Raw genomic sequence first — 144,179 nt, forward strand, 5'->3', positions numbered from 1 at the left:
CCCAAGCATTCCCTGGCCCATAGACATTAGGAAAAGCCTCAGGGGAGACGAGCTTAGGCATTCCGTTAGAAACCACGCGCTGCGGAACGTTTGTGGAACCTCCCCACGCACAGGACTCCGGAACAACTGTCAGAGCGTGGGGGAGCTCGAGAGATAACTCCACGCAGCTCTCTTCAGTCACAGGTGTTCCCTGTTCGGGGAAGTCCGGGAAATACCTTCCCTGACTTTGGGGAGGCAGCCTCTGACACTGGGATATCCTGCAATCACCCCTAGAATTCCCTGGCACAGAAATATTAGGAAAAGCCTCAGGGGAGACGAGCTTATGCATTCCGTTAGAACCCACGCGCTGCGGAAAGTTGGTGGAACCTCCCCAAGCTCAGGATTCCAGAAATATTGTCAGTGCGTGGGGGAGCTCGAGAGACAACTCCACGCAGCTCTCTTCAGTCACAGGTGTTCCCTGTTTGGGGAAGTCCGAGAAATACATTAACTGACCTTCGGGAGGCAGCCTCTGACACTGGGATATCCTGCAATCACCCCTAGCATTCCCTGGCACAGAGATATTAGGAAAATCCTCAGGGGAAACGAGCTTAGGCATTCCGTTAGAACCCACGCGCTGCCGACCGTTGGTGGAACCTCCCCACGCTCAGGATTCCGGAACCATTGTCAGTGCGTGGGGGAGCTCGAGAGACAACTCCACGCAGCTCTCTTCAGTCACAGGTGTTCCCTGTTCGGGGAAGTCCGAGAGAGACCTTCCCTGACCTTGGGGAAGCAGGCTCTAACACTGGGATAACCTGTAATCACCCCTAGCATTCCCTGGCACAGAGACATTAGGAAAACCCTCAGGGGAGACAAGCTTAGGTATTCTTTTAGACCCACTTGCTGCCGAACTGTGTGGAACCTCCCCACGCTCAGGGTTCCGGAACCATTGTCAGTGCGTGGGGGAGCACGAGAGACAACTCCACGCAGCTCTCTTCAGTCACAGGTGTTCCCTGTTCGGGGAAGTCCGAGAAATAACTTCCCTGACCTTGGGGTGGCAACCTGTGACACTGGGATATCCTGCAATCACCCTTAGCATTCCCTGGCACAGAGACATTAGGAAAAGCCTCAGGGGAAACGAGCATAGGCATTCCGTTAGAACCCACGCGCTGGCGACCTTTGGTGGAACCTCCCCACGCTCAGGATTCGGGAACCATTGTCAGTGCGTGGGGGAGCTCGAGAGACAACTCCACGCAGCTCTCTTCAGTCACAGGTGTTCCCTCTTCGGGGAAGTCCGAGAAATACCTTCCCTGACCGTGGAGAGGCAGCCTCTGACACTGGAATATCCTGCAAACACCCCTAGCATTCCCTGGCACAGAGACATTAGGAAAACCTGCAGGGGAGACGAGCTTAGGCATTCCGTTAGAACCCACGCGCTGCCGACCGTTGGTGGAACCCCCCCACGCTCAGGATTCCGGAACCACTGTTAGTGAGTGGGGGAGCTCGAGAGACAACTCCACGCAGCTCGCTTCAGTCACAGGTGTTCCCTGTTCGGGGAAGTCCGAGAAATATCTTCCCTTACCTTGGGGTGGCAGTCTCTGACACTGGGATATCCTGCAATCTCCCCTAGCATTCCCTGGCCCAGAGACATTAGGAAAAGCCTCAGGGGAGACGAGCTTAGGCATTCCGTTAGAAACCACGCGCTGCGGAACTTTTGTGGAACCTCCCCACGCACAGGACTCCGGAACAACTGTCAGAGCGTGGGGGAGCTCGAGAGATAACTCCACGCAGCTCTCTTCAGTCACAGGTGTTCCCTGTTCGGGGAAGTCCGGGAAATACCTTCCCTGACTTTGGGGAGGTAACCTCTGACACTGGGATATCCTGCAATCACCCCTAGAATTCCCTGGCAGAGAAATATTAGGAAAAACCTCAGGGGAGACGAGCTTAGGCATTCCGTTAGAACCCACGCGCTGTCGACCGTTGGTGGAACCTCCCCACGCTCAGGATTCCGGAAATATTGACAGTGCGTGGGGGAGCTCGAGAGACAAATCCACGCAGCTCTCTTCATTCTCAGGTGTTCCCTGTTCGGGGAAGTCCGAGAAATAATTTCCCTGAACTTGGGGATGCAGCCTCTGATACTGGGATATCCTGCAATCAACCCTAGCATTCCCTGGCACAGAAACATTAGGAAAACCCTCAGGGGAGACGAGCATAGGCATTCCGTTAGAACCCATGCGCTGCCGACCGTTGGTGGAACCTCCCCACACTCAGGATTCCTGAACAATTGTCAGTGCGTGGGGGAGCTCGAGAGAAAAATTCACGCAGCTCTCTTCAGTCACAGGTGTTCCCTGTTCGGGGAAGTCCGAGATATACCTTCCCTGACCTTGGGGAGGCAGCCTCTGACACTGGAATATCCTGCAATCACCCCTAGCATTCCCTGGCACAGAGGCATTAGAAAAAACCTTAGCGGAGACGAGCTTAGGCATTCCGTTAGAACCCACGCGCTGCCGACCTTTGGTGGAACCTCCCCACTCCCATAATTTCGGAAACATTGTCAGTGCGTGGGGGAGCTCGAGAGACAACTCCACGAAGCTCTCTTCAATCACAGGTGTTCCCTCTTCGGGGAAGTCCGAGAAATACCTTCCCTGACCGTGGAGAGGCAGCCTCTGACACTGGAATATCCTGCAAACACCCCTAGCATTCCCTGGCACAGAGACATTAGGAAAACCTGCAGGGGAGACGAGCTTAGGCATTCCGTTAGAACCCACGCGCTGCCGACCGTTGGTGGAACCTCCCCACGCTCAGGATTCCGGAACCACTGTCAGTGCGTGGGGGAGCTCGAGAGACAACTCCACGCAGCTCTCTTCAGTCACAGGTGTTCCCTGTTCGTGGAAGTCCGAGAAATATCTTCCATTACCTTGGGGTGGCAGTCTCTGACACTGGGATATCCTGCAATATCCCCTAGCATTCCCTGGCCCAGAGACATTAGGAAAAGCCTCAGGGGAGACGAGTTTAGGCATTCCGTTAGAAACCACGCGCTGCGGAACGTTTGTGGAACCTCCCCACGCACAGGACTCCGTAACAACTGTCAGTGCGTGGGGGAGCTCGAGAGATAACTCCACGCAGCTCTCTTCAGTCACAGGTGTTCCCTGTTCGGGGAAGTCCGAGAAATACCTTCCCTGACCTTGGGGAGGCAGCGTCTGACACTGGGATATCCTGCAATCACCCCTAGCATTCCCTGGCACAGAGACATTAGGAAAACCCTCAGGGGAGACGAGCTTAGGCATTCCGTTAGAACCCACGCGCTGCCGACCGTTGGTGGAACCTCCCCACGCTCAGGATTCCGGAACCATTGGCAGTGCGTGGGGGAGAACGAGAGAAAACTCCACGCAGCTCTCTTCAGTCACAGGTGTTCCCTGCTCGGCGAAGTCCGAGAAATACCTTCCCTGACCTTGTGGAGGCAGCCTCTGACACTGGGATATCCTGCAATCACCCCTAGCATTCCCTGGCACAGAGAGATTAGGAAAATCCTCAGGGGAGGCGAGCTTAGGCATTCCGTTAGAACCCATGCGCTGCCGACCGTTGGTGGAACCTCCCCACGCTCAGGATTCCGGAACCATTGTCAGTGCGTAGGGGAGCACGAGAGACAACTCCACGCAGCTCTCTTCAGTCACAGGTGTTCCCTGTTCGAGGAAGTCCGAGAAATACCTTCCCTGACCTTGGGGAGGCAGCCTCTGACACTGGGATATCCTGCAATCACCGCTAGCATTCCCTGGTACAGAGACATAAGGAAAATCCTCAGGGGAGAAGAGATTAGGCATTCCGTTAGAACCAACGCGCTGCCGACCGTTGGTGGAACTTTCCCACGCTCAGGATTCCGGAACCATTGTCAGTGCGTGGGGGAGATCGCGAGAAAACTCCACGCAGCTCTCTTCAGTCACAGGTGTTCCCTGTTCGGGGAAGTCTGAGAAAAATCTTCCCTGACCTTGGGGAGGCAGCCTCTGACACTGGGATATCGTGCAATCACCCCTAGCATTCCCTGGCACAGAGACATTAGGAAAACCCTCAGGGGAGAAGAGCTTAGGCATTCCGTTAGAAGCCAGGCGCTGCCGACCTTTGGTGGAACCTCCCCACGCTCAGGATTCGGGAACCATTGTCAGTGTGTGGGGGAGCTCGAGAGACAACTCCACGCAGCTCTCTTCAGTCACAGGTGTTCCCTTTTCGGGGAAGTCCGAGAAGTATCTTCCCTGACCTTGGGGAAGCAGCCACTGACACTGGGATATCCTGCAATCACCCCTAGCATTCCCTGGCCCAGAGACATTAGTAAAAGCCTCAGGGGAGACGAGCTTATGCATTCCGTTAGAACCCATGCGCTGCCGACCGTTGGTGGAACCTCCCCACGCTAAGGATTCCAGGAACATTGTCAGTGCTTGGGGGAGCTCGAGAGACAACTCCACGCAGCTCTCTTCAGTCACAGGTGTTCCCTCTTCGGGGAAGTCCGAGAAATACCTTCCCTGACCGTGGAGAGGCAGCCTCTGACACTGGAATATCCTGCAAACACCCCTAGCATTCCCTGGCACAGAGATATTAGGAAAACCTGCAGGGGAGACGAGCTTAGGCATTCCGTTAGAACCCACGCGCTGCCGACCGTTGGTGGAACCTCCCCACGCTCAGGATTCCGGAACCATTGTCAGTGCGTGGGGGAGCTCGAGAGAAAACTCCACGCAGCTCACTTCAGTCAGAGGTGTTCCCTGTTCTGGGAAGTCCGAGAAATACCTTCCCTGACCTTGGGGAGGCAGCGTCTGACACTGGGATATCCTGCAATCACCCCAAGCATTCCCTGGCACAGAGATATTAGGAAAACCCTCAGGGGAGACGAGCTTAGGCATTCCGTTAGAACCCACGCGCTGCCGACCGTTGGTGGAACCTCCCCACGCTCAGGATTCCGGAACCATTGGCAGTGCGTGGGGGAGAACGAGAGAAAACTCCACGCAGCTCTCTTCAGTCACAGGTGTTCCCTGCTCGGGGAAGTCCGAGAAATACCTTCCCTGACCTTGTGGAGGCAGCCTCTGACACTGGGATATCCTGCAATCACCCCTAGCATTCCCTGGCACAGAGAGATTAGGAAAACCCTCAGGGGAGGCGAGCTTAGGCATTCCGTTAGAACCCATGCGCTGCCGACCGTTGGTGGAACCTCCCCACGCTCAGGATTCCGGAACCATTGTCAGTGCGTCGGGGAGCACGAGAGACAACTCCACGCAGCTCTCTTCAGTCACAGGTGTTCCCTGTCCGAGGAAGTCCGAGAAATACCTTCCCTGACCTTGGGGAGGCAGCCTCTGACACTGGGATATCCTGCAATCACCCCTAGCATTCCCTGGTACAGAGACATAAGGAAAATCCTCAGGGGAGAAGAGATTAGGCATTCCGTTAGAACCAACGCGCTGCCGACCGTTGGTGGTACTTCCCCACGCTCAGGATTCCGGAACCATTGTCAGTGCGTGGGGGAGATCGCGAGAAAACTCCACGCAGCTCTCTTCAGTCACAGGTGTTCCCTGTTCGGGGAAGTCTGAGAAAAACCTTCCCTGACCTTGGGGAGGCAGCCTCTGACACTGGGATATCGTGCAATCACCCCTAGCATTCCCTGGCACAGAGACATTAGGAAAACCCTCAGGGGAGAAGAGATTAGGCATTCCGTTAGAAGCCACGCGCTGCCGACCTTTGGTGGAACCTCCCCACGCTCAGGATTCGGGAACCATTGTCAGTGCGTGGGGGAGCTCGAGAGACAACTCCACGCAGCTCTCTTCAGTCACAGGTGTTCCCTTTTCGGGGAAGTCCGAGAAATACCTTCCCTGACCTTGGGGAAGCAGGCACTGACACTGGGATATCCTGCAATCACCCCTAGCATTCCCTGGCCCAGAGACATTAGGAAAAGCCTCAGGGGAGACGAGCTTATGCATTCCGTTAGAACCCACGCGCTGCCGACCGTTGGTGGAACCTCCCCACGCTAAGGATTCCAGGAACATTGTCAGTGCTTGGGGGAGCTCGAGAGACAACTCCACGCAGCTCTCTTCAGTCACAGGTGTTCCCTCTTCGGGGAAGTCCGAGAAATACCTTCCCTGACCTTGGGGAGGCAGCGTCTGACACTGGGATATCCTGCAATCACCCCTAGCATTCCCTGGCACAGAGACATTAGGAAAACCCTCAGGGGAGACGAGCTTAGGCATTCCGTTAGAACCCACGCGCTGCCGACCGTTGGTGGAACCTCCCCACGCTCAGGATTCCGGAACCATTGTCAGTGCGTAGGGGAGCACGAGAGACAACTCCACGCAGCTCTCTTCAGTCACAGGTGTTCCCTGCTCGGGGAAGTCCGAGAAATACCTTCCCTGACCTTGTGGAGGCAGCCTCTGACACTGGGATATCCTGCAATCACCCCTAGCATTCCCTGGCACAGAGAGATTAGGAAAACCCTCAGGGGAGGCGAGCTTATGCATTCCGTAAGAACCCACGCGCTGCCGACCGTTGGTGGAACCTCCCCACGCTCAGGATTCCGGAACCATTGTCAGTGCGTAGGGGAGCACGAGAGACAACTCCACGCAGCTCTCTTCAGTCACAGGTGTTCCCTGTTCGAGGAAGTCCGAGAAATACCTTCCCTGACCTTGGGGAGGCAGCCTCTGACACTGGGATATCCTGCAATCACCCCTAGCATTCCCTGGTACAGAGACATAAGGAAAATCCTCAGGGGAGAAGAGATTAGGCATTCCGTTAGAACCAACGCGCTGCCGACCGTTGGTGGAACTTCCCCACGCTCAGGATTCCGGAACCATTGTCAGTGCGTGGGGGAGATCGCGAGAAAACTCCACGCAGCTCTCTTCAGTCACAGGTGTTCCCTGTTCGGGGAAGTCCGAGAAAAACCTTCCCTGACCTTGGGGAGGCAGCCTCTGACACTGGGATAACGTGCAATCACCCCTAGCATTCCCTGGCACAGAGACATTAGGAAAACCCTCAGGGGAGAAGAGCTTAGGCATTCCGTTAGAAGCCACGCGCTGCCGACCTTTGGTGGAACCTCCCCACGCTCAGGATTCGGGAACCATTGTCAGTGCGTGGGGGAGCTCGAGAGACAACTCCACGCAGCTCTCTTCAGTCACAGGGGTTCCCTTTTCGGGGAAGTCCGAGAAATGCCTTCCCTGACCTTGGGGAAGCAGCCACTGACACTGGGATATCCTGCAATCACCCCTAGCATTCCCTGGCCCAGAGACATTAGGAAAAGCCTCAGGGGAGACGAGCTTATGCATTCCGTTAGAACCCACGCGCTGCCGACCGTTGGTGGAACCTCCCAACGCTAAGGATTCCACGAACATTGTCAGTGCGTGGGGGAGCTCGAGAGACAACTCCACGCAGCTCTCTTCAGTCACAGGTGTTCCCTGTTCGGGGAAGTCCGAGAAATACCTTCCCTGACCTTGTGGAGGCAGCCTCTGACACTGGTATATCCTGCAATCACCGCTAGCATTCCCTGGCACAGAGAGATTAGGAAAACCCTCAGGGGAGGCGAGCTTAGGCATTCCGTTAGAACCCACGCGCTGCCGACCGTTGGTGGAACCTCCCCACGCTCAGGATTCCGGAACCATTGTCAGTGCGTAGGGGAGCACGAGAGACAACTCCACGCAGCTCTCTTCAGTCACAGGTGTTCCCTTTTCGGGGAAGTCCGAGAAATACCTTCCCTGACCTTGGGGAAGCAGCCACTGACACTGGGATATCCTGCAATCACCCCTAGCATTCCCTGGCCCAGAGACATTAGGAAAAGCCTCAGGGGAGACGAGCTTATGCATTCCGTTAGAACCCACGCGCTGCCGACCGTTGGTGGAACCTCCCCACGCTAAGGATTCCAGGAACATTGTCAGTGCTTGGGGGAGCTCGAGAGACAACTCCACGCAGCTCTCTTCAGTCACAGGTGTTCCCTGTTCGGGGAAGTCCGAGAAATACCTTCCCTGACCTTGGGGAGGCAGCGTCTGACACTGGGATATCCTGCAATCACCCCTAGCATTCCCTGGCACAGAGACATTAGGAAAACCCTCAGGGGAGACGAGCTTAGGCATTCCGTTAGAACCCACGCGCTGCCGACCGTTGGTGGAACCTCCCCACGCTCAGGATTCCGGAACCATTGGCAGTGCGTGGGGGAGAACGAGAGAAAACTCCACGCAGCTCTCTTCATTCACAGGTGTTCCCTGCTCGGGGAAGTCCGAGAAATACCTTCCCTGACCTTGTGGAGGCAGCCTCTGACACTGGGATATCCTGCAATCACCCCTAGCATTCCCTGGCACAGAGAGATTAGGAAAACCCTCAGGGGAGGCGAGCTTAGGCATTCCGTTAGAACCCACGCGCTGCCGACCGTTGGTGGAACCTCCCCACGCTCAGGATTCCGGAACCATTGTCAGTGCGTAGGGGAGCACGAGAGACAACTCCACGCAGCTCTCTTCAGTCACAGGTGTTCCCTGTTCGAGGAAGTCCGAGAAATACCTTCCCTGACCTTGGGGAGGCAGCCTCTGACACTGGGATATCCTGCAATCACCCCTAGCATTCCCTGGTGCAGAGACATAAGGAAAATCCTCAGGGGAGAAGAGATTAGGCATTCCGTTAGAACCAACGCGCTGCCGACCGTTGGCGGAACTTCCCCACGCTCAGGATTCCGGAACCATTGTCAGTGCGTGGGGGAGATCGCGAGAAAACTCCACGCAGCTCTCTTCAGTCACAGGTGTTCCCTGTTCGGGGAAGTCTGAGAAAAACCTTCCCTGACCTTGGGGAGGCAGCCTCTGACACTGGGATATCGTGCAATCACCCCTAGCATTCCCTGGCACAGAGACATTAGGAAAACCCTCAGGGGAGAAGAGCTTAGGCATTCCGTTAGAAGCCACGCGCTGCCGACCTTTGGTGGAACCTCCCCACGCTCAGGATTCGGGAACCATTGTCAGTGCGTGGGGGAGCTCGAGAGACAACTCCACGCAGCTCTCGTCAGTCACAGGTGTTCCCTTTTCGGGGAAGTCCGAGAAATACCTTCCCTGACCTTGGGGAAGCAGCCACTGACACTGGGATATCCTGCAATCACCCCTAGCATTCCCTGGCCCAGAGACATTAGGAAAAGCCTCAGGGGAGACGAGCTTATGCATTCCGTTAGAACCCACGCGCTGCCGACCGTTGGTGGAACCTCCCCACGCTAAGGATTCCAGGAACATTGTCAGTGCTTGGGGAACTCGAGAGACAACTCCACGCAGCTCTCTTCAGTCACAGGTGTTCCCTGTTCGGGGAAGTCCGAGAAATACCTTCCCTGACCGTGGAGAGGCAGCCTCTGACACTGGAATATCCTGCAATCACCCCTAGCATTCCCTGGCACAGAGACATTAGGAAAAGCCTCAGGGGAGACGAGCTTAGGCATTCCGTTAGAACCCACGCGCTGCCGACCGTTGGTGGAACCTCCCCACCCTCAGGATTCCGGAACCATTGTCAGTGCGTGGGGGAGCACGAGAGAAATCTCCACGCAGCTCTCTTCAGTCACAGGTGTTCCCTGTTCGAGGAAGTCCGAGAAATACCTTCCCTGACCTTGGGGAGGCAGCCTCTGACACTGGGATATCCTGCAATCACCCCTAGCATTCCCTGGTACAGAGACATAAGGAAAATCCTCAGGGGAGACGAGATTAGGCATTCCGTTAGAACCCACGCGCTGCCGACCGTTGGTGGAACCTCCCCACCCTCAGGATTCCGGAACCATTGTCAGTGCGTTGGGGAGCACGAGAGAAAACTCCACGCAGCTCTCTTCAGTCACAGGTGTTCCCTGTTCGAGGAAGTCCGAGAAATACCTTCCCTGACCTTGGGGAGGCAGCCTCTGACACTGGGATATCCTGCAATCACCCCTAGCATTCCCTGGCACAGAGAGATTAGGAAAACCCTCAGGGGAGGCGAGCTTAGGCATTCCGTTAGAACCAATGCGCTGCCGACCGTTGGTGGAACCTCCCCACCCTCAGGATTCCGGAACCATTGTCAGTGCGTGGGGGAGCACGAGAGAAAACTCCACGCAGCTCTCTTCAGTCACAGGTGTTCCCTGCTCGGGGAAGTCCGAGAAATAACTTACCTGACCTTGTGGAGGCAGCTTCTGACACTGGGATATCCTGGAATCACCCCTAGCATTCCCTGGCACAGAGAGATTAGGAAAACCCTCAGGGGAGGCGAGCTTAGGCATTCCGTTAGAACCCATGCGCTGCCGACCTTTGGTGGAACCTCCCCACGCTCAGGATTCCGGAACCATTGTCAGTGCGTAGGGGAGCACAAGAGACAACTCCACGCAGCTCTCTTCAGTCACAGGTGTTCCCTGTTCGAGGAAGTCCGAGAAATACCTTCCCTGACCTTGGGGAGGCAGCCTCTGACACTGGGATATCCTGCAATCACCCCTAGCATTCCCTGGCACAGAGACATTAGGAAAACCCTCAGGGGAGACGAGCTTAGGCATTCCGTTAGAACCCACGCGCTGCCGACCGTTGGTGGAACCTCCCCACGCTAAGTATTCCAGGAACATTGTCAGTGCTTGGGGGAGCTCGAGAGGCAACTCCACGCAGCTCTCTTCAGTCACAGGTGTTCCCTCTTCGGGGAAGTCCGAGAAATACCTTCCCTGACCGTGGAGAGGCAGCCTCAGACACTGGAATATCCTGCAAACACCCCTAGCATTCCCTGGCACAGAGACATTAGTAAAACCTGCAGGGGAGACGAGCTTAGGCATTCCGTTAGAACCCACGCGCTGCCGACCGTTGGTGGAACCTCCCCACGCTCAGGATACCGGAACCATTGTCAGTGCGTGGGGGAGCTCGAGAGAAAACTCCACGCAGCTCACTTCAGTCAGAGGTGTTCCCTGTTCGGGGAAGTCCGAGAAATACCTTCCCTGAACTTGGGGAGGCAGCGTCTGACACTGGGATATCCTGCAATCACCCCTAGCATTCCCTGGCACAGAGACATTAGGAAAACCCTCAGGGGAGACGAGCTTAGGCATTCCGTTAGAACCCACGCGCTGCCGACCGTTGGTGGAACCTCCCCACGCTCAGGATTCCGGAACCATTGGCAGTACGTGGGGGAGAACGAGAGAAAACTCCACGCAGCTCTCTTCAGTCACAGGTGTTCCCTGCTCGGGGAAGTCCGAGAAATACCTTCCCTGACCTTGTGGAGGCAGCCTCTGACACTGGGATATCCTGCAATCACCCCTGGAATTCCCTGGCACAGAGAGATTAGGAAAACCCTCAGGGGAGGCGAGCTTAGGCATTCCGTTAGAACCCATGCGCTGCCGACCGTTGGTGGAACCTCCCCACGCTCAGGATTCCGGAACCATTGTCAGTGCGTAGGGGAGCACGAGAGACAACTCCACGCAGCTCTCTTCAGTCACAGGTGTTCCCTTTTCGGGGAAGTCCGAGAAATACCTTCCCTGACCTTGGGGAAGCAGCAACTGACGCTGGGATATCCTGCAATCACCCCTAGCATTCCCTGGCCCAGAGACATTAGGAAAAGCCTCAGGGGAGACGAGCTTATGCATTCCGTTAGAACCCACGCGCTGCCGACCGTTGGTGGAACCTCCCCACGCTAAGGATTCCAGGAACATTGTCAGTGCTTGGGGGAGCTCGAGAGACAACTCCACGCAGCTCTCTTCAGTCACAGGTGTTCCCTGTTCGGGGAAGTCCGAGAAATACCTTCCCTGACCTTGGGGAGGCAGCGTCTGACACTGGGATATCCTGCAATCACCCCTAGCATTCCCTGGCACAGAGACATTAGGAAAACCCTCAGGGGAGACGAGCTTAGGCATTCCGTTAGAACCCACGCGCTGCCGACCGTTGGTGGAACCTCCCCACGCTCAGGATTCCGGAACCATTGGCAGTGCTTGGGGGAGAACGAGAGAAAACTCCACGCAGCTCTCTTCAGTCACAGGTGTTCCCTGCTCGGGGAAGTCCGAGAAATACCTTCCCTGACCTTGTGGAGGCAGCCTCTGACACTGGGATATCCTGCAATCACCCCTAGCATTCCCTGGCACAAAGAGATTAGGAAAAACCTCAGGGGAGGCGAGCTTAGGCATTCCGTTAGAACCAACGCGCTGCCGACCGTTGGTGGAACTTGCCCACGCTCAGGATTCCGGAACCATTGTCAGTGCGTGGGGGACATCGCTAGAAAACTCCACGCAGCTCTCTTCAGTCACAGGTGTTCTCTGTTCGGGGAAGTCTGAGAAAAACCTTCCCTGACCTTGGGGAGGCAGCCTCTGACACTGGGATATCGTGCAATCACCCCTAGCATTCCCTGGCACAGAGACATTAGGAAATCCCTCAGGGGAGAAGAGCTTAGGCATTTCGTTAGAAGCCACGCGCTGCCGACCTTTGGTGGAACCTCCCCACGCTCAGGATTCGGGAACCATTGTCAGTGCGTTGGGGAGCTCGAGAGACAACTCCACGCAGCTCTCTTCAGTCACAGGTGTTCCCTTTTCGGGGAAGTCCGAGAAATACCTTCCCTGACCTTGGGGAAGCAGCCACTGACACTGGGATATCCTGCAATCACCCCTAGCATTCCCTGGCCCAGAGACATTAGGAAAAGCCTCAGGGGAGACGAGCTTATGCATTCCGTTAGAACCCACGCGCTGCCGACCGTTGGTGGAACCTCCCCACGCTAAGGATTCCAGGAACATTGTCAGTGCTTGGGGGAGCTCGAGAGACAACTCCACGCAACTCTCTTCAGTCACAGGTGTTCCCTGTTCGGGGAAGTCCGAGAAATACCTTCCCTGACCGTGGAGAGGCAGCCTCTGACACTGGAATATCCTGCAAACACCCCTAGCATTCCCTGGCACAGAGACATTAGGAAAACCTGCAGGGGAGACGAGCTTAGGCATTCCGTTAGAACCCACGCGCTGCCGACCTTTGGTGGAACCTCCCCACGCTCAGGATTCCGGAACCACTGTCAGTGCGTGGGGGATCTCGAGAGACAACTCCACGCAGCTCTCTTCAGTCACAGGTGTTCCCTTTTCGGGGAAGTCCGAGAAATATCTTCCATTACCTTGGGGTGGCAGTCTCTGACACTGGGATATCCTGCAATCTCCCCTAGCATTCCCTGGCCCAGAGACATTAGGAAAAGCCTCCGGGGAGACGAGTTTAGGCATTCCGTTACAACCCGCGCGCTGCCGAAAGTTGGTGGAACCTCCCCAAGCTCAGGATTCCAGAAATATTGTTAGTGCGTGGGGGAGCTCGAGAGACAACTCCACGCAGCTCTCTTCAGTCACAGGTGTTCCCTGTTTGGGGAAGTCCGAGAAATACATTAACTGACCTTCGGGAGGCAGCCTCTGACACTGGGATATCCTGCAATCACCCCTAGCATTCCCTGGCACAGAGATATTAGGAAAATCCTCAGGGGAGACGAGCTTAGGCATTCCGTTAGAACCCACGCGCTGCCGACCGTTGGTGGAACCTCCCCACGCTCAGGATTCCGGAACCATTGTCAGTGCGTGGGGGAGCTCGAGAGACAACTCCACGCAGCTCTCTTCAGTCACAGGTGTTCCCTGTTCGGGGAAGTCCGAGAGAGAACTTCCCTGACCTTGGGGAAGCAGGCTCTAACACTGGGATAACCTGTAATCACCCCTAGCATTCCCTGGCACAGAGACATTAGGAAAAACCTCAGGGGAGACAAGCTTAGGTATTCTTTTAGACCCACTTGCTGCCGAACTTTGTGGAACCTCCCCACGCTCAGGATTCCGTAACCATTGTCAGTGGGTGGGGGAGCTCGAGAGACAACTCCAAGCAGCTCTCTTCAGTCACAGGTTTTCCTGTTCGGGGAAGTCCGAGAAATAACTTCCCTGACCTTGTGGAGTCAGCCTCTGACACTGGGATATCCTGCAATCACCCCTAGCATTCCCTGGTACAGAGACATTAGGAAAAACCTCAGGGGAGACGAGCTTAGGCATTCCGTTAGAACCCACGCGCTGCCGACCGTTGGTGGAACCTCCCCACGCTCAGGATTCCGGAACCATTGTCAGTGCGAGGGCAAGCTCGAGAGACAACTCCACGCAGCTCTCTTCAGTCACAGGAGTTCCCTGTTCGGGGAAGTCCGAGAAATACCTTCCCTGAACTTGGGGAGGCAGCCTCTGACACTGGGATATCCTGCAATAAACCCTAGCATTCACTGGCACAGAGATATTAGGAAAAACCTCAGGGGAGACCTGCTTAGGCATTCAGTTAGAACGCACGCGCTGCCGACGGTTGGTGGAACCTCCCCACGCTCAGGATTCCGGAAACATTGTCAGTGCGTGGGGGAGATCGCGAGAAAACTCCACGCAGCTCTCTTCATTCACAGGTGTTCCCTGTTCGGGGAAGTCTGAGAAAAACCTTCCCTGACCTTGGGGAGGCAGCCTCTGACACTGGGATATCGTGCAATCACCCCTAGCATTCCCTGGCACAGAGACATTAGGAAAACCCTCAGGGGAGAAGAGCTTAGGCATTCCGTTAGAACCCACGCGCTGCCGACCGTTGGTGGAACCTCCCCACGCTCAGGATTCCGGAACCATTGTCAGTGCGTGGGGGAGCTCGAGAGAAAACTCCACGCAGCTCACTTCAGTCAGAGGTGTTCCCTGTTCGGGGAAGTCCGAGAAATACCTTCCCTGAACTTGGGGAGGCAGCGTCTGACACTGGGATATCCTGCAATCACCCCTAGCATTCCCTGGCACAGAGACATTAGGAAAACCCTCAGGGGAGACGAGCTTAGGCATTCCGTTAGAACCCACGCGCTGCCGACCGTTGGTGGAACCTCCCCACGCTCAGGATTCCGGAACCATTGGCAGTGCGTGGGGGAGAACGAGAGAAAACTCCACGCAGCTCTCTTCAGTCACAGGTGTTCCCTGCTCGGGGAAGTCCGAGAAATACCTTCCCTGAACTTGTGGAGGCAGCCTCTGACACTGGGATATCCTGCAATCACCCCTAGCATTCCCTGGCACAGAGACATTAGGAAAACCCTCAGGGGAGGCGAGCTTAGGCATTCCGTTAGAACCCATGCGCTGCCGACCGTTGGTGGAACCTCCCCACGCTCAGGATTCCGGAACCATTGTCAGTGCGTAGGGGAGCACGAGAGACAACTCCACGCAGCTCTCTTCAGTCACAGGTGTTCCCTGTTCGAGGAAGTCCGAGAAATACCTTCCCTGACCTTGGGGAGGCAGCCTCTGACACTGGGATATCCTGCAATCACCCCTAGCATTCCCTGGTACAGAGACATAAGGAAAATCCTCAGGGGAGAAGAGATTAGGCATTCCGTTAGAACCAACGCGCTGCCGACCGTTGGTGGAACTTCCCCACGCTCAGGATTCCGGAACCATTGTCAGTGCGTGGGGGAGATCGCGAGAAAACTCCACGCAGCTCTCTTCAGTCACAGGTGTTCCCTGTTCGGGGAAGTCTGAGAAAAACCTTCCCTGACCTTGGGGAGGCAGCCTCTGACACTGGGATATCGTGCAATCACCCCTAGCATTCCCTGGCACAGAGACATTAGGAAAACCCTCAGGGGAGAAGAGCTTAGGCATTCCGTTAGAAGCCACGCGCTGCCGACCTTTGGTGGAACCTCCCCACGCTCAGGATTCGGGAACCATTGTCAGTGCGTGGGGGAGCTCGAGAGACAACTCCACGCAGCTCTCTTCAGTCACAGGTGTTCCCTTTTCGGGGAAGTCCGAGAAATAACTTCCCTGACCTTGGGGAAGCAGCCACTGACACTGGGATATCCTGCAATCACCCCTAGCATTCCCTGGCACAGAGACATTAGGAAAAGCCTCAGGGGAGACGAGCTTATGCATTCCTTTAGAACCCACGCGCTGCCGACCGTTGGTGGAACCTCCCCACGCTAAGGATTCCAGGAACATTGTCAGTGCTTGGGGGAGCTCGAGAGACAACTCCACGCAGCTCTCTTCAGTCACAGGTGTTCCCTGTTCGGGGAAGTCCGAGAAATACCTTCCCTGAACTTGGGGAGGCAGCGTCTGACACTGGGATATCGTGCAATCACCCCTAGCATTCCCTGGCACAGAGACATTAGGAAAAACCTCAGGGGAGACGAGCTTAGGCATTCCGTTAGAACCCACGCGCTGCCGACCGTTGGTGGAACCTCCCCACGCTCAGGATTCCGGAACCATTGGCAGTGCGTGGGGGAGAACGAGAGAAAACTCCACGCAGCTCTCTTCAGTCACAGGTGATCCCTGCTCGGGGAAGTCCGAGAAATACCTTCCCTGACCTTGTGGAGGCAGCCTCTGACACTGGGATATCCTGCAATCACCCCTAGCATTCCCTGGCACAGAGAGATTAGGAAAACCCTCAGGGGAGGCGAGCTTAGGCATTCCGTTAGAACCCATGCGCTGCCGACCGTTGGTGGAACCTCCCCACGCTCAGGATTCCGGAACCATTGTCAGTGCGTAGGGGAGCACGAGAGACAACTCCACGCAGCTCTCTTCAGTCACAGGTGTTCCCTGTTCGAGGAAGTCCGAGAAATACCTTCCCTGACCTTGGGGAGGCAGCCTCTGACACTGGGATATCCTGCAATCACCCCTAGCATTCCCTGGTACAGAGACATAAGGAAAATCCTCAGGGGAGAAGAGATTAGGCATTCCGTTAGAACCAACGCGCTGCCGACCGTTGGTGGAACTTCCCCACGCTCAGGATTCCGGAACCATTGTCAGTGCGTGGGGGAGATCGCGAGAAAACTCCACGCAGCTCTCTTCAGTCACAGGTGTTCCCTGTTCGGGGAAGTCTGAGAAAAACCTTCCCTGACCTTGGGGAGGCAGCCTCTGACACTGGGATATCGTGCAATCACCCCTAGCATTCCCTGGCACAGAGACATTAGGAAAACCCTCAGGGGAGAAGAGCTTAGGCATTCCGTTAGAAGCCACGCGCTGCCGACCTTTGGTGGAACCTCCCCACGCTCAGGATTCGGGAACCATTGTCAGTGCGTGGGGAACTCGAGAGACAACTCCACGCAGCTCTCTTCAGTCACAGGTGTTCCCTTTTCGGGGAAGTCCGAGAAATACCTTCCCTGACCTTGGGGAAGCAGCCACTGACACTGGGATATCCTGCAATCACCCCTAGCATTCCCTGGCCCAGAGACATTAGGAAAAGCCTCAGGGGAGACGAGCTTATGCATTCCGTTAGAACCCACGCGCTGCCGACCGTTGGTGGAACCTCCCCACGCTAAGGATTCCAGGAACATTGTCAGTGCTTGGGGGAGCTCGAGAGACAACTCCACGCAGCTCTCTTCAGTCACAGGTGTTCCCTGTTCGGGGAAGTCCGAGAAAAACCTTCCCTGACCGTAGAGAGGCAGCCTCTGACACTGGAATATCCTGCAAACACCCCTAGCATTCCCTGGCACAGAGACATTAGCAAAACCTGCAGGGGAGACGAGCTTAGGCATTCCGTTAGAACCCACGCGCTGCCGACCGTTGGTGGAACCTCCCCACGCTCAGGATTCCGGAACCATTGTCAGTGCGTGGGGGAGCTCGAGAGAAAACTCCACGCAGCTCACTTCAGTCAGAGGTGTTCCCTGTTCGGGGAAGTCCGAGAAATACCTTCCCTGACCTTGGGGAGGCAGCGTCTGACACTGGGATATCCTGCAATCACCCCTAGCATTCCCTGGCACAGAGACATTAGGAAAACCCTCAGGGGAGACGAGCTTAGGCATTCCGTTAGAACCCACGCGCTGCCGACCGTTGGTGTAACCTGCCCACCCTCAGGATTCCGGAACCATTGTCAGTGCGTGGGGGAGAACGAGAGAAAACTCCACGCAGCTCTCTTCAGTCACAGGTGTTCCCTGCTCGGGGAAGTCCGAGAAATAACTTCCCTGACCTTGTGGAGGCAGCCTCTGACACTGGGATATCGTACAATCACCCCTAGCATTCCCTGGCACAGAGAGATTAGGAAAACCCTCAGGGGAGGCGAGCTTAGGCATTCCGTTAGAACCCATGCGCTGCCGACCGTTGGTGGAACCTCCCCACGCTCAGGATTCTGGAACCATTGTCAGTGCGTAGGGGAGCACGAGAGACAACTTCACGCAGCTCTCTTCAGTCACAGGTGTTCCCTGTTCGAGGAAGTCCGAGAAATACCTTCCCTGACCTTGGGGAGGCAGCCTCTGACACTGGGATATCCTGCAATCACCCCTAGCATTCCCTGGTACAGAGACATAAGGAAAATCCTCAGGGGAGACGAGATTAGGCATTCCGTTAGAACCAACGCGCTGCCGACCGTTGGTGGAACCTCCCCACGCTTAGGATTCCTGAAACATTTTCAGTGCGTGGGGGAGCACGAGAGACAACTCCACGCAGCTCTCTTCAGTCACAGGTGTTCCCTGTTCGGGGAAGTCCGAGAAATACTTTCCCTGAACTTGGAGAGGCAGCCTCTGACACTGGGATATCCTGCAATACCCCCTAGCATTCACTGGCACAGAGATATTAGGAAAACCCTCAGGGGAGACCTGCTTAGGCATTCAGTTAGAACGCACGCGCTGCCGACCGTTGGTGGGACCTCCCCACGCTCAGGATTCCGTAAACATTGTCAGTGCGTGGGGGAGATCGCGAGAAAACTCCACGCAGCTCTCTTCAGTCACAGGTGTTCCCTGTTCGGGGAAGTCTGAGAAAAGCCTTCCCTGACCTTGGGGAGGCAGCCTCTGACACTGGGATATCGTGCAATCACCCCTAGCATTCCCTGGCACAGAGACATTAGGAAAACCCTCAGGGGAGAAGAGCTTAGGCATTCCGTTAGAAGCCACGCGCTGCCGACCGTTGGTGGAACCTCCACACGCTCAGGATTCGGGAACCATTGTCAGTGCGTGGGGAACTCGAGAGACAACTCCACGCAGCTCTCTTCAGTCACAGGTGTTCCCTTTTCGGGGAAGTCCGAGAAATACCTTCCCTGACCTTGGGGAAGCAGCCACTGACACTGGGATATCCTGCAATCACCCCTAGCATTCCCTGGCCCAGAGACATTAGGAAAAGCCTCAGGGGAGACGAGCTTATGCATTCCGTTAGAACCCACGCGCTGCCGACCGTTGGTGGAACCTCCCCACGCTAAGGATTCCAGGAACATTGTCAGTGCTTGGGGGAGCTCGAGAGACAACTCCACGCAGCTCTCTTCAGTCACAGGTGTTCCCTCTTCGGGGAAGTCCGAGAAATACCTTCCCTGACCGTAGAGAGGCAGCCTCTGACACTGGAATATCCTGCAAACACCCCTAGCATTCCCTGGCACAGAGACATTAGGAAAACCTGCAGGGGAGACGAGCTTAGGCATTCCGTTAGAACCCACGCGCTGCCGACCGTTGGTGGAACCTCCCCACGCTCAGGATTCCGGAACCATTGTCAGTGCGTGGGGGAGCTCGAGAGAAAACTCCACGCAGCTCACTTCAGTCAGAGGTGTTCCCTGTTCGGGGAAGTCCGAGAAATACCTTCCCTGACCTTGGGGAGGCAGCCTCTGACACTGGGATATCCTGCAATCACCCCTAGCATTCCCTGGCACAGAGACATTAGGAAAACCCTCAGGGGAGACGAGCTTAGGCATTCCGTTAGAACCCACGCGCTGCCGACCGTTGGTGTAACCTCCCCACCCTCAGGATTCCGGAACCATTGTCAGTGCGTGGGGGAGAACGAGAGAAAACTCCACGCAGCTCTCTTCAGTCACAGGTGTTCCCTGCTCGGGGAAGTCCGAGAAATAACTTCCCTGACCTTGTGGAGGCAGCCTCTGACACTGGGATATCGTGCAATCACCCCTAGCATTCCCTGGCACAGAGAGATTAGGAAAACCCTCAGGGGAGGCGAGCTTAGGCATTCCGTTAGAACCCATGCGCTGCCGACCGTTGGTGGAACCTCCCCACGCTCAGGATTCCGGAACCATTGTCAGTGCGTAGGGGAGCACGAGAGACAACTCCACGCAGCTCTCTTCAGTCACAGGTGTTCCCTGTTCGAGGAAGTCCGAGAAATAACTTCCCTGACCTTGGGGAGGCAGCCTCTGACACTGGGATATCCTGCAATCACCCCTAGCATTCCCTGGTACAGAGACATAAGGAAAATCCTCAGGGGAGACGAGATTAGGCATTCCGTTAGAACCAACGCGCTGCCGACCGTTGGTGGAACCTCCCCACGCTTAGGATTCCTGAAACATTTTCAGTGCGTGGGGGAGCACGAGAGACAACTCCACGCAGCTCTCTTCAGTCACAGGTGTTCCCTGTTCGGGGAAGTCCAAGAAATACCTTCCCTGACCTTGGGAAGTCAGCCTCTGACACTGGGATATCCTGCAATCACCCCTAGCATTCCCTGGTACAGTGACATTAGGAAAAACCTCAGGGGAGACGAGCTTAGGCATTCCGTTTGAACCCACGCGCTGCCGACCGTTGGTGGAACCTCCCCACGCTCAGGATTCCGGAACCATTGTCAGTGCGAGGGCAAGCTCGAGAGACAACTCCACGCAGCTCTCTTCAGTCACAGGGGTTCCCTGTTCGGGGAAGTCCGAGAAATACTTTCCTTGAACTTGGGGAGGCAGCCTCTGACACTGGGATATCCTGCAATAACCCCTAGCATTCACTGGCACAGAGATATTAGGAAAACCCTCAGGGGAGACCTGCTTAGGCATTCAGTTAGAACGCACGCGCTGCCGACCGTTGGTGGAACCTCCCCACGCTCAGGATTCCGGAAACATTGTCAGTGCGTGGGGGAGCTCGAGAGAAAACTCCACGCAGCTCACTTCAGTCACAGGTGTTCCCTCTTCGGGGAAGTCCGAGAAATACCTTCCCTGACCTTGGGGAGTCAGCCTCTGACACTGGGATATCCTGCAATCACCCCTAGCATTCCCTGGTACAGAGACATTAGGAAAAACCTCAGGGGAGACGAGCTTAGGCATTCCGTTAGAACCCACGCGCTGCCGACCGTTGGTGGAACCTCCCCACGCTCAGGATTCCGGAACCATTGTCAGTGCGAGGGCAAGCCCGAGAGACAACTCCACGCAGCTCTCTTCAGTCACAGGGGTTCCCTGTTCGGGGAAGTCCTAGAAATACCTTCCCTGAACTTGGGGAGGCAGCCTCTGACACTGGGATATCCTGCAATAACCCCTAGCATTCACTGGCACAGAGATATTAGGAAAACCCTCAGGGGAGACCTGCTTAGGCATTCAGTTAGAATGCACGCGCTGCCGACCGTTGGTGGAACCTCCCCACGCTCAGGATTCCGGAAACATTGTCAGTGCGTGGGGGAGCTCGAGAGACAACTCCACGCAGCTCTCTTCAGTCACAGGTGTTCCCTGTTCGGGGAAGTCTGAGAAAAACCTTCCCTGACATTGTGGAGGCAGCCTCTGACACTGGGATATCGTGCAATCACCCCTAGCATTCCCTGGCACAGAGACATTAGGAAAACCCTCAGGGGAGACGAGCTTAGGCATTTCGTTAGAAGCCACGCGCTGCCGACCTTTGGTGGAACCTCCCCACGCTCAGGATTCGGGAACAATTGTCAGTGCGTGGGGGAGCTCGAGAGACAACTCCACGCAGCTCTCTTCAGTCACAGGTGTTCCCTTTTCGGGGAAGTCCGAGAAATACCTTCCCTGACCTTGGGGAAGCAGCCACTGACACTGGGATATCCTGCAATCACCCCTAGCATTCCCTGGCCCAGAGACATTCGGAAAAGCCTCAGGGGAGACGAGCTTATGCATTCCGTTAGAACCCACGCGCTGCCGACCGTTGGTGGAACCTCCCCACGCTAAGGATTCCAGGAACATTGTCAGTGCTTGGGGGAGCTCGAGAGACAACTCCACGCAGCTCTCTTCAGTCACAGGTGTTCCCTCATCGGGGAAGTCCGAGAAATAACTTCCCTGACCGTGGAGAGGCAGCCTCTGACACTGGAATATCTTGCAAACACCCCTAGCATTCCCTGGCACAGAGACATTAGGAAAACCTGCAGGGGAGACGAGCTTAGGCATTCCGTTAGAACCCACGCGCTGCCGACCGTTGGTGGAACCTCCCCACGCTCAGGATTCCGGAACCATTGGCAGTGCGTGGGGGAGCTCGAGAGAAAACTCCACGCAGCTCACTTCAGTCAGAGGTGTTCCCTGTTCGGGGAAGTCCGAGAAATACCTTCCCTGACCTTGGGGAGGCAGCGTCTGACACTGGGATATCCTGCAATCACCCCTAGCATTCCCTGGTACAGAGACATTAGGAAAACCCTCAGGGGAGACGAGCTTAAGCATTCCGTTAGAACCCACGCGCTGCCCACCGTTGGTGGAACCTCCCCACGCTCAGGATTCCGGAACCATTGGCAGTGCGTGGGGGAGCACGAGAGAAAACTCCACGCAGCTCTCTTCAGTCACAGGTGTTCCCTGCTCGGGGAAGTCCGAGAAATAACTTCCCTGACCTTGTGGAGGCAGCCTCTGACACTGGGATATCCTGCAATCACCCCTAGCATTCCCTGGCACAGAGAGATTAGGAAAATCCTCAGGGGAGGCGAGCTTAGGCATTCCGTTAGAACCCATGCGCTGCCGACCGTTGGTGGAACCTCCCCACGCTCAGGATTCCGGAACCATTGTCAGTGCGTAGGGGAGCACGAGAGACAACTCCACGCAGCTCTCTTCAGTCACAGGTGTTCCCTGTTCGAGGAAGTCCGAGAAATACCTTCCCTGACCTTGGGGAGGCAGCCTCTGACACTGGGATATCGTGCAATCACCCCTAGCATTCCCTGGCACAGAGACATTAGGAAAACCCTCAGGGGAGAAGAGCTTAGGCATTCCGTTAGAAGCCACGCGCTGCCGATCTTTGGTGGAACCTCCCTACGCTCAGGATTCGGGAACCATTGTCAGTGCGTGGGGGAGCTCGAGAGACAACTCCACGCAGCTCTCTTCAGTCACAGGTGTTCCCTTTTCGGGGAAGTCCGAGAAATACCTTCCCTGACCTTGGGGAAGCAGCCACTGACACTGGGATATCCTGCAATCACCCCTAGCATTCCCTGGCCCAGAGACATTAGGAAAAGCCTCAGGGGAGACGAGCTTATGCATTCCGTTAGAAACCACGTGCTGCCGACCGTTGGTGGAACCTCCCCACTCCAAGGATTCCAGGAACATTGTCAGTGCTTGGGGGATCTCGAGAGACAACTCCACGCAGCTCACTTCAGTCACAGGTGTTCCCTGTCCGGGGAAGTCCAAGAAATACATTCCCTGATCTTGGGGAGGCAGCCTCTGACACTGGGATATCCTGCAATCACACCTAGCATTCCCTGCCACAGATACATTAGGAAAAACCTCAGAGGAGGCGAGCTTAGGCATTCCTTTAGACCCACGCGCTGCCGACCGTTGGTGGAACCTCCCCACGCTCAGGATTCCGGAAACATTGTCAGTGCGTGGGGGAGCTCGAGAGACAACTCCACGCAGCTCTCTTCAGTCACAGGTGTTCCCTGTCCGGGGAAGTCCGAGAAATACCTTCCCTGACCTTGGGGAGGCAGCCTCTGACACTGTTATATCCTGCAATCACCCCTAGCATTCCCTGGCACAGAGACATTAGGAAAAACCTCAGGGGAGACGAGCTTAGGCATTCCGCTAAAACCCACGCGCTGCCGACCGTTGGTGGATCCTCCCCACGCTCAGGATTCCGGAAACATTGTCAGTGCGTGGGGGAGCTCGAGAGACAACTCCACGCAGCTCTCTTCAGTCACAGGTGTTCCCTGTTCGGGGAAGTCCGAGAAATACCTTCCCTGACATTGGGGAGGCTGCCTCTGACACTGGGATATCCTGCAATCACCCCTCGCATTCCCTGGCACAGAGACATTAGGAAAACCCTCAGGGGAGACGTGCTTAGGCATTCCTTTTGAACCCACACGCTGCCGACCGTTGGTGGAACCTCCCCACGCTCAGGATTCCGGAACCATTGTCAGTGCGTGGGGGAGCTCGAGAGACAACTCCACGCAGCTCTCTTCAGTCACAGGTGTTCCCTGTTCGGGGAAGTCCGAGAAATACCTTCCCTGACTTTGGGGAGGCTGCCTCTGACACTGGGATATCCTGCAATCACCCCTAGCATTCCCTGGCACAGAGACATTAGGAAAATCCTCAGGGGAGACGAGCTTAGGCATTCCTTTAGACCCACGCGCTGCCGACCGTTGGTGGAACCTCCCCACGCTCAGGATTCCGGAACAATTATCAGTGCGTGGTGGAGCTCGAGAGACAACTCCACGCAGCTCTCTTCAGTCTCAGGTGTTCCCTGTTCGGGGAAGCCCGAGAAATACCTTCCCTGACCTTGGGGAGGCAGCCTCTGACACTGGGATATCCTGCAATCACACCTAGCATTCCCTGGCACAGAGACATTAGGAAAATCCTTAGGGGAGACGAGCTTAGGCATTCCTTTTGAACCCACACGCTGCCGACCGTTGGTGGATCCTCCCCACGTTCAGGATTCCGGAAACATTGTCAGTGCGTGGGGGAGCTCGAGAGACAACTCCACGCAGCTCTCTTCAGTCACAGGTGTTCCTTGTACGGGGAAGTCCGAGAAAAAACTTCCCTGACCTTGGGAAGGCAGCCCCTGACACTGGGATATCCAGCAATCACCCCTAGCATTCCCTGGCACAGAGACATTAGGAAAACCCTCAGGGGACACGAGCTTAGGCATTCCGTTAGAAACCACGCGCTGCCGACCGTTGGTTGGACCTCCCCACGCTCAGGATTCCGGAACCATTGTCAGTGCGTGGGGGAGCTCGAGAGACAACTCCACGCAGCTCTCTTCAGTCACAGGTGTTCCCTGTTCGGGGAAGTCCGGGAAATAACTTCCCTGACCTTGGGGAGGCAGCCTCGGTCACTGGGATATCCTGCAATCACCCCGAGCATTCCCTGGCAGAGAGACATTAGGAAAACCCTCAGGGGAGACGAGCTTAGGCATTCCGATAGAACCCACGCGCTGCCGATCGTTGGTGGAACCTCCCCACGCTCAGGATTCCGGAACCATTGTCAGTGCGTGGGGGATCTCGAGAGACAACTCCACGTAGCTCTCTTCATTCGCAGGAGTTCCCTGTTCGGGGAAGTCCGGGAAATACCTTCCCTGACCTTGGGGAGGCAGCCTCGGACACTGGGATATCCTGCAATCACCCCTAGCATTCCCTGGCACAGAGACATTAGGAAAACCATCAGGGGAGACGAGCTGAGGCATTCCGTAAGAACCCACGCGTTGCCGACCGTTGGTGGAACCTCCCCACGCTCAGGATTCCGGAACCATTGTCAGTGCGTTGGGGAGCTCGAGAGACCACTCCACGCAGCTCTCTTCAGTCACAGGTTTTCCCTGTACGGGGAAGTCCGGGAAATACCTTCCCTGAACTTGGGGAGGCAGCCTCGGTCACTGGGATATCCTGCAATCACCCCTAGCATTCCCTGGCACAGAGACATTAGGAAAACCCTCAGGGGAGACGAGCTTAGGCATTTCGTTAGTACCCACAAGCTGCCGACCGTTGGTCTAACCTCCCCACGCTCAGGATTCCGGAAACATTGTCAGTGCGTAGGGGAGCTCGAGAGACAACTCCACGCAGCTCTCTTCAGTCACAGGTATTCCCTGTTCGGGGAAGTCCGGGAAATAACTTCCCTGAACTTGGGGAGGCAGCCTCGGTCATTGGGATATCCTGCAATCACCCCTAGCATTCCCTGGCACAGAGAAATTAGGAAAACCCTCAGGGGAGACGAGCTTAGGCATTCCGTTAGAACCCACGCGCTGCCGACCGTTGGTGGATCCTCCCCACGCACAGGATTCCGGAACCATTGTCAGTGCGTGGGGGAGCTCGAGAGACAACTCCACGCAGCTCTCTTCAGTCACAATTGTTCCCTGTTCGGGGAAGTCCGGGAAATACCTTCCCTGAACTTGGGGAGGCAGCCTCGGTCACTGGGATTGCCTGTAATCACCCCTAGCATTCCCTGGCACAGAGATATTAGGAAAACCCTCAGGGGAGACGAGCTTAGGCCTTCCGTTAGAACCCACGCGCTGCCGATCGTTGGTGGAACCTCCCCACGCTCAGGATTCCGGAACCATTGTCAGTGCGTGGGGGAGCTCGAGAGACAACTCCACGCAGCTCTCTTCAGTCGCAGGTGTTCCCTGTTCGGGGAAGTCCGGGAAATACCTTCCCTGACCTTGGGGAGGCAGCCTCGGTCATTGGGATATCCTGCAATCACACCTAGCATTCCCTGGCACAGAGATATTAGGAAAACCCTCAGGGGAGACGAGCTTAGGCATTCCGTTAGAACCCACGCGCTGCCGACCTTTGGTGGAACCTCCCCACGCTCAGGATTCCGGAACCATTGTCAGTGCGTGGGGGAGCTCGAGAGACATCTCCACGCAGCTCTCTTCAGTCACAGGTGTTCCCTGTTCGGGGAAGTCAGGAAATAACTTCCCTGACCTTGGGGAGGCAGCCTCGGGCACTGGGATATCCTGCAATCACCCCTAGCATCCCCTGGCACAGAGACTTTAGGAAAACCCTCAGGGGAGACGAGCTTAGGCCTTCCGTTAGAACCCACGCGCTGCCGACCGTTGGTGGAACCTCCCCACGCTCAGGATTCCGGAAGCATAGTCAGTGCGTGGGGGAGCTCGAGAGACAACTCCACGTAGCTCTCTTCAGTCACAGGAGTTCCCTGTGCGGGGAAGTCCGGGAAATACCTTCCCTGACCTTGGGGAGGCAGCCTCGGTCACTGGGATATCCTGCAATCACCCCTAGCATTCCCTGGCACAGAGAAATTAGGAAAACCCTCAGGGGAGACGAGCTTAGGCATTCCGTTAGAACCCACGCGCTGCCGACCGATGGTGTAACCTCCCCACGCTCAGGATTCCGGAACCATTGTCAGTGCGTGGGGGAGCTCGAGAGACAACTCCACGCAGCTCTCTTCAGTCACAGGTGTTCCCTGTTCGGGGAAGTCCGGGAAATACCTTCCCTGACCTTGGGGAGGCAGCCTCGGTCACTGGGATTGCCTGCAATCACCCCTAGCATTCCCTGGCACAGAGACATTAGGAAAACCCTCAGGGGAGACCAGCTTAGGCATTCTGTTAGAACCCACGCGCTGCCGACCGATGGTGTAACCTCCCCACGCTCAGGATTCCGGAAACATTGTCAGTGCGTGGGGGAGCTCGAGAGACAACTCCACGCAGCTCTCTTCAGTCACAGGTGTTCCCTGTTCGGGGAAGTCCGGGAAATACCTTCCCTGACCTTGGGAGGCAGCCTCGGTCCCTGGGATTGCCTGCAATCACCCCTAGCATTCCCTGGCACAGAGACATTAGGAAAATCCTCAGGGGAGACGAGCTTAGGCATTCTGTTAGAACCCACGCGCTGTCGACCGTTGGTGGAACCTCCCCACGCTCAGGATTCCGGAACCATTGTCAGTGCGTGGGGGAGCTCGAGGGACAACTCCACGCAGCTCTCTTCAGTCACAAGTGTTCCATGTTCGGGGAAGTCCGGGAAATATCTTCCCTGACTTTGGGGAGGCAGCCACGGTCACTGGGATTGCCTGCAATCACCCCTAGCATTCCCTGGCATAGAGACATTAGGAAAACCCTCAGGGGAGACGAGCTTAGGCATTCCGTTAGAACCCACGCGCTGCCGACCGTTGGTGGAACCTCACCACTCTCAGGATTCCGGAACAATTGTCAGTGCGTGGGGGAGCTCGAGAGACAACTCCACGCAGCTCTCTTCAGTCACAGGTGTTCCCTGTTCGGGGAAGTCCGGGAAATACCTTCCCTGACTTTGGGGAGGCATCCTCGGTCCCTGGGATATCCTGCAATCACCCTTAGCATTCCCTGGCACAGAGATATTTGGAAAACCCTCAGGGGAGACGAGCTTCGGCATTCCGTTAGAACCCACGCGCTGCCGACCGTTGGTGGAACCTCCCCACGCTCAGCATTCCGGAACCATTGTCAGTGCTTGGGGAAGCTCGAGAGACAACTCCACGCAGCTCTCTTCAGTCACAATTGTTCCCTGTTCGGGGAAGTCCGGGAAATACCTTCCCTGACCTTGGGGAGGAAGCCTCGGTCACTGGGATTGCCTGCAATCACCCCTAGCATTCCCTGGCACAGAGATATTAGGAAAACCCTCAGGGGAGACGAGCTTAGGCATTCCGTTAGAACCCACGCGCTGCCGACCGTTGGTGGAACTTCCCCACGCTCAGGATTCCGGAACCATTGTCAGTGCGTGGGGGAGCTCGAGAGAAAACTCCACGCAGCTCTCTTCAGTCACAGGTGTTCCCTGTTCGGGGAAGTCCGGGAAATACCTTCCCTGACCTTGGGGAGACAGCCTCGGACACTGGGATATCCTGCAATCACCCCTAGCATTCCCTGGCACAGAGGCTTTATGAAAACCCTCAGGGGAGACGAGCTTAGGCCTTCCGTTAGAACCCTCGCGCTGCCGACCGTTGGTGGAACCTCCCCACGCTCAGGATTCCGGAAAAATTGTCAGTGCGGGGGGGAGCTCGAGAGACATCTCCACGCAGCTCTCTTCAGTCGCAGGAGTTCCCTGTTCGGGGAAGTCCGGGAAATACCTTCCCTGACTTTGGGGAGGCAGCCTCGGTCACTGGGATATCCTGCAATCACCCTTAGCATTCCCTGACACAGAGACATTAGGAAAACCCTCAGGGGAGACGAGCTTAGGCATTCCGTTAGAACCCACGCGCTGCCGACCGTTGGTGGAACCTCCCCACGCTCAGGATTCAGGAACCATTGTCAGTGCGTGGGGGAGCTCGAGAGAAAACTCCACGCAGCTCTCTTCAGTCACAGGTTTTCCCTGTTCGGGGAAGTCCGGGATATACCTTCCCTGACCTTGGGGAGGCAGCCTCGGTCACTGGGATATCCTGCAATCACCCCTAGCATTCCCTGGCACAGAGACATTAGGAAAACCCTCAGGGGAGACGAGCTTAGGCATTCCGTTGGAACCCACAAGCTGCCGACCGTTGGTGGAACCTCCCCACGCTCAGGATTCCGGAACCATTGTCAGTGCGTGGGGGAGCTCGAGAGACAACTCCACGCAGCTCTCTTCAGTCACAGGTGTTCCCTGTTCGGGGAAGTCCGGGAAATAACTTCCCTGAACTTGGGGAGGCAGCCTCGGTCATTGGGATATCCTACAATCACCCCTAGCATTCCCTGGCACAGAGACATTAGGAAAACACTCAGGGGAGACGAGCTTAGGCATTCCGTTAGAACCCACGCGCTGCCGACCGTTGGTGGAACCTCGCCACGCTCAGGATTCCGGAACCATTGTCAGTTCGTGGGGGAGCTCGAGAGATAACTCCACGCAGCTCTCTTCAGTCACAGGTGTTCCCTGTTCAGGGAAGTCCGGGAAATAACTTCCCTGACCTTGGGGAGGCAGCCTCGGTCACTGGGATTGCCTGCAATCACCCCTAGCATTCCCTGGCACAGAGATATTAGGAAAAAACCTCAGGGGAGACGAGCTTAGGCATTCCGTTAGAACCCACGCGCTGCCGACCGTTGGTGGAACATCCCCACGCTCAGGATTCCGGAACCATTGTCAGTGCGTGGGGGAGCTCGAGAGACAACTCCACGCAGCTCTCTTCAGTCACAGGAGTTCCCTGTTCGGGGAAGTCCGGGAAATACCTTCCCTGAACTTGGGGAGGCAGCCTGGGTTACTGGGATATCCTGCAATCACCCCTAGCATTCCCTGGCACAGAGACATTAGGAAAACCCTCATGGGAGACGAGCTTATGCATTCCGTTAGAACCCACGCGCTGCCGACCGTTGGTGGAACCTCCCCACGCTCAGGATTCCGGAACCATTGTCAGTGCGTGGGGGAGCTCGAGAGACAACTCCACGCAGCTCTCTTCAGTCACAGGAGTTCCCTGTTCGGGGAAGTCCGGGAAATACCTTCCCTGACCTTGGGGAGAAAGCCTCGGTTACTGGGATATCCTGCAATCACCCCTAGCATTCCCTGGCACAGAGACATTAGGAAAACCCTCATGGGAGACGAGCTTATGCATTCCGTTAGAACCCACGCGCTGCCGACCGTTGGTGGAACCTCCCCACGCTCAGGATTCCGGAACCATTGTCAGTGCGTGGGGGAGCTCGAGAGACAACTCCACGCAGCTCTCTTCAGTCACAGGAGTTCCCTGTTCGGGGAAGTCCGGGAAATACCTTCCCTGACCTTGGGGAGGCAGCCTCGGTCACTGGGATATCCTGCAATCACCCCTAGCATTCCCTGGCACAGAGACATTAGGAAAACCATCAGGGGAGACGAGCTTAGGCATTCCGTTAGAACCCACAAGCTGCCGACCGTTGGTGGAACCTCCCCACGCTCAGGATTCCGGAACCATTGTCAGTGCGTGGGGGAGCTGGAGAGACAACTCCACGCAGCTCTCTTCAGTCACTGGTGTTCCCTGTTCGGTGAAGTCCGGGAAATACCTTCCCTGACCTTGGGGAGACAGCCTCGGACACTGGGATATCCTGCAATCACCCCTAGCATTCCCTGGCACAGAGGCTTTATGAAAACCCTCAGGGGAGACGAGCTTAGGCCTTCCGTTAGAACCCTCGCGCTGCCGACCGTTGGTGGAACCTCCCCACGCTCAGGATTCCGGAAAAATTGTCAGTGCGGGGGGGAGCTCGAGAGACAACTCCACGCAGCTCTCTTCAGTCGCAGGAGTTCCCTGTTCGGGGAAGTCCGGGAAATACCTTCCCTGACTTTGGGGAGGCAGCCTCGGTTACTGGGATATCCTGCAATCACCCTTAGCATTCCCTGACACAGAGACATTAGGAAAACCCTCAGGGGAGACGAGCTTAGGCATTCCGTTAGAACCCACGCGCTGCCGACCGTTGGTGGAACCTCCCCACGCTCAGGATTCCGGAACCATTGTCAGTGCGTGGGGGAGCTCGAGAGAAAACTCCACGCAGCTCTCTTCAGTCACAGGTGTTCCCTGTTCGGGGAAGTCCGGGATATACCTTCCCTGACCTTGGGGAGGCAGCCTCGGTCACTGGGATATCCTGCAATCACCCCTAGCATTCCCTGGCACAGAGACATTAGGAAAACCCTCAGGGGAGACGAGCTTAGGCATTCCGTTGGAACCCACAAGCTGCCGACCGTTGGTGGAACCTCCCCACGCTCAGGATTCCGGAACCATTGTCAGTGCGTGGGGGAGCTCGAGAGACAACTCCACGCAGCTCTCTTCAGTCACAGGTGTTCCCTGTTCGGGGAAGTCCGGGAAATAACTTCCCTGAACTTGGGGAGGCAGCCTCGGTCATTGGGATATCCTACAATCACCCCTAGCATTCCCTGGCACAGAGACATTAGGAAAACACTCAGGGGAGAAGAGCTTAGGCATTCCGTTAGAACCCACGCGCTGCCGACCGTTGGTGGAACCTCGCCACGCTCAGGATTCCGGAACCATTGTCAGTACGTGGGGGAGCTTGAGAGATAACTCCACGCAGCTCTCTTCAGTCACAGGTGTTCCCTGTTCAGGGAAGTCCGGGAAATAACTTCCCTGACCTTGGGGAGGCAGCCTCGGTCACTGGGATTGCCTGCAATCACCCCTAGCATTCCCTGGCACAGAGATATTAGGAAAATCCTCAGGGGAGACGAGCTTAGGCATTCCGTTAGAACCCACGCGCTGCCGACCGTTGGTGGAACATCCCCACGCTCAGGATTCCGGAACCATTGTCAGTGCGTGGGGGAGCTCGAGAGACAACTCCACGCAGCTCTCTTCAGTCACAGGAGTTCCCTGTTCGGGGAAGTCAGGGAAATACCTTCCCTGACCTTGGGGAGGCAGCCTGGGTTACTGGGATATCCTGCAATCACCCCTAGCATTCCCTGGCACAGAGACATTAGGAAAACCCTCATGGGAGACGAGCTTATGCATTCCGTTAGAACCCACGCGCTGCCGACCGTTGGTGGAACCTCCCCACGCTCAGGATTCCGGAACCATTGTCAGTGCGTGGGGGAGCTCGAGAGACAACTCCACGCAGCTCTCTTCAGTCACAGGAGTTCCCTGTTCGGGGAAGTCCGGGAAATACCTTCCCTGACCATGGGGAGAAAGCCTCGGTTACTGGGATATCCTGCAATCACCCCTAGCATTCCCTGGCACAGAGAAATTAGGAAAACCCTCATGGGAGACGAGCTTATGCATTCCGTTAGAACCCACGCGCTGCCGACCGTTGGTGGAACCTCCCCACGCTCAGGATTCCGGAACCATTGTCAGTGCGTGGGGGAGCTCGAGAGACAACTCCACGCAGCTCTCTTCAGTCACAGGAGTTCCCTGTTCGGGGAAGTCCGGGAAATACCTTCCCTGACCTTGGGGAGGCAGCCTCGGTCACTGGGATATCCTGCAATCACCCCTAGCATTCCCTGGCACAGAGACATTAGGAAAACCATCAGGGGAGACGAGCTTAGGCATTCCGTTAGAACCCACAAGCTGCCGACCGTTGGTGGAACCTCCCCACGCTCAGGATTCCGGAACAATTGTCAGTGCGTGGGGGAGCTGGAGAGACAACTCCACGCAGCTCTCTTCAGTCACTGGTGTTCCCTATTTGGGGAACTCCGGGAAATACCTTCCCTGAACTTGGGGAGGCAGCCTCGGTCACTGGGATATCCTGCAATCACCCCTAGCATTCCCTGGCACAGAGACATTAGGAAAACCCTCAGGGGAGACGAGCTTAGGCATTCCGTTAGAACCCACGCGCTGCCGACCGTTGGTGGAACCTCCCCACGCTCAAGATTCCGGAACCATTGTCAGTGCGTTGGGGAGCTCGAGGGACAACTCCACGCAGCTCTCTTCAGTCACAGGAGTTCCCTGTACGGGGAAGTCCGGGAAATACATTCCCTGACCTTGGGGAGGCAGCGTCGGTCACTGGGATATCCTGCAATCACCCCTAGCATTCCCTGGCACAGAGACATTAGGAAAACACTCAGGGGAGACGAGCTTAGGCATTCCGTTAAAACCCACGCGCTGCCGACCGTTGGTGGATCCTCCCCACGCTCAGGATTCCGGAAACATTGTCAGTGCGTGGGGGAGCTCGAGAGACAACTCCACGCAGCTCTCTTCAGTCACTGGTGTTCCCTGTTTGAGGAAGTCCGGGAAATAACTTCCCTGAACTTGGGGAGGCAGCCTCGGTCACTGGGATATCCTGCAATCACCCCTAGCATTCCCTGGCACAGAGACATTAGGAAAACCCTCAGGGGAGACGAGCTTAAGCATTCCCTTAGAACCCACGCGCTGCCGACCGTTGGTGGAACCTCCCCACGCTCAGGATTCCGGAACCATTGTCAGTGCGTGGGGGAGCTCGAGGGACAACTCCACGCAGCTCTCTTCAGTCACAGGTGTTCCCTGTTCGGGGAAGTCCGGGAAATACCTTCCCTGACCTTGGGGAGGCAGCCTCGGTCACTGGGATATCCTACAATCACCCCTAGCATTCCCTGGCACAGAGACATTAGGAAAACCCTCAGGGGAGACGAGCTTAGGCATTCCGTTAGATCCCACGCGCTACCGACCGTTGGTGGAACCTCCCCACGCTCAGGATTCCGAAACCATTGTCAGTGCGTGGGGAAGTCGAGGGACAACTCCACGCAGCTCTCTTCAGTCACAGGTGTTCCCTGTTTGGGGAAGTCCGGGAAATACCTTCCCTGACCTTGGGGAGGCAGCCTCGGTCACTGGGATATCCTGCAATCACCCCTAGCATTCCCTGGCACAGAGACATTAGGAAAACCCTCAGGGGAGACGAGCTTAGGCATTCCGTTAGAACCCACGCGCTGCCGACCGTTGGTGGATCCTCCCCACGCTCAGGATTCCGGAACCATTGTCAGTGCGTGGGGGAGCTCGAGAGACAACTCCACGCAGCTCTCTTCAGTCACAGGTGTTCCCTGTTCGGGGAAGTCCGGGAAATAACTTCCCTGACCTTGGGGAGGCAGCCTCGGTCACAGGGATAACCTGCAATCACCCCTAGCATTCACTGACACAGAGATATTAGGAAAACCCTCAGGGGAGACGAGCTTAGGCATTCCGTTAGAACACATGCGCTGCCGACCTTGGGTGGAACCTCCCCACTCTCAGGATTCCGGAACCATTGTCAGTGCATGGGGGACCACGAGAGACAACTCCACGCAGCTCTCTTCAGTCACAGGTGTTCCCTGTTCGGGGAAGTCCGAGAAATAACTTCCCTGACCTTGGGGAGGCAGCCTCGGTCACTGGGATATCCTGCAATCACCCCTAGCATTCCCTGGCACAGAGATATTAGGAAAACCCTCAGGGGAGACGAGCTTAGGCATTCCGTTAGAACACACGCGCTGCCGAACGTTGGTGGAACCTCCCCACGCTCAGGATTCAGGAACCATTGTCAGTGCGTTGGGGAGCTCGAGAGACAACTCCACGCAGCTCTCTTCAGTCACTGGTGTTCCCTGTTCGGGGAAGCCCGAGAAATACCTTCCCTGACCTTGGGGAAGCAGCCTCTGGCACTGGGATATCTTGCAATCACCCCTAGCATTCCTTGACACAGAGATATTAGGAAAAACCTCAGGGGAGACGAGCTTAGGCATTCCATTAGATCCCACGCGCTGCAGACTGTTGGTGGAACCTCCCCTCCCTCAGGATTCCGGAACCATTGTCAGTGCGTGGGGGAGCTCGAGAGACAACTCCACGCATCTCTCTTCAGTCACAGGTGTTCCCTGTTCACGGAAGTCCGAGAAATAATTTCCCTTACCTTGGGGAGTCAGCCGCTGACAATGGGATATCCTGCAATCACCCCTAGCATTCCCTGGCACAGAGACATTACGAAAAGCCTCAGGGGAGTCGAGCTTAGGCATTCCGTTAGAACCCACGCGCTGCCGACCGTTGGTGGAACCTATCCACGCTCAGGATTCCGGAACCATTGTCAGTGCGTGGGGGAGCTCGAGAGAAAACTCCACGCAGCTCTGTTCAGTCACAGGTGTTCCCTGTTCGGGGAAGTCCGAGAAATACATTCCCTGACCTTGGGGAGGCAGCCTCGGACACTGGGATAACCTGCAATCACCCCTAGCATTCACTGACACAAAGATATTAGGAAAACCCTCAGGGGAGACGAGCTTAGGCATTCCGTTAGAACACATGCGCTGCCGACCTTGGGTGGAACCTCCCCACGCTCAGGATTCCGGAACCATTGTCAGTGCATGGGGGACCACGAGAGACAACTCCACGCAGCTCTCTTCAGTCACTGGAGTTCCCTGTTCGGGGAAGCCCGAGAAATATCTTCCCTGACCTTGGGGAGGCAGCCTCTGACACTGGGATATCCTGTAATCACCCCTAGCATTCCCTGGCACAGAGATATTAGGAAAAACCTCAGGGGAGACGAGCTTAGGCATTCCATTAGATCCCACGCGCTGCAGACCGTTGGTGGAACCTCCCCTCCCTCAGGATTCCGGAACCATTGTCAGTGCGTGGGGGAGCTCGAGAGACAACTCCACGTAGCTCTCTTTAGTCACAGGTGTTCCCTGTTCGGGGAAGTCCGAGAATTAATTTCCCTGAGCATGGGGAGGCAGCCTCGGACCCTGGGATATCCTGCAATCACCCCTAGCATTCCCTGGCACAGAGACATTAGGAAAATCCTCAGGGGAGACGAGCTTATGCATTCGGATAGAACCCACATGCTGCCGACCGTTGGTGGAACCCCCCACGCTCAGGATTCCGGAACCATTGTCAGTGCGTGGGGGAGCTCGAGAGACAACTCCACGCATCTCTCTTCAGTCACAGGTGTTCCCTGTTCAGGGAAGTCCGAGAAATAATTTCCCTGAGCATGGGGAGGCAGCCTCGGACACTGGGATATCCTGCAATCACCCCTAGCATTCCCTGGCACAGAGACATTAGGAAAATCCTCAGGGGAGACGAGATTATGCATTCGGTTAGAACCCACATGCTGCCGACCGTTGGTGGAACCTCCCCACGCTCAGGATTCCGGAACAATTGTCAGTGCGTGGGGGAGCTCGAGAGACAACTCCACGCAGCTCTCTTCAGTCACAGGTGTTCCCTGTACGGGGAAGTCCGAGAAATACATTCCCTGACTTTGGGGAGGCAGCCTCGGACACTGGGATAACCTGCAATCACCCCTAGCATTCACTGACACAGAGATATTAGGAAAACCCTCAGGGGAGACGAGCTTAGGCATTCCGTTAGAACACATGCGCTGCCGACCTTGGGTGGAACCTCCCCACGCTCAGGATTCCGGAACCATTGTCAGTGCATGGGGGACCACGAGAGACAACTCCACGCAGCTCTCTTCAGTCACTGGAGTTCCCTGTTCGGGGAAGCCCGAGAAATATCTTCCCTGACCTTGGGGAGGCAGCCTCTGACACTGGGATATCCTGTAATCACCCCTAGCATTCCCTGGCACAGAGACATTAGGAAAACCCTCAGGGGAGACGAGCTTAGGCATTGTGTTAGAACCCACACGCTGCCGACCTTTGGTGGAACCTCCCCACGCTCAGGATTCCGGAACCATTGTCAGTGCGTGTGGGAGCTCGAGAGACAACTCCACGCAGCTCTCTTCAGTCACATGTGTTCCCTGTTCGGGGAACTCCGAGAAATAACTTCCCTGACCTTGGGGAGGCAGCCTCGGACACTGGGTTATCCTGCAATCACCCCTATCATTCCCTGGCACAGAGACATTAGGAAAACCCTCAGGGGAGACGAGCTTAGGCATTCCGTTAGAACCCACACGCTGCCGACCATTGGTGGAACCTCCCCACGCTCAGGATTCCGGAAAGATTGTCAGTACCTGGGGAGCTCGAGAGACAACTCCACGCAGCTCTCTTCATTCACAGATTTTCCCTGTTCCGGGAAGTCCGAGAAATACCTTCCCTGACCTTGGGGAGGCAGCCTCTGACACTGGGATATCCTGCAATCACCCCTAGCATTCCCTGACACAGAGACATTAGGAAAACACTCAGGGGTGACGAGCTTAGGCATTCCGTTAGAACCCACGCGCTGCCGACCGTTGGTGGAACCTCCCCACGCTCAGGATTCCGGAACCATTGTCGGTGCGTGGGGAACTCGAGAGACAACACCACGCAGCTCTCTTCAGTCACAGGTGTTCCCTGTTCGGGGAAGTCCGAGAAATAACTTCCCTGACCTTGGGGAGGCAGCCTCGGTCACTGGGATATCCTGCAATCACCCCTAGCATTCCCTGGCACAGAGACATTAGGAAAATCCTCAGGGGAGACGAGCTTATGCATTCGGTTAGAACCCACATGCTGCCGACCGTTGGTGGAACCTCCCCACGCTCAGGATTCCGGAACCATTGTCAGTTCGTGGGGGAGCTCGAGAGACAACTCCACGCAGCTCTCTTCAGTCACAGGTGTTCCCTGTACGGGGACGTCCGAGAAATACATTCCCTGACCATGGGGAGGCAGCCTCTGACACTGGGATAACCTGCAATCACCCCTAGCATTCACTGACACAGAGATATTAGGAAAACCCTCAGGGGAGACGAGCTTAGGCATTCCGTTAGAACCCATGCGCTGCCGACCTTGGGTGGAACCTCCCCACGCTGAGGATTCCGGAAACATTGTCAGTGCATGGGGGACCTCGATAGACAACTCCACGCAGCTCTCTTCAGTCACTGGAGTTCCCTGTTCGGGGAAGCCCGAGAAATATCTTCCCTGACCTTGGGGAGGCAGCCTCTGACACTGGGATATCCTGCAATCACCCCTAGCATTCCCTGGCACAGAGACATTAGGAAAACACTCAGGTGAGACGAGCTAAGGCATTCCGTTAGAACCCATGCGCTGCCGACCGTTGGTGGAACCTCCCCACGCTCAGGATTCCGGAAACATTGTCAGTGCGTGGGGGAGCTCGAGAGACAACTCCACGCAGCTCTCTTCAGTCACAGGTGTTCCCTGTTCGGGGAAGTCCGAGAAATACTTTCCCTGAGCATGGGGAGGCAGCCTCTGACACTGGGATATTCTGCAGTCACCACTAGCAATCCCTGGCACAGAGATATTAGGAAAACCCTCAGGGGAGACGAGCTTAGGCATTCCGTTAGAACCCACGCGCTGCTGACCGTTGGTGGAACCTCCCCACGCTCAGGATTCCGGAATCATTGTCAGTGCGTGGGGGAGCTCGAGAGGCAAGTCCACGCAGCTCTCTTCAGTCACAGTTGTTCCCTGTTCGGGGAAGTCCGAGAAATACCTTCCCTGACCTTGGGGAGGCAGCCTCTGACACTGGGATATCCTGCAATCACCCCTAGCATTCCCTGGAACAGAGACATTAGGAAAACCCTCAGGGGAGACGAGCTTAGGCATTCCGTTAGAACACACGCGCTGCCGACCGTTGGTGGAACCTCCCCACGCTCAGGATTCAGGAACCATTGTCAGTGCGTTGGGGAGCTCGAGAGACAACTCCACGCAGCTCTCTTCAGTCACTGGTGTTCCCTGTTCGGGGAAGCCCGAGAAATACCTTCCCTGACCTTGGGGAGGCAGCCTCTGGCACTGGGATATCCTGCAATCACCCCTAGCATTCCCTGACACAGAGACATTAAGAAAACTCTCAGGGGAGACGAGCTTAGGCATTCCGTTAGAACCCACGCGCTGCCGACCGTTGGTGGAACCTCCCCACGCTCAGGATTCCGGAACCATTGTCAGTGCGTGGGGGAGCTCGAGAGACAACTCCACGCAGCTCTCTTCAATCACTGGAGTTCCCTGTTCGGGGAAGCCCGAGAAACAACTTCCCTGACCTTGGGGAAGCAGCCTCTGGCACTGGGATATCCTGCAATCACCCCTAGCATTCCTTGACACAGAGATATTAGGAAAAACCTCAGGGGAGACGAGCTTAGGCATTCCATTAGATCCCACGCTCTGCAGACCGTTGGTGGAACCTCCCCTCCCTCAGGATTCCGGAACCATTGTCAGTGCGTGGGGGAGCTCGAGAGACAACTCCACGCATCTCTCTTCAGTCACAGGTGTTCCCTGTTCACGGAAGTCCGAGAAATAATTTCCCTTACCTTGGGGAGTCAGCCGCTGACAATGGGATATCCTGCAATCACCCCTAGCATTCCCTGGCACAGAGACATTACGAAAAGCCTCAGGGGAGTCGAGCTTAGGCATTCCGTTAGAACCCACGCGCTGCCGACCGTTGGTGGAACCTATCCACGCTCAGGATTCCGGAACCATTGTCAGTGCGTGGGGGAGCTCGAGAGACAAGTCCACGCAGCTCTCTTCAGTCACAGTTGTTCCCTGTTCGGGGAAGCCCGAGAAATATCTTCCCTGACCTTGGGGAGGCAGCCTCTGACACTGGGATATCTTGTAATCACCCCTAGCATTCCCTGGCACAGAGATATTAGGAAAAACCTCAGGGGAGACGAGCTTAGGCATTCCATTAGATCCCACGCGCTGCAGACCGTTGGTGGAACCTCCCCTCCCTCAGGATTCCGGAACCATTGTCAGTGCGTGGGGGAGCTCGAGAGACAACTCCACGTAGCTCTCTTCAGTCACAGGTGTTCCCTGTTCGGGGAAGTCCGAGAAATAATTTCCCTGAGCATGGGGAGGCAGCCTCGGACCCTGGGATATCCTGCAATCACCCCTAGCATTCCCTGGCACAGAGACATTAGGAAAATCCTCAGGGGAGACGAGCTTATGCATTCGGATAGAACCCACATGCTGCCGACCGTTGGTGGAACCTCCCCACGCTCAGGATTCCGGAACCATTGTCAGTGCGTGGGGGAGCTCGAGAGACAACTCCACGCATCTCTCTTCAGTCACAGGTGTTCCCTGTTCAGGGAAGTCCGAGAAATAATTTCCCTGAGCATGGGGAGGCAGCCTCGGACACTGGGATATCCTGCAATCACCCCTAGCATTCCCTGGCACAGAGACATTAGGAAAATCCTCAGGGGAGACGAGATTATGCATTCGGTTAGAACCCACATGCTGCCGACCGTTGGTGGAACCTCCCCACGCTCAGGATTCCGGAACCATTGTCAGTGCGTGGGGGAGCTCGAGAGACAACTCCACGCAGCTCTCTTCAGTCACAGGTGTTCCCTGTACGGGGAAGTCCGAGAAATACATTCCCTGACCTTGGGGAGGCAGCCTCGGACACTGGGATAACCTGCAATCACCCCTAGCATTCACTGACACAGAGATATTAGGAAAACCCTCAGGGGAGACGAGCTTAGGCATTCCGTTAGAACACATGCGCTGCCGACCTTGGGTGGAACCTCCCCACGCTCAGGATTCCGGAACCATTGTCAGTGCATGGGGGACCACGAGAGACAACTCCACGCAGCTCTCTTCAGTCACTGGAGTTCCCTGTTCGGGGAAGCCCGAGAAATATCTTCCCTGACCTTGGGGAGGCAGCCTCTGACACTGGGATATCCTGTAATCACCCCTAGCATTCCCTGGCACAGAGACATTAGGAAAACCCTCAGGGGAGACGAGCTTAGGCATTGTGTTAGAACCCACACGCTGCCGACCTTTGGTGGAACCTCCCCACGCTCAGGATTCCGGAACCATTGTCAGTGCGTGTGGGAGCTCGAGAGACAACTCCACGCAGCTCTCTTCAGTCACATGTGTTCCCTGTTCGGGGAACTCCGAGAAATAACTTCCCTGACCTTGGGGAGGCAGCCTCGGACACTGGGTTATCCTGCAATCACCCCTATCATTCCCTGGCACAGAGACATTAGGAAAACCCTCAGGGGAGACGAGCATAGGCATTCCGTTAGAACCCACACGCTGCCGACCATTGGTGGAACCTCCCCACGCTCAGGATTCCGGAACGATTGTCAGTACCTGGGGAGCTCGAGAGACAACTCCACGCAGCTCTCTTCATTCACAGATTTTCCCTGTTCCGGGAAGTCAGAGAAATACCTTCCCTGACCTTGGGGAGTCAGCCTCTTACACTGGGATATCCTGCAATCACCCCTAGCATTCCCTGACACAGAGACATTAGGAAAACACTCAGGGGTGACGAGCTTAGGCATTCCGTTAGAACCCACGTGCTGCCGACCGTTGGTGGAACCTCCCCACGCTCAGGATTCCGGAACCATTGTCGGTGCGTGGGGGAGCTCGAGAGACAACACCACGCAGCTCTCTTCAGTCACTGGAGTTCCCTGTTCGGGGAAGCCCGAGAAATATCTTCCCTGACCTTGGGGAGGCAGCCTCTGACACTGGGATATCCTGCAATCACCCCTAGCATTCCCTGGCACAGAGACATTAGGAAAACACTCAGGTGAGACGAGCTAAGGCATTCCGTTAGAACCCATGCGCTGCCGACCGTTGGTGGAACCTCCCCACGCTCAGGATTCCGGAAACATTGTCAGTGCGTGGGGGAGCTCGAGAGACAACTCCACGCAGCTCTCTTCAGTCACAGGTGTTCCCTGTTCGGGGAAGTCCGAGAAATACTTTCCCTGAGCATGGGGAGGCAGCCTCTGACACTGGGATATTCTGCAGTCACCACTAGCAATCCCTGGCACAGAGATATTAGGAAAACCCTCAGGGGAGACGAGCTTAGGCATTCCGTTAGAACCCACGCGCTGCTGACCGTTGGTGGAACCTCCCCACGCTCAGGATTCCGGAATCATTGTCAGTGCGTGGGGGAGCTCGAGAGGCAAGTCCACGCAGCTCTCTTCAGTCACAGTTGTTCCCTGTTCGGGGAAGTCCGAGAAATACCTTCCCTGACCTTGGGGAGGCAGCCTCTGACACTGGGATATCCTGCAATCAAACCTAGCATTCCCTGGAACAGAGACATTAGGAAAACCCTCAGGGGAGACGAGCTTAGGCATTCCGTTAGAACACACGCGCTGCCGACCGTTGGTGGAACCTCCCCACGCTCAGGATTCAGGAACCATTGTCAGTGCGTTGGGGAGCTCGAGAGACAACTCCACGCAGCTCTCTTCAGTCACTGGTGTTCCCTGTTCGGGGAAGCCCGAGAAATACCTTCCCTGACCTTGGGGAGGCAGCCTCTGGCACTGGGATATCCTGCAATCACCCCTAGCATTCCCTGACACAGAGACATTAAGAAACTCTCAGGGGAGACGAGCTTAGGCATTCCGTTAGAACCCACGCGCTGCCGACCGTTGGTGGAACCTCCCCACGCTCAGGATTCCGGAAACATTGTCAGTGCGTGGGGGAGCTCGAGAGACAACTCCACGCAGCTCTCTTCAATCACTGGAGTTCCCTGTTCGGGGAAGCCCGAGAAACAACTTCCCTGACCTTGGGGAAGCAGCCTCTGGCACTGGGATATCCTGCAATCACCCCTAGCATTCCTTGACACAGAGATATTAGGAAAAACCTCAGGGGAGACGAGCTTAGGCATTCCATTAGATCCCACGCGCTGCAGACCGTTGGTGGAACCTCCCCTCCCTCAGGATTCCGGAACCATTGTCAGTGCGTGGGGGAGCTCGAGAGACAACTCCACGCATCTCTCTTCAGTCACAGGTGTTCCCTGTTCACGGAAGTCCGAGAAATAATTTCCCTTACCTTGGGGAGTCAGCCGCTGACAATGGGATATCCTGCAATCACCCCTAGCATTCCCTGGCACAGAGACATTACGAAAAGCCTCAGGGGAGTCGAGCTTAGGCATTCCGTTAGAACCCACGCGCTGCCGACCGTTGGTGGAACCTATCCACGCTCAGGATTCCGGAACCATTGTCAGTGCGTGGGGGAGCTCGAGAGACAAGTCCACGCAGCTCTCTTCAGTCACAGTTGTTCCCTGTTCGGGGAAGCCCGAGAAATATCTTCCCTGACCTTGGGGAGGCAGCCTCTGACACTGGGATATCTTGTAATCACCCCTAGCATTCCCTGGCACAGAGATATTAGGAAAACCCTCAGGGGAGACGAGCTTAGGCATTCCGTTAGAACCCATGCGCTGCCGACCTTGGGTGGAACCTCCCCACGCTGAGGATTCCGGAAACATTGTCAGTGCATGGGGGACCTCGATAGACAACTCCACGCAGCTCTCTTCAGTCACTGGAGTTCCCTGTTCGGGGAAGCCCGAGAAACAACTTCCCTGACCTTGGGGAAGCAGCCTCTGGCACTGGGATATCCTGCAATCACCCCTAGCATTCCTTGACACAGAGATATTAGGAAAAACCTCAGGGGAGACGAGCTTAGGCATTCCATTAGATCCCACGCGCTGCAGACCGTTGGTGGAACCTCCCCTCCCTCAGGATTCCGGAACCATTGTCAGTGCGTGGGGGAGTTCGAGAGACAACTCCACGCATCTCTCTTCAGTCACAGGTGTTCCCTGTTCACGGAAGTCCGAGAAATAATTTCCCTTACCTTGGGGAGTCAGCCGCTGACAATGGGATATCCTGCAATCACCCCTAGCATTCCCTGGCACAGAGACATTACGAAAAGCCTCAGGGGAGTCGAGCTTAGGCATTCCGTTAGAACCCACGCGCTGCCGACCGTTGGTGGAACCTATCCACGCTCAGGATTCCGGAACCATTGTCAGTGCGTGGGGGAGCTCGAGAGAAAACTCCACGCAGCTCTGTTCAGTCACAGGTGTTCCCTGTTCGGGGAAGGCCGAGAAATACCTTCCCTGAACTTGGGGAGGCAGCCTCTGACACTGGGATATCCTGCAATCACCCCGAGCATTCCCTGGCACAGAGACATTAGGAAAACTCTCAGGGGAGACGAGTTTAGGCATTCCGTTAGAACCCATGCGCTGCCGACCTTGGGTGGAACCTCCCCACGCTGAGGATTCCGGAACCATTGTCAGTGCATGGGGGACCTCGATAGACAACTCCACGCAGCTCTCTTCAGTCACTGGAGTTCCCTGTTCGGGGAAGCCCGAGAAATATCTTCCCTGACCTTGGGGAGGCAGCCTCTGACACTGGGATATCCTGCAATCACCCCTAGCATTCCCTGGCACAGAGACATTAGGAAAACCTGCAGGGGAGACGAGCTAAGGCATTCCGTTAGAACCCATGCGCTGCCGACCGTTGGTGGAACCTCCCCACGCTCAGGATTCCGGAAACATTGTCAGTGCGTGGGGGAGCTCGAGAGACAACTCCACGCAGCTCTCTTCAGTCACTGGTGTTCCCTGTTCGGGGAAGCCCGAGAAATACCTTCCCTGACCTTGGGGAGGCAGCCTCTGTCACTGGGATATCCTGCAATCACCCCTAGCATTCCCTGGCACAGAGATATTAGGAAAACCCTCAGGGGAGACGAGCTTAGGCATTCCGTTAGAACCCACGCGCTGCCGACCGTTCGTGGAACCTCCCCACGCTCAGGATTCCGGAACCATTGTCAGTGCGTGGGGGAGCTCGACAGACAATTCCACGCAGCTCTCTTCAGTCACAGGTGTTCCCTGTTCGGGGAAGTCCCAGAAATACCTTCCCTGAACTTGGGGAGGCAGCCTCTGACACTGGGATAACCTGCAATCACCCCTAGCATTCCCTGGCACAGAGAAATTAGGAAAACCCTCAGGGGAGCCGAGCTTAGGCATTCCGTTAGAACCCACGCGCTGCCGACCGTTGGTGGAACCTCCCCACGCTCAGGATTCCGGAACCATTGTCAGTGCGTGGGGGAGATCGAGAGACAACTCCACGCAGCTCTCTTCAGTCACTGGTGTTCCCTGTTCGGGGAAGCCCGAGAAATACCTTCCCTGACCTTGGGGAGGCAGCCTCTGTCACTGGGATATCCTGCAATCACCCCTAGCATTCCCTGACAAAGAGATATTAGGAAAACCCTCAGGGGAGACGAGCTTAGGCATTCCGTTAGAACCCACGCGCTGCCGACCGTTGGTGGAACCTCCCCACGCTCAGGATTCCGGAACCATTGTTAGTGCGTGGGTGAGCTCGAGAGACAATTCCACGCAGCTCTCTTCAGTCACAGGTGTTCACTGTTCGCGGAAGTCCGAGAAATAAATTCTCTGAACTTAGGGAGGCAGCCTCTGACACTGGGATAAGCTGCAATCACCCCTAGCATTCCCTGGCAAAGAGACATTAGGAAAACACTCAGGGGAGACGAGCTTAGGCATTCCGTTAGAACCCACGTGCTACCGACCGTTGGTGGAACCTCCCCACGCTCAGGATTCCGGAACCATTGTCAGTGTGTGGGGGAGCTCGAGAGACAACTCCACGCAGCTCTCTTCTGTCACTGGTGTTCCCTGTTCGGGGAAGCCCGAGAAATATATTCCCTGACCTTGGGGAGGCAGCCTCTGGCACTGGGATATCCTGCAATCACCCCTAGCATTCCCTGGCACAGAGACATTAGGAAAACCCTCAGGGGAGACTGCTTAGGCATTCCATTAGAACCCACGCTCTGCCGACCGTTGGTGGAACCTCCCCACGCTCAGGATTCCGTAACCATTGTCAGTGCGTGGGGGAGCTCGAGAGACAACTCCACGCAGCTCTCTTCAGTCACAGGTGTTCCCTGTCCGGGGAATTCCGAGAAATAACTTCTCTGACCTTGGGGAGGCAGCCACTGACACTGGGATATCCTGCAATCACCCCTAGCATTCCCTGGCACAGAGACATTAGGAAAACCCTCAGGGGAGACGAGCTTATGCATTCCCTTAGAACCCAAGCGCTGACGACCGTTGGTGGAACCTCCCCACTCTCAGGATTCCGGAACCATGGTCAGTGCTTGGGGGAGCTCGAGAGACAACTCCACGCAGCTCACTTCATTCACTGGTGTTCCCTGTTCGGGTAAGCCCGAGAATACCTTCCCTGAACTTGGGGAGGCAGCCTCTGACACTGGGATATCCTGCAATCACCCCTAGCATTCCCTTTCAGAGAGATATTACGAAAACCCTCAGGGGAGACGAGCTTAGGCATTCCGTTAGGACCCACGCGCTGCCGACCGTTGGTGGAACCTCCCCACGCTCAGGATTCCGGAAACATGGTCAGTGCGTGGGGGAACCCGAGAGACAACTCCACGCAGCTCTCTTCATTCACAGGTGTTCCCTGTTCGGGGAAGTCCGAGAAAAAATTTCCCTGAACTTGGGGAGGCAGCCCCTGACCCTGGGATATCCTGCAATCACCCCTAGCATTCCCTGGCACAGAGACATTAGGAAAACCCTCAGGGGAGATGAGCTTAGGCATTCCGTTTGAACCCACACGCTGCCGACCGTTGGTGGAACCTCCCCACACTCAGGATTCCGGAACAATTGTCAGTGCGTGCGTGAGCTCGAGAGACAACTCCACGCAGCTCTCTTCAGTCACAGGTGTTCCCTGTTCGGGGAAGTCCGAGAAAAAATTTCCCTGAACTTGTGGGGGCAGCCCCTGACACTGGGATATCCTGCAATCACCCCTAGCATTCCCTGGCACAGAGACATTAGGAAAACCCTCAGGGGAGGCGAGCTTAGGCATTCCGTTTGAACCCACACGCTGCCGACCGTTGGTGGAACCTCCCCACACTCAGGATTCCGGAACAATTGTCAGTGCGTGCGTGAGCTCGAGAGACCACTGCACGCAGCTCTCTTCAGTCACAGGTGTTCCCTGTTCGGGGAAGCCCGAGAAATACCTTCCCTGACCTTGGGGAGTCAGCCTCTGACACTGGGATATCCTGCAATCACCCCTAGCATTCCCTGGCACAGAGACATTAGGAAAACCCTCAGGGGAGACGAGCTTAGGCGTTCCGTTTGAACCCACGCGCTGCCGACCGTTGGTGGAACCTCCCCACGCTCAGGTTTTCGGAACAATTGTCAGTGCGTGGGGGAACCCGAGAGACAACTCCACGCAGCTCTCTTCATTCACAGGTGTTCCCTGTTCGGGGAAGTCCGAGAAAAAATTTCCCTGAACTTGGGGAGGCAGCCCCTGACCCTGGGATATCCTGCAATCACCCCTAGCATTCCCTGGCACAGAGACATTAGGAAAACCCTCAGGGGAGATGAGCTTAGGCATTCCGTTTGAACCCACACGCTGCCGACCGTTGGTGGAACCTCCCCACACTCAGGATTCCGGAACAATTGTCAGTGCGTGCGTGAGCTCGAGAGACAACTCCACGCAGCTCTCTTCAGTCACAGGTGTTCCCTGTTCGGGGTATTCCGAGAAAAAATTTCCCTGAACTTGTGGGGGCAGCCCCTGACACTGGGATATCCTGCAATCACCCCTAGCATTCCCTGGCACAGAGACATTAGGAAAACCCTCAGGGGAGGCGAGCTTAGGCATTCCGTTTGAACCCACACGCTGCCGACCGTTGGTGGAACCTCCCCACACTCAGGATTCCAGAACAATTGTCAGTGCGTGCGTGAGCTCGAGAGACCACTGCACGCAGCTCTCTTCAGTCACAGGTGTTCCCTGTTCGGGGAAGCCCGAGAAATACCTTCCCTGACCTTGGGGAGTCAGCCTCTGACACTGGGATATCCTGCAATCACCCCTAGCATTCCCTGGCACAGAGACATTAGGAAAACCCTCAGGGGAGACGAGCTTAGGCGTTCCGTTTGAACCCACGCGCTGCCGACCGTTGGTGGAACCTCCCCACGCTCAGGATTCCGGAAACATGGTCAGTGCGTGGGGGAACCCGAGAGACAACTCCACGCAGCTCTCTTCATTCACAGGTGTTCCCTGTTCGGGGAAGTCCGAGAAAAAATTTCCCTGAACTTGGGGAGGCAGCCTCTGACACTGCGATATCCTGCAATCACCCCTAGCATTCCCTGGCACAGAGACATTAGGAAAGTCCTCAGGGGAGACGAGCATAGGCATTCCGTTAGAACCCACGCACTGCCGACCGTTGGTGGAACCTCCCCACGCTCAGGATTCCGTAAGCAATGTCAGTGCGTGGGGGAGCTCGAGAGACAACTCCACGCAGCTCTCTTCAGTCACGGGTGTTCCCTGATCGGGGAAGCCCGAGAAATACCTTCCCTGACCTTGGGGAGGCAGCCTCTGACACTGGGATATCCTGCAATCACCCCTAGCATTCCCTGGCAGAGAGACATTAGGAAAACCCTCAGGGGAGACGAGCTTAGGCTTTCCGTTTGAACCCACGCGCTACCGACCGTTGGTGGAACCTCCCCACGCTCAGGATTCCGGAACCATGGTCAGTGCTTGGGGGAGCCCGAGAGACAACTCCACGCAGCTTTCTTCAGTCACAGGTGTTCCCTGTTCGGGGAAGTCCGAGAAACACCTTCCCAGACCTTGGGGAGGCAGACTCTGGCACTGGGATATCCTGCAATCACCCCTAGCATTCCCTGGCAAAGAGACATTAGGAAAACCCTCAGGGGAGACGAGCTTAGGCATTACGTTACAACCCACGCGCTGCAGACCGTTGGTGGAACCTCCCCAAGCTCAGGATTCCGGAAACATTGTCAGTGCGTGGGGGAGCTCGAGATACAACTCCACGCAGCTCTCTTCAGTCACAGGTGTTTCCTGTACGGGGAAGTCTGAGAAATACCTTCCCTGACCTTGGGGAGGCAGTCTCTGACACTGGGATATCCTGCAATCACCCCTAGCATTCCCTGGCACAGAGAAATTGGGAAACACTCAGGGGAGACGAGCTTAGGCATTCCGTTAGAATCCACGCACTGCCGACCGTTGGTGGTACCTCCCCACGCTCAGGATTCCGGTAACATGGTCAGTGCGTGGGGGAGCTCGAGAGACAACTCCACGCAGCTCTCTTCAGTCACAGGGGTTTCCCGTTCGGGGAAGTCCGAGAAATACCTTCCCTGTACTTGGGGAGGCAACCTCTGATCCTGGGATATCCTGCAATCACCCGTAGCATTCCCTGGCACAGAGACATTAGGAAAACCCTCAGGGGAGACGAGCTTAGGCATTCCGTTAGAACCCACGCGCTGCCGACCGTTGGTGGAACCTCCCCACGCTCAGGATTCCGGTAACATGGTCAGTGCGTGGGGGAGCTCGAGAGACAACTCCACGAAGCTCTCTTCAGTCACTGGTGTTCCCCGTTCGGTGAAGCCCGAGAAATAAATTCCCTGACCTTGGGGAGGCAGCCTCTGACACTGGGATATCCTGCAATTACCCCTAGCATTCCCTGGCACAGAGACATTAGGAAAAATCTCAGGTGAGACGAGCTTAGGCATTCCGTTGAACCCACACACTGCCGACCGTTGGTGGAACCTCCCCACGCTCAGGATTCCGGAATCATTGTCAGTGCGTGTGTGAGCTCGAGAGACAACTCCACGCAGCTCTCTTCAGTCACAGGTGTTCCCTGATCGCGGAAGTCCGAGAAATAACTTCCCTGACCTTGGGGAAGCAGCCTCTGACACTGGGATATCCTGCAATCACCCCTAGCATTCCCTGGCAGAGAGACATTATTAAAACCCTTAGGGGAGACGAGCTTTGGCATTCCGTTAGAACCCACGCGCTGCCGACCGTTGGTGGAACCTCCCCACGCTCAGGATTCCGGAACAATTGTCATTGCGTGGGGGAGCTCGAGAGACAACTCCACGCAGCTCTCTTCAGTCACTGGTGTTCCCTGTTCGGGGAAGCCCGAGAAATACCTTCCCTGACCTTGGGGAGGCAGCCTCTGGCACTGGGATTTCCTGTAATCACCCCTAGCATTCCCTGGCACAGAGACATTAGGAAAACCCTCAGGGGAGTCTGCTTAGGCATTCCGTTAGAACCCACGCACTGCCGACCGTTGGTGGAACCTCCCCATGCTCAGGATTCCGGAACCATTGTCAGTGCGTGGGGGAGCTCGAGAGACAACTCCACGCAGCTCACTTCAGTCACTGGTGTTCCCGGTTAGGGGAAGCCCGGGAAATACCTTCCCTGACCTTGGGGAGGCAGCCTCTTGCACTGGGATTTCCTGCAATCACCCCTAGCATTCCCTGGCACAGAGACATTAGGAAAACCCTCAGGGGAGTCTGCTTAGGCATTCCGTTAGAACCCACACACTGACGACCGTTGGTGGAACCTCCCCACTCTCAGGATTCCGGAACCATTGTCAGTGCGTGGGGGAGCTCGAGAGACAACTCCACGCAGCTCTCTTCAGTCACAGGTGTTTCCTATTCGGGGAAGTCTGAGAAATAACTTCCCAGACCTTGGGGAGGCAGCCTCTGACACTGGGATATCCTGCAATCACCCCTAGCATTCCCTGGCACTGAGACATTAGGAAAACCCTAAGGGGAGATGAGCTTAGGCATTCCGTTAGAACCCACGCGCTGCGGACCGTTGGTGGAACCTCCCCACCCTCATGATTCCGGAACCATTGTCAGTGCGTGGGGGAGCTCGAGAGACAACTCCACGCAGCTCTCTTCAGTCACAGGTGTTCACTGTTCGGGGAAGTCCGAGAAATAACTTCTCTGAACTTGGGGAGGCAGCTTCTGACACTGGGATATCCTGCAATCACCCCTAGCATTCCCTGACACAGAGAAATTAGGAAAACACTCAGGGGAGACGAGCTTAGGCATTCCGTTAGAACCCACTCGCTGCCAACCGTTGGTGGAACCTCCCCACGCTCAGGATTCCGGAAACATTGTCAGTGCGTGGGGGAGCTCGAGAGACAACTCCACGCAGCTCTCTTAAGTCACAGGTGTTCCCTGTTCGGGGAAGTCCGAAAAATAACTTCTCTGACCTTGGGGAGGCAGCCTCTGACACTTGGATATCCTGCAATCACCCCTAGCATTCCCTGGCACAGAGACATTAGGAAAACCCTCAGGGGAGACGGGTTTACGCATTCCGTTAGAACCCACGCGCTGCCGACCGTTGGTGGTACCTCCCCACGCTCAGGATTCCGGAAGCAATGTCAGTGCGTGGGGGAGCTCGAGAGACAACTCCACGCAGCTCTCCTCAGTCACGGGTGTTCCCTGATCGGGGAAGCCCGAGAAATAACTTCCCTGACCTTGGGGAGGCAGCCTCTGACACTGGGATATCCTGCAATCACTCCTAGCATTCCCTTGCACAGAGACATTAGGAAAACCCTCAGGGGAGGCGAGCTTAGGCATTCCGTTAGAACCCACGCGCTGCCGACCGTTGGTGGAACCTCACCACGCTCAGGATTCCGGAACTATTGTCAGTGCGTGGGGGAGCTCGAGACAAAACTCCATTCAGCTCACTTCAGTCACTGGTGTTCCCTGTTCGGGGAAGCCCGAGAAATACCTTCCCTGACCTTGGGGAGGCAGCCTCTGACACTGGGATATCCTGCAATCACCCCTAGCATTCCCTTGCACAGAGACATTAGGAAAATCCTCAGGGGAGACGAGCTTAGGCATTCCGTTAGAACCCACGCGCTGACGACCGTTGGTGGAACCTCCCCACGCTCAGGATTCCGGAACCATTGTCAGTGAGTGGGGGAGCTCGAGAGACAACTCCACGCAGCTCTCTTCAGTTACAGGTGTTCCCTGTACGGGGAAGTCCGAGAAATAACTTCTCTGACCTTGGGGAGGCAGCTTCTGACACTGGGATATCCTGCAATCACCCCTAGCATTCCCTGGCACAGAGACATTAGGAAAACCCTCAGGGGAGACGAACTTCGGCATTCCGTTAGAACCCACGCGCTGCCGACCGTTGGTGGAACCTCCCCACACTCAGGATTCCGGAATCATGGTCAGTGCGTGGGGGAGCTCGAGAGACAACTCCACGAAGCTCTCTTCAGTCACAGGTGTTTCCTATTTGGGGAAGTCTGAGAAATAACTTCCCAGACCTTGTGGAGGCAGCCTCTGACACTGGGATATCCTGCAATCACCCCTAGCTTTCCCTGACACAGAGACATTAGGAAAACCCTAAGGGGAGATGAGCTTAGGCATTCCGTTAGAACCCACGCGCTGCGGACCGTTGGTGGAACCTCCCCACGCTCAGGATTCCGGAACCATGGTCAGTGCGTGGGGGAGCTCGAGAGACAAATCCACGCAGCTCTCTTCAGTCACAGGTGTTCCCTGTTCGGGGAAGTCCGAGAAATAACTTCTCTGACCTTGGGGAGGCAGCTTCTGACACTGGGATATCCTGCAATCACCCCTAGCATTCCCTGACACAGAGAAATTATGAAAACCTTCAGGGGAGACGAGCTTAGGCATTCCGTTAGAACCCACACGCTGCCGACCGTTGGTGGAACCTCCCCACGCTCACGATTCCGGAACCATTGTCAGTGCGTGGGGGAGCTCGAGAGACAACTCCACGCAGCTCTCTTAGGTCACAGGTGTTCCCTGTTCGGGGAAGTCCGAAAAATAACTTCTCTGACCTTGGGGAGGCAGCCTCTTACACTTGGATATCCTGCAATTACCCCTAGCATTCCCTGGAACAGAGACATTAGGAAAACCCTCAGGGGAGACGGGTTTAGGCATTCCATTAGAACCCACGCGCTGCCGACCGTTGGTGGTACCTCCCCACGCTCAGGATTCCGGAAGCAATGTCAGTGCGTGGGGGAGCTCGAGAGACAACTCCACGCAGTTCAATACATTCACTGGTGTTCCATGTTCGGGGAAGCCGAGAAATATCTTCCCTGACCTTGGGGAGGCAGCCTCTGACACTGGGATATTCTGCAATCACCCCTAGCATTCCCTGGCACAGAGACATTAGGAAAACACTCAGGGGAGACGAGCTTAGGCATTCCGTTTGAACCCACGCGCTGCCGACCGTTGGTGGAACCTCCCCACGCTCAGGATTCCGGAACCATGGTCAGTGCGTGGGGGAGCTCGTGAGACAACTCCACGCAGCTATCTTAATTCACAAGTGTTCTCTGTTCGGGGAAGTCCGAGAAATACCTTCCCTGAACTTGGGAAGGCAGCCTCTGGCACTGGGATAACCTGCAATCACCCCTAGCATTCCCTGGCACAGAGAAATTAGGAAAACCCACAGGGGAGAAGAGCTTAGGCATTCCTTTAGAACCCACGCGCTGTCGACCGTTAGTGGAGCCTCCCCACGCTCAGGATTCCGGAACCATTGTCAGTGCGTGGGGGAGCTCGAGAGACAACTCCACGCAGCTCTCTTCAGTCACAGGTGTTCCCTGTTCGGGGAAGTCCGAGAAATAACTTCCCTGACCTTGGGGAGGCAGCCTCTGTTCTGGGATATCCTGCAAACCCCCCTAGCATTCCCTGGCACAGAGACATTAGGAAAAACCTCAGGGGAGACGAGCTTAGACATTCCGTTAGAACCCACGTGCTGCCGACCGTTGGTGGAACCTCCCCACGCTCAGGATTTCGGAACCATTGTCAGTGTGTGGGGGAGCTCGAGATAAAACTCCACGTAGCTCACTTCAGTCACTGGTGTTCCCTGTTCAGGGAAGCCCGAGAAATAAATTCCCTGACCTTGGGGAGGCAGCCTCTGACACTGGGATATCCTGCAATCTCCCCTAGCATTCCCTGGCACAGAGACATTAGGAAAACCCTCAGGGGAGACGAGCTTAGGCATTCCGTTAGAACCCACGCGCTGACGACCGTTGGTGGAACCTCCCCACGCTCAGGATTCCGGAACCATTGTCAGTGCGTGGGGGAGCTCGAGAGACAACTCCACGCAGTTCAATTCAGTCACTGGTGTTCCATGTTCGGGGAAGCCGAGAAATAACTTCCCTGACCTTGGGGAGGCAGCCTCTGACACTGGGATATCCTGCAATCACCCCTAGCATTCCCTGGCACAGAGACATTAGGAAAACCCTCAGGGGAGACGAGCTTAGGCATTCCGTTAGAACCCACGCGCTGCCGACCGTTGGTGGAACCTCCCCACGCTCAGGATTTCGGAACCATTGTCAGTGTGTGGGGGAGCTCGAGAGACAACTCCACGTAGCTCACTTCAGTCACTGGTGTTCCCTGTTCAGGGAAGCCCGAGAAATAAATTCCCTGACCTTGGGGAGGCAGCCTCTGACACTGGGATATCCTGCAATCTCCCCTAGCATTCCCTGGCACAGAGATATTAGGAAAACCCTCAGGGTAGACGAGCTTAGGCATTCCGTTAGAACGCACGCGCTGCCGACCGTTGGTGGAACCTCCACACGCTCAGGATTCCGGAACCATTGTCAGTGCGTGGGGGAGCTCGAGAGACAACTCCACGCAGTTCAATTCAGTCACTGGTGTTCCATGTTCGGGGAAGCCGAGAAATACCTTCCCTGACCTTGGGGAGGCAGCCTCTGACACTGGGATATCCTGCAATCACCCCTAGCATTCCCTGGCACAGAGACATTAGGAAAACCCTCAGGGGAGACGAGCTTAGGCATTCCGTTTGAACCCACGCGCTGCCGACCGTTGGTGGAACCTCCCCACGCTCAGGATTCCGGAACCATGGTCAGTGCGTGGGGGAGCTCGAGAGACAACTCCACGCAGCTCTCTTCAGTCACAGGTGTTTCCTTTTCGGGGAAGTCCGAGAAAAATCTTCCCTGACCTTGGGGAGTCAGCCTCTGACACTGGGATATCCTGCAATCATCCCTAGCATTCCCTGGCACAGAGAAATTAGGAAAACCCTCAGGGGAGACGAGCTTAGGCATTCCTTTAGAACCCACGCGCTCCCGACCGTTAGTGGAGCCTCCCCACGCTCAGGATTCCGGAACCATTGTCAGTGCGTGGGGGAGCTCGAGAGACAACTCCACGCAGCTCTCTTCAGTCACAGGTGTTCCCTGTTCGGGGAAGTCCGAGAAAAACTTTCCCTGACTTTGGGGAGGCAGCCTCTGACACTGGGATATCCTGCAATCAGCTCTAGCATTCCCTGGCACAGAGACTTTAGGAAAAACCTCAGGGGAGACGAGCTTAGGCATTCCGTTAGAACCCAAGCACTGCCGACCGTTGGTGGATCCTCCGCACGCTCAGGATTCCGGAATCATGTTCAGTGCGTGGGGGAGCTCGAGAGACAACTCCACGAATCTATCTTCATTCACAGGTGTTCCCAGTTCGGGGAAGTCCGAGAAATACCTTCCCTGTCCTTGGGGAGCCAGCCTCTGGCACTGGGATATCCTGCAATCACCCCTAGCATTCCCTGGCACAGAGATATTAGGAAAATCCTCAGGGGAGACGAGCTTAGGCATTCCGTTTGAACCCACGCGCTGCCGACCGTTGGTGGAACCTACCCACGCTCAGGATTTCGGAAACATTGTCAGTGTGTGGGGGAGATCGAGACACATCTCCACGCAGCTCACTTCAGTCACTGGTGTTCCCTGTTAAGGGAAGCCCGAGAAATAATTTCCCTGACTTTGGGGAGGCAGCCTCTGACACTGGGAAATCCTGCAATCTCCCCTAGCATTCCCTGGCACAGAGACATTAGGAAAACCCTCAGGGGAGACGAGCTTAGGCATTCCGTTAGAACCCACGCGCTGCCGACCGTTGGTGGATCCTCCCCACGCTCAGGATTCCGGAACCATATTCAGTGCGTGGGGTAGCTCGAGAGACAACTCCACGAAGCAATCTTCATTCACAGGTGTTCGCTCTACGGGGAAGTCCGAGAAATACCTTCCCTGACCTTGGGGAGCCAGCATCTGGCACTGGGATATCCTGCAGTCATCCCTAGCATTCCCTGGCACAGAGACATTAGGAAAACCCTCAGGGGAGACGAGCTTACGCATTCCGTTAGAACCCACGTGCTGCCGACCGTTGGTGGAACCTCCCCACGCTCAGGATTTCGGAACCATTGTCAGTGTGTGGGGGAGCTCGAGAGACAACTCCACGTAGCTCACTTCAGTCACTGGTGTACCCTGTTCAGGGAAGCCCGAGAAATAAATTCCCTGACCTTGGGGAGGCAGCCTCTGACACTGGGATATCCTGAAATCTCCCCTAGCATTCCCTGGCACAGAGACATTAGGAAAACCCTCAGTGGAGACGAGCTTAGGCAATCCGTTAGAACCCACGCGCTGCCGACCGTTGGTGAACCTCCCCACGCTCAGGATTCCGGAACCATTGTCAGTGCGTGGGGGAGCTCGAGAGACAACTCCACGCAGTTCAATTCAGTCACTGGTTTTCCATGTTCGGGGAAGCCGAGAAATAACTTCCCTGACCTTGGGGAGGCAGCCTCTGACACTGGGATATCCTGCAATCACCCCTAGCATTCCCTGGCACAGAGACATTAGGAAAACCCTCAGGGGAGACTAGCTTAGGCATTTCGTTAGAACCCACGCGCTGCCGACCATTGGTGGAACCTCCCCACGCTCAGGATTCCGGAACCATGGTCAGTGCGTGGGGGAGCTCGAGAGACAACTCCACGCAGCTCTCTTCAGTCACAGGTGTTTCCTTTTCGGGGAAGTCCGAGAAATATCTTCCCTGACCTTGGGGAGGCAGCCTCTGACACTGGGATAACCTGCAATCATCCCTAGCATTCCCTGGCACAGAGAAATTAGGAAAACCCTCAGGGGAGACGAGCTTAGGCATTCCTTTAGAACCCACGCGCTGCCGACCGTTAGTGGAGCCTCCCCACGCTCAGGATTCCGGAACCATTGTCAGTGCGTGGGGGAGCTCGAGAGACAACTCCACGCAGCTCTCTTCAGTCACAGGTGTTCCCTGTTCGGGGAAGTCCGAGAAAAACTTTCCCTGACTTTGGGGAGGCAGCCTCTGACACTGGGATATCCTGCAATCAGCTCTAGCATTCCCTGGCACAGAGACTTTAGGAAAAAACTCAGGGGAGACGAGCTTAGGCATTCCGTTAGAACCCAAGCACTGCCGACCGTTAGTGGATCCTCCCCACGCTCAGGATTCCGGAATCATGTTCAGTGCGTGGGGGAGCTCGAGAGAGAACTCCACGAAGCTATCTTCATTCACAGGTTTTCCCAGTTCGGGGAAGTCCGAGAAAAAACTTCTCTGACCTTGGGGAGGCAGCCTCTGACTCTGGGATATCCTGCAATCACCCCTAGCATTCCCTGGCACAGAGACATTACGAAAACCCTCAGGGGAGACGAGCTTAGGCATTCCGTTAGAACTCACGCGCTGCCGACCGTTGGTGGATCCTCCCCACGCTCAGGATTCCGGAAACATGTTCAGTGCGTGGGGTAGCTCGAGAGACAACTCCACGAAGCTATCTTCATTCACAGGTGTTCGCTCTACGGGGAAGTCCGAGAAATAACTTCCCTCACCTTGGGGAACCAGCATATGGCACTGGGATATCCTGCAGTCATCCCTAGCATTCCCTGGCACAGAGAAATTAGGAAAACCCTCAGGGGAGACGAGCTTAGGCATTCCTTTAGACCCGACGCGCTGCCGACCGTAAGTGGAGCCTCCCGGAACCATTGTCAGTGCGTGGGGGAGCTCGAGAGACAACTCCACGCAGTTCAATACAGTCACTGGTGTTCCATGTTCGGGGAAGCCGAGAAATACCTTCCCTGACCTTGGGGAGGCAGCCTCTGACACTGGGATATCCTGCAATCACCCCTAGCATTCCCTGGCACAGAGATATTAGGAAAACCCTCAGGGGAGACGAGCTTAGGCATTCCGTTTGAACCCACGTGCTGCCGACCGTTGGTGGAACCTACCCACGCTCAGGATTCCGGAACCATTGTCAGTGCGTGGGGGAGCTCGAGAGACAACTCCACGCAGTTCAATACATTCACTGGTGTTCCATGTTCGGGGAAGCCGAGAAATACCTTCCCTGACCTTGGGGAGGCAGCCTCTGACACTGGGATATTCTGCAATCACCCCTAGCATTCCCTGGCACAGAGACATTAGGAAAACCCTCAGGGGAGACGAGCTTAGGCATTCCGTTTGAACCCACGCGCTGCCGACCGTTGGTGGAACCTCCCCACGCTCAGGTTCCCGGAACCATGGTCAGTGCGTGGGGGAGCTCGAGAGACAACTCCACGCAGCTATCTTAATTCACAAGTGTTCCCTGTTCGGGGAAGTCCGAGAAAAACTTTCCCTGACTTTGGGGAGGCAGCCTCTGACACTGGGATATCCTGCAATCTCCCCTAGCATTCCCTGGCACAGAGATATTAGGAAAACCCTCAGGGGAGACGAGCTTAGGCATTCCGTTAGAACCCACGCGCTGCCGACCGTTTCAGGAACCTCCCCACGCTCAGGATTCCGGAACCGTTGTCAGTGCGTGGGGGAGCTCGAGAGACAACTCCACGCAGCTCTCTTCAGTCACAGGTGTTCCCTGTTCGGGGAAGTCCGAGAAAAACTTTCCCTGACTTTGGGGAGGCAGCCTCTGACACTGGGATATCCTGCAATCTCCCCTAGCATTCCCTGGCACAGAGATATTAGGAAAACCCTCAGGGGAGACGAGCTTAGGCATTCCGTTAGAACCCACGCGCTGACGACCGTTGGTGGAACCTCCCCACGCTCAGGATTCCGGAACCATGGTCAGTGCGTGGGGGAGCTCGAGAGACAACTCCACGCAGTTCAATTCAGTCACTGGTGTTCCATGTTCGGGGAAGCCGAGAAATAACTTCCCTGACCTTGGGGAGGCAGCCTCTGACACTGGGATATCCTGCAATCACCCCTAGCATTCCCTGGCACAGAGAAATTAGGAAAACCCTCAGGGGAGACGAGTTAAGCCATTCCGTTAGAACCCACGCGCTGCCGACCGTTTCAGGAACCTCCCCACGCTCAGGATTCCGGAACCGTTGTCAGTGCGTGGGGGAGCTCGAGAGACAACTCCACGCAGCTCTCTTCAGTCACAGGTGTTCCCTGTTCGGGGAAGTCCGAGAAAAACTTTCCCTGACTTTTGGGAGGCAGCCTCTGACACTGGGATATCCTGCAATCTCCCCTAGCATTCCCTGGCACAGAGATATTAGGAAAACCCTCAGGGGAGACGAGCTTAGACATTCCGTTAGAACCCACGCGCTGCCGACCGTTGGTGGAACCTCCCCACGCTCAGGATTCCGGAACCATTGTCAGTGCGTGGGGGAGCTCGAGAGACAACTCCACGCAGTTCAATACAGTCACTGGTGTTCCATGTTCGGGGAAGCCGAGAAATACCTTCCCTGACCTTGGGGAGGCAGCCTCTGACACTGGGATATCCTGCAATCACCCCTAGCATTCCCTGGCACAGAGACATTAGGAAAACCCTCAGGGGAGACGAGCTTAGGCATTCCGTTTGAACCCACGCGCTGCCGACCGTTGGTGGAACCTCCCCACGCTCAGGATTCCGGAACCATGGTCAGTGCGTGGGGGAACTCGAGAGACAACTCCACGCAGCTATCTTAATTCACAAGTGTTCCCTGTTCGGGGAAGTCCGAGAAATACCTTCCCTGAACTTGGGGAGGCAGCCTCTGGCACTGGGATAACCTGCAATCACCCCTAGCATTCCCTGGCACAGAGAAATTAGGAAAACCCACAGGGGAGACGAGCTTAGGCATTCCGTTAGTACCCACGCGCTGCCGACCGTTGGTGGAACCTCCCCACGCTCAGTATTCCGGAACCATTTTCAGTGCGTTGGGGAGCTCGAGAGACAACTCCACGCAGCTCTCTTCAGTCACAGGTGTTCCCTGTTCGGGGAAGTCCGAGAAAAACTTTCCCTGACCTTGGGGAGGCAGCCTCTGACACTGGGATATCCTGCAATCATCCCTAGCATTCCCTGGCACAGAGAAATTAGGAAAACCCTCAGGGGAGACGAGCTTAGGCATTCCTTTAGACCCGACGCGCTGCCGACCGTAAGTGGAGCCTCCCGGAACCATTGTCAGTGCGTGGGGGAGCTCGAGAGACAACTTCACGCAGTTCAATACAGTCACTGGTGTTCCATGTTCGGGGAAGCCGAGAAATACCTTCCCTGACCTTGGGGAGGCAGCCTCTGACACTGGGATATCCTGCAATCACCCCTAGCATTCCCTGGCACAGAGATATTAGGAAAACCCTCAGGGGAGACGAGCTTAGGCATTCCGTTTGAACCCACGTGCTGCCGACCGTTGGTGGAACCTCCCCACGCTCAGGATTCCGGAACCATTGTCAGTGCGTGGGGGAGCTCGAGAGACAACTCCACGCAGTTCAATACATTCACTGGTGTTCCATGTTCGGGGAAGCCGAGAAATACCTTCCCTGACCTTGGGGAGGCAGCCTCTGACACTGGGATATTCTGCAATCACCCCTAGCATTCCCTGGCACAGAGACATTAGGAAAACCCTCAGGGGAGACGAGCTTAGGCATTCCGTTTGAACCCACGCGCTGCCGACCGTTGGTGGAACCTCCCCACGCTCAGGATTCCGGAACCATGGTCAGTGCGTGGGGGAGCTCGAGAGACAACTCCACGCAGCTATCTTAATTCACAAGTGTTCCCTGTTCGGGGAAGTCCGAGAAATACCTTCCCTGAACTTGGGGAGGCAGCCTCTGGCACTGGGATAACCTGCAATCACCCCTAGCATTCCCTGGCACAGAGAAATTAGGAAAACCCACAGGGGAGAAGAGCTTAGGCATTCCGTTAGAACCCACGCGCTGCCGACCGCTGGTGGAACCTCCCCACGCTCAGTATTCCGGAACCATTTTCAGTGCGTTGGGGAGCTCGAGAGACAACTCCACGCAGCTCTCTTCAGTCACAGGTGTTTCCTTTTTGGGGAAGTCCGAGAAATATCTTCCCTGACCTTGGGGAGGCAGCCTCTGACACTGGGATATTCTGCAATCATCCCTAGCATTCCCTGGCACAGAGAAATTAGGAAAACCCTCAGGGGAGACGAGCTTAGGCATTCCTTTAGAACCCACGCGCTGTCGACCGTTAGTGGAGCCTCCCCACGCTCAGGATTCCGGAACCATTGTCAGTGCGTGGGGGAGCTCGAGAGACAACTCCACGAAGCTCTCTTCAGTCACAGGTGTTCCCTGTTCGGGGAAGTCCGAGAAATAACTTCCCTGACCTTGGGGAGGCAGCCTCTGTTCTGGGATATCCTGCAAACCACCCTAGCATTCCCTGGCACAGAGACATTAGGAAAACCCTCAGGGGAGACGAGCTTAGGCATTCCGTTAGAACCCACGTGCTGCCGACCGTTGGTGGAACCTCTCCACGCTCAGGATTTCGGAACCATTGTCAGTGTGTGGGGGAGCTCGAGAGAAAACTCCACGTAGCTCACTTCAGTCACTGGTGTTCCCTGTTCAGGGAAGCCCGAGAAATAAATTCCCTGACCTTGGGGAGGCAGCCTCTGACACTGGGATATCCTGCAATCTCCCCTAGCATTCCCTGGCACAGAGACATTAGGAAAACCCTCAGGGGAGACGAGCTTAGGCATTCCGTTAGAACCCACGCGCTGACGACCGTTGGTGGAACCTCCCCACGCTCAGGATTCCGGAACCATTGTCAGTGCGTGGGGGAGCTCGAGAGACAACTCCACGCAGTTCAATTCAGTCACTGGTGTTCCATGTTCGGGGAAGCCGAGAAATAACTTCCCTGACCTTGGGGAGGCAGCCTCTGACACTGGGATATCCTGCAATCACCCCTAGCATTCCCTGGCACAGAGACATTAGGAAAACCCTCAGGGGAGACGAGCTTAGGCATTCCGTTAGAACCCACGCGCTGCCGACCGTTGGTGGAACCTCCCCACGCTCAGGATTTCGGAACCATTGTCAGTGTGTGGGGGAGCTCGAGAGACAACTCCACGTAGCTCACTTCAGTCACTGGTGTTCCCTGTTCAGGGAAGCCCGAGAAATAAATTCCCTGACCTTGGGGAGGCAGCCTCTGACACTGGGATATCCTGCAATCTCCCCTAGCATTCCCTGGCACAGAGATATTAGGAAAACCCTCAGGGTAGACGAGCTTAGGCATTCCGTTAGAACCCACGCGCTGCCGACCGTTGGTGGAACCTCCCCACGCTCAGGATTCCGGAACCATTGTCAGTGCGTGGGGGAGCTCGAGAGACAACTCCACGCAGTTCAATTCAGTCACTGGTGTTCCATGTTCGGGGAAGCCGAGAAATACCTTCCCTGACCTTGGGGAGGCAGCCTCTGACACTGGGATATCCTGCAATCACCCCTAGCATTCCCTGGCACAGAGACATTAGGAAAACCCTCAGGGGAGACGAGCTTAGGCATTCCGTTTGAACCCACGCGCTGCCGACCGTTGGTGGAACCTCCCCACGCTCAGGATTCCGGAACCATGGTCAGTGCGTGGGGGAGCTCGAGAGACAACTCCACGCAGCTATCTTAATTCACAAGTGTTCCCTGTTCGGGGAAGTCCGAGAAATAACTTCCCTGACTTTGGGGAGGCAGCCTCTGGCACTGGGATAACCTGCAATCACCCCTAGCATTCCCTGGCACAGAGAAATTAGGAAAACCCACAGGGGAGAAGAGCTTAGGCATTCCATTAGAACCCACGCGCTGCCAACCGTTGGTGGAACCTCCCCACGCTCAGGATTCCGGAACCATTTTCAGTGCGTTGGGGAGCTCGAGAGACAACTCCACGCAGCTCTCTTCAGTCACAGGTGTTTCCTTTTCGGGGAAGTCCGAGAAAAATCTTCCCTGACCTTGGGGAGGCAGCCTCTGACACTGGGATATCCTGCAATCATCCCTAGCATTCCCTGGCACAGAGAAATTAGGAAAACCCTCAGGGGAGACGAGCTTAGGCATTCCTTTAGAACCCACGCGCTGCCGACCGTTAGTGGAGCCTCCCCACGCTCAGGATTCCGGAACCATTGTCAGTGCGTGGGGGAGCTCGAGAGACAACTCCACGCAGCTCTCTTCAGTCACAGGTGTTCCCTGTTCGGGGAAGTCCGAGATAAACTTTCCCTGACTTTGGGGAGGCAGCCTCTGACACTGGGATATCCTGCAATCAGCTCTAGCATTCCCTGGCACAGAGAATTTAGGAAAAACCTCAGGGGAGACGAGCTTAGGCATTCCGTTAGAACCCAAGCACTGCCGACCGTTGGTGGATCCTCCCCACGCTCAGGATTCCGGAATCATGTTCAGTGCGTGGGGGAGCTCGAGAGACAACTCCACGAATCTATCTTCATTCACAGGTGTTCCCAGTTCGGGGAAGTCCGAGAAATACCTTCCCTGTCCTTGGGGAGCCAGCCTCTGGCACTGGGATATCCTGCAATCACCCCTAGCATTCCCTGGCACAGAGATATTAGGAAAATCCTCAGGGGAGACGAGCTTAGGCATTCCGTTTGAACCCACGCGCTGCCGACCGTTGGTGGAACCTACCCACGCTCAGGATTTCGGAAACATTGTCAGTGTGTGGGGGAGATCGAGACACATCTCCACGCAGCTCACTTCAGTCACTGGTGTTCCCTGTTAAGGGAAGCCCGAGAAATAATTTCCCTGACTTTGGGGAGGCAGCCTCTGACACTGGGAAATCCTGCAATCTCCCCTAGCATTCCCTGGCACAGAGACATTAGGAAAACCCTCAGGGGAGACGAGCTTAGGCATTCCGTTAGAACCCACGCGCTGCCGACCGTTGGTGGATCCTCCCCACGCTCAGGATTCCGGAACCATATTCAGTGCGTGGGGTAGCTCGAGAGACAACTCCACGAAGCAATCTTCATTCACAGGTGTTCGCTCTACGGGGAAGTCCGAGAAATACCTTCCCTGACCTTGGGGAGCCAGCATCTGGCACTGGGATATCCTGCAGTCATCCCTAGCATTCCCTGGCACAGAGACATTAGGAAAATCCTCAGGGGAGACGAGCTTAGGCATTCCGTTAGAACCCACGTGCTGCCGACCGTTGGTGGAACCTCCCCACGCTCAGGATTTCGGAACCATTGTCAGTGTGTGGGGGAGCTCGAGAGACAACTCCACGTAGCTCACTTCAGTCACTGGTGTTCCCTGTTCAGGGAAGCCCGAGAAATAAATTCCCTGACCTTGGGGAGGCAGCCTCTGACACTGGGATATCCTGAAATCTCCCCTAGCATTCCCTGGCACAGAGACATTAGGAAAACCCTCAGGGGAGACGAACTTAGGCATTCCGTTAGAACCCACGCGCTGCCGACCGTTGGTGGAACCTCCCCACGCTCAGGATTCCGGAACCATTGTCAGTGCGTGGGGGAGCTCGAGAGACAACTCCACGCAGTTCAATTCAGTCACTGGTGTTCCATGTTCGGGGAAGCCGAGAAATAACTTCCCTGACCTTGGGGAGGCAGCCTCTGACACTGGGATATCCTGCAATCACCCCTAGCATTCCCTGGCACAGAGACATTAGGAAAACCCTCAGGGGAGACGAGCTTAGGCATTTCGTTAGAACCCACGCGCTGCCGACCATTGGTGGAACCTCCCCACCCTCAGGATTCCGGAACCATGGTCAGTGCGTGGGGGAGCTCGAGAGACAACTCCACGCAGCTCTCTTCAGTCACAGGTGTTTCCTTTTCGGGGAAGTCCGAGAAATATCTTCCCTGACCTTGGGGAGGCAGCCTCTGACACTGGGATATCCTGCAATCATCCCTAGCATTCCCTGTCACAGAGAAATTAGGAAAACCCTCAGGGGAGACGAGCTTAGGCATTCCTTTAGAACCCACGCGCTGCCGACCGTTAGTGGAGCCTCCCCACGCTCAGGATTCCGGAACCATTGTCAGTGCGTGGGGGAGCTCGAGAGACAACTCCACGCAGCTCTCTTCAGTCACAGGTGTTCCCTGTTCGGGGAAGTCCGAGAAAAACTTTCCCTGACTTTGGGGAGGCAGCCTCTGACACTGGGATATCCTGCAATCAGCTCTAGCATTCCCTGGCACAGAGACTTTAGGAAAAATCTCAGGGGAGACGAGCTTAGGCATTCCGTTAGAACCCAAGCACTGCCGACCGTTAGTGGATCCTCCCCACGCTCAGGATTCCGGAATCATGTTCAGTGCGTGGGGGAGCTCGAGAGAGAACTCCACGAAGCTATCTTCATTCACAGGTTTTCCCAGTTCGGGGAAGTCCGAGAAATAACTTCTCTGACCTTGGGGAGGCAGCCTCTGACTCTGGGATATCCTGCAATCACCCCTAGCATTCCCTGGCACAGAGACATTACGAAAACCATCAGGGGAGACGAGCTTAGGCATTCCGTTAGAACGCACGCGCTGCCGACCGATGGTGCAACCTCCCCACGCTCAGGATTCCGGAACCATGGTCAGTGAATGGGGAAACTCAAGAGACAACTCCACGCAGCTCTCTTCAGTCACAGGTGTTCCCTGTTAGGGGAAGTCCGAGAAAATCTTTCCCTGACCTTGGGGAGGCAGTCTCTGACACTGGGATATCCTGCAATCACCCCTAGCATTCCCTGGCACAGAGAAATTAGGAAAACCCTCAGGGGAGACGAGTTAAGCCATTCCGTTAGAACCCACGCGCTGCCGACCGTTTCAGGAACCTCCCCACGCTCAGGATTCCGGAACCGTTGTCAGTGCGTGGGGGAGATCGAGAGAAAACTCCACGAAGCTCCCTTCATTCACAGGTGTTCCCTGTTCGGGGAAGTCCGAGAAATAACTTCTCTGACCTTGGGGAGGCAGCCTCTGACACTGGGATATCCTGCAATCACCCCTAGCATTCCCTGGCACAGAGAAATTAGGAAAATCCTCAGGGGAGACGAGCTTAGGCATTCCGTTAGAACACACGCGCTGCCGACCGTTGGTGGAACCTCCCCACGCTCAGGATTCCGGAACCATTGTCAGTGCGTGGGGGAGCTCGAGAGACAACTCCACGCAGCTCTCTACAGTCACAGGTGTTCCCTGTTCGGGGAAGTCTGAGAAATACCTTCCCTGAACTTGGTGTGGCAGCCTCGGTCACTGGGATATCCTGCAATCACCCCTAACATTCCCTGGCACAGAGTCATTAGGAAAACCCTCAGGGGAGACGAGCTTAGGCATTCCGTTAGAACCCACGCGCTGCCGACCGTTGGTGGAACCTCCCCAAGCTCAGGATTCCGGAACCATTGTCAGTGCGTGGGGGAGCTCGAGAGACAACTCCACGCAGCTCCCTTCAGTCACAGGTGTTCCCTGTTCGGGGAAGTCCGAGAAATACCTTCCCTGAACTTGGGGAGGCAGCCTCTGACACTGGGATATCCTGCAATCACCCCTAGCATTCTCTGGCACAGACACATTAGGAAAAAACTCAGGGGAGACGAGCTTAGGCATTCCGTTCGAACCCACGCTCTGCCGACAGTTAGTGGAACCTCCCCACGCTCAGGATTCCGGAAACATTGTCAGTGCGTGGGGGAGCTCGAGAGACAACTCCACGCAGCTCTCTTCAGTCACAGGTGTTCCCTGTTCGGGGAAGTCCGAGAAATACCTTCCCTGACCTTGGGGAGGCAGCTCTGACACTGGGATATCCTGCAATCACCCCTAGCATTCCCTGGCTCAGAGACATTAGGAAAACCCTCAGGGGAGACGAGCTTAGGCATTCGGTTAGAACCCACGCGCTGCCGACAGTTGGTGGAACCTCCCCACGCTCAGGATTCCGGAACCATTGTCAGTGCGTGGGGGAGCTCGAGAGACAACTCCACGAAGCTCTCTGAAGTCACAAGTGTTCCCTGTTCAAGGAAGTCCGAGAAATACATTCCCTGAGCTTGGGGAGGCAGCAACAGACACTGGGATATCCTGCAATCAACCCTAGCATTCCCTGGCAGAGAGATATTAGGAAAACCCTCAGGGGAGACGAGCTTAGGCATTCCGTTAGAACCCACGCGCTGCCGACCGTTGGTGGAACCTCCCCACTCTCAGGATTCCGGAACCATTGTCAGTGCGTGGGGAAGCTCGAGAGACAACTCCACGCAGCTCTCTCCAGTCACAGGTGTTATCTGCGCGTGAAGTCCGAGACATAATTTCCCTGAGCTTGAGGAGACAGCCTCGGTCCCTGGGATATCCTGCAATCACCCCTAGCATTCCCTGGCACAGAGACATTAGGAAAATCCTCAGGAGAGACGAGCTTAGTCATTCCGTTAGAACCCACGCGCTGCCGACCATTGATGGAACCTCCCCACGCTCAGGATTCCGGAACCATTATCAGTTCATGGGGGATCCCGAGAGAAAATTCCACGCAACTCTCTTCAGTCACAGGTGTTCCCTGTTCGGGGAAGTCTGGGAAATAATTTCCCTGAACTTGGGGAGGCAGCCTCAGTCACTGGGATATCCTGCAATCACCCCTAGCAATCCCTGGCACAGAGACATTAGGAAAACCCTCAGGGGAGACGAGCTTAGGCATTCCGTTAGAAACCACGCGCTACCGACCGTTGGTGGCACCTCCCCACGCTCAGTGTTCCGGAACCATTGTCAGTGCTTGGGGGAGCTCGAGAGACAACTCCACGCAGCTCTCTTCAGTCACAGGTGTTCCCTGTTCGGGGATGTCCCGGAAATAACTTCCCTGAACTTGCGGAGTTATCCTCGGACTCTGGGATATCCTGTAACCACCCCTAGCATTCCCTGGCACAGAGATATTAGGAAAAACCTCAGGGGAGACGAGCTTAGGCATTCCGTTTGAACCCACGCGCTGCTGACCGTTCGTGGAACCTCCCCACCCTCAGGATTCCGGAACCATTGTCAGTGCGTGGGGGAGCTCGAGAGACAACTCCACACAGCTCTCTTCAGTCACAGGTGTTCCCTGTTCGGGGAAGTCCGAGAAATATCTTCCCTGACCTTGGGCAGGCACCCTCGGACACTGGGATATCCTGCAATCACCCCTTGCATTCCCTGGCACAGAGACATTAGGAAAAACCTCAGGGGAGACGAGCTTAGGCATTCCGTTAGAACCCACGAACTGCCGACCGTTGGTGGAACCTCCCCACCCTCAGGATTCCGGAAACATTGTCAGTGCGTGGGGGAGCTCGAGAGACAACTCCATGCAGCTCTCTTTAGTCACAGGTGTTTCCTGTTCGGGGAAGTCCGAGAACTAATTTCCCTGAACTTTTGGAGGCAGCCTCAGTCACTGGGATATCCTGCAATCACCCCTAGCATTCCCTGGCACAGAGACATTAGGAAAACAATCAGGGGAGACGAGGATAGTCATTCCGTTAGAACCCACGCGCTGCCGACAGTTGGTGGAACCTCCCGACGCTCAGGATTCCGGAACCATTGTCAGTGCGTGGGGAAGCTCGAGAGACAACTCCACGCAGCTCTCTTCAGTCACAGCTGTTCCCTGTTCGGGGATGTCCCGGAAATAACTTCCCTGATCTTGGGGAGGCAACCTCGGTCACTGGGATAACTTGCAAACACCCCTAGCATTCCCTGGCATAGAGACATTAGGAAAACCCTCAGGGGAGACGAGCTTAGGCATTCTGTTAGAACCCACGCGCTGCCGAACGTTGGTGGAACCTCCCCATGCTCAGGATTCCGGAAATATTGTCAGTGCGTGTGGGAGCTCGAGAGACAACTAAACGCAGCTCACTTCAGTCACAGGTGTTCCCTTTTCGGGGAAGTCCGAGAAATAAATTCCCTGACCTTGGGGAGTCAGCCTCGGACACTGGGATAACCTGCAATCACCCCTAGCATTCGCTGGCACTGATACATTAGGAAAATCCTCAGGGGAGACGAGCTTAGGCATTTCGTTAGAACCCACGTGCTGCCGACCGTTGGTAAAACCTCCCCACGCTTAGGATTCCGGAAATATTGTCATTGTGTGGGGGAGCTCGAGAGACAACTCCACGCAGCTCTCTCCAGTCACAGGTGTTCCCTGTTCAGGGAAGTCCGGGAAAGACCTTCCCTGACCTTGGCAAGGCAGCCTCGGTCACTGGGATATCCTGCAATCACCCCTAGCATTCCCTGGCACAGAGACATTAGGAAAACCCTCAGGGGAGACGAGCTTAGGCATTCCGATTGAACCCACGCGCTGCCGACCGTTGGTGGAACCTCCCCACGCTCAGGATTCCGGAACTATTGTCAGTGCGTGGGGGACCTCGAGAGTCAACTCCACGTAGCTCTCTTCATTCACAGGTGTTCCCTGTTCGGGGAAGCCCGAGAAATACCTTCCCTGAACTTGGGAAGCAGCCTCTGACACTGGGATATCTTGCAATCACCCCAAGCATTCCCTGGCACAGAGACAGTAGGAAAAATCTCAGGGGAGACGAGCTTAGGCATTCCGTTAGAACCCACGCGCTGCCGACCGTTGTTGGAACCTCCCCACGCTCATGATTCCGGAACCATTGTCAGTGCGTGGGGGAGCTCGAGAGACAACTCCACGCATCTCTCTACAGTCACAGGTGTTCCCTGTTCGGGGAAGCCGAGAAATACCTTCCCTGACCTTGGGGAAGCAGCCTCTGACACTGGGATATCCTGCAATAATCCCTAGCATTCCCTGGCACAGAACATTAGGAAAACCCTCAGGGGAGACGAGCTTAGGCATTCCGTTAGAACCCACGCGCTGCCGACCGTTGGTGGAACGTCCCCACGCTCAGGATTCCGGAAACATTGTCAGTGCATGGGGGAGCTCGAGAGACAACTCCACGCAGCTCTCTTCAGTCACAGGTGTTCCCTGTTCGGGGAAGCCCGAGAAATAACTTCCCTGACCTTGGGGATGCAGCCTCGGTCACTGGGATATCCTGCAATCACCCCTAGAATTCCCTGGCACAGAGACATTAGGAAAACCCTCAAGGGAGACGAGCTTATGCATTCCGTTAGAACCCAAGCGCTGCCGTCCGTTGGTGGAACCTCCCCACGCTCAGGATTCCGGAACCATTGTCAGTGCGTGGGGGAGCTCGAGAGACAACTCCTCGCAGCTTTCTTCATTCACAGGTGTTCCCTGTTCAGGGAAGCCCGAGAAAGACCTTCCCTGACCTTGGGGAGGCAGCCTCGGTCACTGGGATATCCTGCAATCACCCCTAGCATTCCCTGGCACAGAGACAATAGGAAAAGCCTCAGGGGAGACGAGCATAGGCATTCCGTTAGAACCCACACGCTGCCGTCCTTTGGTGGAACCGCCCCACGCTCAGGATTCCGGAAAAATTGTCAGTGCGTGGGGGAGCTCGAGAGACAACTCCACGCAGCTCTCTTCAGTCACAGGTGTTCCCTGTTCGGGGAAGTCCGAGAAATACCTTCCCTGATTTTGGGGAGGCAGCCTCTGACACTGGGATATCCTGAAATCACCCCTAGCATTCCCTGGCACAGAGACATTAGGAAAACCCTCAGGGGAGACGAGCTTAGGCATTCCGTTAGAACCCAAGCGCTGCCGACCGTTGGAGGAACCTCCCCACGCTCAGGATTCCGGAACAATTGTCAGTGCGTGGGGGAGTTCGAGACACAACTCTACGCAGCTTTCTTCAGTCACAGGTGTTCCCTGTTCGGGGAAGTCCGAGAAATATCTTCCCTGACCTTGGGGAGGCATCCACTGACACTGGGATATCCTGCAATCACCCCTAGCATTCCCTGGCACAGAGAAATTAGGAAAAGCCTCAGGGGAGTCGAGCATAGGCATTCCGTTCGAACCCACGCGCTGCCGACCGTTGGTTGAACCTCTCCACGCTCAGGATTTCGGAACCAATGTCAGTGCGTGGGGGAGCTCGAGAGACAACTCCACGCAGCTCTCTTCAGTCACAGGTTTTCCCTGTTTGTGGAAGTCCGAGAAATACATTCCCTGAACTTGGGGAGGCAGCCTCGGTCACTGGGATATCCTGCAATCACCCCTAGCATTCCCTGGCACAGAGACATTAGGAAAAGCCTCAGGGGAGACGAGCTTAGGCATTCCGTTAGAACCCACGCGCTGCCGACCGTTGGTGGAACCTCCCCACGCTCAGGATTCCGGAAACTTTGTCAGTGCGTGGGGGAGCTCGAAAGAGAACTCCAAGCAGCTCTCTTCAGTCACAGGTGTTCCCTGTTCGGTGAAACCCGAGAAAAAACTTCCCTGACCTAGGTGAGGCAGCCTCTGACACTGGGATATCCTGAAATCACCCCTAGCATTCCCTGGCACAGAGATATTAGGAAAACACTCAGGGGAGTCGAGCTTAGGCATTCCGTTAGAACCCACGCGCTGCCGACCTTTGGTGGAACCTCCGCACGTTCAGGATTCCGGAACCATTGTCAGTGCGTGGGGGAGCTCGAGAGACAACTCCACGCAGCTCTCTTCAGTCACAGGTGTTCCCTGTCCAGGGAAGACCGAGAAATACCTTCCCTGAACATGGGGAGGCAGCCTCTGACACTGGGATATCCTGCAATCAACCCTAGCATTCCCTGACACAGAAAAATTAGGAAAACACTCAGGGGAGTCGAGCTTAGGCATTCCGTTAGAACGCACACGCTGCCGTCCTTTGGTGGAACCTCCCCACGCTCAGGATTCCGGAACGATTGTCAGTGCGTGGGGGAGCTCGAGAGACAACTCCACGCAGCTCTCTTCAGTCACAGGTGTTCCCTGTTCGGGGAAGTCCGAGAAATACATTCCCTGACTTTGGGGATGCAGCCTCTGACACTGGGATATCCTGCAATCACCCCTAGCATTCCCTGGCACAGAGATATTAGGAAAACCCTCAGGGGAGACGAGCTTAGGCATTCCGATAGAACCCACGCGCTGCCGACCGTTGGTGGAACCTCCCCACGCTCAGGATTCCAGAACCATTGTCATTGCGTGGGGGAGTTCGAGAGACAACTCTACGCAGCTCTCTTCAGTCACAGGTGTTCCCTGTTCAGGGAAGTCCGAGAAATACCTTCCCTGACCTTGGGGATGCAGCCTCTGACACTGGGATACCCTGCAATCACCCCTAACATTCACTGGCACAGAGACATTAGGAAAACCCTCAGGGAAGTCGAGCTTAGGCATTCCGTTGGAATCCACGCGCTGTAGACCGTTGGTGGAACCTTCCAACGCTCAGGATTCCGGAACCATTGTCAGTGCGTGGGGGAGTTCGAGAGACAACTCCACGAAGCTCTCTTCACTCACAGGTGTTCCCTGTTCAGGGAAGTCCGAGAAAAACCTTCCCTGAAATTGGGGAGGCAGCTTCTGACACTGGGATATCCTGCAATCACCCCTAGCATTCCCTGGAACAGAGACATTAGGAAAACCCTCAGGGGAGACGAGCTTAATCATTCCGTTAGAACCCACGCGCTAGCGACCGTTGGTGGAACCTCCCCACGCTCAGGATTCCGGAAACATTGTCAGTGCGTGGGGGAGCTCTAGAGACAACTCCACGCAGCTCTCTTCAGTCACAGGTGTTCCCTGTTTGGGGAAGTCCGAGAAATACCTTCCCTCTCTTTGGGGAGGCAGCCTCGGACACTGGGATAACCTGCAATCACCCCTAGCATTCCAAGGCACAGAAGCATTAGGAAAATCCTCAGGGGAGACAAGCTTTATGCATTCCGTTAGAACCCACGCGCTGCCGACCGTTGGTGGATCCTCCCCACGCTCAGGATTCCGGAACCATTGTCAGTGCGTGGGGGAACTCGAGAGACAACTCCACGCAGCTCTCTTCAGTCACAGGTGTTCCCTGTTCGGGAGAGTCCGAGAAAAATCTTCCGTGACTTTGGGTAGGCAGCCTCGGTCACTAGGATGCCCGGCAATCACCCCTAGCATTCCCTGGCACAAAGAAATTAGGAAAACACTCAGGGGAGACGAGCTTATGCATTCCGTATGTACCCACGCGCTGCCGACCGTTGGTGGAACCTCCCCACGCTCAGGATTCCGGAAGAATTGTCAGTGCGTGGGGGAGCTCGAGAGGCAACTCCACGCAGCTCTCTTCACTCACAGGTGTTCCCTGTTCTGGGAAGTCCGAGAAATACCTTCCCTGAAATTGGGGAGGCAGCCTCTGACACTGGGATATCCTGCAATCACCCCTAGCATTCCCTGGCACAGAGACATTAGGAAAAGCCTCAGGGGAGACGATCTAATGCATTCCGTTAGAACCCACGCGCTGCCGACCGTTGGTGGAACCTCCCCACGCTCAGGATTCCGGAAACTTTGTCAGTGCGTGGGGGAGCTCGAAAGACAACTCCAAGCAGCTCTCTTCAGTCACAGGTGTTTCCTGTTCGGTGAAACCCGAGAAAAAACTTCCCTGACCTAGGTGAGGCAGCCTCTGACACTGGGATATCCTGAAATCACCCCTAGCATTCCCTGGCACAGAGACATTAGGAAAACACTCAGGGGAGTCGAGCTTAGGCATTCCGTTAGAACCCACGCGCTGCCGACCATTGGTGGAACCTCCGCACGTTCAGGATTCCGGAACCATTGTCAGTGCGTGGGGGAGCTCGAGAGACAACTCCACGAAGCTCTCTTCAGTCACAGGTGTTCCCTGTTCAGGGAAGTCCGAGAAATAACTTCCCTGAACATGGGGAAGCAGCCTCTGACACTGGGATATCCTGCAATCAACCCTAGCATTCCCTGACACAGAGAAATTAGGAAAACCCTCAGGGGAGTCGAGCTTAGGCATTCCGTTAGAACGCACACGCTGCCGTCCTTTGGTGGAACCTCCCCACGCTCAGGATTCCGGAACGATTGCCAGTGCGGGGGGAGCTCGAGAGACAACTCCACGCAGCTCTCTTCAGTCACAGGTGTTCCCTGTTCGGGGAAGTCCGAGAAATACCTTCCCTGCACATGGGGAGGCAGCCTCTGACACTGGGATATCCTGCAATCAACCCTAGCATTCCCTGACACAGAAAAATTAGGAAAACACTCACGGGAGTCGAGCTTAGGCATTCCGTTAGAACGCACACGCTGCCGTCCTTTGGTGGAACCTCCCCACGCTCAGGATTCCGGAACCATTGTCAGTGCGTGGGGGAGCTCGAGAGACAACTCCACGCAGCTCTCTTCAGTCACAGGTGTTCCCTGTTCGGGGAAGTCCGAGAAATCTCTTCCCTGACCTTGGGGAGGCAGCCTCTGAAACTCGGAATCCTGCAATCACCCCTAGCATTCCCTGGCACAGAGACATTAGGAAAACCCTCAGGGGAGACGAGATTTGGCATTCCGTTTGAACCCACGCGCTGCCGACCTTTGGTGGAACCTCCCCACGCTCAGGATTCCGGAACCATTGTCAGTGCGTGGGGGAGCTCGAGAGACAAGTCCACGCAACTCTCTTCAGTCACAGGTGTTCCCTGTTCGAGGAAGTCCGAGAAATATCTTCCCTGACCTTTGGGAGTCAGCCTCGGACACTGGGATATAATGCAATCACCCCTAGCATTCCCTGGCACAGAGAAATTAGGAAAACCCTCAGGGGAGACGAGCTTAGGCATTCCGTTAGAACCCACGCGCTGCCGACCGTTGGTGGAACCTCCCCACGCTCAGTATTCCGGAAAATTTTTCAGTGCGTGGGGGAGCTCGAGAGACAACTCCACGCAGCTCTCTTCAGCCACAGGTGTTCCCTGTTCGGGGAAGTCCGAGAAATAACTTCCTTGACCTTGGGGAGGCAGCCTCTGACACTGGGATATCCTGCAAACACCCCTAGAATTCCCTGGCACAGAGATATTAGGAAAAACCTCAGGGGAGACGAGCATAGGCATTCCGTTAGAACCCACGCGCTGCCGACCGTTGTTGGAACCTCCGAACGCTCAGGATTCCGGAACCATTGTCAGTACATGGGGGAGCTCGAGAGACAACTCCACACATCTCTGTTCAGTCACAGGTGTTCCCTGTTCGGGGAAGTCCGAGAAATAACTTCCCTGACCTTGGGGGGGTAGCCTCTGACACTGGGATATCCTGCAATCACCCCTAGCATTCCCTGGCACAGAGACATTAGGAAAACACTCAGGGGAGACGAGCTTAGGCATTCCGTTAGAACCCATGCGCTGCCGACCGTTGGTGGAACCTCCCCACGCTCAGGATTCCGAAAAAATAGTCAGTGCGTGGGGGAGCACGAGAGACAACTCCACCCAGCTCTCTTCAGTCACAGGTGTTCCCTGTTCGGTGAAGTCTGAGAAAAACATTCCCTGACCTTGTGGAGGCAGCCTCGGACCCTGGGATATCCTGCAATCACCCCTAGCATTCCCTGGCACAGAGACATTAGGAAAACCCTCCGGGGAGACGAGCTTAGGCATTCCGTTAGAACCCACGCGCTGCCGACCGTTGGTGGAACCTCCCCACGCTCATGATTCCGGAACCATTGTCAGGCCGTGGGGGAGCTCGAGAGACATCTCCACGCAGCTCTATTTAGTCACAAGTGTTCCTTGTTCGGGGAAGTCCGAGAAATAACTTTCCAGACCTTGGGGAGGCAGCCTCGGACAATGGGATATCCTGCAATCACCCCTAGCATTCCCTGGTACAGAGAAATTAGGAAAACCCTCAGGGGAGACGAGCTTAGGCATTCCGTTAGAACCCACGCGCTGCCGACCGTTGGTGGAATCTCCCTAAGCTCAGTATTCCGGAAAATTTTTCAGTGCGTGGGGGAGCTCGAGAGACAACTCCACGCTGCTCTCTTCAGCCACAGGTGTTCCCTGTTCGGGGAAGTCCGAGAAATAACTTCCCTGACCTTGGGGAGGCAACCTCGGACACTGGGTTATCCTGCAATCACCCCTAGCATTCCCTGGCACAGAGAAATTAGGAAAACCCTCAGGGGAGACGAGCTTAGGCATTCCGTTAGAACCCACGTGCTGCCGACCGTTGGTGGAACCTCCCCTCTCTCAGGATTCTGGAACCATTTTCAGTGCGTGTGGGAGCTCGAGAGACAACTCCACGCAGCTCTCTTCAGTCACAGGTGTTCCCTGTTCGCGGAAGTACGAGAAATACCTTCCCTGACCTTGGGGAGGCAGCCTCTGACCCTGTGATATCCTGCAATCACCCCTAGCATTCCCTGGCTAAGAGAAATTAGGAAAATACTCAGGGGAGACGAGCTTAGGCATTCCGTTAGACCCCACGCGCTGCCGACCATTAGTGTAACCTCGCCACGCTCAGGATTCCGGAAACATTGTCAGTGCGTAGGGGAGCTCGAGAGACAACTCCACGCATCTCTCTTCAGTCACAGGTGTTCCCTGTTCGCGGAAGTCCGAGAAATACCTTCCCTGACCTTGGGGAGGCAGCCTCTGACACTGGGATATCCTGCAATCACCCCAAGCATTCCCTGGCACAGAGACATTAGGAATAACCTCAGGGGAGACGAGCTTAAGCATTCCGTTAGAACCCACGCGCTGCCGACCGTTGGTGGAACCTCCCAAAGATCAGGATTCCGAAAACATGGTCAGTGCGTGGGGGAGTTCGAGAGACAAATCCACGAAGCTCTCTTCAGTCACAGGGGTTCCCTGTTCGTGGAAGTCCGAGAAACACCTTCCCTGACCTTGGGGAGGCAGCCTCTGACACTGGGATATCCTGAAATCACCCCTAGCATTCCCTGGCACAAAGACATAAGGAAAAACCTCAGGGGAGACGAGCTTAATCATTCCGTTAGAACCCACGCGCTGCCGACCGTTGGTGGAACCTCCCCACACTCAGGATTCCGGAACCATTGACAGTGCGTGGGGGAGCTCGAGAGACAACTCCACGCAGCTCTCTTCAGTCACAGGTTTTCCCTGTTCACGGAAGTCCGAGAAATACCTTCCCTGACCTTGAGGAGGCAGCCTCGGACACTGGGATATCCTGCAATCACCCCTAGAATTCCCTGGCACAGAGAAATTAGGAAAACCCTCAGGGGAGACGAGCTTTGGCATTCCATTAGAACCCACGCGCTGCCGACCGTTGGTGGAACCTCCCCACGCTCAGGATTCCGGAACCAATGTCAGTGCGTGCGGGAGCTCGAGAGACAACTCCACGCAGCTCTGTTCAATCACAGGTGTTCCCTGTTCGGGGAAGTCCGAGAAATACCTTCCCTGAACTTGGGGATGCAGCCTCTGACACTGGGATATCCTGCAATCACCCCTAGCAATCCCTGGCACAGAGACATTAGGAAAACCCTCAGGGCAGACGAGCTTAGGCATTCAGTTAGAACCCACGCGCTGCCGACCGTTGGTGGAACCTCCCCACGCTCAGGATTCCGGAAGCATTGTCAGTGCGTGGGGGAGCTCGAGAGACAACTCCACGCAGCTCTCTTAAATCACAGGTGTTCCCTGTTCGCCGAAGACCGAGAAATAACTTCCGTTACCTTGGGGAGGCAGCCTCTGACACTGGGATATTCTGCAATCAACCCTAGCATTCCCTGGCACAGAGACATTACGAAAAACCTCAGGGGAGACGAGCTTAGGCATTCCGTTAGAAACCACGCGCGGCCGACCGTTGGTGAAACCTCCCCACGCTCAGGATTCCGGAAACATTGTCAGTGCGTGGGGGAGCTCGAGAGACAACTCCACGCAGCTCTCTTCAGTCACAGGTGTACCCAGTTCGGGGAAGTCCGAGAAACACTTTCCCTGAACTTGGGGAGGCAGCCTCTGACACTATGATATTCTGCAATCACCCCTAGCATTCCCTGGCACAGAGACATTAGGAAAACCCTCAGGGGAGACGAGCTTAGGCACTCCGTTAGAACCACGCGCTGTCGACCGTTGGTGGAACTTCCCCACGCTCAGGATTCCGGAACCATTGTCAGTGCGTGGGGGAGCTCGTGAGAAAACTCCACGAAGCTCTCTTCAGTCACAAGTGTTCCCAGTTCGGGGAAGTCTGAGAAATACCTTCCCTGAACTTGTGGAGGCAGCCTCTGACACTGGGATATCCTGCAATCACACCTAGCATTCCCTGGCACAGAGACATTTGGAAAAACCTCAGGGGAGACGAGCTTAGGCATTCCGTTAGAACCCAAGCGCTGCGACCGTTGGTGGAACCTCCCAACGCTCAGGAATCCGGAACAATTGTCAGTGCGTGGGGGAGATCGAGAGACAACTCCACGCAGCTCTCTTCAGTCACAGGTGTTCCCTGTTCGGGGAAGTCCGAGAAATATCTTCCCTGATCTTGGGGAGGCAGCCTCTGACACTGGGAAAGCCTGCAATCACCCCTTGCATTCCCTGGCACAGAGACATCAGGAAAACCCTCAGGGGAGACGAGCTTAGGCATTTCGATAGAACCCACGCGCTGCCGACCGTTGGTGGAACCTCCCCACGCTCAGAATTCCGGAAAAATTGTCAGTGCGTGGGGGAGCTCGAGAGACAACTCCACGCAGCTCTCTTCAGTCACAGGTGTTCCCTGTTCGGGGAAGTTTGAGAAATAACTTCCCTGACCTTGGGGAGGCAGCCTCTGACACTGAGATATCCTGCAATCAGCCCTAGCATTCCCTGGCACAGAGACATTAGGAAAGCCCTCAGGGGAGACGAGATTAGGCATTCCGTTAGAACCGACGCGCTGTCGACCGTTGGTGGAATCTCCCCACGCTCATGATTCCGGAATCATTGTCAGCGCGTGGGGGAGCTCGAGAGACAACTCCACGCAGCTGTCTTCAGTCAAAGGTGTTCCCTGTTCGCGGAAGTCCGAGAAATATCTTCCCTGACTTGGAGAGGCAGCCTCGGACACTGGGATATCCTGCAATCACCCCTAGCATTCCCTGGCACAGAGACATTAGGAAAACCCACAGAGGAGACGAGCTTAGGCATTCCGTTAGAACCCACGCGCTGCGGACCGTTGGTGGACCCTCTCCACGCTCAGGATTCCGGAACCATTGTCAGTGCGTGGGGGAGCTCGAAAGAAAATTCCACGAAGCTCTCTTCAGTCACAGGTGTTCCCTGTTCGCGGAAGTCCGAGAAATATCTTCCCTAACTTTGGGGACGCAGCCTGTGACACTGGGATATTCTGCAATCACCCCTAGCATTCCCTGGCACAGAGACATTAGGAAAACCCTCCGGGGAGACGAGGTTAGGCATTCCGTTAGAACCCTCAATTTGCCGACCGTTGGTGGAACCTCCCCACGCTCAGGATTCCGGAACCATTGTCAGTGCGTGGGGGAGCTCGAGAGACAACTCCACGCATCTCTCTTCAGTCACAGGTGTTCCCTGTTCGGGGAAGTTTGAGAAATAACTTCCCTGACCTTGGGGAGGCAGCCTCTGACACTGGGATATCCTGCAATCACGTTAGCATTCCCTGGCACAGAGACATTAGGAAAACCCTCAGGGGAGACGAGCTTAGTCATTCCGTTAAAACCCACGCGCTGCCGACCGTTGGTAGAACGGCCCCACGCTCATGATTCCGGAACAATTGTCAGTGCGTGGGGGAGCTCGAGAGACAACTCCACGAAGCTCTCTTCAGTCACAGGTGTTCCCTGTTCGGGGAAGTTTGAGAAATAACTTCCCTGACCTTGGGGAGGCAGCCTCTGACACTGGGATATCCTGCAATCAGCCCTAGCATTCCCTGGCACAGAGACATTAGGAAAGCCTTTTGGGGAGACGAGCTTAGGCATTCCGTTAGAACCCACGTGCTGCCGACCGTTGGTGGAACCTCCCCACGCTCAGGATTCCGGAACAATTGTCAGTGCGTGGGGGAGCTCGAGAGACAACTCCACGCAGTTCTCTTCAGTCACAGGAGTTCCCTCTTCGGGGAAGTCCGAGAAATAACTTCCCTGACCTTGGGGAGGCAGCCTCGGACACTAGGATATCCTGCAATCACCCCTAGCATTTCCTGGCACAGAGATATTAGGAAAAAACTCAGGGGAGACGAGCTTAAGCATTCCGTTAGAACCCACGCGCTGCCGACCGTTGGTGGAACCTCCCCACGCTCAGGATTCCGGAAATATTGTCAGTGCGTGGGGGAGCTCGAGAGACAACTCCACGCAGCTCTCTTCATTCACAGGTGTTCCCTGTCCGGGGAAGTCCGAGGAATACTTTTCCTGACCTTCGGGAGGCAGCCTCGAACACTGGGATATCCTGCAATCACCCCTAGCATTCCCTGGCACAGAGACATTAGGAAAACCCTCAGGGGAGACGAGCTTAGGCATTCCGTTAGCACCCACGCGCTGCCGACCGTTGGTGGAATCTCCCCACGCTCAGGATTCCGGAACCATTGTCAGTGCGTGGGGAAACACGAGAGACAACTCCACGCAGCTCTCTTCAGTCACAGGTGTTCCCTGTTCTGGGAAGTCCGAGAAATAACTTCCCTGAATTTGGGGAGGCAGCCTCAGACACTGGGATATCCTGCAATCACCCCTAGCATTCCCTGGCTAAGAGAAATTAGGAAAACACTCAGGGGAGACGAGCTTAGGCATTCCGTTAGAACCCAGTTGCTGCCGACCGTTGGTGGAACCTCCCCACGCTCAGGATTCCGGAACCATTGTCAGTGCGTGGGGGAGCTCGAGAGACAACTCCACGCAGCTCTCTTCATTCACAGGTGTTCCCTGTTCGGGGAAGTCCGAGAAATACCTTCTCTGATCTTGGGGAGGCAGCCTCGGACACTGGGATATCCTGCAATCACGCTAGCATTCCCTGGCACAGAGACATTAGGAAAACCCTCAGGGGAGACGAGCTTAGTCATTCCGTTTGAACCCACGCGCTGCCGACCGTTGGTGGAACCTCCCCACACTCAGGATTCCGGAACAATTGTCAGTGCGTGGGGAGCTCGAGAGACAACTCCACGCAGCTCTTTTCAGTCACAGTTGTTCCCTGTTCGGGTAAGTCTGAGAAATACCTTCCCTGACCTTGGGGAGGCAGCCTCGGACACTGGGATATCCTGCAATCACCCCTAGCATTCCCTGGCACAGAGATATTAGGAAAACCCTCAGGGGAGACGAGCTTAGGCATTCCGTTAGAACTCACTAGCTGCCGACCGTTGGTGGAACCTCCCCACGCTCAGGATTCCGGAACCATTGTCAGTGCGTGGGGGAGCTCGAGAGACAACTCCACGCAGCTCTCTTCAGTCACAGGTGTTCCCTGTTCGCGGAAGTCTGAGAAATAACTTCCCTGACCTTGGGGAGGCAGCCTCAGACACTGGGATATTCTGCAATCACCCCTAGCATTCCCTGGCACAGAGAAATTAGGAAAACCCTCCGGGGAGACGAACTTAGGCATTCCGTTAGAACCCACGCGCTGCCGACCGTTGGTGGAACCTCCCCACGCTCAGGATTCCGGAACCATTGTCAGTGCGTGGGAGAGCTCGAGAGACCACTCCACGCAGCTCTCTTCAGTCAGAGGTGTTCCCTGTTCGGGGAAGTCCTAGAAATACCTTCCCTGACCTTGGGGAGGCAGCCTCGGACACTGGGATAACCTGCATTCACACCTAGCATTCCCTGGCTCAGAGAAATTAGGAAAATCCTTAGGGGAGACGAGCATAGGCTTTCCGTTAGGACCCACAGGCTGCCGACCGTTGGTGGAAACTCCCCACGCTCAGGATTCTGGAACCATTGTCAGTGCGTGGGGGAGCTCGAGAGACAACTCCACGCAGCTCTCTTCAGTCACAGGTGTTCCCTGTTAGCCAAAGTCCGAGAAATACCTTCCGTAACCTTGGGGAGGCAGCCTCTGACACTGGGATAACCTGCAATCACCCCTAGCATTCCCTGGCACAGAGACATTAGGAAAACACTCAGGGGAGAAGAGCTTAGGCATTCCGTTAGAACCAAAGCGCTGCCGACCGTTGGTGGAACCTACCCACCCTCAGGATTCCGGAAACATTGTCAGTGCGTGGGGGAGATCGCGAGACAACTCCACGCAGCTCTCTTCAGTCAAAGGTGTTCCCTGTTCGGGGAAGTCCGAGAAATAACTTCCATGAACTTGGGGAGGCAGCCTCTGACACTGGGATATCCTGCAATCACCCCTAGCATTCCGTGGCACAGAGACATTATGAAAACCCTCAGGGGAGACGAGCTTAGGCACTCCGATATAACTCACGTGCTGTCGACCGTTGGTGGAACATCCCCACGCTCAGGATTCCGGAACAATTGTCAGTACGTGGGGGACCTCGAGAGACATCTCCACGCAGCTCTCTTCAGTCACAGGTGTTCCCTGTTCGGGGAAGTCCGAGAAATACCTTCCCTGACCTTGGGGAGGCAGCCTCGGACACTGGGATATACTGCAATCACCCCTAGCATTCCCTGGCACAGAGATATTAGGAAAACCCTCAGGGGAGACGAGCTTAGGCATTCCGTTAGAACCCACGCGCTGCCGACCGTTGGTGGAACCTCCCCACGCTAAGGATTCCGGAACCATTGTCAGTGCGTGGGGGAGCGCGAGAGACAACTCCACGCAACTCTCTTCAGTCACAGGTGTTCCCTGTTCGCGGAAGTCCGAGAAATAACTTCCCTGACCTTGGGGAGGCAGCCTCAGACACTGGGATATCCTGCAATCACCCCTAGCATTCCCTGGCACAGAGAAATTAGGAAAACCCTCCGGGGAGACGAACTTAGGCATTCCGTTAGAACCCACGCGCTGCCGACCGTTGGTGGAACCTCCCCACGCTCAGGATTCCGGAACCATTGTCAGTGCGTGGGGGAGCTCGAGAGACCACTCCACGCAGCTCTCTTCAGTCACACGTGTTCCCTGTTCGGGGAAGTCCTAGAAATAACTTCCCTGACCTTGGGGAGGCAGCCTTGGACACTGGGATAACCAGCATTCACACCTAGCATTCCCTGGCTCAGAGAAATTAGGAAAATCCTTAGGGGAGACGAGCATAGGCTTTCCGTTAGGACCCACAGGCTGCCGACCGTTGGTGGAAACTCCCCACGCTCAGGATTCCGGAACCATTGTCAGTGCGTGGGGGAGCTCGAGAGACAACTCCACGCAGCTCTCTTCAGTCACAGGTGTTCCCTGTTAGCCAAAGTCCGAGAAATAACTTCCGTAACCTTGGGGAGGCAGCCTCTGACACTGGGATAACCTGCAATCACCCCTAGCATTCCCTGGCACAGAGACATTAGGAAAACACTCAGGGGAGACGAGCTTAGGCATTCCGTTAGAACCCAAGCGCTGCCGACCGTTGGTGGAACCTACCCACCCTCAGGATTCCGGAAACATTGTCAGTGCGTGGGGGAGCTCGCGAGAAAACTCCACGCAGCTCTCTTCAGTCAAAGGTGTTCCCTGTTTGGGGAAGTCCGAGAAATAACTTCCATGACCTTGGGGAGGCAGCCTCTGACACTGGGATATCCTGCAATCACCCCTAGCATTCCGTGGCACAGAGACATTATGAAAACCCTCAGGGGAGACGAGCTTAGGCACTCCGATAGAACTCACGTGCTGTCGACCGTTGGTGGAACATCCCCACGCTCAGGATTCCGGAACAATTGTCAGTACGTGGGGGACCTCGAGAGACATCTCCACGCAGCTCTCTTCAGTCACAGGTGTTCCCTGTTCGGGGAAGTCCGAGAAATAACTTCCCTGACCTTGGGGAGGCAGCCTCGGACACTGGGATATACTGCAATCACCCCTAGCATTCCCTGGCACAGAGATATTAGGAAAACCCTCAGGGGAGACGAGCTTAGGCATTCCGTTAGAACCCATGCGCTGCCGACCGTTGGTGGAACCTCCCCACGCTCAGGATTCCGGAACCATTGTCAGTGCGTGGGGGAGCTCGAGAGACAACTCCGCGCAGCTCTCTTCAGTCACAGGTGTTCCCTGTTCGCGGAAGTCCGAGAAAAAGCTTCCCTGAGCTTGGGGAGGCAGCCTCGGACACTGGGATAACCTGCATTCACCCCTAGCATTCCCTGGCTCAGAGAAATTAGGAAAATCCTTAGGGGAGACGAGCTTAGGCTTTCCGTAATGACCCACAGGCTGCCGAACGTTGGTGGAAACTCCCCACGCTCAGGATTCCGGAACCATTGTCAGTGCGTGTGGGAGCTCGAGAGACAACTCCACGCAGCTCTCTTCAGTCACAGGTGTTCCCTGTTAGCCAAAGTTCGAGAAATACCTTCCGTAACCTTGGGGAGGCAGCCTCTGACACTGGGATATCCTGCAATCACCCCTTGCATTCCCTGGCACAGAGACATTAGGAAAACCCTCAGGGGAGACGAGCTTAGGCATTCCGTTAGAACCCACGCGCTGCGACCGTTGGTGGAACCTCCCAACGCTCAGGATACCGGAACCATTGTCAGTGGGTGGGGGAGCTCGAGAGACAACTCCACGCAGCTCTCTTCAGTCACAGGAGTTCCCTGTTCGGTGAAGTATGAGAAATACCTTACCTGACCTTGGGGAGTCAGCATCTGACACTGGGATATCCTGCAATCAAACCTAGCATTCCCTGGCACAGAGATATTAGGAAAAGCCTCAAGGGAGACGAGCTTAGGCATTCCGTTTGATCCCACGCGATGCCGACCGTTAGTGGAACCTCCCCAACTTCAGGAATCTGGAAACATTGTCAGTGCGTGGGGGAGTTCGAGAGACAACTCCACGCAGCTCTCTTCAGTCACAGGTGTTCCCTCTTCACGGAAGTACGAGAAATAACTTCCCTGAAATTGGGGAGGCAGCCTCTGACACTGGGATATCCTGCAATCACCCCTAGCATTCCCTGGCACAGAGATATTAGAAAAACCCTCAGGGGAGACGATCTTAGGCATTCCGTTAGAACCCATGCGCTGCCGACCGTTGGTGGAACCTCCCCACGCTCAGGATTCCGGAAGCATTGTCCGTGTGTGGGGGAGCTCGAGAGACATCTCCACGCAGCTCTCTTCAGTCACAGGTGTTCCCTGTTCGGGGAAGTCCGAGAAATAACTTCCCTGACCTTGGGGAGGCAACCTCGAACACTGGGTTATCCTGCAATCACCCCTAGCATTCCCTGGCACAGAGACATTAGGAAAACCCTCAGGGGAGACGAGCTTAGGCATTCCGTTAGAACCCACGCGCTGCCGACCGTTGGTGGAACCTCCCCTCGCTCAGGATTCCGGAACAATTGTCAGTGCGTGTGGGAGCTCGAGAGACAACTCCACGCAGCTCTCTTCAGTCACAGGTGTTCCCTGTTCGCGGAAGTCCGAGAAATACCTTCCCTGACCTTGGGGAGGCAGCCTCTGACACTGGGATATCCTGCAATCACCCCTAACATTCCCTGGCACAGAGACATTAGGAAAACCCTCAGGGGAGACGAGCTTAGGCATTCTGTTAGAACCCACGCGCTGCCGACCGTTGGTGGAACCTCACCACGCTCAGGATTCCGGAACCATTGTCAGTGCTTGGGGGAGCTCGAGAGACAACTCCACCCAGCTCTCTTCAGTCACAGGTGTTCCCTGTTCGGGGAAGTCCGTGAAATACCTTCCCTGACATTGGGGAGGCAGCCTCTGAAACTGGGATATCCTGAAATCACCCCTAGCATTCCCTGGCTAAGAGAAATTAAGAAAACACTCAGGGGAGAAGAGCTTAGGCATTCCGTTAGAACCCACGCGCTGCCGACCGTTGGTGGAACCTCCCGACGCTCAGGATTCCGGAAGCATTGTCAGTGCGTGGGGGAGCTCGAGAGACAACTCCACGCAGCTCTCTTCAGTCACAGGTGTTCCCTGTTCGCCGAAGACCGAGAAATACCTTCCGTGACCTTGGGGAGGCAGCCTCTGACTCTGGGATATTCTGCAATCAACCCTAGCATTCCCTGGCACAGAGACATTACGAAAAACCTCCGGGGAGACGAGCTTAGGCATTCCGTTAGAACCCTCACTTTGCCGACCGTTGGTGGAACCTCCCCACGCTCAGGATTCCGAAACCATTGTCAGTGCGTGGGGGAGCTCGAGAGACAACTCCAGGCATCTCTCTTCAGTCACAGGTGTTCCCTGTTCGGGGAAGTTTGAGAAATAAATTCCCTGACCTTGGGGAGGCAGTCTCTGACACTGGGATATCCTGCAATCAGCCCTAGCATTCCCTGGCACAGAGATATTAGGAAAGCCTTTTGGGGAGACGAGCTTAGGCATTCCGTTAGAACCCACGCGCTGCCGACCGTTGGTGGAACCTCCCCACGCTCAGGATTCCGGAACAATTGTCAGTGCGTGGGGGAGCTCGAGAGACAACTCCACGCAGTTCTCTACAGTCACAGGTGTTCCCTCTTCGGGGAAGTCTGAGAAATAACTTCCCTGACCTTGGGGAGGCAGCCTCGGACACTAGGATATCCTGCAATCACCCCTAGCATTTCCTGGCACAGAGATATTAGGAAAACACTCAGGGGAGACGAGCTTAGGCATTCCGTTAGAACACACGCGCTGCCGACCGTTGGTGGAACCTCCCCACGCTCAGGATTCCGGAACCATTGTCAGTGCGTGGGGGAGCTCGAGAGACAACTCCACGCAGCTCTCTTCAGTCACAGGTGTTCCCTGTTCGGGGAAGACCGAGGAATACTTTTCCTGACCTTCGGGAGTCAGCCTCGGACACTGGGATATCCTGCAATCACGCTAGCATTCCCTGGCACAGAGACATTAGGAAAACCCTCAGGGAAGACGAGCTTAGGCATTCCGTTAGAACCCACGCGCTGCCGACCGTTGGTGAAACCTCCCAACGCTCAGGTTCCGGAACAATTGTCAGTGCGTGGGGAGCTCGAGAGACAACTCCACGCAGCTCTCTTCAGTCACAGTTGTTCCCTGTTCGGGTAAGTCTGAGAAATACCTTCCCTGACCTTGGGGAGGCAGCCTCGGACACTGGGATATCCTGCAATCACCCCTAGCATTCCCTGGCACAGAGATATTAGGAAAACCCTCAGGGGAGACGAGCTTAGGCATTCCGTTAGAACCCACTAGCTGCCGATCGTTGGTGGAACCTCCCCACGCTCAGGATTCCGGAACCATTGTCAGTGCGTGGGGGAGCTCGAGAGACAACTCCACGCAGCTCTCTTCAGTCACAGGTGTTCCCTGTTCGCGGAAGTCCGAGAAAAAGCTTCCCAGAGCTTGGGGAGGCAGCCTCGGACACTGGGATAACCTGCATTCACCCCTAGCATTCCCTGGCTCAGAGAAATTAGGAAAATCCTTAGGGGAGACGAGCTTAGGCTTTCCGTTAGGACCCACAGGCTGCCGAACGTTGGTGGAAACTCCCCACGCTCAGGATTCCGGAACCATTCTCAGTGCGTGTGGGAGCTCGAGAGACAACTCCACGCAGCTCTCTTCAGTCACAGGTGTTCCCTGTTAGCCAAAGTCCGAGAAATACCTTCCGTAACCTTGGGGAGGCAACCTCTGACACTGGGATATCCTGCAATCACCCCTAGCATTCCCTGGCACAGAGACATTAGGAAAACCCTCAGGGGAGACGAGCTTAGGCATTCCGTAAGAACCCAAGCGCTGCCGACCTTTGGTGGAACCTACCCACCCTCAGGATTCCGGAAACATTGTCAGTGCGTGGGGGAGCTCGCGAGACAACTCCACGCAGCTCTCTTCAGTCAAAAGTGTTCCCTTTTCGGGGAAGTCCGAGAAATAACTTCCATGACCTTGGGGAGGCAGCCTCTGACACTGGGATATCCTGCAATCACCCCTAGCATTCCGTGGCACAGAGACATTATGAAAACCCTCAGGGGAGACGAGCTTAGGCACTCCGATAGAACTCACGTGCTGTCGACCGTTGGTGGAACCTCCCCACGCTCAGGATTCCTGAACAATTGTCAGAACGTGGGGGAGCTCGAGAGACATCTCCACGCAGCTCTCTTCAGTCACAGGTGTTCCCTGTTCGGGGAAGTCCGAGAAATACCTTCCCTGAACTTGGGGAGGCAGCCTCGGACACTGGGATATCCTGCAATCACCCCTAGAATTCCCTGGCACAGAGATATTAGGAAAACCCTCAGGGGAGACGAGCTTAGGCATTCCGTTAGAACCCACGCGCTGCCGACCATTGGTGGAACCTCCCCACGCTCAGGATTCCGGAACCATTGTCAGTGCGTGGGGGAGCTCGAGAGACAACTCCGCGCAGCTCTCTTCAGTCACAGGTGTTCCCTGTTCGCGGAAGTCCGAGAAAAAGCTTCCCTGAGCTTGGGGAGGCAGCCTCGGACACTGGGATATCCTGCAATCACCCCTAGCATTCCCTGGCACAGAGACATTAGGAAAACCCTCAGGGGAGACGAGCTTAGTCATTCCGATAGAACCCACGCGCTGCCGACCGTTGGTGGAACCTCCCCACGCTCAGGATTCCGGAACCATTGTCAGTGCGTGGGGGACCACGAGAGACAACTCCACGCAGCTCTCTTCAGTCAGAGGTGTTCCCTGTTCGGGGAAGTCCGAGAAATACCTTCCCTGACCTTGGGGAGGCAGCCTCGGACACTGGGATATCCTGCAATCACCCCTAGCATACCCTGGCAAAGAGATATTAGGAAAACCCTCAGGGGAGACGAGTTTAGGCATTCCGTTTGAACCCACGAGCTGCCGACCGTTGGTGGAACCTCCCCACGCTCAGGATTCCGGAAAAATTGTCAGTGCGTGGGGGAGCTCGAGAGACAACTCCACGCAGCTCTCTTCAGTCACAGGTGCTCCCTGCTCGGGGAAGTTTGAGAAATAACTTTCCTGACATTGGGGAGGCAGCCTCTGACCCTGGGATATCCTGCAATAACCCCTAGCATTCCCTGGCTCATAGAAATTAGGAAAACCCTTAGGGGAGACGAGCTTAGGCTTTCCGTTAGAACCCACAGGCTGCCGACCGTTGGTGGAAACTTCCCACGCTCAGGATTCCGGAACCATTGTCAGTGCGTGGGGGAGCTCGAGAGACAACTCCACGCAGCTCTCTTCAGTCACAGGTGTTCCCTGTACGGGGAATTCCGAGAAATACCTTCCCTGACTTTGGGGATTCAGCCTCTGACACTGGGATATCCTGCAATCACCCCTAGCATTCCCTGGCACAGAGACATTAGGAAAACCCTCAGGGGAGACGAGCTTAGGCATTCCGTTAGAACCCAAGCGCTGCCGACCGTTGGTGGAACCTCCCCACGCTCAGGATTCCGGAACCATTGTCAGTGAGTGGGGGAGCTAGGGAGACAACTCCACGTAGCTCTCTTCAGTCACAGGTGTTCCATGTTCGGGGAAGTCCGAGAAATATCTTCCCTGACATTGAATAGGCAATCTCGGACACTGGGATATCCTGCAATCACCCCTAGCATTCCCTGACACAGAGAAATTAGGAAAAGCATAAGGGGAGATGAGCTTAGGCATTCCGTTAGAACCCACGCGCTGCCGACCTTTGGTGGAACCTCCCCACCCTCATGATTCCGGATCCATTGTCAGTACGTGGGGGAGCTCGAGAGACAACTCCACGCAGCTCTCTTCAGTCACAGGTGTTCCCTGTTCGGGGAAGTCCGAGAAATACCTTCCCTGACCTTGGGGAGGCATCCTCAGACACTGGGATATCCTGCAATCACCCCAAGCATTCCCTGGCACAGAGACATTAGGAAAAACCTCAGGGGAGACGAGATTAGGCATTCCGTTAGAACCCACGCGCTGCCGAACGTTGGTGGAACCTCCCTACGCTCAGGATTCCGGAACCATTGTCAGTGCGTGGGGGAGCTCGAGAGACAACTCCACTCAGCTCTCTTCAGTCACATGTGTTCCCTGTTCGCGGAAGTCCGAGAAATACCTTCCCTGAACTTGGGGAGGCAGCCTCGGACACTGGGATATCCTGCAATCACCCCTAGCATTCCCTGGCACAGAGACATTAGGAAAACCCTCAGGGGAGACGAGCTTAGGCATTCCGTTAAAACCCACGCGCTGCCGACCGATGGTGGAACCTCCCAACGCTCAGGATTCCGGAACCATTGTCAGTGCGTGGGGGAGCTCGAGAGAAAACTCCACGCAGCTAACTTCAGTCACAGGTGTTTCCTGTTCGGGGAAGTCCGAGAAATACTTTTCCTGACTTGGGGAGGCAGCCTCGGACACTGGGATATCCTGCAATCACCCCTATCATTCCCTGGCACAGAGACATTAGGAAAACCCACAGGGGAGACGAGCTTAGGCATTCCGTTAGAACCCACGTGCTGCCGACCGTTTCTGGAACCTCCCCACGCTCAGGATTCCGGAAACATTGCCAGTGCGTGGGGGAGCTCGAGAGACAACTCCACGCAGCTCTCTTCAGTCACAGGTGTTCCCTGTTCGGGGAAGTCCGAGAAATAACTTCCATGACCTTGGGGAGGCAGCCTCTGACACTGGGATATCCTGCAATCACCCCTAGCATTCCGTGGCATAGAGACATTATGAAAACCCTCAGGGGAGACGAGCTTAGGCACTCCGATAGAACTCACGTGCTGTCGACCGTTGGTGGAACCTCCCCACGCTCAGGATTCCTGAACAATTGTCAGAACGTGGGGGAGCTCGAGAGACATCTCCACGCAGCTCTCTTCAGTCACAGGTGTTCCCTGTTCGTGGAAGTCCGAGAAATACCTTCCCTGAACTTGGGGAGGCAGCCTCGGACACTGGGATATCCTGCAATCACCCCTAGAATTCCCTGGCACAGAGATATTAGGAAAACCCTCAGGGGAGACGAGCTTAGGCATTCCGTTAGAACCCACGCGCTGCCGACCATTGGTGGAACCTCCCCACGCTCAGGATTCCGGAACCATTGTCAGTGCGTGGGGGAGCTCGAGAGACAACTCCGCGCAGCTCTCTTCATTCACAGGTGTTCCCTGTTCGCGGAAGTCCGAGAAAAAGCTTCCCTGCGCTTGGGGAGGCAGCCTCGGACACTGGGATATCCTGCAATCACCCCTAGCATTCCCTGGCACAGAGACATTAGGAAAACCCTCAGGGGAGACGAGCTTAGGCATTCCGATAGAACCCACGCGCTGCCGACCGTTGGTGGAACCTCCCCACGCTCAGGATTCCGGAACCATTGTCAGTGCGTGGGGGAGCACGAGAGACAACTCCACACAGCTCTCTTCAGTCAGAGGTGTTCCCTGTTCGGGGAAGTCTGAGAAATACCTTCCCTGACCTTGGGGAGGCAGCCTCGGACACTGGGATATCCTGCAATCACCCCTAGCATTCCCTGGCACAGAGACATTAGGAAAACCCTCAGGGGAGACGAGCTTAGGCATTCCGTTAGAACCCACGCGCTGCCGACCGTTGGTGGAACCTCCACACGCTCAGGATTCCGGAAAAATTTTCAGTGTGTGGGGGACCACGAGAGACAACTCCACGCAGCTCTCTTCAGTCACAGGAGTTCCCTGTTCGGGGAAGTCCGAGAAATAACTTCCCTGAACTTGGGGAGTCAGCCTCGGACACTGGGATATCCTGCAATCACCCCTAGCATTCCCTGGCACAGAGACATTAGGAAAACCCTCAGGGGAGACGAGTTTAGGCATTCCGTTTGAACCCACGCACTGCCGACCGTTGGTGGAACCTCCCCACGCTCAGGATTCCGGAAAAATTGTCAGTGCGTGGGGGAGCTCGAGAGACAACTCCACGCAGCTCTCTTCAGTCACAGGTGCTCCCTGCTCGGGGAAGTCTGAGAAATAACTTTCCTGACATTGGGGAGGCAGCCTCTGACCCTGGGATATCCTGCAATCACCCCTAGCATTCCCTGGCTCATAGAAATTAGGAAAACCCTTAGGGGAGACGAGCTTAGGCTTTCCGTTAGAACCCACAGGCTGCCGACAGTTGGTGGAAACTTCCCACGCACAGGATTCCGGAACCATTGTCAGTGAGTGGGGGAGCTAGGGAGACAACTCCACGTAGCTCTCTTCAGTCACAGGTGTTCCATGTTCGGGGAAGTCCGAGAAATATCTTCCCTGACATTGAATAGGCAATCTCGGACACTGGGATATCCTGCAATCACCCCTAGCATTCCCTGACACAGAGAAATTAGGAAAAGCCTAAGGGGAGATGAGCTTAGGCATTCCGTTAGAACCCACGCGCTGCCGACCTTTGGTGGAACCTCCCCACCCTCATGATTCCGGATCCATTGTCAGTACGTGGGGGAGCTCGAGAGACAACTCCACGCAGCTCTCTTCAGTCACAGGTGTTCCCTGTTCGGGGAAGTCCGAGAAATACCTTCCCTGACCTTGGGGAGGCAGCCTCAGACACTGGGATATCCTGCAATCACCCCAAGCATTCCCTGGCACAGAGACATTAGGAAAAACCTCAGGGGAGACGAGCTTAGGCATTCCGTTAGAACCCACGCGCTGCCGAACGTTGGTGGAACCTCCCTACGCTTAGGATTCCGGAACCATTGTCAGTGCGTGGGGGAGCTCGAGAGACAACTCCACTCAGCTCTCTTCAGTCACATGTGTTCCCTGTTCGTGGAAGTCCGAGAAATACCTTCCCTGACCTTGGGGAGGCAGCCTCGGACACTGGGATATCCTGCAATCACCCCTAGCATTCCCTGGCACAGAGACATTAGGAAAACCCTCAGGGAAGACGAGCTTAGGCATTCCGTTAGAACCCACGCGCTGCCGACCGATGGTGGAACCTCCCAACGCTCAGGATTCCGGAACCATTGTCAGTGCGTGGGGGAGCTCGAGAGAAAACTCCACGCAGCTAACTTCAGTCACAGGTGTTTCCTGTTCGGGGAAGTCCGAGAAATACTTTTCCTGACTTGGGGAGGCAGCCTCGGACACTGGGATATCCTGCAATCACCCCTATCATTCCCTGGCACAGAGACATTAGGAAAACCCACAGGGGAGACGAGCTTAGGCATTCCGTTAGAACCCACGTGCTGCCGACCGTTGGTGGAACCTCCCCACGCTCAGGATTCCGGAAACATTGTCAGTGCGTGGGGGAGCTCGAGAGACAACTCAACGCAGCTCTCTTCAGTCACAGGTGTTCCCTGTTCGGGGAAGCCCGAGAAATACCTTCCTGAACTTGGGGAGGCAGTCTCAGACACTGGGATATCCTGCAATCACCCCTAGCATTCCCTGGCACAGAGACATTTGAAAAACCCTCAGGGGAGACGAGCTTTGGCATTCCGTTAGAACCAACGATCTGCCGACCGTTGTTGTAACTTCCCCACGCTCAGGATACCGGAAACATTGTCAGTGCGTGGGGGAGCTCGAGAGACAACTCCACGCAGCTCTCTTCAGTCACAGGGGTTCCCTGTTCGGGGAAAACCGAGAAATAACTTCCCTGACCTTGGGGAGGCAGCCTCAGACACTGGGATATCCTGCAATCACCCCTAGCATTCCCTGGCAGAGAGACTTTTGGAAAACCCTCAGAGGAGACGAGCTTAGGCATTCCGTTAAAACCCACGCGCTGCCAACCTTTGGTGGAACCTCCCCACGCTCAGGATTCCGGAACCATTGTCAGTGCGTGGGGGAGCTCGAGAGACAACTCCACGCAGCACTCTTCAGTCACAGGTGTTCCCTGTTCGCGAAAGTCCGGGAAATACCTTCCTGAACTTGGGGAGGCAGTCTCAGACACTGGGATATCCTGCAATCACCCCTAGCATTCCCTGGCACAGAGACATTTGGAAAACCCTCAGGGGAGACGAGCTTTGGCATTCCGTTAGAACCATCGCGCTGACGACCGTTGTTGGATCCTCCCCACGCTCAGGATTCCGGAACCATTGTCAGTGCGTGGGGGAGCTCGAGAGACAACTCCACGCAGTTCTCTTCAGTCACAGGTGTTCCCTGTACGGGGAAGTCCGAGAAATAACTTCCCTGACCTTGGGGTGGCAGCTTCTGGCACTGGGATATCCTGCAATCACCCCTAGCATTCCCTGGCTCAGAGAAATTAGGAAAACCCTTAGGGGAGACGAGCTTATGCTTTCCGTTAGAACCCACATGCTGCCGACCGATGGTGGAAACTCCCCACGCTCAGTATTCCTGAACCATTGTCAGTGCGTGGGGGAGCTCGAGAGACAACTCCACGCAGCTCTCTTCAGTCACAGGTGTTCCCTGTTCTCCAAAGTCCGAGAAATAACTTCCCTGACCTTGGGGAGTCAGCCTCTGACACTGGGATATCCTGCAATCTCCCCTAGCATTCCCTGGCACAGAGACATTAGGAAAACCCTCAGGGGAGACGAGCTTAGGCATTCCGTTAGAACCCAAGCGCTGACGACCGTTGGTGGAACCTACCCACGCTCAGGATTCCGGAACCATTGTCTGTGCGTGGGGGAGCTCGAGAGAAAACTCCACGAAGCTCTCTTCAGTCACAGGTGTTCCCTGTTCGGGGAAGTCCGAGAAATACTTTCCCTGACCTTGGGGAGGCAGTCTCTGACACTGGGATATCCTGCAATCACCCCTAGCATTCCCTGGCACAGAGACATTAGAAAAACCCTCAGGGGAGGCGAGCTTAGGCATTCCGTTAAAACCAACGCGCTGCCGACCTTTGGTGGTACCTCCCCACGCTCAGGATTCCGGAACCCCTGTCAGTGCGTGGGTGAGCTCGAGAGACAACTCCAGTCAGCTCTCTTCAGTCACAGGTGTTCCCTGTTCGGGGAAGTCCTAGGAATACTTTTCCTGACTTTCGGGAGGCACCCTCGGGCACTGGGTTACCCTGCAATCATCCCTAGCATTCCCTGGCACAGAGACATTAGGAAAACCCTCACGGGAGACGAGCATAAGCATACCGTAAGATCCCACGTTCTGCCGACCGTTGGTGGAACCTCCCCACGCTCAGGATTATGGAACCATTGTCAGTGCGTGGGGGAGCTCGAGAGACAACTCCAAGCAGCTCTCTTCAGTCACAGGTGTTCCTTGTTCGCGGAAGTCCGAGAAATAATTTCCCTGAACTTGGGGAGGCAGCCTCTGACACTGGGATATCCTGCAAACACCCCTAGCATTCCCTGGCACAGAGACATTAGGAAAATCATCAGGGGAGACGAGCTTAGGCATTCCGTTAGAACCCAAGCGCTGCCGACCGTTGGTGGAACCTCCCCACGCTCAGGATTCCGTAAACATTGTCAGTGCGTGGGGGAGCTCGAGAGACAACTCCACGCAGCTCTCTTCAGTCACAGGTGATCCCTTTCGGGCAAGTCCGAGAAAAAACTTCCCTGACCTTGGGGAGGCAGCCTCTGACACTGGGATATCCTGCAATCACCCCTAGCATTCCCTGGCATAGACATATTTAGAAAACCCTCAGGGGAGACGAGATTAGGCATTCCGTTGGAACCCACGTGATGCCGACCGTTGGTGGAACCTCCCCACGCTCAAGATTCCGGAACCATTGTCAGTGCGTGGGGGAGTTCGAGAAACAACTCCACGCAACTCTCTTCAGTCACAGGTGTTCCCTGTTCGGGGAAGTCCGTGAAATACCTTCCTTGACCTTGGGGAGGCAGCCTCTGACACTGGGATATCCTGCAATCACCCCTAGCATTCCCTGGCTAAGAGAAATTAAGAAAACACTCAGGGGAGAGGAGCTTAGGCATTCCGTTATACCCCACGCGCTGCCGACCGTTAGTGTAACCTCCCCACGCTCAGGATTCCGGTAGCATTGTCCGTGCGTGGGGGAGCTCGAGAGACATCTCCACGCAGCTCTCTTCAGTCACAGGTGTTCCCTGTTCGGGGAAGTCCGAGAAATAATTTCCCTGACCTTGGAAGGCAACCTCGGACACTGGGATATCCTGCAATCACCCCTAGCATTCCCAGGCACAGAGACATTAGAAAAACCCTCAGGGGAGACGAGCTTCGGCATTCCGTTAGAACCCACGCGCTGCCGACCGTTGGTGGAACCTCCCGACGCTCAGGATTCCGGAACCATTGTCAGTGCGTGGGGGAGCTCGAGATACAACTCCACGCAGCTCTCTTAAGTCACAGGTGTTCCCTGTTCGGGGAAGTCCGTGAAATACCTTCCCTGACCTTGGGGAGGCAGCCTCTGACACTGGGATATCATGCAATCACCCCTAGCATTCCTTGGCTAAGAGAAATTAAGAAAACACTCAGGGGAGAGGAGCTTAGGCATTCCGTTATACCGCACGCGCTGCCGACCGTTAGTGTAACCTCCCGACGCTCAGGATTCCGGAAACATTGTCAGTGCGTAGGGGAGCTCGAGAGACAATTCCACGCATCTCTCTTCAGTCACAGGGGTTCCCTGTTCGCGGAAGTACGAGATATACCTTCCCTGACCTTGGGGAGGCAGCCTCTGACACTGGGATATCCTACAATCACCCCTAGCATTCCCTGGCACAGAGAAATTAGGAAAACCCTCCGGGGAGGCGAGCTTAGGCATTCCGTTAGAACCCTCACTATGCAGACCGTTGGTGGAACTTCCCCACGCTCAGGATTCCGGAACCATTGTCAGTGCGTGGGGGAGCTCGAGAGAAAACTCCACGCAGCTCTCTTCAGTCACAGGTGTTCCCTGTTCGGGGAAGTCCGAGAAATATCTTCCCTGACCTTGGGGAGGCAGCCTCTGACACTGGGAAAGCCTGCAATCACCCCTAGCATTCCCTGGCACAGAGACATTAGGAATAACCTCAGGGGAGACGAGCTTAGGCATTCCGTTAGAACCCACGCGCTGCCGACCGTTGGTGGAACCTCCCAACGCTCAGGATTCCGGAAAATTTGTCAGTGCGTGGGGGAGCTCGAGAGACAAATCCACGCAGCTCTCTTCATTCACAAGGGTTCCCTGTTCGCGGAAGTCCAAGAAACACCTTCCCTGAACTTGGGGAGGCAGCCTCTGACACTGGGATATCCTGCAATCACCCCTAGCATTCCCTGGCACAGAGACATTAGGAAAAACCTCAGGGGAGACGAGCTTAGGCATTCCGTTAGAACCCACGCGCTGCCGACCGTTGGTGGAACCTCCCCACGCTCAGGATTCCGGAACCATTGTCAGTGCGTGGGGGAGCTCGAGAGACAACTCCACGTAGCTCTCTTCAGTCACAGGTGTTCCCTGTACGCGGAATTCCGAGAAATACCTTCCCTGACCTTGGGGAGGCAGCCTCTGACACTGGGATAACCTGCAATCACCCCTAGCATTCCCTGGCACAGAGACATTAGTAAAACACTCAGGGGAGACGAGCTTAGGCATTCCGTTAGAACCCACGCGCTGCCGACCGTTGGTGGAACCTCCCCACGCTCATGATTCCGGAAAAATTGTCAGTGCGTGGGGGACCTCGAGAGACAACTCCACGCAGCTCTCTTCAGTCACAGGTGTTCGAAGTTCGCGGAAGTCCGAGATATACCTTCCCTGACCTTGGGGAGGCAGCCTCGGACACTGGGATAACCTGCAATCACCCCTAGCATTCCCTGGCACAGAGATATTAGTAAAACACTCAGGGGAGACGAGCTTAGGCATTCCGTTAGAACCCACTCGCTGCCGACCGTTGGTGGAACCTCCCCACGCTCAGGATTCCGGAACAATTGTCAGTGCGTGGGGGAGCTCGAGAGACAACTCCACGCAGTTCTCTTCAGTCACAGGTGTTCCCTCTTCGGGGAAGTCCGAGAAATAACTTCCCTGACCTTGGGGAGGCAGCCTCGGACACTGGGATATCCTGCAATCACCCCTAGAATTTCCTGGCACAGAGACATTAGGAAAACCCTCAGGGGAGACGAGCTTAGGCATTCCGTTAGAACCCACGCGCTGCCGACCGTTGGTGGAACCTCCCCACGCTCAGGATTCCGGAAAAATTGTCAGTGCGTGGGGGAGCTCGAGAGACAACTCCATGCAGCTCTCTTCAGTCACAGGTGTTCCCTGTTCGGAGAAGTCCGAGAAATATCTTCCCTGACCTCGGGGAGGCAGCCTCAGACACTGGGATATCCTGCAATCACCCCTAGCATTCCCTGGCACAGGGACATTAGGAAAATCCTCAGGGGAGACGAGCTTAGGCATTCCGTTAGAACCCACGCGCTGCCGACCGTTGGTGGTACCTCCCCACGCTCAGGATTCCGGAACCATTGTCAGTGCGTGGGGGAGCTCGAGAGACAACTCCAGGCAGCTCTCTTCAGTCACAGGTGTTCCCTGTTCGGGGAAGTCCGAGGAATACTTTTCCTGAGTTTCGGGAGGCACCCTCGGGCACTGGGATATCCTGCAATCACCCCTAGCTTTCCCTGGCACAGAGACATTAGGAAAACCTCAGGGGAGACGAGCATAAGCATTCCGTTAGAACCCACGTGCTGCCGACCGCTGGTGGAACCTCCCCACGCTCAGGATTCCAGAACCATTGTCAGTGCGTGTGGAAATCGAGAGACAACTCCACGCAGCTCTCTTCAGTCACAGGTGTTCCCTGTTCGGGGAAGTCCGAGAAATAGCTTCCCTGACCTTGGGGAGGCAGCATCTGACACTGGGATATCCTGCAATCACCCATAGCATTCCCTGGCACAGAGATATTAGGAAAACACTCAGGGGAGACGAACTTAGGCATTCTGTTAGAACCCACACGCTGCCGACAATTGATGGAACCTCCCCACGCTCAGGATTCCGGAAATATTGTCAGTGCGTGGGGAAGCTCGAGAGACAACTCCACGCAGCTCTCTTCAGTCACAGGTGTTCCCTGTTCGGGGAAGTCCGAGAAATTCTTTCCCTGACCTAGGGGAGACAGCCTCTGACACTGGGATATACTGCAATCACCCCTAGCATTACCTGGTACAGAGATATTAGGAAAATCCTCAAGGGAGACGAGCTTAGGCATTGCGTTAGAACCCACGCGCTGCCGACCGTTGGTGGAACCTTCCCAGGCTCAGGATTCCGGAACCATTGTCTGTGCGTGGGGGAGCTCGAGAGACAACTCCAGGCAGCTCTCTTCAGTCACAGGTGTTCCCTGTTTGGGGAAGTCCGAGAAATACCTTCCTGAACTTTGGGAGGCAGTCTCAGACACTGGGATATCCTGCAATCACCCCTAGCATTCCCTGGCACAGAGACATTTGGAAAACCCTCAGGGGAGACGAGCTTAGGCATTCCGTTAGAACCCACGTGCTGCCGACCGTTGGTGGAACCTCCCCACGCTCAGGATTTTGGAACCATTGTCAGTGCGTGGGGGAGCTCGAGAGACAACTCCAAGCAGCTCTCTTCAGTCACAGGTGTTCCATGTTCGCGGAAGTCCGAGAAATACTTTCCCTGAACTTGGGGAGGCAGCCTCTGACACTGGGATATCCTGTAAACACCCCTAGCATTCCCTGGCACAGAGACATTAGGAAAACCCTCAGGGGAGACGAGCTTAGGCATTCTCTAAGAACCCACGCTCTGCCATCTGTTGGTGGAACCTCCCCACTCTCAGGATTCCGGAACCATTGTCAGTGCGTGGGGGAGCTCGAGAGACAACTCCACTCAGCTCTCTTCAGTCACAGGTGTTCCCTGTTCGGGGAAGTACGAGAAATACTTCCCTGACCTTGGGGAGGCAGCCTCGGACACTGGGATATCCTGCAATCACCCCTAGCATTCCCTGGCACAGAGACATAAGGAACACCCTCAGGGGAGACGAGCTTAGGCATTCCGTTAGAACCCACGCGCTGACGACCGTTGGTGGAACCTCCCCACGCTCAGGATTCCGGAAACATTGTCAGTGCGTGGGGGAGCTCGAGAGACAACTCCACGCAGCTCTCTTCAGTCACAGGTGTTCCCTGTTCGGGGAAATCCGAGAAATAAATTCCCTGACCTTGGGGAGGCAGCCTCGGACACTGGGATATCCTGCAATCACCCCTAGCATTCCCTGGCACAGAGACATAAGGAAAACCCTCAGGGGAGACGAGCTTAGGCATTCCGTTAGAACCCACGCGCTGCCGACCGTTGGTGGAACCTCCCCACGCTCAGGATTCCGGAACCATTGTCAGTGCGTGGGGGAGCTCGAGAGACAACTCCACGCAGCTCTCTTCAGTCACAGGTGTTCCCAGTTCGGGGAAGTCCGAGAAAAACCTTCCCTGACTTTGGGGAGGCAGCCTCTGACACTGGGATATCCTGCAATCACCCCTAGCATTCCCTGGCACAGGGATATTAGGAAATCCCTCAGGTTAGACGAGCTTAGGCATTCCGTTAGAACCCACGCGCTGCCGACCGTTGGTGGAACCTCCCCACGCTCAGGATTCCAGAACCATTGTCATTGCGTGGGGGACCACAAGAGACAACTCCACGCAGCTCTCTTCAGTCACAGGTGTTCCCTGTTCGGTGAAGTCCGAGAAATAACTTCCCTGACCTTGGGAAGCAGCCTCAGACACTGGGATATCCTGCAATCACCCCTAGCATTCCCTGGCAGAGGGACATTAGGAAAATCCTCAGGGGAGACGAGCTTAGGCATTCCGTTAGAACCGACGCGCTGTCGACCGTTGGTGGAATCTCCCCACGCTCATGATTCCGGAATCATTGTCAGCGCGTGGGGGAGCTCGAGAGACAACTCCACGCAGCTGTCTTCAGTCAAAGGTGTTCCCTGTTCGCGGAAGTCCGAGAAATATCTTCCCTGACTTGGGGAGGCAGCCTCGGACACTGGGATATCCTGCAATCACCCCTAGCATTCCCTGGCACAGAGACATTAGGAAAACCCTCAAGGGAGACGAGCTTAGTCGTTCCATTAGAACCCACGCGCTGCCGACCGTTGGTGAAACCTCCCCACGCTCAGGATTCCGGAACGATTTTCAGTGTGTGGGGGATCTCGAGAGACAACTCCACGCAGCTCTCTTCAGTCACAGGTGTTCCCTGTTCGGGGAATTCCGAGAAATACTTTCCCTGAATTTGGGGAGGCAGCCTCGGACACTGGGATATCCTGCAATCACCCCTAGCATTCCCTGGCACAGAGACATTAGGAAAACCCTCAGAGGAGACGAGCTTAGGCATTCCGTTAGAACCCACGCGCTGCGGACCGTTGGTGGACCCTCTCCACGCTCAGGTTTCCGGAACCATTGTCAGTGCGTGGGGGAGCTCGAGAGAAAACTCCACGAAGCTCTCTTCAGTCACAGGTGTTCCCTGTTCGCGGAAGTCCGAGAAATATCTTCCCTAACTTTGGGGACGCAGCCTCTGACACTGGGATATTCTGCAATCACCCCTAGCATTCCCTGGCACAGAGACATTAGGAAAACCCTCAGGGGAGACGAGCTTAGGCATTCCGTTAGAACCATCACTTTGACGACCGTTGGTGGAACCTCCCCACGCTCAGGATTCCGGAACCATTGTCAGTGCGTGGGGGAGCTCGAGAGACAACTCCACGCATCTCTCTTCAGTCACAGGTTTTCCCTGTTCGGGGAAGTCCAAGAAAAACCTTCCCTGAACTTGGGGAGGCAGCCTCTGACACTGGGATATCCTGCAATCACGTTAACATTCCCTGGCACAGAGACATTAGGAAAACCCTCAGGGGAGACGAGCTTAGTCATTCCGTTAGAACCCACTCGCTGCCGACCGTTGGTGGAACCTCCCCACGCTCAGGATTCCGGAACAATTGTCAGTGCGTGGGGGAGCTCGAGAGACAACTCCACGAAGCTCTCTTCAGTCACAGGTGTTCCCTGTTCGGGGAAGTTTGAGAAATAACTTCCCTGACCTTGGGGAGGCAGCCTCGGACACTGGGATATCCTGCAATCAGCCCTAGCATTCCCTGGCACAGAGACATTAGGAAAGCCTTCAGGGGAGACGAGCTTAGGCATTCCGTTAGAACCCACGCGCTGCCGACCGTTGGTGGAACCTCCCCACGCTCAGGATTCCGGAACAATTGTCAGTACGTGGGGGACATCGAGAGATATCTCCACGCAGCTCTCTTCAGTCACAGGTGTTCCCTGTTCGGGGAAGTCCGAGAAATACCTTCCCTGACCTTGGGGAGGCAGCCTCGGACACTGGGATATCCTGCAATCACCCCTAGCATTCCCTGGCACAGAGATATTAGGAAAACCCTCAGGGGAGACGAGCTTAGGCATTCCGTTAGAACACACGCGCTGCCGACCGTTGGTGGAACCTCCCCACGCTCAGGATTCCGGAACCATTGTCAGTGCGTGGGGGAGCTCGAGAGACAACTCCGCGCAGCTCTCTTCAGTCACAGGTGTTCCCTGTTAGCCAAAGTCCGAGAAATACCTTCCGTAACCTTGGGGAGGCAGCCTCTGACACTGGGATATCCTGCAATCACCCCTAGCATTCCCTGGCACAGAGACATTAGGAAAACCCTCAGAGGAGACGAGCTTAGGCATTCCGTTAGAACCCACGCGCTGCGGACCGTTGGTGGACCCTCTCCACGCTCAGGTTTCCGGAACCATTGTCAGTGCGTGGGGGAGCTCGAGAGAAAACTCCACGAAGCTCTCTTCAGTCACAGGTGTTCCCTGTTCGCGGAAGTCCGAGAAATATCTTCCCTAACTTTGGGGACGCAGCCTCTGACACTGGGATATTCTGCAATCACCCCTAGCATTCCCTGGCACAGAGACATTAGGAAAACCCTCAGGGGAGACGAGCTTAGGCATTCCGTTAGAACCATCACTTTGACGACCGTTGGTGGAACCTCCCCACGCTCAGGATTCCGGAACCATTGTCAGTGCGTGGGGGAGCTCGAGAGACAACTCCACGCATCTCTCTTCAGTCACAGGTTTTCCCTGTTCGGGGAAGTCCAAGAAAAACCTTCCCTGAACTTGGGGAGGCAGCCTCTGACACTGGGATATCCTGCAATCACGTTAACATTCCCTGGCACAGAGACATTAGGAAAACCCTCAGGGGAGACGAGCTTAGTCATTCCGTTAGAACCCACTCGCTGCCGACCGTTGGTGGAACCTCCCCACGCTCAGGATTCCGGAACAATTGTCAGTGCGTGGGGGAGCTCGAGAGACAACTCCACGAAGCTCTCTTCAGTCACAGGTGTTCCCTGTTCGGGGAAGTTTGAGAAATAACTTCCCTGACCTTGGGGAGGCAGCCTCGGACACTGGGATATCCTGCAATCAGCCCTAGCATTCCCTGGCACAGAGACATTAGGAAAGCCTTCAGGGGAGACGAGCTTAGGCATTCCGTTAGAACCCACGCGCTGCCGACCGTTGGTGGAACCTCCCCACGCTCAGGATTCCGGAACAATTGTCAGTACGTGGGGGACATCGAGAGATATCTCCACGCAGCTCTCTTCAGTCACAGGTGTTCCCTGTTCGGGGAAGTCCGAGAAATACCTTCCCTGACCTTGGGGAGGCAGCCTCGGACACTGGGATATCCTGCAATCACCCCTAGCATTCCCTGGCACAGAGATATTAGGAAAACCCTCAGGGGAGACGAGCTTAGGCATTCCGTTAGAACACACGCGCTGCCGACCGTTGGTGGAACCTCCCCACGCTCAGGATTCCGGAACCATTGTCAGTGCGTGGGGGAGCTCGAGAGACAACTCCGCGCAGCTCTCTTCAGTCACAGGTGTTCCCTGTTAGCCAAAGTCCGAGAAATACCTTCCGTAACCTTGGGGAGGCAGCCTCTGACACTGGGATATCCTGCAATCACCCCTAGCATTCCCTGGCACAGAGACATTAGGAAAAAAGTCAGGGGAGACGAGCTTAGGCATTCCGTTAGAACCCAAGCGCTGCCGACCTTTGGTGGAACCTACCCACCCTCAGGATTCCGGAAACATTGTCAGTGCGTGGGGGAGCTCGCGAGACAACTCCACGCAGCTCTCTTCAGTCAAAGGTGTTCCCTGTTCGGGGAAGTCCGAGAAATACCTTCCCTGACCTTGGGGAGGCAGCCTCGGACACTGGGATATCCTGCAATCACCCCTAGCATTCCCTGGCACAGAGACATTAGGAAAACACTCAGGGGAGACGAGCTTAGGCATTCCGTTAGAACCCACGCGCTGCCGACCGTTTGTGGAACCTCCACACGCTCAGGATTCCGGAACAATTTTCAGTGTGTGGGGGAGCTCGAGAGACAACTCCACGCAGCTCTCTTCAGTCACAGGAGTTCCCTGTTCGCGGAAGTCCGAGAAATAACTTCCCTGAACTTGGGGAGTCAGCCTCGGAAACTGGGATAACCTGTAATCACCCCTAGCATTCCCTGGCACAGAGACATTAGGAAAACCCTCAGGGGAGACGAGTTTAGGCATTCCGTTTGAACCCACGAGCTGCCGACCGTTGGTGGAACCTCCCCACGCTCAGGATTCCGGAAAAAATGTCAGTGCGTGGGGAACTCGAGAGAAAACTCCACGCAGCTCTCTTCAGTCACAGGTGCTCCCTGCTCGGGGAAGTCTGAGAAATAACTTTCCTGACATTGGGGAGGCAGCCTCTGACCCTGGGATATCCTGCAATCACCCCTAGCATTCCCTGGCTCATAGAAATTAGGAAAAAACTTAGGGGAGACGAGCTTAGGCTTTCCGTTAGAACCCACAGGCTGCCGACCGTTGGTGGAAACTTCCCACGCTCAGGATTCCGGAAACATTGTCAGTGCGTGGGGGAGCTCGAGAGACAACTCCACGCAGCTCTCTTCACTCACAGGTGTTCCCTGTTCGGGGAAGTCCGAGAAATATCTTCCCTGACCTTGACTAGGCAATCTCGGACACTGGGATATCCTGAAATCACCCCTAGCATTCCCTGACACAGAGACATTAGGAAAAGCTTAAGGGGAGACGAGCTTAGGCATTCCGTTAGAACCCACGCGCTGCCGACCTTTGGTGGAACCTCTCCACCCTCATGATTCCGGAACAATTGTCAGTACGTGGGGGAGCTCGAGAGACAATTCCACGCAGCTCTCTTCAGTCACAGGTGTTCCCTGTTCAGGGAAGTCCGAGAAATACCTTCCATGACCTTGGGGAGGCAGCCTCAGACACTGGGATATCCTGCAATCAACCCAAGCATTCCCTGGCACAGAGACATTAGGAAAAACCTCAGGGGATACGAGCTTAGGCATTCCGTTAGAACCCACGCGCTGCCGAACGTTGGTGGAACCTCCCTACGCTCAGGATTCCGGAACCATTGTCAGTGCGTGGGGGAGCTCGAGAGACAACTCCACTCAGCTCTCTTCAGTCACATGTGTTCCCTGTTCGCGGAAGTCCGAGAAATACCTTCCCTGACCTTGGGGAGGCAGCCTCGGACACTGGGATATCCTGCAATCACCCCTAGCATTCCCTGGCACAGAGATATTAGGAAAACCCTCAGGGGAGACGAGCTTAGGCATTCCGTTAGAACCCACGCGCTGCCGACCGTTGGTGGAACCTCCCCACGCTCAGGAGTCCGGAACCATTGTCAGTGCGTGGGGGAGCTCGAGAGACAACTCCACGCAGCTAACTTCAGTCACAGGTGTTTCCTGTTCGGGGAAGTCCGAGAAATTGTTTTCCTGACTTGGGGAGGCAGCCTCGGACACTGGGATATCCTGCCATCACCCCTATAATTCCCTGGCACAGAGACATTAGGAAAACCCTCAGGGGAGACGAGCTTAGGCATTCCGTTAGAACCCACGTGCTGCCGACAGTTGGTGGAACCTCCCCACGCTCAGGATTCCGGAAACATTGTCAGTGCGTGGGGGAGCTCGAGAGACAACTCCACGCAGCTCTCTTCAGTCACAGGTGTTCCCTGTTCGGGGAAGCCCGAGAAATACCTTCCTGAACTTGGGGAGGCAGTCTCAGACACTGGGATATCCTGCAATCACCCCTAGCATTCCCTGGCACAGGGACATTAGGAAAATCCTCAGGGGAGACGAGCTTAGGCATTCCGTTAGAACCCACGCGCTGCCGACCGTTGGTGGTACCTCCCCACGCTCAGGATTCCGGAAGCATTGTCAGTGCGTGGGGGAGCTCGAGAGACAACTCCAGGCAGCTCTCTTCAGTCACAGGTGTTCCCTGTTCGGGGAAGTCCGAGGAATACTTTTCCTGAGTTTCGGGAGGCACCCTCGGGCACTGGGATATCCTGCAATCACCCCTAGCTTTCCCTGGCACAGAGACATTAGGAAAACCTCAGGGGAGACGAGCATAAGCATTCCGTTAGAACCCACGTGCTGCCGACCGCTGGTGGAACCTCCCCACGCTCAGGATTCCAGAACCATTGTCAGTGCGTGTGGAAATCGAGAGACAACTCCACGCAGCTCTCTTCAGTCACAGGTGTTCCCTGTTCGGGGAAGTCCGAGAAATAGCTTCCCTGACCTTGGGGAGGCAGCATCTGACACTGGGATATCCTGCAATCACCCATAGCATTCCCTGGCACAGAGATATTAGGAAAACACTCAGGGGAGACGAACTTAGGCATTCTGTTAGAACCCACACGCTGCCGACAATTGATGGAACCTCCCCACGCTCAGGATTCCGGAAATATTGTCAGTGCGTGGGGAAGCTCGAGAGACAACTCCACGCAGCTCTCTTCAGTCACAGGTGTTCCCTGTTCGGGGAAGTCCGAGAAATTCTTTCCCTGACCTAGGGGAGACAGCCTCTGACACTGGGATATACTGCAATCACCCCTAGCATTACCTGGTACAGAGATATTAGGAAAATCCTCAAGGGAGACGAGCTTAGGCATTGCGTTAGAACCCACGCGCTGCCGACCGTTGGTGGAACCTTCCCAGGCTCAGGATTCCGGAACCATTGTCTGTGCGTGGGGGAGCTCGAGAGACAACTCCAGGCAGCTCTCTTCAGTCACAGGTGTTCCCTGTTTGGGGAAGTCCGAGAAATACCTTCCTGAACTTTGGGAGGCAGTCTCAGACACTGGGATATCCTGCAATCACCCCTAGCATTCCCTGGCACAGAGACATTTGGAAAACCCTCAGGGGAGACGAGCTTAGGCATTCCGTTAGAACCCACGTGCTGCCGACCGTTGGTGGAACCTCCCCACGCTCAGGATTTTGGAACCATTGTCAGTGCGTGGGGGAGCTCGAGAGACAACTCCAAGCAGCTCTCTTCAGTCACAGGTGTTCCATGTTCGCGGAAGTCCGAGAAATACTTTCCCTGAACTTGGGGAGGCAGCCTCTGACACTGGGATATCCTGTAAACACCCCTAGCATTCCCTGGCACAGAGACATTAGGAAAACCCTCAGGGGAGACGAGCTTAGGCATTCTCTAAGAACCCACGCTCTGCCATCTGTTGGTGGAACCTCCCCACTCTCAGGATTCCGGAACCATTGTCAGTGCGTGGGGGAGCTCGAGAGACAACTCCACTCAGCTCTCTTCAGTCACAGGTGTTCCCTGTTCGGGGAAGTACGAGAAATACTTCCCTGACCTTGGGGAGGCAGCCTCGGACACTGGGATATCCTGCAATCACCCCTAGCATTCCCTGGCACAGAGACATAAGGAACACCCTCAGGGGAGACGAGCTTAGGCATTCCGTTAGAACCCACGCGCTGACGACCGTTGGTGGAACCTCCCCACGCTCAGGATTCCGGAAACATTGTCAGTGCGTGGGGGAGCTCGAGAGACAACTCCACGCAGCTCTCTTCAGTCACAGGTGTTCCCTGTTCGGGGAAATCCGAGAAATAAATTCCCTGACCTTGGGGAGGCAGCCTCGGACACTGGGATATCCTGCAATCACCCCTAGCATTCCCTGGCACAGAGACATAAGGAAAACCCTCAGGGGAGACGAGCTTAGGCATTCCGTTAGAACCCACGCGCTGCCGACCGTTGGTGGAACCTCCCCACGCTCAGGATTCCGGAACCATTGTCAGTGCGTGGGGGAGCTCGAGAGACAACTCCACGCAGCTCTCTTCAGTCACAGGTGTTCCCAGTTCGGGGAAGTCCGAGAAAAACCTTCCCTGACTTTGGGGAGGCAGCCTCTGACACTGGGATATCCTGCAATCACCCCTAGCATTCCCTGGCACAGGGATATTAGGAAATCCCTCAGGTTAGACGAGCTTAGGCATTCCGTTAGAACCCACGCGCTGCCGACCGTTGGTGGAACCTCCCCACGCTCAGGATTCCAGAACCATTGTCATTGCGTGGGGGACCACAAGAGACAACTCCACGCAGCTCTCTTCAGTCACAGGTGTTCCCTGTTCGGTGAAGTCCGAGAAATAACTTCCCTGACCTTGGGAAGCAGCCTCAGACACTGGGATATCCTGCAATCACCCCTAGCATTCCCTGGCAGAGGGACATTAGGAAAATCCTCAGGGGAGACGAGCTTAGGCATTCCGTTAGAACCGACGCGCTGTCGACCGTTGGTGGAATCTCCCCACGCTCATGATTCCGGAATCATTGTCAGCGCGTGGGGGAGCTCGAGAGACAACTCCACGCAGCTGTCTTCAGTCAAAGGTGTTCCCTGTTCGCGGAAGTCCGAGAAATATCTTCCCTGACTTGGGGAGGCAGCCTCGGACACTGGGATATCCTGCAATCACCCCTAGCATTCCCTGGCACAGAGACATTAGGAAAACCCTCAAGGGAGACGAGCTTAGTCGTTCCATTAGAACCCACGCGCTGCCGACCGTTGGTGAAACCTCCCCACGCTCAGGATTCCGGAACGATTTTCAGTGTGTGGGGGATCTCGAGAGACAACTCCACGCAGCTCTCTTCAGTCACAGGTGTTCCCTGTTCGGGGAATTCCGAGAAATACTTTCCCTGAATTTGGGGAGGCAGCCTCGGACACTGGGATATCCTGCAATCACCCCTAGCATTCCCTGGCACAGAGACATTAGGAAAACCCTCAGAGGAGACGAGCTTAGGCATTCCGTTAGAACCCACGCGCTGCGGACCGTTGGTGGACCCTCTCCACGCTCAGGTTTCCGGAACCATTGTCAGTGCGTGGGGGAGCTCGAGAGAAAACTCCACGAAGCTCTCTTCAGTCACAGGTGTTCCCTGTTCGCGGAAGTCCGAGAAATATCTTCCCTAACTTTGGGGACGCAGCCTCTGACACTGGGATATTCTGCAATCACCCCTAGCATTCCCTGGCACAGAGACATTAGGAAAACCCTCAGGGGAGACGAGCTTAGGCATTCCGTTAGAACCATCACTTTGACGACCGTTGGTGGAACCTCCCCACGCTCAGGATTCCGGAACCATTGTCAGTGCGTGGGGGAGCTCGAGAGACAACTCCACGCATCTCTCTTCAGTCACAGGTTTTCCCTGTTCGGGGAAGTCCAAGAAAAACCTTCCCTGAACTTGGGGAGGCAGCCTCTGACACTGGGATATCCTGCAATCACGTTAACATTCCCTGGCACAGAGACATTAGGAAAACCCTCAGGGGAGACGAGCTTAGTCATTCCGTTAGAACCCACTCGCTGCCGACCGTTGGTGGAACCTCCCCACGCTCAGGATTCCGGAACAATTGTCAGTGCGTGGGGGAGCTCGAGAGACAACTCCACGAAGCTCTCTTCAGTCACAGGTGTTCCCTGTTCGGGGAAGTTTGAGAAATAACTTCCCTGACCTTGGGGAGGCAGCCTCGGACACTGGGATATCCTGCAATCAGCCCTAGCATTCCCTGGCACAGAGACATTAGGAAAGCCTTCAGGGGAGACGAGCTTAGGCATTCCGTTAGAACCCACGCGCTGCCGACCGTTGGTGGAACCTCCCCACGCTCAGGATTCCGGAACAATTGTCAGTACGTGGGGGACATCGAGAGATATCTCCACGCAGCTCTCTTCAGTCACAGGTGTTCCCTGTTCGGGGAAGTCCGAGAAATACCTTCCCTGACCTTGGGGAGGCAGCCTCGGACACTGGGATATCCTGCAATCACCCCTAGCATTCCCTGGCACAGAGATATTAGGAAAACCCTCAGGGGAGACGAGCTTAGGCATTCCGTTAGAACACACGCGCTGCCGACCGTTGGTGGAACCTCCCCACGCTCAGGATTCCGGAACCATTGTCAGTGCGTGGGGGAGCTCGAGAGACAACTCCGCGCAGCTCTCTTCAGTCACAGGTGTTCCCTGTTAGCCAAAGTCCGAGAAATACCTTCCGTAACCTTGGGGAGGCAGCCTCTGACACTGGGATATCCTGCAATCACCCCTAGCATTCCCTGGCACAGAGACATTAGGAAAACCCTCAGAGGAGACGAGCTTAGGCATTCCGTTAGAACCCACGCGCTGCGGACCGTTGGTGGACCCTCTCCACGCTCAGGTTTCCGGAACCATTGTCAGTGCGTGGGGGAGCTCGAGAGAAAACTCCACGAAGCTCTCTTCAGTCACAGGTGTTCCCTGTTCGCGGAAGTCCGAGAAATATCTTCCCTAACTTTGGGGACGCAGCCTCTGACACTGGGATATTCTGCAATCACCCCTAGCATTCCCTGGCACAGAGACATTAGGAAAACCCTCAGGGGAGACGAGCTTAGGCATTCCGTTAGAACCATCACTTTGACGACCGTTGGTGGAACCTCCCCACGCTCAGGATTCCGGAACCATTGTCAGTGCGTGGGGGAGCTCGAGAGACAACTCCACGCATCTCTCTTCAGTCACAGGTTTTCCCTGTTCGGGGAAGTCCAAGAAAAACCTTCCCTGAACTTGGGGAGGCAGCCTCTGACACTGGGATATCCTGCAATCACGTTAACATTCCCTGGCACAGAGACATTAGGAAAACCCTCAGGGGAGACGAGCTTAGTCATTCCGTTAGAACCCACTCGCTGCCGACCGTTGGTGGAACCTCCCCACGCTCAGGATTCCGGAACCATTGTCAGTGCGTGGGGGAGCTCGAGAGACAACTCCACGCAGCTCTCTTCAGTCACAGGTGTTCCCTGTTCGGGGAAGTCCGAGAAATACCTTCCCTGACCTTGGGGAGGCAGCCTCTGACACTGGGATATCCTGCAATCACCCCTAGCATTCCCTGGCACAGAGAATTTAGGAAAAGCCTCAGGGGAGATGAGCTTAGGCATTCCGTTAGAACCCACGTGCTGCCGACCGTTGGTGTAACCTCCCCACGCTCAGGATTCCGGAACCATTGTCAGTGCGTGGGGGAGATCGAGAGACAACTCCACGCAGCTCTCTTCAGTCACAGGTGTTCCCTGTTCGGGGAAGTCCGAGAAATACTGTCCCTGACCTTGGTGAGGCAGCCTCTGACACTGGGATATCCTGCAATCACCCCTAGCATTCCCTGGCACAGAGACATTAGGAAAATCCTCAGGGGAGACGAGCTTAGGCATTCCGTTAGAACCCACGCGCTGCCGACAGTTGGTGGAACCTCCCCACGCTCAGGATTCCGGAAACATTGTCTGTGCGTGGGGGAAATCGAGAGACAACTCCACGCAGCTCTCTTCAGTCACAGGTGTTCACTGTTCGGGGAAGACCGAGAAATACCTTCCCTGACCATTGGGAGGCAGCCCCTGACACTGGGATATCCTGCAATCACCCCTAGCATTCCCTGGCACAGAGAAATTAGGAAAAGCCTCAGGGGAGACGAGCTTAGGCATTCCGTTAGAACCCATGAGCTGCCGACCGTTGGTGAAACCTCCCCACGCTCAGGATTCCGGAACCATTGTCAGTGCGTGGGGGAGCTCGAGAGACAACTCCACGCAGCTCTCTTCAGTCACAGTTGTTCCCTGTTCGGGGAAGCCCGAGAAATACCTTCCCTGACCTTGGGGAGGCAGCCTCTGACACTGGGATATCCTGCAATCACCCCTAGCATTCCCTGGCACAGAGAATTTAGGAAAAGCCTCAGGGGAGATGAGCTTAGGCATTCCGTTAGAACCCACGTGCTGCCGACCGCTGGTGGAACCTCCCCACGCTCAGGATTCCGGAACCATTGTCAGTGCGTGGGGGAGATCGAAAGACAACTCCACGCAGCTCTCTTCAGTCACAGGTGTTCCCTGTTCGGGGAAGTCCGAGAAATACTGTCCCTGACCTTGGTGAGGCAGCCTCTGACACTGGGATATCCTGGAATCACCCCTAGCATTCCCTGGCACAGAGACATTAGGAAAACCCTCAGGGGAGACGAGCTTAGGCATTCCGTTAGAACCCACTCGCTGCCGACCGTTGGTGGAACCTCCCCACGCTCAGGATTCCGGAACCATTGTCAGTGTGTGGGGGAGCTCGAGAGACAACTCCACGCTGCTCTCTTCAGTCACAGGTGTTCCCTGTTCGGGGAAGTCCGAGAAATAACTTCCCTGACCTTGGGGAGGCAGCCTCTGACACTGGGATATCCTGCAATCACCCCTAGCATTCCCTGGCACAGAGACATTAGGAAAACCCGCTGGGGAGGCGAGCTTAGGCATTCCGTTAGAACCCACGCGCTGCCGACCGTTGGTGGGACCTCCCCAAGCTCAGGATTCCGGAACCATTGTCAGTGCGTGGGTGAGCTCGAGATACAACTCCACGAAGCTCTCTTCAGTCACAGGTGTTCCCTGTTCGGGGAAGTCCGAGAAATACCTTCCCTGAATTTGGGGAGGCAGCCTCTGACACTGGGATATCCTGCAATCACCCCTAGCATTCCCTGGCACAGAGACATTAGGAAACACGCAGGGGAGACGAGCTTAGGCATTCCGTTAGAACCCACGCGCTGCCGACCGTTGGTGGAACCTCCCCACGCTCAGGATTCCGGAACCATTGTCAGTGCGTGGGGGAGCTCGAGAGACAACTCCACGCAGCTCTCTTCAGTCATAGGTGTTCCCTGTTCGGGGAAGTCCGAGAAATATCTTCCCTGACCTTGGGGAGGCAGCCTCTGACACTGGGATATCCTGTAATCACCCCTAGCATTCCCTGGCACAGAGACATTTGGAAAACCCTCAGGGGAGACGAGCTTAGGCATTCTGTTAGATCCCACGCGCTGCCGACCGTTGGTGGAACCTCCCCACGCTCAGGATTCCGGAACCATTGTCAGTGCGTGGGGGAGCTCGAGAGACAACTCCACGCAGCTCTCTTCAGTCACAGGTGTTCCCTGCTCGGGGAAGTCCGAGAAATACCTTCCCTGACCTTGGGGAGGCAGCCTCTGACACTGGGATATCCTGCAATCACCCCTAGCATTCCCTGGCACAGAGAATTTAGGAAAAGCCTCAGGGGAGATGAGCTTAGGCATTCCGTTAGAACCCACGTGCTGCCGACCGTTGGTGGAACCTCCCCACGCTCAGGATTACGGAACCATTGTCAGTGCGTGGGGGAGATCGAGAGACAACTCCACGCAGCTCTCTTCAGTCACAGGTGTTCCCTGTTCGGGGAAGTCCGAGAAATAACTTCCCTGACCTTGGGGAGGCAGCCTCTGACACTGGGATATCCTGCAATCACCCCTAGCATTCCCTGGCACAGAGACATTAGGAAAACCCGCTGGGGAGGCGAGCTTAGGCATTCCGTTAGAACCCACGCGCTGCCGACCGTTGGTGGGACCTCCCCAAGCTCAGGATTCCGGAACCATTGTCAGTGCGTGGGTGAGCTCGAGATACAACTCCACGAAGCTCTCTTCAGTCACAGGTGTTCCCTGTTCGGGGAAGTCCGAGAAATACCTTCCCTGAATTTGGGGAGGCAGCCTCTGACACTGGGATATCCTGCAATCACCCCTAGCATTCCCTGGCACAGAGACATTAGGAAACCCGCAGGGGAGACGAGCTTAGGCATTCCGTTAGAACCCACGCGCTGCCGACCGTTGGTGGAACCTCCCCACGCTCAGGATTCCGGAACCATTGTCAGTGCGTGGGGGAGCTCGAGAGAAAACTCCACACAGCTCTCTTCAGTCACAGGTGTTCCCTGTTCGGGGAAGTCCGAGAAATACCTTCCCTGACCTTGGGGACGCAGCTTCTGACACTGGGATATCCTGCAATCACCCCTAGCATTCCCTGGCACAGAGACATTAGGAAAACCCTCAGGGGAGACGAGCCTAGGCATTCCGTTAGAACCCACGCGCTGCCGACCGTTGTTGGAACCTCCCCACGCTCAGGATTCCGGAACCATTTTCAGTGCGTGGGGGAGCTCGAGAGACAACTCCACGCAGCTCTCTTCAGTCATAGGTGTTCCCTGTTCGGGGAAGTCCGAGAAATATATTCCCTGACCTTGGGGAGGCAGCCTCTGACACTGGGATATCCTGTAATCACCCCTAGCATTCCCTGGCACAGAGACATTTGGAAAACCCTCAGGGGAGACGAGCTTAGGCATTCTGTTACAACCCACGCGCTGCCGACCGTTGGTGGAACCTCCCCACGCTCAGGATTCCGGAACCATTGTCAGTGCGTGGGGGATCTCGAGAGACAACTCCACGCAGCTCTCTTCAGTCACAGGTGTTCCCTGCTCGGGGAAGTCCGAGAAATAACTTCCCTGACCTTGGGGAGGCAGCCTCTGACACTGGGATATCCTGCAATCACCCCTAGCATTCCCTGGCACAGAGAATTTAGGAAAAGCCTCAGGGGAGATGAGCTTAGGCATTCCGTTAGAACCCACGCGCTGCCGACCGTTGGTGGAACCTCCCCACGCTCAGGATTCCGGAACCATTTTCAGTGCGTGGGGGAGATCGAGAGACAACTCCACGCAGCTCTCTTCAGTCACAGGTGTTCCCTGTTCGGGGAAGTCCGAGAAATACTGTCCCTGACCTTGGTGAGGCAGCCTCTGACACTGGGATATCCTGCAATCACCCCTAGCATTCCCTGGCACAGAGACATGAGGAAAACCCTCAGGGGAGACGAGCTTAGGCATTCCGTTAGAACCCACGCGCTGCCGACCGTTGGTGGAACCTCCCCACGCTCAGGATTCCGGAACCATTGTCAGTGTGTGGGGGAGCTCGAGAGACAACTCCACGCTGCTCTCTTCAGTCACAGGTGTTCCCTGTTCGGGGAAGTCCGAGAAATAACTTCCCTGACCTTGGGGAGGCAGCCTCTGACACTGGGATATCCTGCAATCACCCCTAGCATTCCCTGGCACAGAGACATTAGGAAAACCCTCAGGGGAGACGAGCTTAGGCATTCCGTTAGAACCCACGCGCTGCCGACCGTTGGTGGAACCTCCCCACGCTCAGGATTCCGGAACCATTGTCAGTGTGTGGGGGAGCTCGAGAGACAACTCCACGCTGCTCTCTTCAGTCACAGGAGTTCCCTGTTCGGGGAAGTCCGAGAAATAACTTCCCTGACCTTGGGGAGGCAGCCTCTGACACTGGGATATCCTGCAATCACCCCTAGCATTCCCTGGCACAGAGACATTAGGAAAACCCGCTGGGGAGGCGAGCTTAGGCATTCCGTTAGAACCCACGCGCTGCCGACCGTTGGTGGGACCTCCCCAAGCTCAGGATTCCGGAACCATTGTCAGTGCGTGGGTGAGCTCGAGATACAACTCCACGAAGCTCTCTTCAGTCACAGGTGTTCCCTGTTCGGGGAAGTCCGAGAAATACCTTCCCTGAATTTGGGGAGGCAGCCTCTGACACTGGGATATCCTGCAATCACCCCTAGCATTCCCTGGCACAGAGACATTAGGAAACACGCAGGGGAGACGAGCTTAGGCATTCCGTTAGAACCCACGCGCTGCCGACCGTTGGTGGAACCTCCCCACGCTCAGGATTCCGGAACCATTGTCAGTGCGTGGGGGAGCTCGAGAGAAAACTCCACACAGCTCTCTTCAGTCACAGGTGTTCCCTGTTCGGGGAAGTCCGAGAAATACCTTCCCTGACCTTGGGGACGCAGCTTCTGACACTGGGATATCCTGCAATCACCCCTAGCATTCCCTGGCACAGAGACATTAGGAAAACCCTCAGGGGAGACGAGCTTAGGCATTCCGTTAGAACCCACGCGCTGCCGACCGTTGTTGGAACCTCCCCACGCTCAGGATTCCGGAAACATTTTCAGTGCGTGGGGGAGCTCGAGAGACAACTCCACGCAGCTCTCTTCAGTCATAGGTGTTCCCTGTCCGGGGAAGTCCGAGAAATATCTTCCCTGACCTTGGGGAGGCAGCCTCTGACACTGGGATATCCTGTAATCACCCCTAGCATTCCCTGGCACAGAGACATTTGGAAAACCCTCAGGGGAGACGAGCTTAGGCATTCTGTTAGAACCCACGCGCTGCCGACCGTTGGTGGAACCTCCCCACGCTCAGGATTCCGGAACCATTGTCAGTGCGTGGGGGAGCTCGAGAGACAACTCCACGCAGCTCTCTTCAGTCACAGGTGTTCCCTGCTCGGGGAAGTCCGAGAAATACCTTCCCTTACCTTGGGGAGGCAGCCTCTGACACTGGGATATCCTGCAATCACCCCTAGCATTCCCTGGCACAGAGAATTTAGGAAAAGCCTCAGGGGAGATGAGCTTAGGCATTCCGTTAGAACCCACGTGCTGCCGACCGTTGGTGGAACCTCCCCACGCTCAGGATTACGGAACCATTGTCAGTGCGTGGGGGAGATCGAGAGACAACTCCACGCAGCTCTCTTCAGTCACAGGTGTTCCCTGTTCGGGGAAGTCCGAGAAATACTGTCCCTGACCTTGGTGAGGCAGCCTCTGACACTGGGATATCCTGCAATCACCCCTAGCATTCCCTGGCACAGAGACATGAGGAAAACCCTCAGGGGAGACGAGCTTAGGCATTCCGTTAGAACCCACGCGCTGCCGACCGTTGGTGGAACCTCCCCACGCTCAGGATTCCGGAACCATTGTCAGTGCGTGGGGGAGATCGAGAGACAACTCCACGCAGCTCTCTTCAGTCACAGGTGTTCCCTGTTCGGGGAAGTCCGAGAAATACTGTCCCTGACCTTGTTGAGGCAGCCTCTGACACTGGGATATCCTGCAATCACCCCTAGCATTCCCTGGCACAGAGACATGAGGAAAACCCTCAGGGGAGACGAGCTTAGGCATTCCGTTAGAACCCACGCGCTGCCGACCGTTGGTGGAACCTCCCCACGCTCAGGATTCCGGAACCATTGTCAGTGTGTGGGGGAGCTCGAGAGACAACTCCACGCTGCTCTCTTCAGTCACAGGTGTTCCCTGTTCGGGGAAGTCCGAGAAATAACTTCCCTGACCTTGGGGAGGCAGCCTCTGACACTGGGATATCCTGCAATCACCCCTATCATTCCCTGGCACAGAGACATTAGGAAAACCCGCTGGGGAGGCGAGCTTAGGCATTCCGTTAGAACCCACGCGCTGCCGACCGTTGGTGGGACCTCCCCAAGCTCAGGATTCCGGAACCATTGTCAGTGCGTGGGTGAGCTCGAGATACAACTCCACGAAGCTCTCTTCAGTCACAGGTGTTCCCTGTTCGGGGAAGTCCGAGAAATACCTTCCTTGAATTTGGGGAGGCAGCCTCTGACACTGGGATATCCTGCAATCACCCCTAGCATTCCCTGGCACAGAGACATTAGGAAACCCGCAGGGGAGACGAGCTTAGGCATTCCGTTAGAACCCACGCGCTGCCGACCGTTGGTGGAACCTCCCCACGCTCAGGATTCCGGAACCATTGTCAGTGCGTGGGGGAGCTCGAGAGAAAACTCCACACAGCTCTCTTCAGTCACAGGTGTTCCCTGTTCGGGGAAGTCCGAGAAATACCTTCCCTGACCTTGGGGACGCAGCTTCTGACACTGGGATATCCTGCAATCACCCCTAGCATTCCCTGGCACAGAGACATTAGGAAAACCCTCAGGGGAGACGAGCCTAGGCATTCCGTTAGAACCCACGCGCTGCCGACCGTTGTTGGAACCTCCCCACGCTCAGGATTCCGGAACCATTTTCAGTGCGTGGGGGAGCTCGAGAGACAACTCCACGCAGCTCTCTTCAGTCATAGGTGTTCCCTGTTCGGGGAAGTCCGAGAAATATCTTCCCTGACCTTGGGGAGGCAGCCTCTGACACTGGGATATCCTGTAATCACCCCTAGCATTCCCTGGCACAGAGACATTTGGAAAACCCTCAGGGGAGACGAGCTTAGGCATTCTGTTACAACCCACGCGCTGCCGACCGTTGGTGGAACCTCCCCACGCTCAGGATTCCGGAACCATTGTCAGTGCGTGGGGGATCTCGAGAGACAACTCCACGCAGCTCTCTTCAGTCACAGGTGTTCCCTGCTCGGGGAAGTCCGAGAAATAACTTCCCTGACCTTGGGGAGGCAGCCTCTGACACTGGGATATCCTGCAATCACCCCTAGCATTCCCTGGCACAGAGAATTTAGGAAAAGCCTCAGGGGAGATGAGCTTAGGCATTCCGTTAGAACCCACGCGCTGCCGACCGTTGGTGGAACCTCCCCACGCTCAGGATTCCGGAAACATTTTCAGTGCGTGGGGGAGATCGAGAGACAACTCCACGCAGCTCTCTTCAGTCACAGGTGTTCCCTGTTCGGGGAAGTCCGAGAAATACTGTCCCTGACCTTGGTGAGGCAGCCTCTGACACTGGGATATCCTGCAATCACCCCTAGCATTCCCTGGCACAGAGACATGAGGAAAACCCTCAGGGGAGACGAGCTTAGGCATTCCGTTAGAACCCACGCGCTGCCGACCGTTGGTGGAACCTCCCCACGCTCAGGATTCCGGAACCATTGTCAGTGTGTGGGGGAGCTCGAGAGACAACTCCACGCTGCTCTCTTCAGTCACAGGTGTTCCCTGTTCGGGGAAGTCCGAGAAATAACTTCCCTGACCTTGGGGAGGCAGCCTCTGACACTGGGATATCCTGCAATCACCCCTAGCATTCCCTGGCACAGAGACATTAGGAAAACCCGCTTGGGAGGCGAGCTTAGGCATTCCGTTAGAACCCACGCGCTGCCGACCGTTGGTGGGACCTCCCCAAGCTCAGGATTCCGGAACCATTGTCAGTGCGTGGGTGAGCTCGAGATACAACTCCACGAAGCTCTCTTCAGTCACAGGTGTTCCCTGTTCAGGGAAGTCCGAGAAATACCTTCCCTGAATTTGGGGAGGCAGCCTCTGACACTGGGATATCCTGCAATCACCCCTAGCATTCCCTGGCACAGAGAAATTAGGAAACCCGCAGGGGAGACGAGCTTAGGCATTCCGTTAGAACCCACGCGCTGCCGACCGTTGGTGGAACCTCCCCACGCTCAGGATTCCGGAACCATTGTCAGTGCGTGGGGGAGCTCGAGAGAAAACTCCACACAGCTCTCTTCAGTCACAGGTGTTCCCTGTTCGGGGAAGTCCGAGAAATACCTTCCCTGACCTTGGGGACGCAGCTTCTGACACTGGGATATCCTGCAATCACCCCTAGCATTCCCTGGCACAGAGACATTAGGAAAACCCTCAGGGGAGACGAGCTTATGCATTCCGTTAGAACCGACGCGCTGCCGACCGTTGTTGGAACCTCCCCACGCTCAGGATTCCGGAACCATTTTCAGTGCGTGGGGGAGCTCGAGAGACATCTCCACGCAGCTCTCTTCAGTCATAGGTGTTCCCTGTTCGGGGAAGTCCGAGAAATATCTTCCCTGACCTTGGGGAGGCAGCCTCTGACACTGGGATATCCTGCCATCACCCCTAGCATTCCCTGGCACAGAGACATTAGGAAAAGCCTCAGGGGAGACGAGCTTAGGCATTCTGTTTGAACCCACGCGCTGCCGACCGTTGGTGGAACCTCCCCACGCTCAGGATTCCGGAACCATTGTCAGTGCGTGGGGGAGCTCGAGAGACAACTCCACGCAGCTCTCTTCAGTCACAGGTGTTCCCTGCTCGGGGAAGTCCGAGAAATACCTTCCCTGACCTTGGGGAAGCAGCCTCTGACACTGGGATATCCTGCAATCACCCCTAGCATTCCCTGGCACAGAGAATTTAGGAAAAGCCTCAGGGGAGATGAGCTTAGGCATTCCGTTAGAACCCACGTGCTGCCGACCGTTGGTGGAACCTCCCCACGCTCAGGATTCCGGAACCATTGTCAGTGCGTGGGGGAGATCGAGAGAAAACTCCACGCAGCTCTCTTCATTCACAGGTGTTCCCTGTTCGGGGAAGTCCGAGAAACACTGTCCCTGACCTTGGTGAGGCAGCCCCTGACACTGGGATATCCTGCAATCACCCCTAGCATTCCCTGGCACAGAGACATGAAGAAAACCCTCAGGGGAGACGAGCTTAGGCATTCCGTTAGAACCCACGCGCTGCCGACCGTTGTTGGAACCTCCCCACGCTCAGGATTCCGGAACCATTTTCAGTGCGTGGGGGAGCTCGAGAGACAACTTCACGCAGCTCTCTTCAGTCATAGGTGTTCCCTGTTCGGGGAAGTCCGAGAAATATCTTCCCTGACCTTGGGGAGGCAGCCTCTGACACTGGGATATCCTGTAATCACCCCTAGCATTCCCTGGCACAGAGACATTTGGAAAACCCTCAGGGGAGACGAGCTTAGGCATTCTGTTAGAACCCACGCGCTGCCGACCGTTGGTGGAACCTCCCCACGCTCAGGATTCCGGAACCATTGTCAGTGCGTGGGGGAGCTCGAGAAACAACTCCACGCAGCTCTCTTCAGTCACAGGTGTTCCCTGCTCGGGGAAGTCCGAGAAATACCTTCCCTGACCTTGGGGAGGCAGCCTCTGACACTGGGATATCCTGCAATCACCCCTAGCATTCCCTGGCACAGAGAATTTAGGAAAAGCCTCAGGGGAGATGAGCTTAGGCATTCCGTTAGAACCCACGTGCTGCCGACCGTTGGTGGAACCTCCCCACGCTCAGGATTACGGAACCATTGTCAGTGCGTGGGGGAGATCGAGAGACAACTCCACGCAGCTCTCTTCAGTCACAGGTGTTCCCTGTTCGGGGAAGTCCGAGAAATACTGTCCCTGACCTTGGTGAGGCAGCCTCTGACACTGGGATATCCTGCAATCACCCCTAGCATTCCCTGGCACAGAGACATGAGGAAAACCCTCAGGGGAGACGAGCTTAGGCATTCCGTTAGAACCCACGCGCTGCCGACCGTTGGTGGAACCTCCCCACGCTCAGGATTCCGGAACCATTGTCAGTGTGTGGGGAAGCTCGAGAGACAACTCCACGCTGCTCTCTTCAGTCACAGGTGTTCCCTGTTCGGGGAAGTCCGAGAAATAACTTCGCTGACCTTGGGGAGGCAGCCTCTGACACTGGGATATCCTGCAATCACCCCTAGCATTCCCTGGCACAGAGACATTAGGAAAACCCGCTGGGGAGGCGAGCTTATGCATTCCGTTAGAACCCACGCGCTGCCGACAGTTGGTGGGACCTCCCCAAGCTCAGGATTCCGGAACCATTGTCAGTGCGTGGGTGAGCACGAGATACAACTCCACGAAGCTCTCTTCAGTCACAGGTGTTCCCTGTTCGGGGAAGTCCGAGAAATACCTTCCCTGAATTTGGGGAGGCAGCCTCTGACACTGGGATATCCTGCAATCACCCCTAGCATTCCCTGGCACAGAGACATTAGGAAACCCGCAGGGGAGACGAGCTTAGGCATTCCGTTAGAACCCACGCGCTGCCGACCGTTGGTGGAACCTCCCCACGCTCAGGATTCCGGAACCATTGTCAGTGCGTGGGGGAGCTCGAGAGAAAACTCCACACAGCTCTCTTCAGTCACAGGTGTTCCCTGTTCGGGGAAGTCCGAGAAATACCTTCCCTGACCTTGGGGACGCAGCTTCTGACACTGGGATATCCTGCAATCACCCCTAGCATTCCCTGGCACAGAGACATTAGGAAAACCCTCAGGGGAGACGAGCTTAGGCATTCCGTTAGAACCCACGCGCTGCCGACCGTTGTTGGAACCTCCCCACGCTCAGGATTCCGGAACCATTTTCAGTGCGTGGGGGAGCTCGAGAGACAACTCCACGCAGCTCTCTTCAGTCATAGGTGTTCCCTGTTCGGGGAAGTCTGAGAAATATCTTCCCTGACCTTGGGGAGGCAGCCTCTGACACTGGGATATCCTGTAATCACCCCTAGCATTCCCTGGCACAGAGACATTTGGAAAACCCTCAGGGGAGACGAGCTTAGGCATTCTGTTAGAACCCACGCGCTGCCGACCGTTGGTGGAACCTCCCCACGCTCAGGATTCCGGAACCATTGTCAGTGCGTGGGGGAGCTCGAGAGACAACTCCACGCAGCTCTCTTCAATCACAGGTGTTCCCTGCTCAGGGAAGTCCGAGAAATAACTTCCCTGACCTTGGGGAGGCAGCCTCTGACACTGGGATATCCTGCAATCACCCCTAGCATTCCCTGGCACAGAGAATTTAGGAAAAGCCTCAGGGGAGATGAGCTTATGCATTCCGTTAGAACCCACGCGCTGCCGACCGTTGGTGGAACCTCCCCACGCTCAGGATTCCGGAACAATTGTCAGTGCGTGGGGGAGATCGAGAGACAACTCCACGCAGCTCTCTTCAGTCACAGGTGTTCCCTGTTCGGGGAAGTCCGAGAAATACTGTCCCTGACCTTGGGGAGGCAGCCTCTGGCACTGGGATATCCTGCAATCACCCCTAGCATTCCCTGGCACAGAGACATGAGGAAAACCCTCAGGGGAGACGAGCTTAGGCATTCCGTTAGAACCCACGCGCTGCCGACCGTTGGTGGAACCTCCCCACGCTCAGGATTCCGGAACCATTGTCAGTGTGTGGGGGAGCTCGAGAGACAACTCCACGCTGCTCTCTTCAGTCACAGGTGTTCCCTGTTCGGGGAAGTCCGAGAAATAACTTCCCTGACCTTGGGGAGGCAGCCTCTGACACTGGGATATCCTGCAATCACCCCTAGCATTCCCTGGCACAGAGACATTAGGAAAACCCGCTGGGGAGGCGAGCTTAGGCATTCCGTTAGAACCCACGCGCTGCCGACCGTTGGTGGGACCTCCCCAAGCTCAGGATTCCGGAACCATTGTCAGTGCGTGGGTGAGCTCGAGATACAACTCCACGAAGCTCTCTTCAGTCACAGGTGTTCCCTGTTCGGGGAAGTCCGAGAAATAACTTCCCTGAATTTGGGGAGGCAGCCTCTGACACTGGGATATCCTGCAATCACCCCTAGCATTCCCTGGCACAGAGACATTAGGAAACCCGCAGGGGAGACGAGCTTAGGCATTCCGTTAGAACCCACGCGCTGCCGACCGTTGGTGGAACCTCCCCACGCTCAGGATTCCGGAACCATTGTCAGTGCGTGGGGGAGCTCGAGAGAAAACTCCACACAGCTCTCTTCAGTCACAGGTGTTCCCTGTTCGGGGAAGTCCGAGAAATACCTTCCCTGACCTTGGGGACGCAGCTTCTGACACTGGGATATCCTGCAATCACCCCTAGCATTCCCTGGCACAGAGACATTAGGAAAACCCTCAGGTGAGACGAGCTTAGGCATTCCGTTAGAACCCACGCGCTGCCGACCGTTGGTGGAACCACCCCACGCTCAGAATTCCCTAACCATTGTCAGAGTGTGGGGGACCTCGAGAGACAACTCCACGCTGCTCTCTTCAGTCACAGGTGTTCCCTGTTCGGGGAAGTCCAAGAAATACCTTCCCTGACCTTGGGGAGGCAGCCTCTGACACTGGGATATCCTGCAATCACCCCTAGCATTCCCTGGCACAGAGACATTAGGAAAACCCTCAGGGGAGACGAGATTAGGATTCCGTTAGAACCCACGCGCTGCCGACCGTTGGTGGAACCTCCCCACGCTCAGGATTCTGGAACCATTGTCAGTGCATGGGGAACTCGAGAAACAACTCCACGCAGCTCTCTTCAGTCACAGGTGTTCCCTGTACGGGGAAGTCCGAGAAACACCTTCCCTGACCTTGGGGAGGCAGCTTCTGACACTGGGATATCCTGCAATCTCCCCTAGCATACCCTGGCACAGAGACATTAGGAAAACCCTCAGGGGAGACGAGCTTAGGCATTCCGTTAGAACCCACGCGCTGCCGACCTTTGGTGGAACCTCCCCACGCTCAGGATTCCGGAACCATTGTCAGTGCGTGGGGGAGCTCGAGAGACAACTCCACGCAGCTCTCTTCAGTCACAGGTGTTCCCTGTTCGGGGAAGTCCAAGAAATACCTTCCCTGACCTTGGGGAGGCAGCCTCTGACACTGGGATATCCTGCAATCACCCCTAGCATTCCCTGGCACAGAGACATTAGGAAAAGCCTCAGGGGAGACGAGCTTAGGCATTCCGTTAGAACCCACGCGCTGCCGACCGTTGGTGGAACTCCCCACGCTCAGGATTCCGGAACCATTGTCAGTGTGTGGGGGAAATCGAGAAACAACTCCACGCTGCTCTCTTCAGTCACAGGTGTTCCCTGTTCGGGGAAGTCCGAGAAATATCTTCCCTGACCTTGGGGAGGCAGCCTCTGACACTGGGATATCCTGCAATCACCCCGAGCATTCCCTGGCACAGAGACTTTAGGAAAACCCGCAGGGGAGACGAGCTTAAGCATTCCGTTAGAACCCACGCGCTGCCAACCGTTAGTGGGACCTCCCCACGCTCAGGATTCCGGAAACATTGTCAGTGCGTGTGGGAGCTCGAGAGACAACTCCACGCAGCTCTCTTCAGTCACAGGTGTTCCCTGTACGGGGAAGTCCGAGAAATACCTTCCCTGACCTTGGGGAGGCAGCCTCGGACACTGGGATATCCTGCAATCACCCCTAGCATTCCCTGGCACAGAGACATAAGGAAAACCCGCAGGGGAGACGAGCTTAGGCATTCCGTTAGAACCCACGCGCTGCCGACCGTTGGTGGAACCTCCCCACGCTCAGGATTCCGGAACCATTGTCAGTGAGTGGGGGAGCTCGAGAGAAAACTCCACGCAGCTCTCTTCAGTCACAGGTGTTCCCTGTTCGGGGAAGTCCGAGAAATACCTTCCCTGAACTTGGGGACGCAGCCTCTGACACTGGGATATCCTGCAATCACCCCTAGCATTCCCTGGCACAGAGATATTAGGAAAACCCTCAGGGGAGACGAGCTTAGGCATTCCGTTAGAACCCACGCGCTGCCGACCGTTGGTGGAACCTCCCCACGCTCAGGATTCCAGAACCATTGTCAGTGCGTGGGGGAGCTCGAGAGACAACTCCACGCAGCTCTCTTCACTCATAGGTGTTCCCTGTTCGGGGAAGTCCGAGAAATATCTTCCCTGACCTTGGGGAGGCAGCCTCAGACACTGGGATATCCTGCAATCACCCCTAGCATTCCCTGGCACAGAGACATTAGGAAAACCCTCAGGGGAGACGAGCTTATGCATTCCGTTAGAACTCACGCGCTGCCGACCATTGGTGGAACTTCCTCACGCTCAAGTTCCGGAACCATTGTCAGTGTGTGGGGGAGCTCGAGAGACAACTCCACGCTGCTCTCTTCAGTCACAGGTGTTCCGTGTTCGGGGAAGTCCGAGAAATAACTTCCCTGACCTTGGGGAGTCAGCCTCTGACACTGGGATATCCTGCAATAACCCCTAGCATTCCCTGGCACAGAGACATTAGGAAAACCCGCAGGGGAGGCGAGCTTAGGCATTCCGTTAGAACCCACGCGCTGCCGACCGTTGGTGGGACCTCCCCACGCTCAGGATTCCGGAACCATTGTCAGTGCGTGGGGGATCTCGAGAGACAACTCCACGAAGCTCTCTTCAGTCACAGGTGTTCCCTTTTCGGGGAAGTCCGAGAAATACCTTCCCTGACCTTGGGGAGGCAGCCTCTGACACTGGGATATCCTGCAATCACCGCTAGCATTCCCTGGCACAGAGACATTAGGAAAAACCGCAGGGGAGACGAGCTTAGGCATTCCGTTAGAACCCACGCGCTGCAGACCGTTGGTGGAACCTCCCCAAGCTCAGGACTCCGGAACCATTGTCAGTGCGTGGGGGAGCTCGAGAGAAAATTCCACGCAGCTCTCTTCAGTCACAGGTGTTCCCTGTTCGGGGAAGTCCGAGAAAGACCTTCCCTGACCTTGGGGACGCAGCCTCTGACACTGGGATATCCTGCAATCACCCCTAGCATTCCCTGGCACAGAGACATTAGGAAAATACTCAGGGGAGACGAGCTTAGGCATTTCGTTAGTACCGACGCGCTGACGACCGTTGGTGGAACCTCCCCACGCTCAGGATTCCGGAACCATTGTCAGTGCATGGGGGAGCTCGAGAGACAACTCTACAAAGCTCTCTTCATTTACAGGTGTTCCCTGTTCGGGGAAGTCCGAGAAATACCTTCCCTGAAATTGGGGAGGCAGCCTCTGACACTGGGATATCCTGCAATCACCCCTAGCATTCCCTGGCACAGAGACATTAGGAAAACCCTCAGGGGAGACGAGCTTAGGCATTCCGTTAGAACCCACGCGCTGCCGACCGTTGTTGGAACCTCCCCACGCTCAGGATTCCGGAACCATTGTCAGTACGTGGGGGAGCACGAGAGACAACTCCACGCAGCTCTCTTCAGTCACAGGGGTTCCCTGTTCGGGGAAGTCCGAGAAATACCTTCCCTGACCTTGGGGAGGCAGCCTCTGACACTGGGATGTCCTGCAATCACCCCTAGCATTCCCTTGGTCAGAGACATTAGGAAAACACTCAGGGGAGACGAGCTTAGGCATTCCGTTGGAACCCACGCGCTGCCGACCGTTGGTGGAACCTCCCCACGCTCAGGATTCCGGAACCATTGTCAGTGCGTGGGGAACTCGAGAGACAATTCCACGCAGCTCTCTTCAGTCACAGGTGTTCCCTGTTCGGGGAAGTCCGAAAAATACCTTCCCTGACCTTGGGGAGTCAGCCTATGACACTGGGATATCCTGCAATCACCACTAGAATTCCCTGGCACAGAGACATTAGGAAAAGCCTCAGGGGTGACGAGCTTGCCATTCCGTTAGAACCCACGCGCTGCCGACCGTTGGTGGGACCTCCCCACGCTCAGGATTCCGGAACCATTGTCAGTGCGTGGGGGAGCTCGAGAGACAACTCCACGCAGCTCTCTTCATTCACAGGTGTCCCCTGTTCGGGGAAGTCCGAGAAATACCTTCGCTGATCTTGGGGAGTCAGCCTCTGACACTGGACTATCCTGCAATCACCCCTAGCATTCCCTGTCACAGAGAAATTAGGAAAACCCTCAGGGGAGGCGAGCTTAGGCATTCCGTTAGAACCCACGCGCTGCCGACCGTTGGTGGAACCTCCCCACGCTCAGGATTCCGGAACCATATTCAGTGCGTGGGGGAGCTCGACAGACAACTCCACGCAGCTCTCTTCAGTCACAGGTGTTCCCTGTTCGGGGAATTCCGAGAAATACCTTCCCTGACCTTGGGGAGTCAGCCTCTGACACTGGGATATCCTGCAATCACCCCTAGCATTCCCTGGCACAGAGATATTAGGAAAACCCTCAGGGGAGACGAGCTTAGGCATTCCGTTAGAACCCACGCGCTGCCGACCGTTGGTGGAACCTCCCCACGCTCAGGATTCCGGAACCATTGTCAGTGCGTGGGGGACCTCGATAGACAACTCCACGCAGCTCTCTTCATTCACAGGTGTTCCCTGTTCGGGGAAGTCCGAGAAATAACTTCCCTGACCTCGGGGAGGCAGCCTCTGACACTGGGATATCCTGCAATCACCCCTAGCATTCCCTGGCACAGAGAAATTAGGAAAACCCTCAGGGGAGACGAGCTTAGGCATTCCGTTAGAACCCACGCTCTGCCGACCGTTGGTGGAATCTCCCCACGCTCAGGATTCCGGAACAATTGTCAGTGCGTGGGGGAGCTCGTGAGACAACTCCACGCATCTCACTACAGTCCCAGGTGTTCCCTGTTCGGGGTAGTCCGAGAAATACCTTCCCTGACCTTGGGGAGGCAGCCTCTGACACTGGGATATCCTGCAATCACCCCTAGCATTCCCTGGCACAGAGAGATTAGGAAAACCGTTAGGGGAGACGAGCTTAGGCATTCCGTTAGAACCCACGCGCTGCCGACCTTTGGTGGGACCTCCCGAAGCTCAGGATTCCGGAACCATTGTCAGTGCGTGGGGGAGCTCGAGAGACAACTCCACGCAGCTCTCTTCAGTCACAGGTGTTCCCTGTTCGCGGAAGTCCGAGAAATAACTTCCCTGAATTTGGGCAGTCAGCCTCTGACACTGGGATATCCTGCAATCACCCCTAGCATTCCCTGGCACAGAGACATTAGGAAAACACTCAGGGGAGACGAGCTTAGGCATTCCGTTATAACCCACGCGCTGCCGACCGTTTTTGGAACCTCCCCACGCTCAGGATTCCGGAACCATTGTCAGTGCGTGGGGGAGCTCGAGAGACAACTCCACGCAGCTCTCTTCAGTCACAGGTGTTCCCTGTTCGGGGAAGTCCAAGAAATACCTTCCCTGAACTTGGGGAGGCAGCCTCTGACACTGGGATATCCTGCAATCACCCCTAGCATTCCCTGGCACATAGACATTAGGAAAACCCTCAGGGGAGACGAGCTTAGGCATTCCGTTAGAACACACGCGCTGCCGACCGTTGGTGGAACCTCCCCACGCTCAGGATTCCGGAACCATTGTCAGTGCGTGGGGGAGCTGGAGAGACAACTCCACGCAGCTCTCTTCAGTCACAGGTGTTCCCTGTTCGGGGAAGTCCGAGAAATACCTTCCCTGACCTTGGGGAGGCAGCCTCTGACACTGGGATATCCTGCAATCACCCCTAGCATTCCCTGGCACAGAGACATTAGGAAAACCCGCAGGGGAGGCGAGCTTAGGCATTCCGTTAGAACCCACGCGCTGCCGACCGTTGGTGGGACCTCCCCACGCTCAGGATTCCGGAAACATTGTCAGTGCGTGGGGGAGCTCGAGAGACAACTCCACGCAGCTCTCTTCAGTCACAGGGGTTCCCTGTTCGGGGAAGTCCGAGAAAGAGCTTCCCTGACCTTGGGGAGGCAGCCTGTGACTCTGGGACATCCTGCAATCACCCCTAGCATTTCCTGGCACAGAGATATTAGGAAAACCCTCAGGGGAGACGAGCTTAGGCATTCCGTTAGAACCCACGCGCTGCCGACCGTTGTTGGAACCTCCCCAGGCTCAGGATTCCGGAACCATTGTCAGTGCGTGGGGGAGCTCGAGAGACAACTCCACGCAGCTCTCTTCAGTCACAGGTGTTCCCTGTTCGGGGAAGTCCGAGAAATAACTTCCCTGACCTTGGGGAGGCAGCCTCTGACACTGGGATATCCTGCAATCACCCCTAGCATTCCCTGGCACAGAGACATTAGGAAAACACTCAGGGGAGACGAGCTAAGGCATTCCGTTAGAAGCCACGCGCTGCCGACAGTTGTTGGAACCTCCCTACGCTCAGGAATCCGGAACAATTGTCAGTAAGTGGGGGAGGACGAGAGACAACTCCACGCAGCTCTCTTCATTCACAGGTGTCCCCTGTTAGGGGAAGTCCGAGAAATACCTTCGCTGACCTTGGGGATTCAGCCTCTGACACTGGACTATACTGCAATCACCCCTAGCATAACCCTGTCACAGAGAAATTAGGAAAACCCTCAGGGGATGCGAGCTTAGGCATTCCATTAGAACCCACGCGCTGCCGACCGTTGGTGGAACCTCCCCACGCTCAGGATTCCGGAACCATATTCAGTGCGTGGGGGAGCTCGACAGACAACTCCACGCAGCTCTCTTCATTCACAGGTGTTCCCTGTTCGGGGAAGTCCGAGAAATACCTTCCCTGACCTTGGGGAGTCAGCCTCTGACACTGGGATATCCTGCAATCACCCCTAGCATTCCCTGGCACAGAGATATTAGGAAAACTCTCAGGGGAGACGAGCTTAGGCATTCCGTTAGAACCCACGTGCTGCCGACCGTTGGTGGAACCTCTCCACGCTCAGGATTCCGGAACCATTGTTAGTGCGTGGGGGACCTCGAAAGACAACTCCACGCAGCTCTCTTCAGTCACATGTGTTCCCTGTTCGGGGAAGTCCGAGAAATAACTTCCCTGACCTTGGGGAGGCAGCCTCTGACAATGGGATATCCTGCAATCACCCCTAGCATTCCCTGGCACAGAGAAATTAGGAAAACCCTCAGGGGAGACGAGCTTAGGCATTCCGTTAGAACCCACGCGCTGCCGACCGTTGGTGGAATCTCCCCACGCTCAGGATTCCGGAACCATTGTCAGTGCGTGGGGGAGCTCGTGAGACAGCTCCACGCACCTCACTTCAGTCCCAGGTGTTCCCTGTTCGGGGTAGTCCGAGAAATACCTTCCCTGACCTTGGGGAGGCAGCCTCTGACACTGGGATATCCTGCAATCACCCCTAGCATTCCCTGGCACAGAGACATTAGGAAAACCGTTAGGGGAGACGACCTTAGGCATTCCGTTAGAACACACGCGCTGCCGACCGTTGGTGGAACCTCCCGACGCTCAGTATTCCGGAACCATTGTCATTGCGTGGGGGAGCTCGAGAGACAACTCCACGCAGCTCTCTTCAGTCACAGGTGTTCCCTGTTCGCGGAAGTCCGAGAAATACCTTCCTTGACCTTGGGGAGTCAGCCTCTGACACTGGGATATCCTGCAATCACCCCTAGCATTCCCTGGCACAGAGACATTAGGAAAACCATCAGGGGAGACGAGCTTAGGCATTCCGTTAGAACCCACGCGCTGCCGACCGTTTTTGGAACCTCCCCACGCTCAGGATTCCGGAACCATTGTCAGTGCGTGGGGGAGCTCGAGAGACAACTCCACGCAGCTCTCTTCAGTCACAGGTGTTCCCTGTTCGGGGAAGTCCAAGAAATAACTTCCCTGAACTTGGGGAGGCAGCCTCTGACACAGGGATATCCTGCAATCACCCCTAGCAATCCTTGGCATAGAGACATTAGGAAAACCCTCAGGGGAGACGAGCTTAGGCATTCCGTTAGAACACACGCGCTGCCGACCGTTGGTGGAACCTCCCCACGCTCAGGATTCCGGAACCATTGTCAGTGCGTGGTGGAGCTCGAGAGACAACTCCACGCAGCTCTCTTCAGTCACAGGTGTTCCCTGTTCGGGGAAGTCCGAGAAATACCTTCCCTGATCTTGGGGAGGCAGCCTCTGACACTGGGATATCCTGCAAACACCGCTAGCATTCCCTGGCACAGAGAAATTAGGAAAACACTCAGGGGAGACGAGCTTAGGCATTCCGTTAGAACCCACGCGCTGCCGACCGTTGTTGGAACCTGCGCACGCTCAGGATTCCGTAACAATTGTCAGTGCGTGGGGGAGCTCGAGAGACAACTCCACGTAGCTCTCTTCAGTCACATGTGTTCCCTGTACGGGGAAGTCCGAGAAATACATTCCCTGACCTTGGGGAGGCAGCCTCTGACACTGGGATATCCTGCAATCACCCCTAGCATTCCCTGGCACAGAGACATTTGGAAAATCCTCAGGGGAGATGAGCTTAGGCATTCCGTTAGAACCCACGCGCTGCCGACCGTTGGTGGAACCTCCCCACGCTCAGGATTCCGGAACCATTGTCAGTGCGTGGGGGAGCTCGAGAGACAACTCCACGCAGCTCTCTTCAGTCACAGGTGTTCCCTGTTCGGGGAAGTCCGAGAAATACCTTCCCTGACCTTGGGGAGGCAGCCTCTGACACTGGGATATCCTGCAATCACCCCTAGCATTCCCTGGCACAGAGAAATTAGGAGAAGCCTCAGGGGAGACGAGCTTAGGCATTCCGTTAGAACCCACGCGCTGCCGACCGTTGGTGGAACCTCCCCACGCTCAGGATTCCGGAACCATTGTCAGTGCGTGGGGGAGCTCGAGAGACTACTCCAAGCAGCTCACTTCAGTCACAGGTGTTCCCTGTTCGGGGAAGTCCGAGAAATAACTTCCCTGACCATGGGGAGGCAGCCTCTGACACTGGGATATCCTGCAATCACCCCTAGCATTCCCTGGCACAGAGACATGAGGGAAAACCCTCAGGGGAGTCGAGCTTAGGCATTCCGTTAGAACACAAGCGCTGCCGACCGTTGGTGGAACCTCCCCACGCACAGGATTCCGGAACAATTGTCAGTGCGTGGGGGAGCTCGAGAGACAACTCCACGCAGCTCTCTTCAGTCACAGGAGTTCCCTTTACGGGGAAGTCCGAGAAATACCTTCCCTGACCTTGGGGAGGCAGCCTCTGACACTGGGATATCCTGCAATCACCACTAGCATTCCCTGGTCAGAGACATGTGGGAAAACCCTCAGGGGAGTCGAGCTTAGGCATTCCGTTAGAACCCACGCGCTGCCGACCGCTGGTTGAACCTCCCCACGCACAGGATTCCGGAACCATTGTCAGTGCGTGGGGGAGCTCGAGAGACAACTCCACGCAGCTCTCTTCAGTCACAAGTGTTCCCTGTTCGGGGAAGACCGAGAAATACCTTCCCTGACCATTGGGAGGCAGTCTCTGACACTGGGATATCCTACAATCACCCCAAGCATTCCCTGGCACAGAGACATTAGGAAAAGCCTCAGGGGAGACGAGCTTAGGCATTCCGTTAGAACCCACGCTCTGCCGACCGTTGGTGAAACCTCCCCAAGCTCAGGATTCCGGAACCATTGTCAGTGCGTGGGGGAGCTCGAGAGACAACTCCACGCAGCTCTCTTCAGTCAGAGGTGTTCCCTGTACGGGGAAGTCCGAGAAATACCTTCCCTGATCTTGGGGAGGCAGCCTCTGACACTGGGATATCCTGCAATCACCCCTAGCATTCCCTGGCACAGAGAAATTAGGAAAAGCCTCAGGGGAGACGAGCTTAGGCATTCCGTTAGAACCCACGTGCTGCCGACGGTTGGTGGAACCTCCCCACGCTCAGGATTCCGGAACCATTGTCAGTGCGTGGGGGAGCTCGAGAGACAACTCCACGCAGCTCTCTTCAGTCACAGGTGTTCCCTGTTCGGGGAAGTCCGAGAAATACCGTCCCTGACCTTGGGGAGGCAGCCTCTGACACTGGGATATCCTGCAATCACCCCTAGCATTCCCTGGCACAGAGACATGAGGAAAACCCTCAGGGGAGACGAGCTTATGCATTCCGTTAAACCCACGAGCTGCCGACCGTTGGTGGAACCTGCCCGCGCTCAGGATTCCGGAACCATTGTCAGTGCGTGGGGGAGCTCGAGAGACAACTCCACGCAGCTCTCTTCAGTCACAGGTGTTCCCTGTTCGGGGAAGTCCGAGAAATACCTTCCCTGAACATTGGGAGGCAGCCTCTGACACTGGGATATCCTGCAATCACCCCTAGCATTCCCTGGCACAGAGACATTAGGAAAACCCTCAGGGGAGAAGAGCTTAGGCATTCCGTTAGAACCCACGCGCTGCCGACCGTTGGTGAAACCTCCCCAAGCTCAGGATTCCGGAACCATTGTCAGTGCGTGGGGGAGCTCGAGAGACTACTCCACGCAGCTCACTTCAGTCACAGGTGTTCCCTGTTCGGGGAAGTCCGAGAAATAACTTCCCTGACCATGGGGAGGCAGCCTCTGACACTGGGATATCCTGCAATCACCCCTAGCATTCCCTGGCACAGAGACATGAGGGAAAACCCTCAGGGGAGTCGAGCTTAGGCATTCCGTTAGAACACAAGCGCTGCCGACCGTTGGTGGAACCTCCCCACGCACAGGATTCCGGAACAATTGTCAGTGCGTGGGGGATCTCGAGAGACAACTCCACGCAGCTCTCTTCAGTCACAGGAGTTCCCTTTACGGGGAAGTCCGAGAAATACCTTCCCTGACCTTGGGGAGGCAGCCTCTGACACTGGGATATCCTGCAATCACCCCTAGCATTCCCTGGCACAGAGACATTTGGGAAAACCCTCAGGGGAGTCGAGCTTAGGCATTCCGTTAGAACCCACGTGCTGCCGACCGTTGGTGGAACCTCCCCACGCTCAGGATTCCGGAACCATTGTCAGTGCGTGGGGGAGCTCGAGAGACAACTCCACGCAGCTCTCTTCAGTCACAGGTGTTCCCTGTTCGGGGAAGTCCGAGAAATACCGTCCCTGACCTTGGGGAGGCAGCCTCTGACACTGGGATATCCTGCAATCACCCCTAGCATTCCCTGGCACAGAGACATGAGGAAAACCCTCAGGGGAGACGAGCTTATGCATTCCGTTAAACCCACGAGCTGCCGACCGTTGGTGGAACCTGCCCACGCTCAGGATTCCGGAACCATTGTCAGTGCGTGGGGGAGCTCGAGAGACAACTCCACGCAGCTCTCTTCAGTCACAGGTGTTCCCTGTTCGGGGAAGTCCGAGAAATACCTTCCCTGAACATTGGGAGGCAGCCTCTGACACTGGGATATCCTGCAATCACCCCTAGCATTCCCTGGCACAGAGACATTAGGAAAAGCCTCAGGGGAGACGAGCTTAGGCATTCCGTTAGAACACAGGCGCTGCCGACCGTTGGTGAAACCTCCCCACGCTCAGGATTCCGGAACCATTGTCAGTGCGTGGGGGAGCTCGAGAGACAACTCCACGTAGCTCTCTTCAGTCACAGGTGTTCCCTGTTCGGGGAAGTCCGAGAAATACCTTCCCTGACCTTGGGGAGGCAGCCTCTGACACTGGGATATCCTGCAATCACCCCTAGAATTCCCTGGCACAGAGACATTAGGAAAAGCCTCAGGGGAGACGAGCTTAGGCATTCCGTAGGAACAACCGCGCTGCCGACCGTTGGTGGAACCTCCCCACGCTCAGGATTCCGGAAAAATTGTCAGTGCGTGGGGGAGCTCGAGAGACAACTCCACGCAGCTCTCTTCAGTCACAGGTGTTCCCTGTTCGTGGAAGTCCGAGAAATAACTTCCTTGACCGTGGGGAGGCAGCCGCTGACACTGGGATATCCTGCAATCACCGCTAGCATTCCCTTACACAGAGAAATTAGGAAAATACTCAGGGGAGACGAGCTTAGGCATTCCGTTAGAACCCACGCGCTGCCGACCGTTGGTGGAACCTGCCCACGCTCAGGATTCCGGAACCATTGTCACTGCGTGGGGGAGCTCGAGAGACAACTCCACGCAGCTCTCTTCAGTCACAAGAGTTCCCTGTTCCGGGAAGACCGAGAAATACCTTCCCTGATCATTGGGAGGCAGCCTCTGACACTGGGATATCCTACAATCACCCCTAGCATTCCCTGGCACAGAGACATTAGGAAAAGCCTCAGGGGAGACGAGCTTAGGCATTCCGTTAGAACCCATGCGCTGCCGACCGTTGGTGAAACCTCCCCACGCACAGGATTCCGGAACCATTGTCAGTGCGTGGGGAACTCGAGAGACAACTCCACGCAGCTCTCTTCAGTCACAGGTGTTCCCTGTTCGGGGAAGTCCGAGAAATACCTTCCCTGAACTTGGGGAGGCAGCCTCTGACACTGGGATATCCTGCAATCACCCCTAGCATTCCCTGGCACAGAGAAATTAGGAAAAGCCTCAGGGGAGATGAGCTTAGGCATTCCGTTAGAACCCACGTGCTGCCGACCGTTGGTGGAAACTCCCCACGCTCAGGATTCCGGAAACATTGTCAGTGCGTGGGGGAGCTCGAGAGACAACTCCACGCAGCTCTCTTCAGTCACAGGTGTTCCCTGTTCGGGGAAGTCCGAGAAATACCGTCCCTGACCTTGGGGAGGCAGCCTCTGACACTGGGATATCCTGCAATCACCCCTAGCATTCCCTGGCACAGAGACATGAGGAAAATTCTCAGGGGAGTCGAGTTTAGGCATTCCGTTAGAACCCACGTGCTGCCGACCGTTGGTGGAACCTCCCCACGCTCAGGATTCCGGAACCATTGTCAGTGCGGGGGGGAGCTCGAGAGACAATTCCACGCAGCTCTCTTCAGTCACAGGAGTTCCCTGTATGGGGAAGTCCGAGAAATACCTTCCCTGACCTTGGGGAGGCAGCCTCTGACACTGGGATATCCTGCAATCACCCCTAGCATTCCCTGGCACAGAGAAATTAGGAAAAGCCTCAGGGGAGATGAGCTTAAGCATTCCGTTTGAACCCACGTGCTGCCGACCGTTGGTGGAACCTCCCCACGCTCAGGATTCCGGAACCATTGTCAGTGCGTGGGGGAGCTCGAGAGACAACTCCACGCAGCTCTCTTCAGTCACAGGTGTTCCCTGTTCGGGGAAGTCCGAGAAATACCTTCCCTGACCTTGGGGAGGCAGCCTCTGACACTGGGATATCCTGCAATCACCCCTAGCATTCCCTGGCACAGAGACATTAGGAAAATCCTCAGGGGAGACGAGCTTAGGCATTCCGTTAGAACCCACGCGCTGCCGACCGTTGGTGGAACCTGCCCACGCTCAGGACTCCGGAAACATTGTCAGTGCGTGGGGGAGCTCAAGAGACAACTCCACGCAGCTCTCTTCAGTCACAGGTGTTCCCTGTTCGGGGAAGACCGAGAAATACCTTCCCTGACCATTGGGAGGCAGCCTCTGACACTGGGATATCCTGCAATCACCCCTAGCATTCCCTGGCACAGAGACATTAGGAAAAGCCACAGGGGAGACGAGCTTAGGCATTCCGTTAGAACCCATGCGCTGCCGACCGTTGGTGAAACCTCCCCACGCTCAGGATTCCGGAACTATTGTCAGTGCGTGGGGGAGCTCGAGAGACAACTCCACGCAGCTCTCTTCAGTCACAGGTGTTCCCTGTTCGGGGAAGTCCGAGAAATAACTTCCCTGACCTTGGGGAGGCAGCCTCTGACACTGGGATATCCTGCAATCACCCCTAGCATTCCCTGGCACAGAGAAATTAGGAAAAGCCTCAGGGGAGATGAGCTTAGGCATTCCGTTAGAACCCACGTGCTGCCGACCGTTGGTGGAACCTCCCCACGCTCAGGATTCCGGAACCATTGTCAGTGCGTGGGGGAGCTCGTGAGACAACTCCACGCAGCTCTCTTCAGTCACAGGTGTTCCCTGTTCAGGGAAGTCCGAGAAATACCGTCCCTGACCTTGGGGAGGCAGCCTCTGACACTGGGATACAATGCAATCACCCCTAGCATTCCCTGGCACAGAGACATTAGGAAAATCCTCAGGGGAGACGAGCTTAGGCATTCCGTTAGAACCCACGCGCTGCCGACCGTTGGTGGAACCTCCCCACGCTCAGGAATCCGGAACCATTGTCAGTGCGTGGGGGAGCTCGAGAGACAACTCCACGCAGCTCTCTTCAGTCACAGGTGTTCCCTGTTCGGGGAAGTCCGAGAAATACCGTCCCTGACCTTGGGGAGGCAGCCTCTGACACTGGGATATCCTGCAATCACCCCTAGCATTCCCTGGCACAGAGATATGAGGAAAACCCTCAGGGGAGTCGAGCTTAGGCATTCCGTTAGAACCCACGCGCTGCCGACCGTTGGTGGAACCTCCCCACCCTCAGGATTCCGGAACCATTGTCAGTGCGTGGGGGAGCTCGAGAGACAATTCCACGCAGCTCTCTTCAGTCACAGGAGTTCCCTGTTCGGGGAAGTCCGAGAAATACCTTCGCTGATCTTGGGGAGGCAGCCTCTGACACTGGACTATCCTGCAATCACCCCTAGCATTCCCTGACACAGAGAAATTAGGAAAACCCTCAGGGGAGGCGAGCTTAGGCATTCCGTTAGAACCCACGAGCTGCCGAACTTTGGTGGAAGCTCTCCACTCTCAGGATTCCGGAACCATTGTCAGTGCGTCGGGGACCTCGAGAGACAACTCCACGCAGCTCTCTTCAGTCACAGGTGTTCCGTGTTTGGGGAAGTCCGAGAAATAACTTCCCTGACCTTGGGTAGGCAGCCTCTGACACTGGGATATCCTGCAATCACCCCTAGCATTCCCTGGCACAGAGCAATTAGGAAAACCCTCAGGGGAGACGAGCTTAGGCATTCCGTTAGAACCCACGCGCTGCCGACCGTTGGTGGAATCTCCCCACGCTCAGGATTCAGGAACCATTGTTAGTGCGTGGGGGAGCTCGTGAGACAACTCCACGCAGCTCACATTAGTCCCAGGTGTTCCCTGTTCGGGGAAGTCCGAGAAATAACTTCACTGACCTTGGGGAGGCAGCCTCTGACACTGGGATATCCTGCAATCACCCCTAGCATTCCCTGGCACAGAGACATTAGGAAAACCGTTAGGGGAGACGAGGTTATGCATTCCGTTAGAACCCACGCGCTGCCGACCGTTGGTGGAACCTCCCGACGCTCAGGATTCCGGAACCATTGTCAGTGCGTGGGGGAGCTCGAGAGACAACTCCACGCAGCTCTCTTCAGTCACAGGTGTTCCCTGTTCGCGGAAGTCCGAGAAACAACTTCCCTGACCTTGGGGAGTCAGCCTCTGACACTGGGATATCCTGCAATCACCCCTAGCATTCCCTGGCACAGAGATATTAGGAAAACCCTCAGGGGAGACGAGCTTAGGCATTCCGTTAGAACCCACGCGCTGCCGACCGTTTTTGGAACCTCCCTACGCTCAGGATTCCGGAACCATTGTCAGTGCGTGGGGGAGCTCCAGAGACAACTCCACGCAGCTCTCTTCAGTCACAGGTGTTCCCTGTTCGGGGAAGTCCAAGAAATATCTTCCCTGAACTTGGGGAGGCAGCCTCTGACACTGGGATATCCTGCAATCACCCCTAGCAATCCCTGGCACAGAGACATTAGGAAAACCCTCAGGGGAGACGAGCTTAGGCATTCCGTTAGATCACACGCGCTGCCGACCGTTGGTGGAACCTCCCCACGCTCAGGATTCCGGAAACATTGTCAGTGCGTGGGGGAGCTCGAGAGAAAACTCCACGAAGCTCTCTTCAGTCACAGGTGTTCCCTGTTCGGGGAAGTCCGAGAAATACCTTCCCTGACCTTGGGGACGCAGCCTCTGACTCTGGGATATCCTGCAATCACCCCTAGCATTCCCTGGCACAGAGACATTAGGAAAACCCTCAGGGGAGACGAGCTTAGGCATTCCGTTAGAACCCACGCGCTGCCGACCGTTGGTGGAACCTCCCCACGCTCAGGATTCCGGAACCATTGTCAGTGCGTGGGGGAGCTCGAGAGACTACTCCACGCAGCTCTCTTCAGTCACAGGTGTTCCCTGTTCGGGGAAGTCCGAGAAATACCGTCCCTGACCTTGGGGAGGCAGCCTCAGACACTGGGATATCCTGCAATCACCCCTAGCATTCCCTGGCACAGAGACATTAGGAAAACCCTCAGGGGAGAGGAGCTTATGCATTCAGTTAGAACCCACGCGCTGCCGACCGTTGGTGGAACCTCCTCACGCTCAGGTTCCGGAACCATTGTCAGTGTGTGGGGGAGCTCGAGAGAAAACTCCACGCTCCTCTCTTCAGTCACAGGTGTTCCCTGTTCGGGGAAGTCCGAGAAATTACTTCCCTGACCTTGGGAAGTCAGCCTCTGACACTGGGATATCCTGCAATCACCCCTAGCATTCCCTGGCACAGAGACATTAGGAAAACCCGCAGGGGAGGCGAGCTTAGGCATTCCGTTAGAACCCACGCGCTGCCGACCGTTGGTGGGACCTCCCCACGCTCAGGATTCCGGAACCATTGTCAGTGCGTGGGGGAGCTCGAGAGACAACTCCACGCAGCTCTCTTCAGTCACAGGAGTTCCCTGTTCGGGGAAGTCCGAGAAATACCTTCCCTGACCTTGGGGAGGCAGCCTCTGACACTGGGATATCCTGCAATCACCCCTAGCATTCCCTGGCACAGAGACATTAGGAAAACCCGCAGGGGAGACGAGCTTAGGCATTCCTTTAGAACCCACGCGCTGCCGACCGTTGGTGGAACCTCCCCACGCTCAGGATTCCGGAACCATTGTCAGTGCGTGGGGGAGCTAGAGAAAACTCCACGCAGCTCTCTTCAGTCACAGGTGTTCCCTGTTCGGGGAAGTCCGAGAAATACCGTCCCTGACCTTGGGGAGGCAGCCTCAGACACTGGGATATCCTGCAATCACCCCTAGCATTCCCTGGCACAGAGACATTAGGAAAACCCTCAGGGGAGACGAGCTTATGCATTCAGTTAGAACCCACGCGCTGCCGACCGTTGGTGGAACCTCCTCACGCTCAGGTTCCGGAACGATTGTCAGTGTGTGGGGGAGCTCGAGAGACAACTCCACGCTGCTCTATTCAGTCACAGGTGTTCCCTGTTCGGGGAAGTCCGAGAAATAACTTCCCTGACCTTGGGGAGGCAGCCTCTGACACTGGGATATCCTGCAATCACCCCTAGCATTCCCTGGCACAGAGACATTAGGAAAACCGTTAGGGGAGACGAGCTTAGGCATTCCGTTAGAACCCACGCGCTGCCGACCGTTGGTGGAACCTCCCGACGCTCAGGATTCCGGAACCATTGTCAGTGCGTGTGGGAGCTCGAGAGACAACTCCACGCAGCTCTCTTCATTCACAGGTGTTCCCTGTTCGCGGAAGTCCGAGAAACACCTTCCCTGACCTTGGGGAGTCAGCCTCTGACACTGGGATATCCTGCAATCTCCCCTAGCATTCCCTGGCACAGAGATATTAGGAAAACCCTCAGGGGAGACGAGCTTAGGCATTCCGTTAGAACCCACGCGCTGCCGACAGTTTTTGGAACCTCCCTACTCTCAGGATTCCGGAACCATTGTCAGTGCGTGGGGGAGCTCGAGAGACAACTCCACGCAGCTCTCTTCAGTCACAGGTGTTCCCTGTTCGGGGACGTCCAAGAAATATCTTCCCTGAACTTGGGGAGGCAGCCTCTGACACTGGGATATCCTGCAATCACCCCTAGCAATCCCTGGCACAGAGACATTAGGAAAACCCTCAGGGGAGACGAGCTTAGGCATTCCGTTAGATCACACGCGCTGCCGACCGTTGGTGGAACCTCCCCACGCTCAGGATTCCGGAAACATTGTCAGTGCGTGGGGGAGCTCGAGAGACAGCTCCACGCAGCTCTCTTCAGTCACAGGTGTTCCATGTTCAGGGAAGTCCGAGAAATACCTTCTCTGACCTTGGGGAGGCAGCCTCTAACACTGGGATATCCTGCAATCACCCCAAGCATTCCCTGGCACAGAGACATTAGGAAAACCCTCAGGGGAGACGAGCTTAGTCATTCCGTTAGAACACACGCGCTGCCGACCGTTGGTGGAACCTCCCCACGCTCAGGATTCCGGAAACATTGTCAGTGCGTGGGGGAGCTCGAGAGAAAACTCCACGCAGCCCTCTTCAGTCACAAGTGTTCCCTGCTCGGGGAAGTCCGAGAAATAACTTCCCTGACCTTGGGGAGGCAGCCTCTGACACTGGGATATCCTGCAATCACCCCTAGCATTCCCTGGCACAGAGACATTAGGAAAATTCTCAGGGCAGACGAGCTTAGGCATTCCGTTAGAACCCACGCGCTGCCGACCTTTGGTGGAACCTCCCCACGCTCAGGATTCCGGAATCACTGTCAGTGCGTGGGGGAGCACGAGAGACAACTCCACGCAGCTCTCTTCAGTCACAGGTGTTCCCTGTTCGGGGAAGTCCGAGAAATAACTTCCCTGACCTTTGGGAGGCAGCCTCTGTCACTGGGATATCCTGCAATCACCCCTAGCATACACTGGAACAGAGAAATTAGGAAAACCCTCAGGGGAGACGAGCTTAGGCATTCAGTTAGAACCCACGCGCTGTCGACAGTTGGTGGAACCTCCCCACGCTCAGGATTCCGGAACCATTGTCAGTGCGTGGGGGAGCACGAGAGACATCTCCACGTAGCTCTCTTCAGTCACAGGTGTTCCCTGTTCGGGGAAGTCCGAGAAATACCTTCCCTGACCTTGGGGAGGCAGCCTCTGACTCTGGGATATCCTGAAATCACACCTAGCATTCCCTGGCACAGAGACATTAGGAAAACCCTCAGGGGAGGCGAGCTTAGGCATTCCGTTAAACCCCACGCGCTGTCGACCGTTGGTGTAACCTCCCCACGCTCAGGATTCCGGGACCATTGTCAGTGCGTGGGGGAGCTCGAGAGACAACTCCACGCAGCTCTCTTCAGTCACAGGTGTTCCCTGCTCGGGGAAGTCCGAGAAAAACCATCCCTGACCTTGGGGAGGCAGCCTCTGACACTGGGTTATCCTGCAATCACCCCTAGCATTCCCTGGCACAGAGACTTTAGGAAAAGCCTCAGGGGAGACGAGCTTAGGCATTCCGTTAGAACCCACGCGCTGCCGACCGTTGTTGGTACCTCCCCACGCTCAGGATTCCGGAACCATTGTCAGTGCGTGGGGGAGCTCGAGAGAAAACTCCACGCAGCTCCCTTAAGTCACAGGTGTTCCCTGTTCGGGGAAGGCCGAGAAATACCTTCCCAGAGCTTGGGGAGGCAGCCTCTGACACTGGGATATCCTGCAATCACCACTAGCATTCCCTGGCAAAGAGACATTAGGAAAACCCTCAGGGGAGACGAGCTTAGGCATTCCGTTAGACCCAACGCGGTGCCGATCGTTGGTGTAACCTCCCCACCCTCAGGATTCCGGAACCATTGTCAGTGCGTGGGGGAGCTGGAGAGACAACTCCACACAGCTCTCTTCAGTCACAGGTGTTCGCTGTTCGGGGAAGTCCGAGAAATATCTTCTGTGACCTTGGGGAGGCAGCCTCTGACACTGGAATATCCTGCAATCACCCCTAGCATTCCCTGGCACAGAGACATTAGGAAAACCCTCCGGGGAGACGAGCTTAGGCATTCCGTTAGAACCCACGCGCTGCCGACGGTTGGTGGAACCTCACCACGCTCTGGATTCCGGAACCATTGTCAGTGCGTGGGGGAGGTCGTGAGACAACTCCACGCAGCTCTCTTCAGTCACAGGTGTTCCCTGTTCGGGGAAGTCCGTGAAATACCTTCCCTGATCTTGGGGAGGCAGCCTCTGACCCTGGGATATCCTGCATTCACCCCTAGCATTCCCTGGCACAGAGACATTAGGAAAACCCTCAGGGGAGATGAGCTTAAGCATTCCGTTAGAACCCACGCGCTGCCGACCGTTGTTGGATCCTCCCCAACCTCAGGATTCTGGAACCATTGTCAGTAAGTGGGGAAGCACGAGAGACATCTCCACGCAGCTCTCTTCAGTCACAGGTGTTCCCTGTTCGGCGAAGTCTGAGAAATACCTTCCGTGACCTTGGGGAGGCAGCCTCTGACACTGGAATATCCTGCAATCACCCCTAGCATTCCCTGGCACAGAGACATTAGGAAAACCCTCAGGGGAGAAGAGCTTAGGCATTCCGTTAGAACCCACGCGCTGCCGACCGTTGGTGGAACCTCCCCACGCTCTGGATTCCGGAACCATTGTCAGTGCGTGGGGGAGCTCGAGAGACATCTCCACGCAGCTCTCTTCATTCACAGGTGTTCCCTGTTCGGGGAAGTCCGAGAAATACCTTCCCTGACATATGGGAGGCAGCCTCTGACACTGGGATATCCTGCAATCACCCCTAGCATTCACTGGCACAGAGACATTAGGAAAACACTCAGGGGAGAAGAGCTTATGCATTCTGTTAAAACCCACGCGCTGCCGACCGTTGTTGGAACCTCCCCACGCTCAGGATTTCGGAACCATTGTCAGTGCGTGTGGGAGCTCGAGAGACAACTCCACGCTGCTCACTTCAGTCACAGTTGTTCCCTGTTCGGTGAAGTCCGAGAAATACCTTCCCTGACTTTGGGGAGGCAGCCTCTGACACTGGGATATCCTGCAATCACCCCTAGCATTCAGTGGCACAGAGACTTTAGGAAAACCATCAGGGGAGACGAGCTTAGGCATTCCGTTAGAACCCACGCGCTGCCTACCGTTGGTGGAACCTCCCCACGCTCAGAATTCCGGAACCATTGTCAGTGCTTGGGGGAGCTCGAGAGACAACTCCACGCAGCTCTCTTCAGTCACAGGTGTTCCCTGTTCGGGGAAGTCCGAGAAATACATTCCCTGACCTTGGGGAGGCAGCCTCTGACACTGGGATATCCAGCAATCACCCCTAGCATTCACTGGCACAGAGACATTAGGAAAAGCCTCAGGGAAGATGAGTTTAGGCATTCCGTTAGAACCCACGCGCTGCCCACCGTTGGTGGAACCTCCCCACGCTCAGGATTCCGGAACCATTTTCAGTGCGTGGGGGAGCTCGAGAGACAACTCCACGAAGCTCTCTTCAGTCACAGGTGTTCCATTCGCGGGGAAGTCCGAGAAATAACTTCCCTGACCTTGGGGAGGCAGCTTCTGACACTGGGATATCCTGCAATCACCCCTAGCATTCCTTGGCACAGAGACATTAGGAAAAGCCTCAGGGGAGACGAGCTTAGGCATTTCGTTAGAACCCACGCGCTGCCGACCGTTGGTGGAACCTCCCCACGCTCAGGATTCCGGAACCATTGTCAGTGCGTGGGGGAACTCGAGAGACAACTCCACGCAGCTCACTTCAGTCACAGGTGTTCCCTGTTTGGGGAAGTCCGAGAAATAATTTCCCTGATCTTGGGAAGGCAGCCTCTGACCCTGGGATATCCTGCAATCACCCCTAGCATTCCCTGGCACAGAGACTTTAGGAAAACCCTCAGGGGAGACGAGCTTAGGCATTCCGTTAGAACCCACGCGCTGCCTACCGTTGGTGGAACCTCCCCACGCTCAGGATTCCGGAACAATTGTCAGTGCATGGGGGAGCTCGAGAGACAACTCCACGCAGCTCTCTTCAGTCACAGGTGTTCCCTGTTCGGGGAAGTCCGAGAAATACATTCCCTGACCTTGGGGAGGCTGCCTCTGACACTGGGATATCCAGCAATCACCCCTAGCATTCACTGGCACAGAGACATTAGGAAAACCCTCAGGGGAGATGAGCTTATGCATTCCGTTAGAACCCACGCGCTGCCGACCGTTGGTGGAACCTCCCCACGCTCAGGATTTCGGAACCATTGTCAGTGCGTGGGGGAGCTCGAGAGACAACTCCACGCAGCTCACTTCAGTCACAGTTGTTCCGTGTTCGGGGAAGTCGGAGAAATACCTTCCCTGAATTTGGGGAGGCAGCCTCTGACACTGGGATATCCTGCAATCACCCCTACCATTCCCTGGCACAGAGATTTTAGGAAAACCCTCAGGGGAGACGAGCTTAGGCATTCCGTTAGAACCCACGCGCTGCCGACCGTTGGTGGAACCTCCCCACGCTCAGGATTCCGGAAACATTGTCAGTGCGTGGGGGAGCTCGAGAGACAACTCCACGCAGCTCTCTTCAGTCACAGGTGTTCCCTGTTCGGGGAAGTCCGAGAAATACCTTCCCTGAACTTGGGGAGGCAGCCTCTGACACTGGGATATCCTGCAATCACCCCTAGCATTCCCTGGCACAGAGACATTAGGAAAACACTCAGGGGAGGCGAGCTAATGCATTCCGTTAGAACCCACGCGCTGCCGACCGTTGTTGGAACCTCCCTACGCTCAGGAATCCGGAAACATTGTCAGTAATTTTGGGAGGACGAGAGACAACTCCACGCAGCTCTCTTTAGTCACAGGTTTCCCCTGTTCGGGGAAGTCCGAGAAATACCTTCGCTGACCTTGGGGTGTCAGCCTCTGACACTGGACTATCCTGCAATCACCCCTAGCATTCCCTGGCACTGAGAAATTAGGAAAACCCTCATGGGAGGCGAGCATAGGCATTCTGTTAGAACCCAAGCGCTGCCGACCGTTGTTGGAACCTCCCCACGCTCAGGATTCCGGAACC

This window comes from Vicugna pacos, unplaced genomic scaffold, assembly GCF_048564905.1.
Source record: "Vicugna pacos unplaced genomic scaffold, VicPac4 SAC-SAT, whole genome shotgun sequence".
Taxonomy (NCBI): domain Eukaryota; kingdom Metazoa; phylum Chordata; class Mammalia; order Artiodactyla; family Camelidae; genus Vicugna; species Vicugna pacos.